Source organism: Pituophis catenifer, unplaced genomic scaffold, assembly GCF_029215685.1.
Source record: "Pituophis catenifer annectens isolate HBS135680 unplaced genomic scaffold, rPitCat1.0.hap2 SCAF_1, whole genome shotgun sequence".
NCBI lineage: Eukaryota > Metazoa > Chordata > Lepidosauria > Squamata > Colubridae > Pituophis > Pituophis catenifer.
Window position 1 is genome coordinate 246,666,503 of NW_027256881.1, and position 144,179 is coordinate 246,810,681.

General features: G+C 38.4%; 3 protein-coding genes across 3 annotated transcripts; all 3 read right to left on the bottom strand.

Moving 5' to 3' along the window:
• Window positions 1-12,188: 12,188 nt before the first annotated feature.
• Window positions 12,189-42,723, bottom strand: IFITM10 (interferon induced transmembrane protein 10). The gene is made up of 5 exons (XM_070935056.1): window positions 42,626-42,723; window positions 41,621-41,774; window positions 41,454-41,507; window positions 40,524-40,931; window positions 12,189-13,206 (listed from the first exon to the last, which is right to left on the bottom strand). Exons 1-5 carry the CDS (start codon window positions 42,721-42,723, stop codon window positions 13,057-13,059), a joined length of 864 nt encoding a protein of 287 aa, XP_070791157.1. The 3' UTR covers window positions 12,189-13,056.
• A 1,247-nt stretch (window positions 42,724-43,970) lies between these two features.
• Window positions 43,971-75,552, bottom strand: CTSD (cathepsin D). The gene is made up of 9 exons (XM_070932994.1): window positions 75,421-75,552; window positions 71,824-71,980; window positions 58,613-58,736; window positions 55,322-55,440; window positions 53,539-53,738; window positions 52,844-52,966; window positions 50,393-50,537; window positions 47,361-47,459; window positions 43,971-46,578 (listed from the first exon to the last, which is right to left on the bottom strand). The coding sequence occupies exons 1-9, from the start codon at window positions 75,483-75,485 to the stop codon at window positions 46,408-46,410; spliced, it is 1,203 nt and encodes a 400-aa protein (XP_070789095.1). The 5' UTR covers window positions 75,486-75,552; the 3' UTR covers window positions 43,971-46,407.
• Window positions 75,553-133,155: 57,603 nt separating this feature from the next.
• LOC139310833 (cytosolic 5'-nucleotidase 1A-like) lies at window positions 133,156-138,689 on the bottom strand. The gene is made up of 6 exons (XM_070935068.1): window positions 138,684-138,689; window positions 137,720-137,887; window positions 136,607-136,736; window positions 136,008-136,130; window positions 134,987-135,165; window positions 133,156-133,587 (listed from the first exon to the last, which is right to left on the bottom strand). Exons 1-6 carry the CDS (start codon window positions 138,687-138,689, stop codon window positions 133,273-133,275), a joined length of 921 nt encoding a protein of 306 aa, XP_070791169.1. The 3' UTR covers window positions 133,156-133,272.
• Window positions 138,690-144,179: the final 5,490 nt, after the last annotated feature.

Genomic DNA, 144,179 nt, shown 5'->3' on the forward strand with positions numbered 1-144,179 from the left:
ATTGATGGTATTGAAAGCCACTGAGAGATCAAGAAGGGAAAGAATGGATGCACTAACCTCCATCCTAGGCCTGCCAGAGGGCATCCACAAGCAAGATTAATGCTGTCACAGTACTGTAATTGGGCCTGAATCCTCACTAAAAAAAAGGGGGGGGGCAGAAAAATCTAGTTCTTGCAGGATCTTTTGGAGCTGTGAGCTTCACCACCTTCCCTAAAAAGCTGCATAAGCTGCACTGGCTTTCAAGAGGTTTCCAGGTACAGTTCAAAGTACAAAGTACTACAGTTCAAAGAAAGGGCCTGGTGGCTCAGCAGACTGATAGCATTGTGATTAACACCAGCTGTCTGCAATTATTGTAAGTTCGAATCTCACCAGGCTCAAGGTTGACTCAGCCTTCCATCCTTTCTAAGGTAGGTAAATTGAGGACCCAGTTTGTGGGGGCAATAAGCTGACTTTGTATAAATATACAAAAGGATGAAGGCTATTGCTTAACGCATTGTAAGCCGCCCTGAGTCTCCGGAGAAGGGCGGCATATAAATCAATTTTCTTTTTTAAAAAAAGTGTTGTATAATACCTATAAAATGCTTCATGGCACAGGACTGGTTTATTTGTAGGATGGTCTGTCTCCCATTTGAGCATGTGCATCAACCGGATATGGCCTGGGGTACCTACAGTCAAGGGTATAATTTCAGTGTTGTAAATACAAGATTTAGTGCTTTTAGCTTTTGAGAAAGTGAACTATGAGGAACTATGGGAGGAAATAAGAGACTAAGCAATGAAAAGTCCCTAAAATTTCAAAAAGAACAAGATCTAAGTGGCTTTCAGAAGAAACTATTCAGATGGCCAGATATAAACAGAGAATAGCCCCTGGGCAATAAAAATAGCATATGGCAACTGAACACAGGCTGTTAACATTAAGTAAGAGAGGACAAGAAAGGATATCTCAGATCAGAATGTCAACTAACTAAAATATAACAAGAGAAGGAAAAGATCATTCTTTTTTTTTTTTAAGAAGATCAAATAAATCACAGGATTTTTTTTCCCAACCGATCTAGAAATGCTGAAGTATAATCATGAAAGAAATATGATAAAAGCAAATGAGGTTAAAAGAAGATGGAAAAACCACACTGAAACCCTTTACAAACAGGACTCTAAATGACAGAAGCATTTGTGGAGAGAGAATATATTCAGGAACTAATTCCAGTAGAAAGTGAGGTCAATAGACCAGCTGTCAGACAGGAAAGCATCAGGTGCAGATGAAATACCCAGTGAACTATTTAAAACCTCAGGAAAAGAGACTCAGAGCTCTTTGATAATAAATAAGGAACAAGCCTGTGTGACCTAGAACAGTGATGGCTAACCTTTTTGCCATCATGTGCCAAAAGTGGGGGCAGCGGGGGGAGGGGTGTTGGGCACACACGGGCCCACACCCATAATTCTATGCGCCCCGTCCCCACATGTGTGTGCGACCACCCCCGTGCTTCCCCCGCTTTTGGCATGTGATGTCACAATGGGCCAGGTAGGCCCATTTTTCGCCCTCCCCAGGCTCCAGAGCCTTTCTAGGAGCCTGGGGAGGGCGAAAACTGCCCCCCCCCGAGGCTCTCTGGAGGCCAACTTCCAGTGGGCCCAGATGGCTCGAAAATCAGCTGACTGGTATGTGCATGTGCACCAGAGCTGAGATTGCATGCTCACCGATATGGTTCTGCATGCCACCTGTGGCACGCATGCCGTAGGTTCGCCATCACGGACCTAGAAATCGAAAAGATTGACGTATCTGCTTTTATTGAAAAATGGAGATGCAAGAGATTGCCCAAAACACTGAACAACTGCACTAATCCATCAGATCAGTAGAGTTGGATTTAAGAGTTAAAGACCTAGAAAGAAGAAGATAGCCATCGATGGAGAGAAAAATGCCAAATGAATGAGCAAGTTTTAGAAAAGGTAGAGGGGCACAAGATCCATCAGCTACTGTAAAGTGGATAAGGGAAAGAGCAAGAAAAGACATAGCTCGTGGCATTTGCAAGAAGTCAAGAGGAGGCAAATGACAAAACGACAGTCCATTCCTTTTGTACCTTCATTGTGATGTCAAACACACAAAACGGGTGGAACTTGCATGGGAAGGGTGCAATGCTACTTTCAACACTATTATGGAATCTATAGACCCTCCCCCCCCCACACACCCCTGGATTTACCTTTGCTTCATTTATTATAACATGAGTTTTGACTGCATAGGTTAGAGTATGAATGTATTAAGGCTGCTAAATGTATTTGAATAACTGGCTATAGTAGTCTTATGAGGAATCTTGACAATCAATGGGAAATTCCCATTACTATCAATGGGAATTTGGAGAAACGGAATGGTTCAAAATAGAAAAGGAGCTTAGACAAGAATGCATATAGTATTGCTCCTTTTCCTGTTTAATGCAAATTGCCAAATGTGGCCATTTTAAGATGTGTGGACTTCAACTCTTAGAATTCCCCAGCCAGCATGATGGTTGAGGAATTTTGGGAACTGAAGTCCATAAATCTTGTGTCTTTGAAAAAAATCCTGGTTTAATGTTTTCAGCACAAATATTACACGTTTGGCAAGGAGATGACACCTTTCACCTGGAGATCAAAGTACTAGCAGTTTGAGACAGGCAGAGAAAACTATTTCATTAGCTAAATGTAATGATGTGCGGTGTTTTGACTGCAACGTGAAAAAAGTTGCTGAGTCAGGCATGGGTGCTAATAATGCCTTCTGAAAGAAGCTGGGTCTTTTCCTGAACTCAGGAGACAATATCCCAGACAGTATTCACATGTCTTAAAGAGATGCCTGGCAGAATGTGACAAGGTACCTCAGAATGGAGGTGGGCACTGTTGGCACCTCCTTAAATCATACACCTATTTTCTGGGATTGCATGGTTATGGTCCACCAACGTAAAGAATGCCTGAGAAATGTGACAGAGAAAGAATACTTTACAGTAGTGGCCAAAATTGTGGAAATCTTTTGGGAAAAGTGTATTTTTGAGGTTTGATGGCTAATAACACCTCTTTTTTTTTTTTTTTTTTGAGTTTCAAGATTATATTCCACTGCTGGAATGGCCTGGGAATAGCCCAGATCTTAACCCAATTGAAAAATCTATGGAGCCGACTAAAGAAACTTGTTAGTCAGAAGCGACCCAGCAATAAAACCCAGTTAATAGAAGCAATCATTCAATCTTGGTTTCACATTATAACAGCTGCAGAACTAAAAGACTTGATTCACTCCATGGGAAGACATTGTAAGGCCAGAATTCATGCTAAAGGTTAACTAAGTATTAACTGACGTGCTAATTTTTGTATATCTCATTTTTTCTATGGTAATAATTTTTGAATATCCCATTTTTTCTACGTGTTTCACTTTTCTTCTTTATACTGTAAGTGCTATTCTAATAGCAAATCCTTCATAAAAGTTATTGCATTACATTCTTGATTAAATTATATTTCCATTGATATATAATTTTATGGTACTACTCAAAAAAAAAAAAGTGGTGTTATTAGCTAGTTTTAGAAAATACACTTTTCCCAAAAGATTTCCACAATTCTGGCCACTACTGTAATATATGTTGAAGTTGTTGTTAATTGAGGATGTCCAATAGATTGCCCACATAAAAATGTTACATAGCAGACCACTAGTTGACTAACATAAACTACTTAGATCTTCTGATTGTTAAAACCCTGTTCCATGCACAGCACAGCTTCTTGCTGAAGATCATGGGTGTCAAACTCGCGGCCCATGGGCCAGATGTATCACGCACTGGCCACGCCCACACCCAGTTTAACGAAGGGGGAAAAAGTTGCAATACATCACATGACGACAACATGACGCCACGAGTTTGACACCCCTGCTCTAGATTCTTGATTGCAGAGCAAGAAATCCTTGTTCTTGCAACATACTGTATATATTCAATGCATGTGCATAGTGCCTAGTTTATTCTTTTTCTTTTATTTATTTATTTTTTTTGTTGCTCTGCTTAATCTTAAAGAGTATAAAACAGTAAAGAATAAAGATGCAAAAGGCAAAGTGAAAAACAAAATATAAGTAAAACATTGTGAAGGAAATTTTTGGTGACACACTTTCCCCTTCACTTCTATTTTTTTTTTCTCCCACCACTAACCACTCCTTAAATATTTGTGCTATACTTTACAAAGCATTGGAGGTTTTTCCTTATATCTATTTAAGTCATTTCACCCATCTGTTGTTTTTAGTCTCTTGACTCTTTTCTTAGAAACCATATTCCAAATGCCTCAATCTGCCTTGCTGCAAGGAGCCATTGCTGCTTAAATTTGGTTAAACTTCTGTTATAACTATAGATGGTCAGTTTTGCTATTGCTTCCTATTCAGCAATTTTAATCCCCTAATCTTCTATCAACAGCAGAATTTCTTTTTCAGTATTGTGTTAGGTTTGTTCCTGCTGCTGTCAACATATATCTTCAAAAGTTTGATACTTTTCATTTGAGCTTTCTGGAATTATTCCCAAAGTATTTGTGGTTTCAATTCAAATTCAGCTTCAGTTTACAGGCTATTTTGAACACGGCTGCTAAAACTGCTTGCAGACTGTTACTGCTACCGGAGGATCTTCAGGGATGATTCTGAGACTCTCCCTAACTCAGGAAAAATAAACGAAAGGAAGCCTATTCCTTCTGTTGCTGAGTTGAAAAAACGAGAATCCAAAGAGTTCTGGCCATGCCTTCACCAGACTTATGCTGGCTTCAAGTAATCACTCTGTTCATTTCTAGGTACTCATAAATCCACTGTTTGATTATCTTTTCCAGTTTTTCCCAGGTATTGATATCAAACTGAATGGCATCAATTGTTCACTCACCTGTGTCTGCATTAGAGTGAATTCTAGTATATCATGATTGCTCTCCCACAAAGTTCCTATAACTTCCACTCCCTCTATCATTTTATCCCTATTAGTTAGAATTTAATCCAGTAGAACATAGAATAATAGAGTTGGAAGGGACCTTGGAGATCTTCTAATCCAACCCCCTGCTTGAACAGGAGACCCTATACCAGTGGTGAAATCCAAATTTTTTTTACTACCGGTTCTGTGGGCGTAGCTTGGTGGGCGTGGCTTGGTGTGGCAGTGGAAGGATACTGCAAAATCTCCATTCCCACCCCACTCCAGGGGAAGGATATTGCAAAATCTCCATTCCCACCCCACTCTGGGGTCAGCAGAGGTGGTATTTACCGGTTCTCCGAACTGCTCAAAATTTCCGCTACCGGTTCTCCAGAACTGTCAGAATCTGCTGGATTTCACCCCTGCCCTATACCATTTCAGATAAATGGTTGTCCAGTCTCTTTTTGAAAGCCTCCAGTGATGGAGCACCCACAACTTCTGAAGGCAAGCCGTATTACTGGTTAATTGTTCTCACTGTCAGGAAATTTCCTTGGTTAGTTTTCATCCATTGTTTCTCTTCTTGCCTTTTGGTGCTTTGGAAAACAGTTTGACCCTCCTCGTCTTTGTAGGAGCCCTTCAAATATTGGAACACTGTTATCATGTCACCCCTAGTCCTTCTTGTCATTAGACTAGACATACCCAGTTCCTGTAACCCTTCTTCATATGTTTTAGCCTCCAGTCCCCTAATCATCTTTGTTGCTCTTCTCTGCAGACTTTCCAGAGTCTCAACATTTTTTTAATATTGTGGTATAGCTGACCCTTTAGTTCCTGCCTCCATTTTTTGGATGATAAACTTGTCAGTTAAGCACCTCAGAAACCTGTTCAATCTCCTACTCGTTGCAGTTTGTTCATCAGTTGGTGTTAAGATAATTAAAGTCCCCCATTACTATATTATTAAGAAAACAGGCAGAGCATGGTTCCCTTGATGCCAGCACTCCAATCCTACCTGGGACATTAAAGGAGTATTTCCCTTCCTGCCTCTCTTCATTTTTGTGCTGTTGCGTGGAAGAGCCCTTAGAAAGAGCCGAAGATTGTTACACCTGTTGGAAACTGGCAACATTTCCTTCTCTTGGTGCAACACAAAAACTGCAGGATTCCAATAACTGCCTTATTATACAAGCTTTTCATCCGGCTTAACAAGTTTCCCCTGTTCATCTTTTGCTCAGCATGACAGGGAAGAAGATGAATCTTCTTTGCACAGAGAATGTTGCAGAGCAAAGGCTGCTTTCTTAAACATACTTGGGCAGTAAAAAAGTTAGGTTCTTTTTCACTTGTCCCTGAAGAAGTGGGAATTCTTAGTCAATCATTTTCCCCCACCAAATCTAGAACAGCTTCAGCTTTTTTCTATAAGATTAGATAGTCTGAGGGGGCCCTCTGTCTGCCACATCAATAATGCTGCTTAAATAACACTTTCTTCCTGTAGTGGAAGTCCCCGTATGTGCAGTTCAACTCATAAATAATCTTGGCATACTAAAGGCTAAATGTTGAGTAAATTTATAATAATTTTGCAAGCATCAGTAGGATTGAGAATTTTATAGAACAGAAATAAAATTATATTAAAATTAAATTTATCTTGGATCCCATAGGTAGACACATTAAAAATTATTTGGGAGATTATATATTAGGGAATACCAGAAAATTCTGAAAGGCCAATTAAAAATATCATCACAGTCAACGAGAGGCATGGACCCAGAAAGGAGCCTCAGGCTGTTGGTCTAATACAGGGGTGTCAAACTGGTGGCCTGTGGGCCGGATGTGTCACACACACAGGCCACGCCCACCCCAGCTCCGCGAAGGGGAAAATATGTCATGATATGTCACGTGACAGCAACGTGACGTGGCAAATTTGACCCCCGTGGTCTAATATATTCTAGGTATACTATGAAGGTTCTCCAAGTTAGGAGTCCCCAACCCTCAGGCTGCAGCCCACTACCAGGCCGCAGCCTGTTCAGAACCAGGCCACAGAAGCAGTGGATGAATGGGCATGCAGTTCCACTTGCGCTTGCATATACTTCCACTTGTGCAAGCAGAGGGCGCATGTGCCCGCTGCTTGTGGTAATGGAGCTGCGTATAGTCGCCCACCACCCACACAAAACCATCCTCTCCCTCTCCCCACCCCCTCAGTCTACAAAGCCGGAAAGTTTGGAGTCCGCTGCTGCAAAGTGATGGGTAAAGGCCTATGTTGAGCTCAGAGTTTTATGCAAAACGTGGTCCTCCCTAAATCTTTTTCTCATTATTTTACAAGGCAGGCTTCATTTCTCCCATTGCCTTTCTAGGCAGGACGAAAGCTGACTCCTCTTGAAAAAAAAAAAGAAAAAGAAAGCTACTGTTTCAAGGTGACCCTAGCAACTGAAATAGTCATTTCCTAAGGATCTTTCCTCTCACTGCTGTGTTCTTCTGGAGCTATTTTAGCCCTTATCACAACAGGGAGCCATTTTGTGTGCAGAATAAACACTGCTAGGAAATTATCTTCCTACTTGCCTCTTGCATTTGATTCAAAGCTCAGTCCCAAATCTATTTTTCCTCCCAGAGTTCAGATGAGAGACGATTTGAATAGTATTCCCCCATACCTTGCATGACAATTCTTTAAATTATTTGTTGTTGATGACAATGAAGTAGTAGTAAAAACATAATCCTTATTAATAATAAAAAAAAGGCTACCAGACCTAGCCTATAAGCATCCAGATGGCCACTAGATAGCAGCAAAGAACTATAGAAAAGACTTTGGTGTCATTCAACGGTCATCCAGATTTTGCAATCCATCTCAAGGTGATGTTTAATTAGGTGTTCAGAATTATATATTCCCTCATGCAGTGTAAATTGGCTCTTTTGATCCCAGTAGCCCTGTGAAAGTATTGATCCTCGTATAACAAAATAATTACTCAGTTATAGAGGGAAAAAAAACAAATCCAAAAGATGGCATCCTGTTAGATGCCTGCCAATCCTTCATCTTGGATTTCCTGATCCTGGCAGAGAGATCTCAAGGTGACACCAAAGCCTGAAACAAGACAGCATTCCGATAAAGCAGTGTTTCTCAACTTTAGCAACTTTAAGGTATGTGGATTCCAACTCCCAGAATTTCCCAACTAGCATCCTGGTTGGAGAATTCTGGCAGTTGATGTTTATGTATCTTAAAAGTCGCCAAAGTTGAGAAATACTGCTAGATGTCAGGATGAATGCTGCTTTGAATTTGAAGCCTGGCTGAAATAAAATAAAATTATCCCTGAAATGATTTATAATATGAAATAAGGTTAGAGTATAGGTTAGATACTCTTCCATTGTACGAGCTCTCTTCTATCTTCTAACATCCCATTCTCACAACATTGCTTGAAGAGAAAACACAAGGTTAGTCTGTTTCCATTTCTCTGAACTTCAAGCTAGCCATGATGCAGGGCATTGTAAGAGGACCATTCTTTTTAACCTTTTCTAAAGCTGCGGTTATATGAACTTGTTCTTTGGCTTTGGGGCCCACTAATACCCGTTCTGTGCAACCATTTACTCACTTCCATATTGCTAACTACTTGCTGCTTCTTTTCTCGCTTTTGTTTTCTTTTTTCACCGCAATTAGGATCTGTGCAAAATAATTGTTTTCAGATATATTTCAGAAGATGAAAGCAGTTTTCCACCCTTCTCATCATTTAAGCTATATGCGATTCTGTTTCAATAACGCTAATCTTTATTATTGACTTGAATAGCCTTATTATTGGCTAATATATTGTCTGGCTTCACAATGAACACATGAAACTTTTTTTTTTGTTGAACCATTTGTGATTAATGCAGTTCATACCAAGTCGATGTGTGATGGCATTGTAAATGATAAGCAAACAAATGTATGTAAAATTAGCCACTGGCTGCAATTTTATATAGCTACACACACACATTATTTCTTTCTCACACATACATGCACATATATTACAAAGTCAACTCTTACTAACAGCTTCAAATATGCTTATTTCTAATAGCTGTTGATATAAATAGATTGGGCTAGGTCAGGGGTGAAATGCTCTCAGATCGGACTGGATCGCCCGATCCGGGAGCGATCTTGGCCGATGGTTCGGTGATCCAGTAGCGACGGCAGAGCATAGCTCCGCCCACCCGGCTAGGTGTCATTACTTCCTGGTTGTAACCAGGAAGTAATGTGTTTTTTATCTTCTGTGCATGCACAGGTTTTGCGCATGTGCAAAAAGTTTGTGCATGCCTGTGACGCACGTGCACATGCTTCCGAACCGGTAATGAAGGTAAGTAGATTTTACCCCTGGGCTAGGTATGTGTTATTTTCAATGTTTTCATAATATATTGTTGTTTTGTAAATTAATCTTATAGATTATTTTCAAAAGTTAACCATTGAAATTTGTTATGAAGCACTTCCTGCACCTAAAATTACTTTGCTTCTTCTTTATCTCCCAAAACTGGAAACACAATCTTAACCCCCCCCCCACACACACACACTCTCTCCACTTCTAATCTAAAATGGGTAAGGCTGGATTGCAAGCATCTCTGAGAAAAATGTGTTTACTCATTCTCATCCCCTTATTTTCATGTCCAGCTTGTAAATATATGTAGATGAACCATTTCTCTCAAAAATGCTGTTATATATCTCCCAAAAAAGAGGGGGCATTTTGGATCAATACTCTGTGTGCCTCATGTTATAATGGACTTGCGTGGACCTGTGTTTATGTGTATATTATAGGTCTCTCAGCAGATGGCATAATTTGGTTGAACATGGAAGCTAAGCAAGGTTAGGCATTATTAGTATCTGGATGCAAGATCAGTAGAAAGTCCTAGAGCTATAGTTTTCAACTTTCCTAGAGTGGAAAGTTGAAAAACATCCCAAAATTTTACAGTGGCAAACTTCTTCAGTACTTTCCCAAGAAAACTGCTTGGTTATGTAGCCCGTGAAAGCCATCAAGAATTGAGCTCATCTTGAGTGCTTTTTCTGTCAAAAGACCAAAAACCAATTTATATAACATACAGTACTTCAGCCATGGCATTTCCATATCATCACCATTTCTGCCTCCCTTCCCCCTGGGCAGTCTTTGACACTAACAATCATCTTCATGGGTACCACTAACCTTGCAACGCTGACCATTGTTATTGCTCCCTCTAGTGACCATAAGAGTGAATTCAATCAAGATCTCCTTTCCTCAACCACCATTTCGGCTCATTAAGTCCCTCTTTCTTTGGCGCTATCTTTCTGCTGACATTAAAAGTCCAGTGAGACATGGCAATCAAACCTCTGCAGGGAGGAAGGAGAGGCTGGCTTGAACCCAACAGGCAACAATTTCCAGAGATGGGGAAATAGATCCCTTTAAGGCCTGCTTAGCACTTTCAATTTTGAAAAAAAGGCTTCAGCACGATTCCAGATGTGCAGTAGCCACTTTATATATATGATTAATTGTCAAACTGCTGGCAGTGGTGCCAATGCAGAACTCTCTTTGGAAAAGTGCAGTGAGAGTGAAGGTCCCTGTGTTCAGCTACTATCCTTACAGCTTTTTATTGATAGTTCTGGCAGCATCCAATCATTCACAATGGGTCAGAAGTTTCATTTGAGGGGAATGCTTATTTCTTTAGCCTATGCTTATTTTTTTTAAAAAAATAAACACTTGTCAATAAAGGAGAATATTTGTAGCTCAGGGTTGAAATGAGGGATCCTTGGTGCTCTCTGAGCTTGGTTGTTTTCTTGAAGACTAGCACTGATGATGTTACCTGGTTTGGGAGAAGTCTACAAGAAAGCAACCAAACTCAGAGAGCACCAAGAATCCCTCTATAGACACTTAATTCTGGTCCCAGGAAAACTACTGGCAGGATTTCACAGCTCTTCTTCACTGTCAGGCAGTGGGCATGACTTGGTGCTGCACCCACTCAGTGCTTTGAAGGCAGGTTCTGTGGTTCAGGGTCTTTTCAGCTGCTCTCTATGTTCTTCCTGCTCTAAACAGGGCTTTGGATCTGCCCCAGGCAGAGATAAGTCAACTCCAGATGTTGCTGAACTGCAGTTCCTCAATATTAGCCAAGCTTCCTGGGGAATTCTGGGAGTTGTAGTTCAGCAATACTTGACAGGGCATCAGTTACTTACCCCTTAACTATTAGAAATAGTTACCACCTAAAGCAAATGGAGATGCGTTTGAATGGGTAGGTACTGTAGGTGAGTTATAACAAGCCCTTTCCTGCTCAACTACTCACTGTGTTGTTTGCACGGTACTGTATGTTTATCACACTTAAGCAAACCCATTCTCCATCGGTTTCCTTCCAAACAGATGGAAACTTGGACAGATGTTGAACATTCATACCATTTAAAATGTTGTTCCTTTATGACTCCATACTACATCATTCCAGTAGAGCATAAAACAGCTATGTTACGTAAGAGAAAGGTTCCCACGAGTGTTTGGATTAATGTACGGGACTGCAATATCTAGGCTGCAGAAATCTTTAGGATCATTGGATGCAGCAATAGAACATGATGATATCTAGCAGCAATATCCAGTAGCCCTATTAAAAGGAACATCTAATCCTATCTCTACAATTACAGTTTCACAATTTTAGATGTTGCCAAAGTAATAGTGTCATGCAACCACAAAAAAAGTGGCTTCTTTGGATAAGGTATACACTCAGGGCTATTTGCAGTGGAATAAAATAAAAAAAATAAAAACTTTGGACATGTAGGAATCCCAGGTAAGTATTTAATCTATTTGATATGCCATACCATCAACCATTTAATTGATGGAACCTTTCTGAAGATAATATGCTGAATCATTTAGGTTTTTAAAGATATTTTTAATCCTACTTTTATCATTTTTATAAATAACTCAAGGTGGCAAACATGTTTCCTCACAACAATCCTGTGAGGTGGGTTGGACTGAGAAAAAGTGACTCATGCTGGCTTTGAAGCCTAAGGCAGGACTAGAACTCACTTCCAGCCGAGTGCCTTAATCACTTGACCAAATTGGCTCTTTTTTGTTATCAAACAAAGCACTACACTCATCCAATCCTGGAATGAAAAAGAATAAACAATATAGTTTTCTAAGGTGTGGAATTGCATTGCTACATTATGCAACTTTAAAGGGGGAACGGAAACCACTTCCCCTTTTAATATTAGTGTGATATTAACATAATATTCAGATAGTATAAAAGCAATGAGTGTGTGGTAAATAAAATCCAACAACTTCAAAAGGGTTTCAGACGTATACTATAGCTTTCTCCTATTAGAGAGCAAAAGATGAGGCAGAAACATGAAATTTGTAGTAATTCATTATTTGATGGTTAGAGGCTTTTTTTTTCTTTATTGAAAGTTGGCATCAATACAAGAACTATGTAAATTTTTAGGGTCTCCATGAGGTTCCAAAGAAAACTTTTTTTCCTTCTGTTATTTACTTTGGAAAACTCCAGAACTGATCAGGAGAAGTTGAGAATAAATTCTGAGGAATCCAAATTTCCTGATGGTTGTTCTTTTGCTTTTGTTCATTTGTTGGCAATCTATTTTGGGCTTCAGTCAAATGTAAAAACCAATAAAACATACATAGCAAAGGATGTGTGTTGGGGGATACAGAACAGGGAGGCAGTAGGCAAAGACAAAGCAGCAGTCTGGATGCAATGGATTAAGTTCCACAAAGTCATGCCTGTTCCTTAGCTCGTTCTGTCCTCTGCAATGGAATGGAAGTTGTATACAGACTTGGTTGTAGAGCCCAAAAATTCTTCTGGATTCCTCAACAGAATTATCCACCCCTAATTTTCAATTTCAATTTGTACTCAGCCTGGTTCTGCAACATTTACTTGAAGCTCTGATATTTTCTCCCCTTGGACCAGGAAAAAAAAAAAAAAACACCATTCCACCATCAAATCCTACTTCTTTTTCAAGAAAATAAATATTTTGTGTACAAAATGTAAAACTAAAAGTTTCTGCTAGTTAAGTTTGCATTCCAGCCAGGCTGGGTGCAGACCGGGGGGGGGGTGAGGTGGGGGGTGGAGAGGAGGCAGAGGGTGAGTATATGTTGAAGCTTGCAGCATACTTTTAGTATTGAGGAGAGGGGGCATCTGCCATTAAGAGGGGGCTATTGTTGTTTGTGTCCCTTAGGTGAGAAACTCCATGGCAGCTACTTCTGGCACGGAGGACTTTGAGCAGCAATGGCTGAGCCATGCTCTAGTAGTCAGTGAGTGGGTATCGTAGGAAGATAAAGACAAGGATGATGCAAAAGGTGGCAAGTGCCGAGCTGGTAATGTTAAAAAGGCGGGCAGTCTTGGCATCTTCCACAGCACCATTCAAATCGTTGAGGAGTTTTTTATCTCGCACCTGGAAAGAACAAGAACAAAGAAACAAATTTGGGGACACAGGTTAAAAAAAAGGAAGCTAAGAAATAAGGATGAGTTTAAAACTCCAAAACAAGGCCAGTTGTCCAGGACCATTTCTATTTTTGCAATTTTAAGCAAAGTTCTGACTTGAACCTGGCGAACCGAAAGACCTTGAAATTTGCTGTTAGCGTCTCACGTTCAGCAATAATATTTCCTCTGGCTGGAAACCCTAGCTACGTCTTTCAGTTTCAAGCAGTGAGGGCAGGATTGCTGTATTTGTTTTCTGTAAAGGAAAATGTCCCTCTCAGTGAGAAGGTGGAAGGGGATGAATTGGGAACAGTGGGAGCAACGACAGAGGTGAATGGTACTAATTAAGCTTTGCTTAGAAGAAACAAACGGTAAGGGTACTACAATTCTCAGCAATCCAGGGGTTTCAAAATCTACTGTTTCGGATGTAGATCATGGGGTGAAAATGAGATGTGTGGGTGAATGTGCCAGTAAGACCTTGACATGGACTGAGGTGTCATGTGGGAGAAGAAACCCACTGTACACAGTGAAAAGTTGTTTTATTTTCATGAGATCTGCACAGTGGTGAAATCCAATTTTTTTTACTACGGTTCTGTGGGCATGGCTTGGTGGACATGGTGTGGCATGGCTTGGTGGGCATGGTATGGCTTGATGGGTGTGGCAGGGGAATACTGCAAAATCTCCATTCCCACCCCACTCCAGGGGAAGGGTATTGCAAAATCCCCATTCCCACCCCACTCTGGGCCAGCCAGAGGTGGTATTTGCTGGTTCTCTGAACTACTCAAAATTTCCTCTACCTGTTCTCCAGAACCTGTCATAACCTGCTGGATTTCACCCCTGGATCTGCCACTTCATGGTCTTGAAATGTCTCCTCTCAAACCTGAAATCTGCATATATTTGTGTGCGTGCATATTCTGTTCCTACTAGTTAGGCAACTGCAGTCCTTTTCAAAGAGAAGGTAAAACGTGTCACAAGTTTTCCTTGCAATAAGAAGCTATTGATGGGACTAACAGGCTATTTAAGAGAATTGAGCTAACAGGATCTTCTGCGGAATATCTACAGTTTAATAGGGATAGAGAAAGTTAGAATTGTTTCTTAGGATGGATTTATATATTATCCTGCATATCACAATTATGTTAAAGCAACATATTTTGGAGTGATTCTACTGAAATCTATACATACATACATACATACATACATACATACATACATACATACATGGCTTACAATGCGTTAAGCAATAGCCTTCATACTTTTGTATATTTATACAAAGTCAGTTTATTGCCCCCATAATCTGGGTTCTCATTTTACCTACCTTAGAAAGGATGGAAGGCTGAGTCAACCTTGAGCCTGGTGAGATTTGAACTTGCAGTAATTGCAGGCAGCAGATGTAAGTGGATATTAATTAGTCTGCTGAGCCACCAGAGCTCCTTATTTTAGAATAAGAGCTTGAAAATGAATAGAGTGAGAATCCAAAGTTGCATCATTGAGAATTGTTCCAGGTGCCCATACTCTATGGGCATGTGGATTTAAATTAAGGCGGGTGTGATTTCAAGTATGCCTAAGAATTCTGTGCATTATACAATTCTGCTGTAGTGCTTGGTCGAAGTTTTCATTAGCTACAATCCACTTCATCAGCCATAAAAAGCATTTGTCATGATTGGCAGATATATATGTGTACAGGTGTAAGTAGGGAACAGTAATAAATGAGGTCAAGTGGCAATACAGTAGCAAAGGTACAGTTTGGGACAACACATTTAAATCAATGCAGAAGAAACATAGTGATCATTTATGACAGCAGGAATAAACCATTCTAGCTTTATTACATTAATCAAAATTTGTGATGGAGATTAAAGTAATTATTGTTGTACTTCATGGTCAGATTTATATAACCGGACCTTTTAAAAAAATATTTTAATTCAGTAGCGTCCTATTGGAATTTCAAGTAACTAGTGATTTGGAGACCAATTTTTGTCATAATGTCCTTGTTTATCTTGAATTCTCACAAGGTTCTATGGCTGCAACAAATTAATATGGTAATCTGATTTTTTTTAATTTATTTTTTTGCTCAATGTGAATCCAATGAAGAACTAACCTGGCTCTTAGCATGACTGGCCAGTTGCCATAAATCAATTCACAGGGTCAAGAGGGAAAGTAGTATATTCTGGAAAGGCCAGAAAGAAGCTAATTGATCCCAAGGGTTTTCTCTTACTCCAAATACCCCAATGACCCTTGCCCCACAATATAAATGACTGAGCCATTCCCTTTCCTATTCAGTGGATGCAAAAATGCCAGCAGCATATTGCTGGGAATGGCAGGGTTTGTGTTGCAACCATCATCCACGCCACACAATTTTAGACAATATAATTAGCTATCTGCTCCAGTCCATTAAAGATACAGTAATAGATTCCAGCTGCAAAAAAAAAAAAAAAAAGCAAAATGTTGCAGCAAAGTATATTACTCTATAGTGCCTGTCAGCAAATAAATAATCAATACAAAATGTGATCTGGGAAATTAGCTTCAGTGGAGAGTCAGCCTGAAGTTTGCAGCATAAAAGAATGTTTGCACCTCCCTCACTTTGCTGAGGCAAAATCTCTGAGAGATGGCAATAGTATTTTATCTATTCCCAAAGAATGCAGAATGGAGGACATTAAAGCAAGTCCTGAAGAAAGCTCATCAATATTCATGTAATTGAAAATGGATAAGTTGCAGGGAGGCTCTCTGGAACTCCCTGAGAGGGTGATACATTCCTGAAGGTTGAATTAAATCATTTTGTCACTCTGTATCTTGAATCTGCTGCTCGATTATTATTTCTTTGGCTTTATCTAACTCTAACAATAACAAATATTCTGGAGAGGGACATATGATCGCAATTGATTCATAAGACTCCTCCACCCGTGTGACCTAAGATTGTCAGATATTAGAAAGGAAAGCAGTCTGGCTGGAGCCAGATGAATCTTTAGCAATGTTAATAAAACAGCTTCCCAGATTTTAGCTCTGATTCTAAACCACTTGACCTCTAATCTCAGGCCCATATTTAGAACACATGTAGGAGTCAAAAAGCAGGGTTTCTGATACCGTAACAGGGTTTTGGATGGAGGTCCAAAATTAGAATATAAGCCCAATTGCACTCTGTATAAGAATCTGTTATAAATAATTAAACGGGGGCTGTGATGAAGTACAAGCAAGCCTCTACTTATGACCATAATGGAGCCCATAATTTATGTTGCTAAATGAGACATTGGTTGTGAATTTTGTCCCATTTTACGACTTTCTTGCCAAAGTTGTTGAGAATCACTGCAGTTGTTAAATTAGTAAATAGCAATAGCACTTAGACTTATATACTGCTTCACAGTACTTTACAGCCCTCTCTAAGCAGTTTTATAGAGTCAGCATATTGCCCTCAACAATCTGGGTCCTCAGTTTACCAACCTTGGAAGGATGGAAGGCTGAGTCAACTTGGAGCCAGTGAGAATCGAACTGCAGGCAACTGGCAGTCAGCAGAAGTAGTCATTAATACTGCATTCTAATCACTGCACCACCACGGCTCAGTTAGTAAAATGGTTGTTAAGTGAATCTGGCTTCCCCATGGACTTTGCTTGTCAGAAGGCTGCAAAAATGACCCTGAGACACTGCAACTGTCATAAATATGAACCAGTTGCCAAGCGTCTGAATTTTTGCCGTTGTAACTTTGAACAGTCACTAAATGAACTGTTGTAAGTTGAGGACTACCTGTACCTTCTCTACGTATGATGAAATTTTGAAATGGCTGAAAGGCTCTTTTGGGCCACAGAGGAGGCATGATTGGCCTGGAAGCTTGGGAAACAAGATCTAAGCATTTAACTTACTCCATAAGATGGTTATTAAAACTTTGGAGAAATCCATTTTATTTGCAATTTAGGACAAAATTGCCAACATCTGATGAAGTAAACTCTAAAATATGGGAAAATATGTCATAGTAACTTGGTTTAGTCTAGAAAATGACTTGTACTTACTTCTTCTACCTTTATGCTATGTACATATTAACCTTCTACCATCACCTATTTTTTCTAGCTAAAAGCAAATGCTTAGCACACAATGCTGAGGATGGAATTACTATTACTGCTATAGAATACTGTACTAAATAATTACTATTTCTATGATCTGCGATTACTATCAATTACTATGATCTGCACGGGCAGATCAACTTTGATGATATCTGGGTCAGTGGGCAGAGCTTCCCGCCAGTTTTACTACCGGTTCTTGCGAACTGGTCCGAACCAGGGGCAACCCACCACTGCCTTTTGTACTATGGGGAAAACCCATCCAAAATGACTTAGATCTGTAGGTTAGACTGAGATGTTGAAAAAATACCCCAGAAAGAGGTATTGACAACTTATTCATTTTTGTGCCCCTCCCTGCAGGCCAAAAATGTCCAGGAATATTTCCCTTAAGTCACCAGGAATTTAGCTCAACTTTAAGAACATTCCATGAACTTCTTTTCAACAAAAACAAGAAGGTAGTTTCCTTTACCTTAGATTAGTGTGATACAATATATAAAGCTAAGGTGACCAGACGTCCCACTTTTGGCGGGACAGTCCCGCTTTTGAGCAATTTGTCCCGCGTCCCGCGGCGTTTCAAAAAAGTCCCGATTTTTCTTGAGCCCCAGCTGATGGCTAGAAGAAAAAAAAACTGTTTAAACTCTTGCCCGGGGCTTCAAAGGGCCGCCCTACAGGCAATCAGTGTAAAGCAGTTTTTTTTCCCCCTAGCTAAGCTTCAGAAACGAAACCGAAACCAGGGTCTTTGGTGCAGCGTGACAAAATGAGGCAGAGAGAGATTTATTTTTATTTTTATTTTTCCTCCCCAAAAAAGGTAGGTGAAAAACTGCAAACAATGGGAAATTTAGGAGGAGAGTTCAAGATTTTAAAACACAAAGGAAAAAAAGCTGTATTTAACTAGGGAATTGTAATAATTGAGATACTATTAATTGTATATTGTGTTGAAAGCAGAAATGGTTAAGTTGTGGTTCGGAGGAATATATGGGAGAAATTATTTGGTTTATTATTATTGGTAAATATAATTAATTGATTTGTAAGAAATTGGATTGCATGGAAATAATTGGAATATTCATGTTCATATTGATTAATATACAAAAAAGATAGTTTTATAACTAATTGATTTATATTAAAATGTTGAATTTGTATTAAACAACTGTATTACATAATTACATAATTAAACAATGTGAGGATGGATATAAAAATAGATGACAATGGGAAGGGGTATAATATAGAATAGAAGGGAAAAATTGAATTTGATTAAGATTAGAGATGAGGATGAAGGGTAATATTGGTTTTTTTAAAAATAGATGAGGAATAAATATGGCAAAAAGGAAATATAGAAATTGTAAATTTAATTGAAATGACTAAACGCTGTTTAAATTTGTGAACCAGCCAAATATTCTGTTCAAAGAAAATACATTGTATGTTTGTATGTGTGTTTCTAATTATTGCTATTTATTCATATTTGTTCTCTTTTATTCTTTAAAGTTTAACAATTCATTCTTTATCTTAATATCTTTATATTTGCTTGGGGTTGGCTTTCTTCCCTTTCATCTTTTTTATTGTACAGCAATCTTTCTCCTCAAACCTACCACCTCTCTCTTTTCTTTCCTTCTTACTTTCTCTTCCCCCCACCCTCTTTTTCTCCTCCCTACTTCCTCTTTCTTTCTCCTTCTCCTCCTCTCTTCCTCCCTCTCTTACCCTCACTCCTACTCTAATTTCCATTCCTTCATCCCTCTCTATTGCTGTAATCCTTTAATGCATATGGACTACTCAGAGGGCTGAAAAAGTTATTTTTGACTGGTCCTCACACTTTTGACCAGTCCTCGAACTTATGACTGTCCTCACATTTTACATTTTTGCCCTATCTTGTCATCATGGTGAAGAGAAGCAGTTGTGAAATGAGTGACATGGTTGTTAAGAATGCTGCATGGGCATAAATGTGAGGATGGTCATAAGTGAGGACCAGTCAAAAGTGCGAGGACCTGTCAGAAATGACTTTTTTCAGCTCTCTGGTTAGTCCTTTTGTGCATATGGACTACTCAGAGGGCTGAAAAAGTTATTTTTGACTGGTCCTCACACTTTTGACCAGTCCTCGAACTTACGACTGTCCTCACATTTTACATTTTTGCCCTATCTTGTCACCATGTTGAAGAGAAGCAGTTGTGAAATGAGTGACATGGTTGTTAAGAATGCTGCACGGGCATAAATGTGAGGATGGTCATAAGTGTGAGGACCAGTCAAAAGTGCGAGGACTTGTCAGAAATGACTTTTTTCAGCCCTCTAGTTAGTCCTTTTGTGCATATGGACTACTCAGAGGGCTGAAAAAGTTATTTTTGACTGGTCCTCACACTTTTGACCAGTCCTCGAACTTACGACTGTCCTCACATTTTACATTTTTGCCCTATCTTGTCACCTTGTTGAAGAGAAGCAGTTGTGAAATGAGTGACATGGTTGTTAAGAATGCTGCACGGGCATAAATGTGAGGATGGTCATAAGTGTGAGGACCAGTCAAAAGTGTGAGGACCTGTCAGAAATGACTTTTCAGCCCTCTGAGTAGTCCCTATACACATAGCCATGGCCACCCGGTCACATGACCAGGTAGCCACGCCCACCCAGTCACATGGCCTCCAAGCCACGCCCACACAATAAGCCACACCCACAATGGTGTCCTTCTTACCAATGTTAAAATCTGTTCACCTTACCCTATAGACATAGCCATGGCCACCCGGTCACATGACCAGCTAGCCACGCCCACCCAGTCACATGACCAGCTAGCCACGCCCACAAAATAAGCCACGCCCACAATGTCCCTCTTTACCAATGTTAAAATCTGGTCACCTTATGTAAAGCAGGCCGTTGTGTTAGCTTAACCATTTTTTATTGTAGTTAAAATCTTGCCTTAACATTAATGTGTGAATTAAACCTGCTTATTGGCACGCTCAGCACAGCTGTAACTAAATACCAATAGAGAAGAGTATCCAATCTTTTTTGGCTAGTGGGCACATCTGGAAATTTGGGAGTACATTGTCAGTACTGTGGCTGCGGGGAGTGAGGGTGAGAGCTTGCCCATTCATGCTAGCTGGGCCATTCTCTCTCTCTCTCTCTCTCTCTCTCTCTCTCTCCCCCCCCCTCCCTCCCTCCCTCTCTCTCCCCTCTCCCTCCTTCCTTTCCTCCCTCTCTCTCTGGTCTGCAGAAACATTGGTGACCAGCAGGGCCGGATTTTCCTATAGGCTAACTAGGCTTCAGCCTAGGGCCTCAAGATCAAGAGGGGCCTACATTCAAATTGTTAGCAAAATTAAAATTACACTTTCACTATAGGTGAAAGGGCCTCATAAGTGGAATAGCCTAGGGCCTCTTTTCATCTAAATCCGGCCCTGGTGACCAGGGTCATTGTTGGGGGATCCCAGAATTAGTACTGTAAACCATTACCTTAAAACATTCTTTCAGATTGAAACATATATACTGAAAGATTATAGATAGTTGGATTTTATGGCTAGAGGCCTTTTGTTATGGACAAGGAACTGACTTTGTTATTTTGCTTAGTGTCTTCCACTGGATGAATAGCCCTTGCACTGAACAAGGCTAAACACAAGGTGTCAGTGGTGGAGCATGTATAGAAAACTCTTTGTTCTGTAATGCAGCAGAACTGCATAGATCAAATGATTATTTTTTATGAACTCCAAAAATAATTCCACAAATTCGTACACATTAGTTGTTTAACCTTATCACTGCATACACAAACATTTACCATTTAAGAACAGCCTCCAATATATTTTGTGAATTGGGAATTCTGATTCTCCTCTAAAGCTTTATTGTTATTTATCCCTGCTATCCAGGAAGGAAATTTTCCTAGAATTAAATTAGCATTTGACTTTCCCTGCTGGCAGCACCAACATTAGAGGTTCTTCTTCCCGTAAGAGTTCATGTCAGCCCTTTGAGGTAGGCCAGATCAGGAAGACTAGACTACACAGGAAGGCTAGAAACAGAATCTGGCAATGCGGGACAAGAAGTAATGGGTAAAAGATCATTAAAGAGAGATCCAGACTAGAATGAAGGAGAAATTTCCTGACAGTGAGAACAAAAAATAACCAGTGGGATGACTTGCCTCCAGAAGTTGTGGGTGCTCCATCACTGGAGGTTTTCAAGAAGACAATGGACAACCATTTGTCTGGAACGGTACAGATAGTCTTTGAGTTACGAATGTAATGGAGCCTACTGATTACATTCGTAACTTGAGGATTCGTTGAAGTGAATCATATAAAATGAATGTGAAAACTCCCTTTTTCGCTCATGCATTCACTAATTAAATATGCAGGATGTTAAGTACACATAAGGTATCTCAGGGTGGGGAAGACAATTGGGGAGGGGGCTACTGATAGAACAGGACACCTGCTTAAAACCACCCAAGGCCTTCCCCCATCCCACTGGGATACCTCATGCTCCCCACAATTGCTCCCCCCCCCCCACATCTTGTCATGCTGGGTCACTTACCTTGCAAAGATCTAGCGAGCTGTCTCCTCTCCAGCCTGTCTGCCATGCAAATTCACAGCCCCCAGAAGCTTCCAGACTCAGCGCACAAAACATTTGCACGCCAATGGGAGGCTTTGGGGCTGCCTCAAAGTGTCCTATCGGCTTGCAAACTCTTAAGCAAGCCTTTGCGAAAACGTGCTGGCCCTTCCCGAGCTCCATTCTTGCTAGCAAAGGCTTTTTGCAAAGACAACCAGAGCCTGCAGACTTCGGCAAGGAAATGAAAAATGGAGGGAAGGCCTGAAGTACTGAAGTCTTCCCTCCATTTGCAAAGCCTTTTGCCACAGATCTCATCCAGGCCTCAATTCGCCGCAAACAGACACCTAAAGTAGTGCCAGATCACGCAAGATCAGTAGCATGAGATCTCACGTTACTAATCTTGCATAATCTTGTGGTACTTTACACCCCTGTTATCTGCGAATGCACCGAAGGCCTGAAGCAACGAAGCGGGCAAAGAAACCGCAGAGAGGAGACAACTTGCTAGAGCTTCGCAAGGTAAGTGAGTCTCCACAAGCCCAGTGCCTGTGGAGACCTGGCCAGGGAGGGGGGAGTAGGCAGGGTGAATGTTGCAGTGTCTCTGCGGTTGTTCGAACCAGTGAACGACTGCCGTGATGCTGCAACATTCGTAACCTCGGGACTGTTCATAAATACTTGGGGGAGTTATGTTGCGACTTCGAATAGTTGCTAAGTGAACTTTCGTAACTGAAGGATTACCTGTATAGGCAAGGGGGTTCGACTAGAAGACCTCTAAGATCCTTTCCAACTCTGTTTTTCTGTATCTGCATCTTCTCTTATACTCCCTCTTATATCCCAGTGAGGGACCTGGATCTCTTTTTCAGACAATCTCCTTTCTGTCTCCTTTCTGAATTTTGACTATTCACTTATAAGCTATTTCCATGGCACTTTTTATTCTGATTTTTTTTTTTAAAAAAAGGTTAGTCTTATTTATTATATCCAAGCCTTCCCCTTCCCCTCCCCACAGTCAAAATCATACTATTTTAAAATTGGCTATTTTAATTTTCGGGCTGTGGATTTTATTTTCTGGACATCATTGTTTTATAAGGTTATTATATTTTAAAAGTATCTGATTTCTATTAGAAGGCATATGCATTTTTTTGTGATTATTGTTATGGATTTATATTGGGAGCTGTCATGGCTTGGCTAGTTTTAGAGAAAGCAGGCTAGAAATCTGTTAAATAAATAAGAAAATAAATCACTGGTGAATTTAGTGCTGTTTGGCAAACATTCACCTCTAACTCTTGCTGCACGTCCAAGGATGCAGTTTGTGTTTTCAGCTCACCAATTTCTAAAGCCTGAAGTTTATTTCAGGCCATAGAGCAACATCTTGTGCATCCTAAATATGTGGGAATCTTCCACTTCGTTCTTCTGTAAGGATAGTGCTTACTATGAGCAAGCAGACTATATTAAAAATATAGTCTGCTTGCTCATAGAAGAAAAAACAGCTCATGAATGTTTATACAAATGCAAACACAAAATTCTTAATAAAAAAAATTTCTTGCATGGGAAAAGCATATCTGAGGAGGGGTGATTTTTCTTGCAGAAAATAAAGCAAGTTGACTTTCGTTTTGCCTTATCCAATGTCCTTTCGCTGCATCTGGCTGCTCACAATCCAGGACTGTTACAATAAATGGGAATCAAACTATCAAGGAGCATGGAATTGGAAAATACATTGATGAAGGGGTTCAAGGCTCATTGGGGAGAGGAAGAGGGAGAGAGAGAGAGAGAGAATTAAGAGAAAAGCAGAGAAAAGGATACAAGCATCCTCGGTTTCCTTTCATAGGGAGAGCTGCTATTTTCTGATGAACTGGCTCCCTTAAAATTGGGGAAACAACAGATACGTCTAAGCCTTGGAAAACCAGCAATTCCCACTGAGCCGATTAGTTGACTTTGAAAATGTGGCTAATCTGCTTATTTCTCTTTGTAGATTAAAATATCATAACTGATGGTAAGAAAAAGCAAAACCTGAATTTGGAATACATTAATAACTAATTTGCAATGAGATTTTGAAAGAGGGATAATTAATAGGCAGTGACTCAGATTGTACAAGAAAATAATTTTAACGTGCTAGCAGACCTAATGTTAAAGCCAGAGTCACCTATGCAAAAGATTAAAAAAGTAGTTCTTCTACATAATATACCAACCAAAACAAAACAAAACAAAACAAAACAATGTATCCCACTTTTTCCATAAGAGAAAAAGACAGATCAAAGTAGGGAGAGAGAAAAAGTATAAAAAAGTGACTGGAAAGAAAGGAAAGATTTGGGATGGAATGGCTACTGGCTTCCAAATGGTGAGTGTGATTGTATGAGGAAACTCCATTCTTTTATAATGCATGCAATATACCCAATGCATCTTGATTAAGGATGGAGCTCCTGATGTCCAGTTATGAATGCCATTTTAAAACCAGTGACAGTCACTGTGGACATCCCTGATAATGACAAGAGGCACTTGACCCTTTCTCTATTAAAGTGCTGGATGCAGAATAATGTATTAATGTTATGGGAAGAGCAATTTTGCTTGAATTTTTTTTAAGCTAGAAGAGTCCTTCAACAGAGAGTACTTTTTGGCTTGCCAGGTATTAAAGATCCTAGCTTCCACAGAATAGCATGAGGCTGCTTGGGATGAAACTGGACTTTGGTTGTGCTCCTTTCATATTGTCAAAATGTGGAAAAACTAACAACGTTATCTTTAGATTTAGTGAAGAATGCTGCGGTATGCATGGGTAAGAGATAGGTTGGTAATGTAGTCTTAATTTTTCTGTACTACTAAAACTGAAAGGCTCAATTCACCAAGGGCTGTAGATGATTTTCTCATTGAGAGATAATATCAGTATCTTCCTAAGAGGCATTTCTTCTTGCTCTTGGGAGCCATTGTGTGTATTCTCCTAATGAGTTCCTGGGCAATGGAGGTTGCTTCTTTGGAACTTGCAACTTTTTTAAAAAAAAAAATTTGATTTATATGCCGCCCTTCTCCGGAGACTCAGGGCGGCTTACAATGCATTAAGCAATAGCCTTCATACTTTTGTATATTTATACAAAGTCAGCTTATTGCCCCCACAACTGGATCCTCAATTTACCTACCTTAGAAAGGATGGAAGGCTGAGTCAACCTTGAGCCTTGGCGAGATTCGAACCTGCAGTAATTGCAGGCAGCTGGTCTTAATAAGCAGCTTAATAACAGGGTGCCTTAGACCACTGTACTACCAAGGCACTTTTCAGTTGCATTCAAGTTCCCAGATTCCGTTATCAGCAATTCCAGCTAATGATAACAGATTCTGGGAATTGTAGTTCAGTATCACCAAAAGACCTTTGATTTCCTACAGCTGGTTCCTTTTCTGCTGAGATTGCAGTGAGTTCTTCTATCCATCTTTGCAAATGAGTTTGTCATTTGATTTTTCCCCTTACATCAAAGGCAAGGCAAGCTTATGAACATAATGACACATTCAACAGAAGCTGCTTTGTGGAGTTGTTTTAAGTATTCTTAGAGAAGGGTTTATTCTTCGGTCTGCCTATGTACATATGCATTGCAATCTTTACTGTCATTGCAAGAGCCTGTGTTCTGTAAATATCTGTTGGTTGGGCAATAGAAGGAGCAGAATTACAAATGTTTCCTCCAGCTTGGAATCAAGTTCTTTGAAGCTTCAGACTCAAGCTTCTGCTGTGGTTGAATCTGTATAAACGTTCAGCATGTGGATGGACACTTCCAATATAGAAAAGAACTGCATTCTTGTAATCTTTTGGTTTGTCCTTTGCACTGAGATTACAGTAAGAAAGAAAGAAACAGATAGAAGATAGTTCCTTTTTTCTTCAATACTTTCCCCCAAATGAGGAAAGACTTGAAGGCTTGCACAAATCATCTTTCAGTAAGAAATTCCAAAGTTTGCAGGCTATTTTTAACATGACTTCTATGAGAACTCACAGGTGAACATTTTAACTCAGTGGATAACTCAAGTTGCCTATAGCAGGGGTGGGCAAATATGGCCCCTTTATGACCTGTGGACTTCAACTCCCAGAATTCCTGAGCCAGCTTGTAAAACGGCCACAGGTTGTAAAAGGGCCACAGTTGCCCACCCCTGGCCTATAGGATAACCTTCCAGTTTGATGATCGTAAGTCCAAGAAGGAATAGGAGTCAATGCATCAATAACCAACGCAGCAGCATCAACGCAATACTAATAGTTGCTACTGAACCCAAGTTATATCAGATTTTTAAAAGCATGGGAGATACTTTTAGCTCTATCTATACTATCACTATGCTAGCTTTTGCTTTGATTTATTCCGATCAGATTTTTCTCACTAAATTGTTGTTTTAATTAATTCCTAACCACAACCTCATATTTTTAAAACACATAGAGATTAGAATAATACAAGTCACAAGGTTGCACAATGGAAGTTCTGAATTGTATATTATACCAACCACCAAGGCATAAAACAATGTAATTTAAAAGCAGCACTTTTATGTCCATTGCCTCTATAAATTCCATATATTACCACATTCCCAAGAAGATAGATTAGATAGTGAATGTGAACTAAAATGGTATGAATGCTCACTGATTCAGGTTAACCTTCCCCAATATAAAACTTGTAGGAATTCCCATAATTCTTAGCCAGCACATTCAGGATCCCTGAGAATATTTGGACATGTAGCCCTAAGATATTTAGTAGGCCTCATCTTGGAGCAGGCCAGTCAAGTAAAACCAATTGATAGTTATCAACATTAGGATTCTACCCTAGCCCTTTGAATTCATGCTAAACTGTTGATGGATATCAGGCACCAAGGATTAGGACCATACATTGAATTGTAGCACTGAAGATTTATTCAAGCCTATACACAAGAATCTAATCAACTAACGGTCAGCACTAAATTGGCACTAGATAAGAGTTAACGGAATTCAAGGAGGGTCTTACATCATTTGTGGTAATGTAAGGACTCCAAGCTTATGACATATTTAACTCCTCATTCAGCTCTGCCTGCTCTTATTCTACAGTGAGACTAAAAATGTCTATAGATTTTAATATAATTTTATGCTTCATAGAATTTACCTGAAGTAATTTCAAATTGTCTGATACTTACTGTATGTAGAACTACTACCAAACTTTAGAAGATCTCCACTATATTTATTCTTTTCATGGTTCAATAAGACAGATGAGATGACATGCATAGCTGAAACACAGATTCTGTAGATCAGGAGTGTCAAACTTATGTCGGCAGCATCACGTGACATATCGGGACTTTTTCCCCCTTCACTAAACCAGGTGGGAGTGGGGCAAGCAGGTGACGCATCTGGCCCATGGGCTGCAAGTTTGACACTGCTGCTGCAGACCAAAAACATGTGTATACCAAAAGCTTCTCAACAGTTTTTAGAGGGGATTGCAAAGGCCCACAACAATCACTGGAAGACTCAGATTTCATGAAAATGTGTTATATATTATATAAATTAAAGAAAAATCTCTGTGGATCTAGTTTCCCTTCTGTAGCTTTTAGTGTCATTTAAAAGAAATCTGCATGCTGTATAAAGCTTGTCTTGTGTGAATTTATTTAAAACATAAAGGTCTTGCTCACTTCCAATTCAATGCTTTGATGCCAAATCAGAAGTTCCTATCTCCTGGGGAAAAAAAGAAACCAGTGGATAACCCACTCTAGGATTTTAAACATCCAATCAATTAGCTTCTCTTTAGAAATACCTTGATTTGACTTCAATTAGGATTACCACCAGGTAAACAAGTAAGCAACAGAAGACACTAGAGGAACAATTTGGCCATGACAGTTGGAAGGGAAAGGAAAAGAAAATATTGGAATTGGGATATAGAATACTTTTTTTGTGAAAAGAGGAAAGTGAATATACGTGGACTTGTGGGGAAAAGGCATTTCTGCTCCGAAGCCATTTCAAATATGTATAAGTCTTTAGAAGAAGCAAAATCGTTTTTTGCTTTTCCTAGAGATTTAAAAATAAAAGCTACTGCAGCCATAGCAAAAAAGCATTGATTACTTAGAGCTATGAAAAAACTTAATTTTGGGATGGAAATTCAGGCAATTCTGAAAAGCTTGCAAGCCTTTCATTAGAAAAAATCAGGTGGATTAATATAAATGTGCATGAGTTTAACCATTTAAAAAAAAATTGAAGCAGCGGGGCTTATCTTACAATTATCTCTGAAATTACTATACAGCAGCATGCTAGAAAAATTACATTGTATAAAGTGATAACATTCCACTTATTTTTCCTGAAAATGTCATGATTTCTCTCACAGTTGTAGCACTGTATGTTGATGTATAACATAGAAATACATTTTCAAATCCATGGATTCACTGAAATGCACCCAGAAAAAACATTTACATCAGCATAGCAGTGTTTAATGTAGTAGGTAACTACATTAAAAATCCCTCCCTCCCATTGTCTCAATGAAGAGTCATGGGAGATTACAAGAGTCAGCAAGAAACATCTATCTGCAGACAAAAATATTTATCTATGATAAATATACAAAAATTAAAATTACTAATTAAAAATTACAAAATACAAAGGTAATAGTAATAGTAAAGTAAGTAAAAGCATAATAAAACCAAGAATCAAGATAACATAAGCAAATTAAATTAAAATAAATTCAAGATCAAGTAAAGTAATAATAAACTAGTCAACAAAATGCTCTTCCATCTTCAGAAGCTTCCAGAACATCAGAAGGCGTTGAACATGCCTGAATTCTAAGGGGATGCTAATCCATAAGACTAGAGCAGAAACAGCATTTCCTGACTTTCTTTTCTTTTCTTTGTTGAGGACATCATCTTATAGTACTAAAGAGTCCCCCACCTTGAAGGCAGCCTACTGCTATGAAGATTGAGACCACCAAGCTGTTCCAATAAGAACATAGTGTTTTCTTTGGGAAAACAGAAGAGGACCTTCCAAGAGGATCATGAATTGGCTTAAGTGATACAGTTGGGGTACTTGGTCTGCTGAACTACAACTGCCCCTTTCATTTTACCCCTGGGTTGGCACTTGCTCAGCATTACTATTTTGGCTATGAGGTAGACTGGAATCCTGCTTCTCTAGCCACTTTTTTCTTTTTTTTAAATGATCTCTGACCCGGACTGGCACCATCCGGGTAGATACCTAAAAAAGGTATCTAAGAAACCAATGCCACGTAGATCAGGATGACTTTTATTGTAGCAGCTATAGATGCATCTCTTTGGTGTCACCTGGTGGTTGATGGATTAATCATGTACCTACTATGAGCATCCTTCAAGTCCAACACTTCTTTCTCACATACTAAAGACCCTTTCTTAAATTCTGGCTCCAAGGACACTTATGCACCAGGTATATGTTGGCTGCACAAATCCAGGTTCCTGCTGCCTTTCAGTTAAGGGAGACAAGCTCTTGCCTGCTATGAAGTGGTCAATAGATTGACAGCCTTTTGATTAAAAAAATGATTATAAAAGAATAGATTGGCTTAAACCTTACAATAACCATCTGACATGCAGAAGGCATGGTAACTGATGTTTTCCATGGCTTGGAATGGTCAAGTGTTAGCCAGGGGAATATGCCAATCATTGCCCTAACAAGGTTGCATGGAAGAACTATATGGACATCAGCACAGCATGTTAAAGGTGTAAGCATGATTCATGCTAACATGACTTCTTCCCACCTCTTAGATGGGAGAAAAGCAGTCCAGAAATGAGTGTGGATGAGTCCACAGATCTGCTGTTCACAGATCTGAAGATCTCTTTCAATGCTCTCATCTCAGGATTTTGGTTAGAAGCCAGAGGCACTATGTGCTCTTTTTAATCTCTCTGATCGGTCTGACTGGTGTGAATGGTTCCTTCTCCCTGTCTCTAACGATGGCATTATTAGACAGGCTCTTTATCAGTTTCTCTTCTTAACTCCAGATCTCAGGAGCTTACTGAAATTATAGTACTTTGCAATTATGAACACTATCCCTGCCCCACCTGTCTATATTTACTTTGCTAGCTGCAGGGCAAGCTTGAAGTTTCTTAATTTCTATAAATCTTTGTTCTTCAAAGAAATATGATAAAATTATGAGAATTTGCTGACTAGGTTTCTTCATTAAGAACTTGCTGCCAGCTGGCCAACTCAAGAGCTGCAAACTCTTTTATTTCTCAGAGTGAAAACTGGAAAGTCAACATTCACTAAAACTGTAATTAAAAGTACCCACTCATTAAAGAAATAATCTCATTGGACTAAGTAAGCAGCTGGCTTGGCTTACCCTGCATGTTCCTGTTTGCACTGGGTGTCCTAAGCTATAATTCCAAGAAATCTAAAAATCTAGGTTTATATGTCTTGGTTCCTACCTGTAAAAGAATGTAATAGCTGGTTCATATATGCATATTTATTACTAAAGGACTGCATGATGAAATGACATATGACCAAAAAAAAAAAAAAAAAAAAACCCATCAAAAGAAAAAAAGAGAAAATTGTCTCTTAGACATATTCCCTTTTAATGGAGACAGTTCACACATTCAGATGTAAATAATTCATATGATGAAGCTTGAATTCATCTTTATGTTTAATACAAAACACAAACACAATTACAGGAGTCAGTAAGAATCAGCAGGGAAGATGAATTTTTAAGATATAATCCTGAAGAAAATTATTCTTTGAAGCTGCTAGCTGCCCTGAAAAGGAATCCTTCATTGGCATAATTTGGAAATGGAATGGAATGGAATTTTATATACAAACATTTCCTATGATTGTAGGAATGGGTTCTTCAATAGGGGCTGGATATCAGGAATTTGCAGCATGGAATTCTAGAAGTTGGAGTCCAGCATGTTCAAAATGTATACTGCTAAAGAGGTGGCTATATATTAGTTGGGGTGCAATTATAATAATGTCAGCTTTGGTATGGTTTTAAATTTGATAAAATGACCAAAAGGTCATTTGGCCTGACCTTTTGCTCAAAGGTAAGAACCGATTCTTTAAGTATTGAAACTATACAATCTAAACATATATACAACTGATTTCTTCCTTTTTCAGGCACTGGAAGAAAAATTATCTTTAAGGTAGCCATGAACAGATTCTAAACGCACATACTGTACATCCTTAGATTTGAAATATAGGATTAGCAGCAATCCCAGAGTGAAGAATGGTACCACTTTGAGCACAGTACAAGACCGGATCCACAGAGCATACAGAGGTTACTTATTTTTATACTAGGATTCTGTGTCAGTCTGAAAGCGGCCCCCACAACCTCAAGTTTCAGTTGACGGCAGCACTAGTGGACAATTGAGCTAATTTATCTCAGGCTCGATTGCAGCACAGCTGAAGTTGCTGACATGCTGCAATTCCTTTTCATTTTAGGAGATAAACTTTAATTTACCCTTCCTTTTGGCTACCGTGAATGACTTGGTCTCTTATTGGTTGGATTCACTCTTAATGTTTAGTGAATACAAGTAAAAATATGGCCATTGAAATGTCATGGTCCAAACTAAAATCAGCGAAATGAACAACGTATCTATAATTGTCAAACTATAACTACTTGGTTAACAAATCATTCGGTTACTACCTGACACTCTAACTAGATAACTGCTACTGATATCTAAATTAGACTTAAGATAATAATTAAAATAATATTATATTTTAAAAATTGGTTTATTTTATTTATTTATTAGATTTATTTATTACCTATCCAGCCTTGCAGAGACTGGACAGTTTACAACATTTCATTGTTGGTATTTGCTAAAAAAAAAAAGCAGCACATACTTTTAAGTCAATTTCTTACTGTCTAAATTGACATTTGCTACGTTTTGAAGGGCATGACAAAAATCAATCAAGATATCCCTGGACCCATAGTTGCATTTACAGAATGTACAAACATGCTTTAGCCATGCCAATTCCAGCTGTTGAGAAAACTGAAACTTTATTAGGTAGAAATAAATATGTTATAAACAATCTATCCTTTCTCTCTCTCAATAGGTATTATGGGCAACTTTAGTATGCTTACTGTAGAGTTGTCCTGGATGATTACCTTTGAAGCATCAACTGTCAGGGTTCCAAGTAACACCCCCAATGAAAGAAAACTCCGAGGCTTGAGTTTCCTCAAAGTTACATTTTATTAGAGATGTCATATTGGCATATCTGGGAAAACCCAAATCTGAAAGTTTCCAGGTTTTCCCCACCCAAAGGAAAGTTCAAGTCCCTGCCCCAGCACCCACATGTCCATCACATGATCCAATCAAAGCACCATCCTAACTGGAGAGGCCTCCCAGTTCCGCCTTCCAGGTGCAGGGCGAGATGGCCTTGATTCTCTGAGAAAGGAATGTTATTATGACTATATATCACCCATGCTCCAGGCCTGCCACCTTTAAGTAGTATAAATGTGGCAGGCCTGAAGGCCCAATGCAAAAGATGGCTTCCAGGTCTGACATCAACTAGAAAACAACATACAGGAGAGGATACAAAAGGAACATGTTCCATTTCTCCTTTGCTTTCTTTACTGTTTTCCTGTTGAATCTACCACACAGTTCAAAATATAGCTTTTGATTGATACAATTATTCCATATCTTCCAAGGAACTAAAATGAAAGTGCACCACCTCTGCCCTGTCATCAGGATGCACTGCCTAAATTATTTCTCTATACCGGGGTCTCCAACTTTGGCCACTTTAAGCCTGGCAGACTTCAACTCCCAGAATTCCCCAGCCAGTTTTGCTGGCTCAGGAATTCTGGGAGTTGAAGTCCGCCACGCTTAAAGTGGCCAAGGTTGGAGACACCTGCTCTATACCATTTAATCAATATATTTAAATGAAGGTGATGCTGAGACATAGCACCATTTTTTGCAATTTTGTCTCTATAACCTCAAGTATTTTGGAATAAAAAGGTTTTCCCCCCCAAAAAAACTGATACAATGCCTCCTATAGGATACTTGTCATGTCATTCTATTTCTTATGCTCCTTTCTCTATCTTGAAGATTTTTATGCCTTCAACCTTTGTCACACAGTTTCTTTCTGTATTTTTGAAGATATGTTTGCATTTTTCCCTTTCTCCCCAGTTTTTCCTCTCTTATAAAATCAGAGCCTAAAGATAGAAGAGCCCTAAAGGCTTTCTGCAGAAATTACTGATAAAAAAAATCCTCCAATTTTATGCCATGTAGAATGTCATAATAATGGATCTTAACAATCCATCACAGTGACAGCTATAAAGATGCAAAAGTTGTCTAGTCTAGCACATGTCCTTGCTAACATTTCTTATATTGTGTTTAAATGCAAATAGCTATATTTTTCTGGTTTGGTGGACCTGACTTAATGACCCATTTATCTTTGACAACTTTGAAAACTTGAAATGTTTTTCAGAGCTGTTATGATGGCAAAAGTTTTGGTCACTATTTTTCTCAGGAGGATTCCTAACATTATTTTCCCAATTGGTTTTACAACTGAATTATATTTAACTTTGGGACACAGTGGTTCAGTGGCTAAGACGCTGAGCTTGTCGATTGAAAGTTCAGCAGTTCAGTGGTTCGAATCCCTAGTGGCGCATAATGGGGTGGGCTCCTGTTACTTGTCCCAGCTTCTGCCAATCTAGCAGTTCGAAAGCACGTAAAAAATGCAAGTAGAAAAATAGGGACCACCTTTGGTGGGAAGGTAACAGCGTTCCGTGTGCCTTTGGCATTTAGTCATACTGGCCACATGATCATGGAGACGTCTTTGGACAGCACTGGCTCTTTGGCTTTGAAACAGAGATGAGCACCGCCCCCTAGAGTCGGGAATGACTAGCACTTATGTGCGAGGGGAACCTTTACCTTTACCTTTAAACCAAAATGGCAAGGTATTCAATCTTTCTAACTTTATGAAAATTGGAGTCAAAAACTACTTCATTCCTCTGCCTCGAAATGTAATGGACCTTTGATATTTTCTTAAAAATAAGTTTTTCTTCTAAATTTTCTTTATGTTCATAATGGTTTTCGTTAGGATGAAAAAAATTATCACTGCATTTTTTTTCTTTTCTTTTTCAAAGTTCCATTTGAAAGTTTGCATCCCTTCTTGAGTTTTGGATAACGTCTTTGTAAATTTGTAAAAGAAGAAGCTTTGGGGCTTCTTCTACATATATCCAAATTTGCCTTCTATAGTGACTCCATTTTCAATTCCTTTCTGATTATGCACGTGTAAAGTTTTCTTTCGGCTTCACTTTTAAATTGTTTAAGCAGTGTTAATGCCATGCTTTCATGGCATTAACTTCCCAAGTTCCCCAAGCCTCCTGCTTTCAAAAATTATTTATGTCCAAACTTGGTACTAGGATGACATTCAGGCCATCCATCAAATTTTAGGGGATGTCAAAATTGAAAAGACTTCCAAAATACACAATATGAGTATAAAATCGTATAATCTTTCCTCATTCCTTTAGGACTTTTTCTTTCTATGATTTTCAAACACGTCCACCCATTAAGTTGGATGTGACGTATGACAACATTTGGGCACTGATTTCAAACCCCTTCCCCCGTAAAGTTGGATATGACATATGACAACATTTGGGCACTGGTGTAATTAAAATTATTTACTGTGATTCATACTATAAAAGTTGAAAATTTTTGAGAAAGATAAAAATTTGTCCAGGGCTGAAAATTATAAGTATAATGCTCAAACACTCAATGAAAAAAATAGAAGATACAAGTTGGCACCTCTTTGAAATTCCTTACAAAAAAAAAGGGGGAAGATAAACCAAACCATGTGCTAAAATATGACTTTGGCTATTGTGTCAAAATGTCATGGCTGCCCCTGTTTGTGCATGTTTTGAGCACAAGAAGATGTGTCCCAAAACAGATGAGAAATGGTAGTGTTCAAACCAGGATTTAATTTGTAGCAGAATTCTTCAGCCCTAGAACTTCATTGCTATTCCTGAGGTGTTTCAGAATACCTCAGTTTCTACAAAATCCCTTTGCTCTACTATAAAAGAACTAGACTTTATTAAGAGCCATCTAGAGACTTAGGGGAAAAAAGCTTGCAGAACATATAGGATGACTATCAGATACTTCCTCCCCTCCATCATAGCACATTATCATTCAGTCTCCTCAAACATAAACATTTGTTTTTCTATTTGCTACATGTTTGGCAAACTCCTCCTCACAACGGGATTTATTTATTTAAAAAACTCTGATTTTCTATTTTACACTGTCAAATATTCCATGTCTCCCAATTGTTACATTTCTGGTAGAACACCATTCATGGCAGAATCAATTCCAGTTTGATGAGATCCTCAATTAAGGATTCTCTGATGGGTCTTGGTAGAACCTGTAATGGTAGATATGTAACTGGCAACAGCGTTCTCTGACGAACAGCACCAGTACATTCTGAATGGCGACATTAACTTCTACTTGCTTGTGCTCTACCTTGTAGGAAATCAACAGTGCCAATTCAGAGCCACACAGTATTGATCAAGATGCTGCAATTTTTTTTAAAAGCAACTGAGGGCAGGGTACAGCATCTTCTACTCTTCTTACAAAAAAAAAAAAAAAAAAAAAATCCACCTGAAATCCCATTTTTCCATCCTTTTCAATGAGGGGCAGGATTTCCTCCCTCCCCGAAATAACAACTTCTGAGTGAAAATAAATGGCAGCATTTTTATCTATAAATTGGAAAGGGATTAGGGAAACGGCAGAATTAATCTCACCTTCGCCACATCATTTCACCTTTCTTCATGCAGCAGATGCCACACTTGAGAAAACTTAACCAAATATAAAAGGGATATTGGTCCTGTTTTCAGTAGGTCATGCTGGTACTAAATTGTTAGTATTCATTTGCTTATCCATTGAAAAATAATGGAAGAATTAAAGAGATACTGTGAAGGACAGGATTATAGGACATATACTCTATGCCTTGGGAAAAAAATGACACTGAATACAAAAAAAAAAACAAAGGATCAAATTCTAGAATATTTCGATCATATTTTGAAATATGGATGAACACATTTAAGGCTTATGGAATCTATTTTGCCATTTCCCAGAAGTTTATCATTGAAAGCCTGATGTAATAGTAATATAATCAGAACTCAGGTATTCAGCATCTGCAAATTTGTTTTGATGTAATTGAATGGAACTCAAAAGCCTGCACACCAAATATATTTCTTGTTGCCCTTCTCTTTGGCTTCTTATATTCATCGTATATTTTGTCGTATATTTTGGGACAAGAGAGATTATTATCGTTGTTAAATAACAGGAAGCCAAATAGTATTGAACGACTGCAAATCCCTAGAAATCTACCAATAAGTATTAAATTATCTTCTACTGCTTAGATTGTTTTTTTTAATCTAACCTTTCTTTTGGGGTACAATTGTTCAGGTGTCTATGCTGATAAGCTTTAGATTATAGCAAAATGCTTTCCCACCATTCTACGTGATTCAAAAATTCTGTAACTAAATAACCTAGCCAACTCAACATAAAGTCAACTTTTATAAAGACACCGAACACAAATGCCATAGCTCTTCCTAGTCTCACAGTCCCTTTGCTAACAGTATTGTAATGTGAATGAAACTATTTTCACTCAATGTTTTTACAAGCCCTTTGGGCAGAGACATTTGTCAGACTTTAAATCTTCACTTTTACCAATCAGACTTCTTACCCTGGAAAAGATATTAGAAACAGCCACCAGTACAGTATGTTGCATAGCCTTAGCAAAGGTCACAAAGGCGAACTATCAATTAGCTTCCCTCCTGCCTACCGCAATGTCCTGGGGATGAGCTGTTGATCACATCAATATATCCATATTGTTTTCCTAATAACAGTATAGAAGTTGTTTAATTTCTTTTCCAACTTTCCAATCTGATCTATACTTTTCAGGGTGTTTCTAATAGTCACCCATCCATCTACAAACCAGATCCATGCCTATTTAAATTTTCAAGCTCAGTCAGGGCTACCCAGATTCTTGGTATAACTTGGGATGGTACTTGAAAAAAAGAAATAAACCTGATGTGGTTGGAGAAAGAGAAATTTATCCAATACCCTTAACACAGTTCCCTGTTGTGATGTACTCTTATATACTCAATAAAGATTCTGCTCCCAACCTTTGTTTTAAAATTTTAAGTTTTGCATAGAAAGTATTATAAATGCAGAGTATTTTACATCTGAATTTGCTTCAAAGGTTGTACAGTCCCTTATTGCCCCCATTTCTCCTTCAACCAATAAGTTGGCTTAGAACCAGGAGAATAAAAAATAATTTATGAAGAGCAAAGAAATGCCATAAGTAGAACATTTACTACCTGTCAGGCAAGAACTATAGGGCCTAAACCTCAGGTGCAAACTCTGCCTGTGTTTGGTGCCTAGGACTGTGTGTGTGTCCATGGCTTTAGAAGGAAGTAAACATGAATAATATACAGGCAGCCGTAGGTTAAGAACATTTGACTTAAGAATAACCCCTAGATATGATAGGCTGCCTATTACAAAAAATGGTGGATAGCATTCTCCTTCCTCAAACTGATGAAGCACTGAAGCCATGAAATGCTTGTAGGAACCGCTGAAAACAGGCCGTATATTAAAAACATGCAGCTTCAGCACTTTGTCAGCTCAAGGAAGGAGAATGCCATCTGCCATTTTTATTAATAGACAACCCGTTTATAAGTGAGTTCTGATTTAAATACAAATTTGAGTTTGAAGGTTAGATTTAGGGAAGAGAACTCATTCTTAACCCATGGACAGCCTGCATGAACTTGTAATTGACCCAGGATAATTATTGCATGCCCTTAGATAATACAACAGTACTTTGTTTGCTGCATTTCAGTTTCAAATGCAGCCATTATAAACTGAGATCTCTATGCTCCGAGACTGAACTTGGTTCAGTTGAGACCCTAATAAGTTCTCCAAAACATTAGAACCAAGGCATGAGCACAGGCGTAAAACTAGTGAGGACTGAAAAAATGTCCAGCATGAAACACAGGAATGTAACCTGAAATAGTTTGATAAGAAAACATGACCTGGAACCATGGTGGGTTATGAGACCAAGAGCAATAACTTAATAGCCAACACCCTGCACGGCCCAGAAGATGGATTTGCATGGAAATTCAACTCTGTCCTCAATGCTCACAGATGCAAATTCAATACAACATACTATTTGCAACTGTTCTCTATTGCATTGATCCATTGATCCACAGAGGACTGCCAGTCACACAAGGAACATGAGTTAGGGCATGTAATAATACAAAAACAGGAGCTGCAATATTACACTGGGAGCAAGGGACCTTATGATCAAAATGACTTTCCTGCATTTTTTCAAAGGCCATACAAGTCTTAAACTGAATGCAAAGCCAGTTTTCAAAGGATGCCAATTGTAATCCATGTATCTTGGGGTTACCTGCAAAAGAATGCTAAGCCTGAACACTACAGCTGTTGGTTCAGCACATTAAACACACTCAACCTCCTGAAATCTCTTTTTCAAGAGACTACAGTAAAGCAGACTAATCGTACATAATGCAACTAAGGAATGTAGGCCAATCATTGAGCTTCCCTCTCTCCACCCCACCCCACCCCACCGCAAAAAAATTGAGGAGCATAGGAACCCATTAGTCTAAGTCAAGTTTGGGGTAACTAGCTTGTACTACTAAAGAGAGAGAGTGCTAACTTGGAAATGATCCCACTGCCCTCTTGCACAATTTACAGTTGTTGGACACAGGCAATTAATTGATCTGTTTCGGGGATGAAATAAATAAATCCTGGGTTACACCAAAATAGTATACATGCGGCCTGTGAAACATATTATACATTCCTCTCTAAGGCCACTGTCAACTCATTCCAGTTTATTAAAAAGGACCAAAAAGTGGAGGGGGGAAGTATGTGGAGGGGAGAGAGCTACCATTCTGTGATCACTGACAGATGATAACAATTTGCTTTTTGGCTGCACTCAGCAGTGAAATTCCTGGAGTCCAGCTGTCTCATATTCCCCCTGCAGTTATGAGAAATAATTACAGCAGGTTTGCTGTGTTTAGAGGGTTATATTACATTAAAAAATATTATACAAGATAGAGATACTCTGTGGCCAGATCAGCCCCTCTTAATGAAACCATCTTTAATTTTGTAATGGCCAAATAAGCCAGAGTTTTCATAACTATGTAGTAGTCTGCAGGTTCTCTTTAAATGAACTCTTTAAATGAGCACATGCTGCTGATTTCCCATTTTTAAACAAAACTGTTCCAGATCTACTTTTCTGATCCGTAATACATGTCACATCCATGCCTCTTCCCTTTTCCATTATAGCTTCCATTATTCTAGGTAGGAGTTCTGCTAGAAGGTCTCTGCTTCTGACCTTGTCGTTTATGAGTCCCAGGGGAACATTACCTGCTTCTTCTTTGCCTGGGTGATATGAGTAGCAGCTGTGTCTTTTGTCCCTTCCTATTCTTATTTTCTCAGGGAAGAAGGTAGTATATGGAGGGAACAGCATGGTCTTGTAAGAGGTTTAGAGGTCCTCCAAAAGGCAGGCTTAGAAGCTGACAAATACAAATCTTTGCTCATGATTTGCAGCTGCTCGTTCTCCTCAAAGGACCCTTCCATCCGTAGCCACTCAAATTCTAGAAACAAAAAGCTTTCTTCCTAAAGATTAGGATCCAATGATTGATTCTATAGGACTATCAGATCTGTACTGCAGAACTCTGGATGACCACTAGACAATAGCAATGGGCTGGCGTTTTCTGGATTTGTCTGCTGCCATCTAATAGTCTTCCAGGTGTTTTTAAACACAAGGTGGCAACCCTAATCTTAAACTCCTTTTCCCATTAGAACATTAAATACAAACCATTTTATTAGATTACCAAAATCAATATGATAGATTTGATGACCAGCAAAAATGTATAGAACCTGCAATATTCTTGCCTTTTAAGATGAGAATTATTTTGTCTACATACGCAGTGAAAGTTTAGAAGTACTGAAGAGGAATTGTGGCAGAGCATGAAATATTTTACAAGCAGAAGATCTATGTTCGGTTCCTGAATTCTTGAGAGATGTCCCAGGCAGTTGCTACCAATTAAGATGGATCAATTGCTAGATGGGGCATTGTCTAATTATATGAAGCAACTTCTCCAATGGTTCATAAACAAGGAGAGTTAATGAGAATCCCTATCCCTAAAACAAAATCTCTCTACTAATGTGGATTCTCTTGAAAGCTATAGTTTTGTAATGAAAATATTGATCTCTCTACATGTTTAGTATAAAGATAAAGAATGCAAACTGATGAAAGGATTGCTATTAGAAAATATGCAAAGGCTTCTGATGGTGGTAGCATGATGACAATGGCACGAAGAAACTGTACTCCACTAGGTAGGAGATATATTCTTAAATCCCACCCACCGAATTTGTTCTTATCATTACAACCCACCCATTATAAAATTAATTCATCTTCCTGGTTTGTCATGAAACTGAAAGAAGTAATTAAATTGCAATGAGTGATTTAATTTCTTATTGTCGCTATCTAAATGGTATATTATTTCATTTATAAGGATGCTTCCAGGTTATCTCCTGCCCCCCTCCCCCCCCAAAAAAAATCAACAGCACTCCTTTTCATAGTATTTTTGTATCACAGACCTGAATTCACAAATAAAATTTTCCTATTAGAGAATGTCCATCTTAAGATATTATATACTTCCTCTTCCTTGGAACAAGGATCAGTTCTAATTTCCAAACTGGAGCAAATTAGCAACAATTAGTTGGGTCTTGTTAAATGAAGTAGACTTGACTCCAACTATGGGCCTGAACCCAACAAGTTTAGTCATGCAGGACTGAGATTCATACTTACTTTCAGAGAATATGCCAAGGCAATGAAGCCCAAACAGCAGAAATTGAGGTATACAAAGTTGAAGATGGACCAGAGATAATAATCATTCACTTCAGTGGTGTCTGGGTAGATTTCAATTACAGCAGTGGGATTAGTCATCGTTTTCTTCTCTACGGAGTGTTTGCATTGCACCGGTGGTCTCAGGCTGTCCCCTTTGCAGGTCTTGTTCTCCATCAGGCACACAGCAGAAGAAGGAGTCAGCACAGGGGACCCTTGCTGTATGGGGGGCGTCTTGGAGATGCAGGCGAAGCACCCCTGCTGGGGTACATGAGGGGGTCTTCGAGTCCAGAAAGCCCCATCAAGGGGACATGGAGGGCCCAAGGGGGGTTCCTGTGGCCTCTCCGTGATGGCAACCCCCAGTTTACACAACTATATCCAAGGAAAGTATGTTCCCCTGAGAAAAATAGGGATGGAGAAAGTGGGGAGGGTCAGGAAGGGAAAAGATGTGAAAAACGAAATAGCGGGATGCAGGAAATCAGAAATAGAAAAGAGGTAGTGGAAAAGGCAAGAGGAAGAAGGAAGAAAAAGAGGGATTTCCAGGCAAGGAGAAAAGAGAAAAGAGAGGAGCCTGTTTTAAACACATGTACCACAAAGGGAGTATTCTCTAGCAGACAGAGCAGTCATTAATGTATGCAGCAGTGTAACAGTTCCTGGATTCCCTGCAGCTGGGTGTCCCAGCTCCGCAGTAGGCTTGGCTTGCCCTCCCCTGCTTCCCACACAAAACAGCCTCGGAGTTCATTAATTCCCTGGGAAAGGCAAGGAGCTTGACACATCGTCACATGCCTTCTCTTTCTCTCCCCCCTCTGCTTGCTTGCTTTGGTTTCCCGTTCCAGTTCCCCCCTGCTAAAGTCCTTTGCAGTCGGATCGGACAAAAACAACAGCAATTCTCACCTCGGTCACTCGTGTAAACATAACCCGAGGGTTTTGATTCATCCTCCTCCCCATCTAGAAACCGGACAAGGGAAGACTTCCAAAGAGGAGAGAGCGAGCGAGAGAGCGATCGTGGACTCCGGGTGAAAAGGACTCTCTCCCTGCCACGAGACTCTGGTCCTCCTCACCCGCTCCCCCTCCCACGCCCCGCATCTCTCCCTCCAACCCTTCTCATTCCACTCTTTGCCCATCTCTTCCGCGGGGCTCTCCTGTCCCGCGTCGGCATCAGGATCGAAGCAGCCCCCGCGGCCGGATGGGGCGATGAAAAAACCCAGGCTGTTCCTGGAACCGACTGCACAAGCTGCGACAGAAAAGCCCGGCCTCCAAGGCTTTCCACCGCTCGGTCTCTGCCCATTTTGCTGAGCGTTTCATCTCGGGCTACATTTCTGCTTGACTTTTCCCTTCCTCCCCCTTCCTTCTTCACCTGTCAGCAGTTTTCCCTTTTGGACGGCGTCGGCGCGCGGTCGGGGGTGGCGAGGAAGAAAAGAGAGGAAGAGGAGGAGGAGGAGAGGAGAGGAGAAGAGGAAAAAAAAAATAGCCCGGGGAAAGGGGGGGGGAATGTGTGTAAGAGTGAAAGAAGCGCGCCTTCTCTCGCCGGCTCCTCTCCCCTATCCCATCGGCTTTGCAATTACGAAACGGAGCCTGCCCGTAGATCCACCGGCACCGGAGCCCGTCCCTCCGTCCTTCCGTAGAGCAGGGCGAGAGGATACTTACGGGGAGGGAGGGAGGTGGGCAGTTGTGCTGCATCTCCAGCTCAACACTGCCGCGGTCTCTTCTTTAGCAACTGGAGTTCGCGGAGGCGCTGAGGGAGGGAAAGGAGGAGCGGGCGGGGAAAGAGGTCAAACGGTCCCACTCGGCCTCCAGCCCAAGCCGGGCAAGGCGTGCGCGCACCCGTTCCCAAAGACCCCGCGGGCACTCAGTTTTGCGCCTCGCCAAGCCCGCTATTTCCACGAGTGCGCGGGGTTGTTGGTTTTTTTTCCCCCTTCCCGCTGCTCTCGGCTCCAAGCGCGCAATACGTGCGTGCTCTCTCTCACACACACAAGCTTTTTTTTTTGGGGGGGGGGGAAGAAGATTCCATAGTTGTCAAGTCCTCCCCCCCCAAACTACCAGATGGAAACGCAACCCTCCCGCACCTGCCATGTGACAGCGCAGGCTTTTTTGGCGTCGATTTTAAGAGGGCTTTGAAAAGCTGACGAAAGGCGATGGAGGTCATCCCGAGGGTTGCCCTCATCGCATACGCCACGCGTGGCTTAGTAACACTGAAAAAGGATTAGCCGCTCCAGACCGTCATTCGGGACCTCTTTAGTGAGGGGTTTGGGGAGGAGCGTGGGAAGAAGAAACTCGAAGTGAGGTCGGGAGAGAACAACAGGGCGCCGAAGGGAAAGAACTAGAAACGCTCGTCGTGCTCTGGTCAGGGGCCCCGGATAGGAATCGGATCAATATTGGCTCCAGGCTGTGTCAGCGCGCACGCATATGCAGCCATAAGCTTGACTATCGACAGCTCCCCTCCATTGTTTACATTTTTATTGTGTTGTCTTCTTTATTGCCTTGGATGAAAATAAGTTCTGAAGAACTTGAAAGTTTAGGCAAAGGTGACCTCCATGAGTTCTCTAATAAATGTTGCCAGATACATTGGATTCAACAGGCTGTCTTTGCACTCCACTCTGTTGATAAATAATGAAACACGGCAAAAAGTGCTCTGATCAGCAGGACTAGGAAAACAAGTAGTAGGTAGGCCCTGCAGATGATTTCAGCAGATGTGTATTACTATAGCAAGGGGAGTCTCTAGTTGGCATATGAAAAGGTATCTACAACAAAACCAAAGAGCTCTTCCCTCAATATTTTAAGTCTGGCTGCCCAGAGGGCATAATCTTATTTCAGTTCCTAAATTGTTAGATTGTAGCTTTTACAAAAGTTTGTAGAAAAAAAATGTTATAATAAGTAGGGAGGTAGCTACCACTATACATAAGTAGAATAATCTAGACATATTTAAATTGCATTTTATTTTCTCATCACAATACACTAATAATATATAGTTTCTTAAACAGTAAAATATATTCACCAGGTGATGAAACAAAAATGTTCTTGCTCATAAAGGTAATTTTGAATCTGTTCAATTCGCTTTTCATCTAATATTCATAAAAAAAATTATTTGACTTTTGAACAATTGGAGTTTGTCAGTTTCAAAATACTGTTATTTGTAATAGAAGTACAATATCATATTGCATTTTAATAAGCCATCAATTTGATATTTTTGTAATCTAAGTAGAAAATGAAATGGCCGAAATAGTGTTTCTGGAATGCAATAGGAGATTCATAGATGTGGATAGGAAGAAAAATCTGCAGTCAAAGCAGAATCACTTATTTTCTTAAATCCTGCTCGGTTTATATTATTTTCCTGATATGAACTGCCAGGAGTCTTGCAGATTTTGGTGACACATAAAGTGGTTGGGATCACACAAGACACTAAATCACAAAGACATTAATGAAAGTTTATTGTAATCAGACTTCCCATGTTGGGCAAATGTCTTAACTGGTTAAGAATGAATTTTGCTCCTTTCATTTCTCCACATCCAAATTACCTATTTAACCTTCCTTTTATTAGTAGGACTTTCATTTAAAAATGCTTAAGATTACGTTTATGCTTAGGACTCAGCTGCACAATCCAATCATGGTTTGAGAAAGTCAATAGTCTGTAATAAAAGTAATTGTGGCTTGTTCAGTCAATTCATCGTTTTTTTACCTTTGTTTCTCCCAGTATCCAAAAAAAAAAAAAAAAAAAAAAGGTCAAATCAGGGAAAAAAAAATTAAATCAGAATTCTGAGTTCACTGCAATAAAACGAGTTTAGCATAAACAGGTTTCATAAAACAAATCTTTGTTTCAATTTTTTTTCTGGGAAAGGGTTCATATGTCATGATAAAACAACAACAGAGTATATACAATATTACTTTGGTATGACATATAGTATCAATCAGGTCAGTGTTCCCACCAAATCATGTATTCCCTTTAAAGTTTCTTCAGACTACTTTTTAAAGAATGACATGATAGTATGTGGCAATGGAAACTTTATTTTTAATTTATTTGATTACTAGTTGAAAAGAGAACAGCTATGAAACAGATTGTATCTTTTGAACAGTCAAGAACATAATAGCATTTCACAAATTAGAGAAAACAAGCAAGAGAATGCTCCAAGCCACCAGGGGAATGACAGCGAACTACTAATTCAGCAGTGCGATCTGCATGTCAAATTTACTAAGACGATTTCCAGTAAGATGTGGTGGACTTTATTCTTCTCGAGAATGTGGGATCTGCTATACAACAGCTTTCTTCTACTTGAGATAATGGCTTAGACTTCCAATATCATAATCTGTATGGTCCAAATTTTGGTAATGGCAGTGGAGAGACTTTTACACATCCAACATTAAGATGCAATGTGTAACACTGCCAGTCTCTCAATCAGTGCTGATCAGTTTTGAGTGTCTGATATATTTTACTACGGAGGTATCACTCAATCCCATATTTGCACAAATCTTTAAGACTTTTTAAGACCCTTATACAAAATCAGGGTGCCATTGGCTTTACCTGAAACAAACCTGTTTTAATCTTAATCTCTTGTTCCATTGTCCATAGTTTCTCATAGCCTTGGGATTGGGCTCAAGTATTATGAAACATTTCAAATGAACTAGCCTAGCATTAACAACGGCCCAACTCTGTAATCTATCAAGTCTCATTCACTCTACAATAGTTGATCATATGACTTCTTAGGCTCAAAACAAAACCCAGTGGAGAAACTACTCCTTTTCTGAAACACCTGATATAGAAATCTATGCAAAAAGAATTTAGATATATAGAGGTATTCACAGAATTTCAATCCCCAGATTAAATTCATCAGAGTCAAACATATTTTTCTGAGTTGCTTACAATATTTTTCTTCACAACAGAATGCAATGGTAGAGTCAACCTCTCTAAATAAAACTTGTACTGCATACTTTAATAATAAAGATTAAAAACTTCTTCAAAACTAACGAGTCAAAATGTCTCATAAATTGAGCCAAAATGTCTCAAACTTTTATGTGAAATACTTTTTGGGAAAAGTCAGATAACTCTGTTCTCATATCTCAAAAAGAAACCAGGAATTACAAAAGGTTTGGAAAACTGAAGAGCAAAATATTCATAAACAGGTCATACTACCTGAGTTGGGGAAACTTAGGCTAAATGGCCATTTAACATTTATCTTTACTTTCACTTTACCTTTTACCTTTCCCATTACAATGGCTATTTCCAAAGTATTCATTACTAACCATAACCATGTTATATAAAATGTGTTAATTCAGAACCGCTCTGCCATATTCCACACTTCGTTGATGACAGAGATGCAACTGGTATATATATATATTTATATTCAACTGTGCAAATAGAGAATCACATGCAATTTTAGTGGTGACCTCAACTATTAAGAATTTTTCAATTTTTCAACTGCAATATACATACATATAAATTCTATATATGCATATATACATATATGAAGGGAGAGTTGCTAGGAAATTGTATCCAAAAGCATAGATAATTTGGGGGGGAGTGAGCAAAAAACAAAGTTGCTTACACAAACAACTTATGCTCAAAAACATATGAAAGGATCATGCTTCAAAGAACCAGAAATCTGAAGGGTGCATATAATATTAGGACTTCCCAAAATTGGTAATTTTATTAGAGCCTTTATATGGTATGCTATCAGAAAGATGACAAATAAATTTGGGAAGATCAGTAGTCATTTTTTTAATTTAAAAACATTTCCTCTCATTTCTACTTTCTTGATTTTGTTCTGAATGCAATCAGTCACAATATAAAAGCGAAGCATGATGTGCTTGGGAGTGCCTTTGTATTGAGACTGTGGAAGGCAATGACTAATTGCTTTTACACCTTGCCAGTACACTTTGCAAAACCAACAGAGTCATTATCTCGATCAAATACTGTGTAATAGGGTCCAATGAAAACATCACCAAGAATCCAAAGAGGCCCACCAGGTGGTGGGACATCCAAGCCTGAAAATCCACTCAAACAAAGAGTTTCTCCTTGAACAGTAACCTATAGAAGGAGAGGAAAAAGTAAAACAAGTAATAAGGTAATTTGTTTTATAACATTATTCTTTTGTATAGAATTAATTCAAATTTAAACAATTTGAATTTAAAGCTTTACAATGTCCAAATATATATATATAACAGTGATTAAATATTCTTAATGTCTATGGAGATTCTCAATCATCCAAGTCATGGTTGTTTCAAATTTGCTTTTTCCAAAAGGCAACTGGACTTTCTTGTTTTTTCCCTTTGAAAATGTTTCGCTTCTTATCCAAGAATCTTTTTCAGTTCAGAACTGAAGAAGCTTTTCAGATGAAAAGTGAAACATTCTCAAAGGAAAAAACCAAAAAGGTCCAATTGCTTTTTGTAAAAAGCAACTTTGGGACATCATTTTTTTCTCAATAACTGTGTCAAGAGTTTTTAAGGAAAAGTCGTATTTTTGTTCCTCTATTTCAAGGACTGAAAATGCTATTTTAATTTTGCAATTCATAATGTTTTCTTACTGCTTACTACAGATTCCTCAACTAACTCAAGATAACATGCAGTTAACATTCTTCTAGATTTTTCTACAAACTCACATGTAATATTTGTTCAACATTACTCCTGACTTATCTCAGTGTTGGGATTAGTCCACTGTACTTTCTAGAGCCCTACTATCTTCTTAAATATGCAGAAGCAATTCAGTACATGTCCAAAAGAACTATCAGTAGGTACATAGGGCAGAACATATGCCTAAAATAAGCTAGTAAGCATTAAGAAAAAAAAATATCAGAGTGTCATGGAACTTACTTTTAATGCATACTGATCTGGAGTAAGAGCATAAGACTGCCCTCCCAGCACTAGAGACACAGTGGGAAGTGTAGATAGCTTATCACATGGGAGCATGTACTGCAAACAAATCAACAGAGAAGAGTCAGAACCTGCTATGGACAAACACTGGGCTATTAAGAGTGGAGAAAAATCCTCTCCTTTCCTGAGAGGTGATAGAAGCCAGTAGTTAAGATGGCCTTCTCCAAAATGGTCATCCTTAGATGTACATAAAACCTACATTGTAATGCTGCTGAGAATGGTGGGAATTATAATCAAATTAATTTGGGAACCACCAGGTTGAGGAAGGCTGCCTAAGAAATAAATGACTAGAGGTTCACAAATACTTGTTTAATGTATCTTGTTTTCACTTAAGATCTAGTACACCTTAGACAGAATTAACATTAAAGAAGAAACAATTATCGAAAAACAATAAAAAAACAATCCTATGCACCTGGACAATGCATCCTCACAAACAAAAAAGCATAACCAGCAGGGCTTCCCAAACATCTTAACCCAGAATCTGGAGAAACAGCCATATTTTTAAAGACTTCTAGAACATCATCAGGGTGGCATCAGCTACATACATCTTGGGGTTGGGAGCAGCATTTTAGAGTGCAGGAGTCACAGAAGAGAAGGAACACTTCCTGGATCCTGACACTGTTTGACTGAAGGCACTCTAATTCTGCCTAGACTTATTGGTGGGCCATCATGGGAGATAGGTTTCCTCAGATAATAAGGCCCTAAGCCATGAAGGACTTTATAGTTAATAACAGCACCTTGAAGTGCATCTGGAAGCTCACTAGCAAATAGTGCAGCTTGCGGAGCAATGGGTATACTGAAACAACCTATCATTGCCAATGCCATTGCATTCTGGACTACTTGAATCCTCCAAGTCTTCTCCAAGGGCAGCCCCATGTACAGCATGAATTTCCACTTGTATTTCTTCAGTCTTCGCATATCCATTAACTCTTATCACTCATAACTGGCATTCATAAGATTAGCAGCTACTTCCCAGAGGTGGAATCAATAAATCTGTCTCAAGCAGAATTTTTCTTATTATGGCATAGAGTTTAGTATATAGCCAAAGTAGTCCCCTCTAATTCCTCCCCTTCTGAAAGAGAGATGATTTGTTTTCTAACATCCACTGAAAAACTGGATATGAACAGGAAAAGGAGCTGAAGTAATAAAGGTTCCTGAGCCTTTGATTAAAGGTTGCAACGCTTCAAGAATCTGTGAAATCTAGAGGAAGCAAAGATAAATCTTTGCTTCAGGAAATCCATTTGTTTCGAAGGAGCAAGTGAGCCAGATTAGTTAGAAATCTAAATTAAGAGTTTATGCTTTATTTTACTGCATGGTTAACTCTATTGCCTCTGACATATACTGTCCCTGATATTTATGTTCTCTGTAGTCGCTCAAGTAAATTATGTGTTTTATGCAGCTTGGCACCTCTTTACTCAATACAGAGTAACTTCTGTATTAGGAGATCTATCATCTTGTATCTGCCAAGAATCTTCTATTGTTATTTATAATTTTTCTATGGCAGGTCTTTTTCAGATGCGGTTTTTGGACAGTTCTGTATTTTCATCTTCTTTACCATTAAAGGTTTTACCTGTGAATACTTAAATGAACAAAAGGAAATTTTAATTCCTTTTTTCTTTTTTTAAATAATTTTATCTATTGCTTGTAAGATTGATCTCCAAAGAAGGAAAAACTGATTTCCCTAATCACATGAATCACACTAGAGGCTGAGAAGGCGGCATTACAGAATGTTTCTTTTTTATTATTTTTCTTCAGGGTTCTTGCATAGTCTATGGAGATCCTCCCTCCCTCATGTGCCAGAGTTGAAAGGGACATCTGTGCTCATGCAGGATCCAGGAATGCACGGAACCACGCCCACCTGGCCTGTGGAAAAACCACCCTCCATGGAATCGATCCTTGGCGCCTGAAAGGTTGGGGGTTGGGTTCTTTTTACCTTTACTACCGGTTTGCAAATGCGCAGAAGCATTTTGATGATGTCAGGATCAGTGGGCGGAGCCTCCTGCCAGTTTTACTACTGGGTTAAAGCACTCCTATACACTATTAAGATATGGGAAGATATCTTGTCTTCCCAGCTAGAAGACATCTTGAGGGATAATATATCAGACTCAGAGTAGATAACTTAGCCATTGAGGAGACCAGCTCACCCACTCAAATTAAAGAAATCCAATTCTGGTTAAAAAGAATGCGGTTCCAAAGGACATTCATTTCATTACTTCCTGTAACGTGAGTTGATTTATTCTGAATGCCTTTTTCTACATTTTTAAATCTCTGTGAACCATTTCATGGAGGGTAGATCACAAGTATTCTCAATATTCAAATGTGTCTTACAATTTGTGTGTAAGGTTATGATACTAGTAGTTTTATTTTGTTTATTTTTAATTCCTAAAATGAAATCTGGCTTTTTTGTTGTCATTATGAGGGACTGAAGGTTGATGATTTCACTACATCTAAAAATTTTTATTCAGTATTTATTATTTCTACTTGAAGGTTAATTAACATCTCAGCAAAGAAGCCTTTTGATCCAGAAAATAAGGAATTATATTTCTATGTCTTCAAATATTATGCAGAACAGAAACATTGAGCAGGATTATATTCTGACCTGAAGAATTGCACTAGTTCTAGTTTCTTTCTAAAACATTAGAAACATAGAGGAGAATTTATTATGGCTAGGACTCCATATTTTGGCATGGGAGGCAAATTACCAAACTGTCAAATAAATTATTCAAGATAACAGAATTTTGAACTAGAAAGAAAGCTATCTTTTGATGGCAAGTCAACACCAGTAGATGTATTTGAACCTGACCTAAATTTAAACCAATGTATAAATAACATTTGATTAATTGAAGATGAATGTTTAGCATCAAGTTCAGACTGAAGTGAGATTAGAGTCAAATAAATAAACAAACAAACACACAAATTAATAAATCTAACATCTGCAGTACCACAATACCCTAATTCCTGTCTGAATTTACCTGTCCTTTAATGATTGGCTTAGCTCCAATGGCTTTCTGCAACTCTTTAATTTCCTTAGTTGGTCCTGTAATAAGTGACGTTCCTGTGTCTACAATAGCTTCACAGCCACTCTGGCATACAGTTAGGCCATTGCCAACATCAACCCTGGAAGGAAAGATAGATCTCTGTTTTTTTCCCCTTAAGAGTCCAGGAACATAAAATCAAATCCTTGCACAGTTACATTGAATACAATTACTGGAAATTTACTAGTTATATGCAGGGGACAAGCTTTCACACACGTTCCAACATAATATATGTAGCTCAGGGTTAAACCATGGAGTCTTTGGTTCTCTGTGATTGTTTGCTTGCAAATGTTTCATTATCCAACTATGTGACAACATTAGTGTGAGTAGGTGTGTAATTTGCTCCCTTGTTGTTTATATACAATTTGCCACTGTTGGTGGGTGTTTTATTTTGGTAGTTTCTTTGGTAGTTTCAAAAACCAAGTTTTTGGTTTCTGCTTGATTGTCTGGTGATAATTCCTGCTTATCTAGGTGTTGGTGGCTGGAGAGGATGTGTTCTGGTATTTTCTTTTTCTTCTTAGCTTTTTTATTATCTTTTGAATGGTGTGTAAATATGGTTTAACTCTATGTATCTACTGATTTGTCTGAATGCCAGGCTTCTAGGAATTCCCTAGTATTTTTGGATTTGGCTTGGTCTAAGATGCTAAAAGTTTTCCAGTTGGAAACACTAGAAGTTTTCCAGTGTTTGAGTCTTTGATGTGAAATAAACAAGTTTTCATTGTGTTTTCTGACTGCTAGTTGGTGTTCATGAATCCATGCTGCTAATGTTCAGCTTGCCTGTCATACATAGTAGTTGTTATACCGTATTTCCCCAAAAATAAGACCCTGTCTTATATTTTTTTTGAACCCCGAAATAAGCGCTTGGCCTTATTTTTGGGGAGGTCTTATTATTTTGGGGCGCGTGGAGCACAACGGGGCTCCTCTTGCTGTCTTACCTGATTTCCAGCTCTGTCTCCCTAACCCTAACCAGAGGAAATGGCAGGGAAAGGCTGCGCATGCATTTAAATATTTTTGGGGAGGGCTTATTTTAGCGCATGCGCTCAAAAGCCCGATTGGTCTTATTATCACCGGATGTCTTATTTTCGGGAAAACACGGTAGTACTTACACTGTATGTTGTAAATGACTTTTTTTGTTGTTCTTGGGCCACTGGGTCTTTTGGCTTGCTTAAAATGTTTAGGAGGGCTTTAATTGGTTTGGGTGCTACAGATATGTAGTATGGTTGTAACAATATGTTAGTTGTTTGTGAGATGTTTTTCATGTCTGGTATTATCCTTTTCACAGTTTATCCTAGTTGTGCTATAGGAATGGTAAGGCACTTTTCGATAAAAGTTTTGTGGGTAACCATTCTGTTGGAAGGTATTATATAGGCAGTCCTTTTCCTGATGTTCCAGGTTGTTGCAGTGTGTTTGTGTCCATCTGAATAATGTTCTTACACAGCAACTCTTGTGGGAAATTGGGCTCTTAATTTTGGTAATGGAACCCTTGGTTAGTGTGGGTTGTTTTTGGATAGATTTGCATTTCTAGTTTGTTGTTGGTTATTTTCTTTTTCCCCTGTGAATTTTACTTCTTTGAAGATATTGTTGATTGTCTCATGCACCTTTTAAATTATGATCGTGTTATCTATATACCAGATTTTGGTTTCTGTGTGGGAGTGCTTCTAGACAATGCATTAAAATCTCTGCTATGAGTCTTGATCACCAGAGTTAGGTTTCATCTCAGGACTTAGTTGCGAGTCCTGAGAAATCACCGCACTCTCCCAACCAAATGCAAATTCAACTCAGTCTCTGGCCAACCAGGCTAAACTTGAACCCATTGCTTGGACTCTTCAAGCAGCGCACAGCAGATCCACTAGGGAATTCCTAGAAACTTGGCATTCAGACAAAGCAGCCATCAATCAATACACTAAGAGATCAAAATATTTATCTTCATTTCTTCTTTCTAATAGTATAGGGGTGGGGGTAGGAATAATAAACAGGATGACAGAAACAAATTTAACACAGATTCTTCCCTGTATGTAACAAGCACAATATGCAGCAATAAACTGAAGTCTGTGGTAGTTATACTATTATACCACAGTGAAGACACCTTTTAGGAGGGTGAGACATTTAAAACCATTCTTCCTCCTTTCCACCCCAATTCTCCTTCTGCAGCAAGTTAGGTCTAAAAAGGACCACACTTTTTAGACATTGTCATTTATGTTACTAAATGTTATATGCCATAAGGCAACATTCTGCTATAGATTTTGGACTTATCTAAACCTATATGCTAGTAAGCTACAGACTGACTGAGAGATGCCCAGAATTAGTTATAACATGGGTGGCTCTATCAATATTTTAAATAAATAAAAAAACTAGGTATACAGGATAACCAAAGCAAAGAGAACTTACTTATCCATATGGACTTGCCAATAAGCTTTACGAGTTACGTTCACCCAACTGAAGTCTCCAGAATAATACTGGGAATCTGTTCCTCCCAAAAGCAATTCCCCTCCAGTTTGGCCTTTTGGATCCCTTGAAGAGACAATACAGAAGTTCAGAAAGAAAGAAAAGTCAGTACAAACAAGGAGGTAGACTCCGAGCCACTATACTGAATTTACAGAAACAATGAACAATAAAGAACACAAACAGACCAAAAGGTTTGCAGATCATGTAGGATCTGACATACTTTCATAGAATCTTAGTAAAGCAACATAATATAACTTGAATGTTCCTTCAAGGATATCAACAACTTTGAAATCCTAATAACTCTCACTAGTAAATCCAACTGAATTCAGCAGAACTTGCTTCAAAGACAAGAGATATCTGTTTGGGCATTTATTATTTATATAATTGGGGGTGTGCTCTGATAGTTCAAGCAGCTTCAAAAAGTTCCAAATCTGCATCTCTGTAGAAATATCACTTTGTTTAAAACTGTACATAAAATGGGCATGGTCTCCTAAGAATATCTTGATTCATATCTATTGACAATGAGACTATTGCTTCGAAAACGGATGGGTCTCCACTATTATGCTCTAAAAACTGGATATATAGCAAGGGTGGACATAAAATTAGACAAGACTTCACTCTACCAGTCTGAGGCTCACCTGTTTAGATAAAAGGAAAATATGTTCTTTTCCAGTAATCCTTGTTCTATTACATTATCAAAGAAAGGTGCTACTTTATCGACAGAAATCTTGGGGTATCCCATGCCGAGAATGCCATCAAATTTTGCAGCAATAAAAGTGATGCCAGGCTGCTTGGTAGCTTCACCAAATAATTGGTCCTTGACACACAGGTCGCCAATCTAATAGGAAAACCAACAGGAAAGAAGTCAAAATACACGCTTAAATCACATCTGGAAATGGCAACATTCAGTTGATACACCTCAATGAACGCTGTATGATATAGAGCAATCAAGACACAAATATCTAGAAATTCCTAAATGGATTGCTTAGTGCTTTGCACTCTATGTAGGATGACAGTATCATCCTAACTTAGCCACTTCCTTTGAATGAACTGGATGGCTATGCTGCTAAATCTATTGTTGAGAATTGTAGTTCAGCCAAATCTAATAATAATAATAACTTTATTGTCATTGTACGTGTATACACAGTATACCCATACAAGGAAATTCACTTAACACCCAAAGACCAGGTCCAACACACATAACAATCCCCAAACACACTCCCACCCACCACAAATTCCCCATCCCTAAACCACCCAAACATCCACACAACAGACCAAGTAATGCTGTCCAACAGCTCACTGATGGTGGCCCTTTAGTTCATTGTTGAGTACAATTATAGCTCTGGGATAAAAACTATTCAGAAAACGTGTGGTCCGAGTTTTAATTGTTCTGTATCTTCTTCCGGAAGGCAACAGCCCAAAAAGATCTAGAAATTGCATATTCATCATCAACCGTATAAACTCATATTACGGTACTTCATTCGAGACTTAAAAAGTTTGAAATAAGCAAATTTTTTTGCCCACAAGGAATCAAACAACTAAATAACCTGCTAAAAAGGTTATTGATTATGGATGAAAAGAGAGCTTCACATTTTGACAAAACTAAAATCCAATGAAGGTAAAGAAAGATTATGCAGAAAAAAACCCCATGAAGAATATTACCTGGATTAGGAAACAGCACAAGCAAGGAAATGTACAGGACAGAAGAAGCTAATGATTTAATCCATTAAATAAATAGTAGGGGGAGGACATATCTAAAGACATATCCATTTTTTAATTCTAAGAATTGGGACTTTTAATTTTTTAAGTGAAAACTCCTGCTACCTTTTCCAAAGGAAGGTAAAACAAGATGACCCCATATTAGATTATTAAAAGTGAAGAAAAAGCAGGATGTATACATAATAAAATTATGAGTAAGGCAATAGCTTGGATTCATATTACTATGGCTGTGAGATAAATGATCCATGCTTTGCATGGGAGAGCTACACATTTATTTGAAAAGCGTTCTTTTAATCCAATGTTTCCCCATCATGAGTCTTCATCCCTTTATTTGCTTTTCTGTTATAGATGACTAAAAGTGCAGTGGCAGTATTTGGAGAAAAATAAACCAAGCTTGTAAGGAAGCTTGACCTCATTTCTTATGAAATGACAAAATGGAAAAACTTCTTTTCCAAAAGGTCTGAATAGCCTCTTATATTTGTTTGTTTGGGATGGTTTCTTTTTTCTGAATAAGTAAGATGTTCAGTAAACATTTGCCTTTTAAAATAAGAAGATAGAATCATGTGATATTTACACTCTTTCCAATATTTCTCAGAACCACAATGAAGTAAAGCTAATACAGTGGGGAGGGGGGGTAGTTTTTTGGATAAGGAATTGGAGCCTTTTATGACTTAAATAATGAAATGCTATCATTGTACTAACCGTTACAGTATCCTGGCTGAGATATCCTGAAAGGCTTCCAGTACCATAATGGATGGCAAAATCTGTACCATTTTTCACATATGTGCTAGATTTTGAAGAATCATACTTATGATGTATCACTGCAGAAAAAACATAAGGATTGTAAGATGACCACATGCATGAAACTAATGTACACAATTTAATTATGCTCTAAATAAAAATCATTGAAACTCAAATATATCTGTGGAAGGCAAGACAGTAGCTAAATTAATAGTACAGATAGTCCTCATTTAATGACCACAAGTTCAGCAACCATTCAAAGTTACAAGGGCGCTGAACGAGTGGCACTTATGGCCAGTACTTGTAGTGGCTATTGTAGTATCTGTAGTACTTTATGAATTCTATCTATAATTCTGAATTCTAATTCAATCTTAATGATGAAAAAAAGCAGACATGAATATTTTTTCCCTAACAACAACATCATCACACACACACACATACACCCAAATAGACAGACATCTCTATCACTTATTTTATTTACTTTTCAGAACTTAATCTGAAGGATTGAACTTTGGTTTAAAACACTGGAGAAAGGCATACAAAATGCTTTATTTCAGCTACATGAAACTAAGGAGCAGTTTAAATTATATAATTTTAAAATATTCCATCCCAGTTATTAATCTGCATTGTTATACCTGTTCTGCAACATCTTAAGTAGGGGAAAATAACTAGAACAAGTATTATTTGTCTTAAAAATATGGACCAAAGCCATATTCCTTTACTCAATTCATGCACTGCTTTATTCATGCCCTCATAAAGAAAATCAATTAAATAGAATTAAGAAACCAGAGGAGAAAAGTGGCTTTTAGAGTCTTTTATACTCCTTGTGAGATTCAACATTTATAACCTTAAACCTGAAGTAGCTCTGTCCTTTTCAAGTGCCATCTGCTGATAAATGTCCTCTGCTGACAAGTGTCCTCTTGAATTAAGGAGATTTTTTTTTTTTTGAATAGGGCAAATAACTACCAGAATGCAACTTTTTATTTGGAGTCATTAACAAAGGCTACTTTTTAAAAGCTTTCCTAAGAATTCAGAAATTCTGCCAGGAATGAAACCGTCTGGCCTTCAGCGGTATCAAGCTAGCAGCCTTTCTCGCTGGAAAAGCGTGAGTGGTGGCTTGCTCTGCAGAGTGGCACGCAGCGCAGTGGCTCAAACCACTTCCCAGCTGATAAGCGCCAATTAACTGTCCGGGGAGGGGGGGCGGGGCGGCAGCATTTCCAGCCGAAGTTGAACTGGCCAGCTCACAATGAGAAGCAACTAACACAGAATGAATTAATGAAAATAAAGGAAATAAATAAAACCTGAAGTCCAGAATCCAGATGGTCAGGAATGAGTTGTATGAGAGAAACTGCCAATATGTCTCATCAGATTGACTGAGTCAAATAAACTGGAGTTGATGGAGGCATATGGAGGCATGGCCATCAAAATTATGACTCAGTCTCCAGGCAGATCCACTGTATCAACCTATTCCTGACCCACTCCGCAGCCTATTGGGAGAACCACAACTGTCTTCGACCAGACTGAGTCAAAAGCTGGAGACCGTTGGCAGAGGGCATATCCTCACAGCTTTGACAGACTCAGTCTCATTGGCCAATAGACGAGACAACCCATTCCTGGATGCTGCCTCCACTATGACGGAGAATGGAGAAATCCCATTTTGGTTCTTAAATTAGGTTCTAAAAGAGTAGTGTGAGAATTGGCTAACCTGGCATATATTTTTTCAAGAATCTCCATATTTGAGAAAGTAGAATATGTATACAGCACTTGCATTATTTTAAAGAGAATCGGAAATAATTTGAAACAGTTTACCTCCCAGATTGTTCACTTTTTTCAGCCCTATTCAACTCTGACCAAAATTATTTAATTATGCTTATCACAAATTGAACCTTTTCCTTCAAACGATCGTTAGCTATCTTTAGCCCAGTACAATGGAAGTAGAGTTGTATTAGTTTCATCAAGTTGAGTAATTTCAAAAGAGAATGCTTAAGTCTGAAGCTACAAATATGAAAGATAATCTCTCTTTAGCCTACATTTTAAATCACCTAGTTAATTTGGAAGGGTGCATTGGCTTCATTTTGTGTGTTGTAACTCTCATCTTTTTAATCCAACAGGGTTGGGGGATGGGAGAAGCTGCACAGAACAGTTTGGAAGATGTGTTCATTATGATTTCTAGTGGGGTATGGATTTGCTTCAGAAGTTCATCACAAACAGAAAGTGCTCCATTTATTTCAGGAATTAGGAAACACACTTCAGTGAATTTAAGAGACATAAGATACTTATCACAACTATCAGTATTCAGAGAAAAACAAAACAGAATAATCAAATCAGGCATCACACATTGCTGAAAAGCTGTGGAAACTCTAGAAAATGAAGTAAAAATCAGTACATATACACAATGACAACAGCTAAAACATCCACAATACATTAAAATAATGACTTCATAAACCTCCAACAAAAGAGGTACAGAGTAACAAACATAAAAATACAAAAGAAACAATGATATAGTGCTTGTTAAGAGAATGTCTTCCAAAATAATTCTATCTTCAACAGCTTCCTAAAATACAGCAGAAAAATACAGGGAGGAGTTGATCTTCATAGATAATTATTCCAGAGTATTATCACTACTACAAAAAAGTAATGCCTTCTAGCCTTGGGCTCTTTTTGGAAGCTTGGGACTACAATTACTTCTCTCTCAAGGGGTGGGTTGAGTCATTTCGGGTTGGAGCATATATATGGGATTTATCTAAATGTCATTCTGCCAGAAGTTAAAATTTCTCCTCCTTATAATATCCTCCTCCAAATCTCTTCCACTGAGTTGACCAACAACCTGGAATAGAACTGGAGGACACTTAAGAGTTCAGCTGAAAGGAACGGAAGAACTTCAGATTGATATATACAAATCCACTGTATAAGTTGGATATAGCCCGAGAAAGCATTTGAGGGAGTCTACAGAAGAAATGAATTTCTTATATAGTTTCTGTATAAGAAACTCATTTCTTCTGAAGACTCCCTCAATTTTATAAACTGGATGGGCTCTTTAGGTACGTACCAGCAAAAGTTCAGTAGCTGGGCTGAGAAACAGTATATAGACAACCATGGTTTTCATATATTTTGCTGAACAATAGAGGAGTAATTTTCTTAGAATGTCATCCTATATCGATAGAACATACAGGTAAATTTATAATCATATGAGATGGTCTTGTACAAATCAGCCAACTATGAGGTTTTATGTAAGCAAGAACGGATACTTACAGCAGGCAATATCCAGCAAGCCACAGTGAATAGATGGCACCCAGAGGTTTGATGAGCCAGTATCAAAGACTACAGTAAACTTCTGTGCTGGAGTCCCAATACCTATCTCCCCATAATACTGTGCCTGAAAAAGAAAATAACATGCAAGGACAATAAATAACTAAGAATTTCTCAAGTGAGAGACAGAAAGAGAAGAGGACCATTCTAAGCTGTTATATAACTCTATATACCGTATTTTTCGGAGTATAAGACGCACCTTAGTTTTTGGGGAGGAAAATAAGAAAAAAGATGACTGGCAGGTGGATCAGTCTCCTGGAATACCTCCAATATGGTAGATCCAAAATATGCTTCATCCAGCTATACTGCTAACTACATTGTTCATTATTTTAGAGAACATATGAATGTCAGGACACTCCAACAATAATCAGTCTCGGAAATGAAGAGTAAAACAAAAAATCTTTCTCACTTCTATTATTAAGGTTTATAGGAAAAAGGGCAGCAATACGAAAGGATACCATCATTATGATGCCACAATAGGGAGGTCTTAAGACAATGTCAAACAAGAGAATTTTTGACATCCAAAGTCAAAAAACTTCACAGTTTTCTTCTAATATTTTATGAACAAAAAGCATTATGTATGCACCTTGAGTTGTATAAAATAAATATGGGATATGATAATAACAGCAGCAACAATCTATTCTCTCTAACCTGGAATGAATTGTTAACATCCATTACGTGGAAGAAAAGACAAGTAAATCTTCTGCCAAAAATTCCAGCCACTATGAAATAATCATTTATAAAAACTTCAGCTTGTTCTGCTTCTTGGTCACCAAGAGCATACAAGAGAATGTAGGAAAAGCAATATATAGAATATGATACTAACAATGTTTGTAAAAAAACAACAGACTAAAGGAAGAAGCCTTAATTCACTGCTTCAACAGGCTTCACTTCAAAACCTATTTTGCAATGGTTTTTTTCCCCCAGGAAAGAATAAGATCTTGAGCTTCTTCCTTTGTTGAATTCCCCCCCCCTTTTCTCAGCTCTCTCATTCTTCAAATTAGATACTGTTTTATAATGCATTTTTCATTCTGTTTTAAGACCTTTGCTGTTTATCCCAACATTTCTGTATTCAGAACTATCACATAATAAACTTCCATGCAAAACTGTGCTACTTTCAACAGCCTTCAACTATTACTTAGCAAACATATATTTCCTACTAACTGTCTGGAATAGAACTGGCACAGCCAAAAAGAAACCTAGTCTGTTTGGCCAACGTTCAATATGGAAAGGTCTCGTTCCCATGTGAAAATGAGTCATTACGAGCTACACCTGTCTGTATATTGTTATACAAAATAAAAGAAAGCTGTTTGCAAGGACTACTCAATAAGAGTGGCCAAGTGTTGCTAGTCACAACTGTTGAACTGTTTCTACATTCATTCATATCTACTTTTGTTTTTAGAAAGTTTGCAAAAAAGAACTACAGTATACAGATTTATGCACACTGTAAATGTTGGCCCATATGGAGCATAGGTTTCTACTAATTTAGAAATGTTTGTGCAGATTTCTCCAGCATAATTGATCAAAGAACTATAACAAAAGGACAATACGTAACCTTCAGTAGCTAATACAATGACAGTTTGGAATTGATTATACTCTAGTTAGGCAATTCCCAAACTGTCTATTTTGTAGTCACTACCATTGAAAATGAACATAGAAACATTGGACCAATTGTATAAATATAGTTCATAGCTGCTAATTTACACATGGTGTTTTATTCTCGAACTTCCCATTCTAGCAACACAGCTGGCACATCATCTGTCCTCTACAGGCAGTCCTCAAATTATGACCATTTGTTTAATGTTGGCTCAAAGTTATGATGGCACTGAAAACAGTGACATGATGGTTTTTGCAGTTATGACCATTGGAATGTCTCCACAGGCACAAAATCAAAATTTGGGCACTTGGCAATTAGCCAGTATTTATGATGGTTGCACTGTCCCAGGGTTACATAATTGCTATTTAGGACCTTCTCAGAGGACTTCCAACAAGCAAATTCAATAAGGAAAATCTGATTCACTTAAAGACTGTGGTGACTTATTTAAATGATCATAAAATCGGGCACGACTCATTTAACCATTGCGTAGCTTAACAAATGTAAGTCCCAATTCAGTCCCAATTATGGTCCATAAAATACATAAGTAAAATTAATACTAGCAATTTTAAAACTATGAATAGAAGTAAAAATATGTCTAAAAAAATACCCTAAGAAGGAACAGAAGTAAACCAAATGATAGATTTTGGATTTAGATGGCTTCCTTGAACCTCATATTTTGAGGCAAGAAATTCACTCACCTACATTCTTTCTTAATAAGATAGCTGCCTTTCTCCCCTGAACTAAAGTCTTTCAATTATGTTGGACTCCTATTTCCATAATTCCCATCCAAACAGATTAGATCCAAACAGCATTGCTGTGAATAAGACAAAGGTTTGTCATTCTCAGCTGACATAAGCCAGATAATGGAGAGAAAGACACTATAAGGAGATGGATATCATCTGACCATATGGATCATGCCAGAATACAAAAAATATTAAGGCCAATGCCTGTGCTGGATTATCTGATGATTTTCTATACAATAAAAAGATATAGTAAGAACTAGATGTGGGGAAGCAAATGATGGAGAATTCAAGAGACTGAAACAAGGAACCAAATTGTTCCTTTATCCATTTAAATCGTAATAGCAAAATCAAAAGAGATGTTAACTAGTATAGTGGCTGAAAGACTAGAAAATTTAGATATGCTTCTTTGTTAGTCAAAAGTAAGATCTAGAAGATAAAAATAAAAATGGGAAATAAAAAACCTAGTTTTTAGAACTGATATAAGAGAATAAAGATAGAATTAATCTGCATTATTTGATGAAATTACAGTTGAAACTAAAACTGAGACGTAGTTTTTGTGGTTTCTGTAAAAATGAGATTAATCCAAGGAAGGAAGGCAATTATAAATATGGAACTAAATCATGAATGGGAAGTTTATTTCAATGGCAACCATTAAAATACTTAAAAGTAATGGAATTTTCAGTGACAATAAACAGTTATGAAAACTGAACAATGATAAAGGTGAGAGGAAGGAGGTAGACTTCTTAAATTACAGTTTTTAAAAAACTTTTATTATAGTTACCACTGATTACAAGAAGAACCAATTAGTGCTGGATCAAGTAAAATTGACTATTCTCATAAAGCAGTGGTTCTCAACCTGTGGGTCGTGACCCCTTTGGGGGTCGAATGACCCTTTCACAGGGGTCGCCTAAGACCATCGGAAAACACATATTTTCAATGGTTTTAGGAATAATTTTATGTTTGGGGGTCACCACAACATGAAGAACTGTATTAAAGGGTCGCGGCATTAGGAAGGTTGAGAACCACTGTCATAAAGCAATGCTTGGCCATGTTTTGGCCATGTGAGATGAAGGGAGATGAGAGAACTAGAGAAAACTATTATGTTTGGTAAGATTGTGAGAAATAGACAGAGAGGGACGCAATGGATAAAGTGGATAGATGAGATTAAATACATTACTGGAATGTCCTTGGAAGAGCTACAAGTTATTATTAGACACAAGGCAAGATAATAAGCATTTGTACATGCAGTCACCAGATTTGATAGCCTCTAATCAACTATTATAATCTATTGCATAACCAAAAAAAGCAAAAAACAAAACAAAACCCCAACCCAGAAACAAAAACCCCAGGGCTTCACAACACTTCAAATTCAAAGGGAAAAAGGTTCTTTGGCTTATACTAGGGCACTAATGCCAGAGTTGCAGAACGATCCCAGGGAAAGATGCAAATTTGGTTTAAAGAATTATTAATTGCTATGTGTGCACCTACGTGTATCCCGAAGTGGTACTTATTTTTCTTTCGCATCTACAGCTCTGCCCATCCCTATGGTACAAAACCGTGTTATCAAGCTGTTAAATGTATGAAGAAATAAAATGAAATTGAGAGTTTTTTGTCCTTCTGTTTTGATTCAGCACTATTACTTAAGTTCCTTTGAATATGCACCATTTCAGAAAAGCACCAGATAAGAAAGCATTTCAAATACATTTGAAAACCATTTTCCCAAATATGACTATCAGCTTCATCTTTCCCAGATGACATTTCTAATATGTTCTAGCACTGCAAAGTCAAATGTTGACTAAGCATGGTTGATTGTGAAAGCCTCATTATAGTATTTTTACCCATGTGAACAACTGTGGAGGTGGGCTGGGTGTGGCTGAGATGAGACTTTCAAACAGCTTCAGCAAGATTGCTAAAGTTAGTTTATTTAGCAACTACAGTGGTTTTTCAACAGCTTCAAAGGAAAGATTTGCTAAGAAATCACCTGTAATTCCATGTTTTATACTTTTTATACTTTTGACAATTTTGTATCACAAAAATTTTAATTTAAGAGAAAGATGGGTCATGGTGGATCATTAACTGATGTTGGCACCACTAATGCTTTATAGAAGGCTGATCTCTCACTGAAAGGTTGCTGAAGCAGATGTTCTTCAAAACTTCTCTCTGAAATAGTCATTGTGGTTTAAGAAAGAATTGGATGGCATTATAGTACATCTCACCCATCCCTGGTCTGATAAAGATCTTTGGTCTCTGCTAAATGCAAATTAAATAAGTTTCTTGGGCTTCTAAACTGAGTTTTGATTACTTTGCACAAAGCAGTGAGATATGGAACATGGAGCAAGTTAGTTGGATATTAAATGAGTTAAGCAATGTAATGTTGTACCATTTATTTGGGATACAAGTGGGAGAAGAGCAGATTCCAGATTCATTATGCAACACATTTTAATGTAATTCTAAATTATATAATATTAATTCTCCATCAACCGAAGGAGCGATGGATTCTTTTTAAACAGAAGGTGGATATACCACATTTCCCACATGCTCAGAACTTGCTTCAAGGATTATCATTACAATTAAATTTATGGAAATGTAGAAGATCATTTGGTCAATGATCGGTATAAAACATATAGCAGGTTTTTGTCTCTTATTTTATTAGCAGCTTATAGCACAGCTTTCTCAAATCAATCCACTGCATTTAGTTTTAATGAAGCAATCACTGTTATTCCCAGATCAGGCAAACATTCTACTATGTATTCAAACTATAAATCTATTTCCTTGATAAATTTGGAGACTGATTTTTAACAGCTACTTTGGCATACAGTATTCTTCTAGTTATAGTGCATCCGTCTTAGTCTAGGTTTATACAGGGCACTCAAGCTTTTGAGTTACATTTTTAATAAACATCCAGGTAGATAAAGATGTCCTTATTTTAATTCAAAATCTAACATACATGTTTTTGATTATATCCCTATTATTTGGAATTTATTGAATATCAAGAAGACATGGGAGTTGGCTAAAATTATATAGCATTATTAAGGTTCTCAGCCTTCTGAAGTGGGTAAAATGAGGACCCAAATAAATGAGAGAAATATGCTGACTCTGTAAACCGCTGAGAGGGCTGTAAGCACTGTAAAGCGGTATATAAGTCTAAGTGCTATTGCTATTGGAAGGATAAATCTACACCTCAATTTGCAACAATGTGTTGCCAATCTGTGTAAAAACTGCATTCTTCTACAAGGGGACAAATACTTTGACAAATACAGTCAAAGGTTTTGAAATTGTTCATTTTACAATAATTTCCAGGACCACCATTTTAAAATCCTGTGCTTCTCAACTCAATCCAGAGTTCTGAGGAATCTTGAATGCTATTACATATATTTGTATTTTTCTTTGCTGATTAGCTTAAAATTGTGTAAATGAAAAATTAAGTATATACCCCCACCCATACAACAGAGAAGAAAAAGCAGATATAGTAAATACAAAGAAGATTGTTTCAATAGTTTACACTTTTCCATTCAATTCAAAAGTGTAGATTTTTTTAAACTAGAAAATTGAAACCACCTCAGCAAAGGAAAAGGAACTGTGCCAGTAATGTTAAAGAAAACTGATAGTACATATATCGTTTAGTTTTATTCATATTTCAAATGATAGCCTGTCAGCTAATCGGGTGTGGCAAACAGAGAAAAAAAAATGCTTTTTTGGAGAAGGGTTAGTTTGTTGTACTTGTATTTAAACTTCACGTGATTGTTTAGTGCACTTCAGATTATGTTTGCCATTCTTCTGAAAAGCAAAGGTACAGAGAGCAATTTAGCAAGCTCTCCTTGTCTTGACTTCCAAAGTTGCTTTCCTATGTGTAATAAGAATAAAGCCAGCTTGTTCTGCAATTCCCATGCTTGAACAATAGGTATTTTCAGCGGATGCTGTGTGTTCATTCACCAAAGAATTGCCATGGGGAAAGAGAAAGCTTTTACAACATGATGTCAGAATAGGTGTGGCTAATTCAGAGGTGAACTAATAATGCTTAAAAGCAACTTCTCCTGTAGCCTAGGTACAAAGCATTCTTTTTTTTTTTTTTTAACTTGATTTATATGCCGCCCTTCTCCGGAGACTCAGGGCGGCTTCCAATGCGTTAAGCAATAGCCTTCATTCTTTTGTATATTTTATACAAAGTCAGCTTATTGCCCCCACAAACTGGGTCCTCATTTCACCTACCTTAGAAAGGATGGAAGGCTGAGTCAACCTTGAGCCTTGGAGAGATTCGAACCAGCAGAAATTGCAGGCAGCTGTGTTAATAACAGGGTGCATTAAACCACTGTACTATCAAGGCTCTTTTGAACCTCAGTAGTGATCTGAAGAGACTCAAGAGGCAGATAGAGATTACAGCATGTGCATGTAGACCAAAAGACCACATCAAAGCAAAGATGAATATGGAGACTCAAACATCATGCATTTGCTTCAATGCATAAGATATTCATTATGTAAAAAGCAATGTTTGCTATGCATGGATGAAACACATGCGGACAAAAATAAAAATAAAATTAATTAAGCATGGGAGATAATTTATTTTTTAAAATTTATTATGAAATTTATTTGCCGCCCATCTCGTTTCAAAGCAATTTATAGAGATAATACTTATAGTCACCCCATAATACTCTCAAACATCATCCCCCATTACAAATATTTCACTATAGGTTTTTAAAGATACAGAACTGTAGATTACCTTTCAACCGAAATACTTCCTTGAGAAAAATGCAACACAAAGCAAAAATGTCAGCATCAAATCCACTTCTCCTAATTACCTGACAAGTTCCTGAAATACAATGGTGTCAAGATTTTCAGCATCCTTACAACAATTTTAAAACCAGGCAAGTATTGGAACAGCAATTATAAAAAAATATATAATTTTGTTCACAGCAAGTTGACTTGAACTCTTGTATTTTTAACTGCCGTTTACTGCATTATCTTTTGTTTGGTTTTTTTGTTTAAAACAAAAGTCATAAGACTTTCAAGATACTTGAAGAGCAATTTAAACTTTAAATTGCTCTTCAAGTATCTTGAAAGTCTTATGACTTGAATGGCAGATAACAAATAAAAAAAGAAAAGTAGAAAAGCAACCAGAATACTGCCTGATCAGCCCTCTATCTTATTCTCTTTAGAATCTCCACCCATTGGATGCATGAATAAGCAGAGGTTTTAGCAATGGGGCATAAAGATACCCAGAAATCTATTTGCACTATAAAGTACATGTGGATTTTGACAGCCTTCAGATCCTGTCAGTTGGGAAGACAAATTGCCTTAGATCCTATGCAGATTCAAATGTGTCTGAAGAAGAGCCAATTCCATTCTTGTAAATGAAGTATGACTACCAGTTGAAGAACAAGTTGGTACTTGTTTTATATAAACATAATTGACAGTATGAGAAAGAAAGGAGCGTGAACAGGTAATTTGTTCAGAACCGTAAGGTTAAGAGAAGTTTTAACATGACTTTGGAATACCATGACTAAGCTACCTTGTTTTATGCAAATAAGAGCAGCATGAAATAGTTAGCATTCAGCTTTGAGACACTTTTTATTTCTACCTATATGTCACAGAAAGAGTGCCAGAGTTTAGGCCGATGTTCCCTTTTTTCCCTATAATGACATTCATCCCAATTAACTTCACTGCTGTTAACTCAATTATCTCAAAGCATTATGGGTTGGCCTATAAATTTACAAAAACAGATTGTGAAGATACGCTTCAAAACACTTGATATAGGTATATTTATGTCTGAATATCATCTAAATCACTGTAGGTCTACCCTGGAAAGGTATCACCTCAACAAGAAGGTCTTCAATAAAGACTTGGACTGTATATAATTGCTAAATGTGATTTAATATGCTACCTCCTTCTCTTCATCCGAGCCAAAGAACAATTAAGTTTTTCCAAAAAAAAAAAAAATAGAGCAAGAATATATTGAGCAATTTTACTTAGTACATTTCAACATCACACGTAAAGCTTGATTAAACAATTCCATACCATTCTTGCAGAGCTCACTTGGAATTGGCAAACAAAACAACAAACCACTAGAGAAGAAATATGTCTGATAAAATACAGGCAGTCCTTGACTTCATTAACCAACTGTTGAAAGTTACAACACCGTTGAAAAAGGTGGCTTGCAACTGCTCCTTGCACTGATGACCATCGTACCATTCCCATAGTTCTGGGAGAAAAATTCATGCACTTGGCAACCAGCATGTAATTTACAGTGGTTGGAGGATCTCAGGATCATGTAATTGCCATTTGCGATCTTCCCAGCTAGATGCAACAAGCAACGTCAATGGGGGAAGCTGGATTTGCTTAACAACTACATGATTCACAACAACCATGGCAAAAAAAAGTTTTAAAATTGGGCGGGACTCACTTAACCTCTTCGTTTAGGAACAGAAATGCTGGTCCCAATTGTAGCTCTAAGTCAGGTGTCAGCAACCTGCGGCTCCAGAGCCACATGAGACTCTTTGGGCCCTCTGCTGTGGCTCCCTGTTGGGTGATCCCACCACTGGCTGGCCCTGCCCCCTGCCCTCCCAGTCACTCCTCGCCTGGCCTGAGAAGGTAAGGGTGATGGCGGGTGATGGAGAAGTGGCCGGGGCAGAGACAGAGAGATAGAGAGAGAGGTGGGGAGGGAGGGGGGAGGGAGAGAGAGATGTCAAAAGGGTTCTGTGGTTCCTGGTGTTTTTAACAACCGGTTCTCTGCCCTAATGACCGGCTGGGTAGGCGTAGCTAGGGGGGATGTCATGTGACTGGTGGAAGTGAGTGACATCGAATTGGCCACGCCCACCCAGGATTTGTGGCTCCCGGTGTTTTCTTTTCTGTGGGAAACGGGTCCAAATGGCTCTTTGAGTGTTTAAGGTTGCAGACCCCTGCTCTAAGTCAAGGATTACCTGTACTCAACTTTTCCAAATTGGAGGTACAGACCATTTAGATCCATAACAGATAATTGGGGGGGGGGGGGGGAGGAGAGACGTGCTTCATTTTTTCCCTAGGTTCCAGCTACTCATCTCTTTTCCCTCCCATATGCCTCATAGGAATATTTAATGCTTTCAAAAGGAAGAGGAACCTCATCAACTTCACTGCAGTACATATCCCTTTCCTTCCCAGATCAAATAAGTGGCTATTTCTATTTAACAGTTTATTGGAAGCCAGATAGGCATCTCAGAAGCATAAGCAAAATCACCAGGAAAATGGCAACAACTTAAAATTTAAGATATATTTACAGAAGGGCAAAGGATAAGCTGAACAAGCATAGTGGAAATGGGAACATTTTAGACTTCAAATTTTGTTTATGAAAGACGACATCAGCCAAGTTACCAGACCCTGTGACAGATATAGACAGACTTTGACAGATTCACATGAGGAAACATGCAGAATATGAGTTTAGAAATAAACTCTCTCAACACCCAACCCTGAGCTTCAGGGCATTATTAGCTCAAGAATAATAAAGAATAGTCTTCACTTGTAGCCATCAATTTTGTGCCTTAGTCTCCCAGATCAAAAATGACTGAATTTCTTTAAATGCTATGATGTTGAACCCATAACAGCACCTATCCGTACCACTAGAGTTTAATGGAAAGAATTTCCAATACAACATTTTCTCATATTAGGAGATACTAGCTTGGAACAGTATCTGATTTCAACAGACAACCTGGCTGTTCCAGCATAACTACAGTTTCTTAAGGACTCTCTCTGTAGCAGCTCCCCCTCCAGCAAAATAATATTAAGAGAGAACAATGATTTGCATTACATAGGAATTGAAAACTGGGAGAGCAGGCATGGGAACCGGATGATGGAAAACCAAGAATTACTATGTGGAAATGACAGATTGAAAGAGCCAAGTTCAATTAAACCAATCCCTAGTGAATACAGAACTTCAATGCTGAAAAGACAGACCTACCGGATATAAATCTAGACCTATTATATCCTGACTGCAAAAATCTGGATGACTACTAGATGGCAGTCAAGTGTTATCAGTTTTCTGAATTTCTATGCTGCCATCTAGATTTTTGAAGAATAGATATGACTGGCCTGGATACATCAACAATTTGACTCTAATCATGTTTCCTCCCAATAAACCCTGCTGACTTCATGGGGACTTGGTCCAAGAAGGTGCACTATTTGTAGCAATCTGGGATACCTAAAGTTGCAGACTGAGATTCACTCATTGAATCTCATTCACCCAACACATTGACCTCGTTATAATGAAACAACAGATGTGCCTGAAATTGCTACCCTTGCCAATCATATAATTATTACATGCTACAATTGGAAGTTTTTTTTAAAAAACAACTCAAAACTATAAAGATACCATTTGCTGCTTGAAGCAGTGCAGCAGTCACTTTTGTTTAAAGTTGTTTATTTCAAAGCAAAACAATGCAGCCCATCATTTATTTCAAATGATGGCCTGCATTGTTAATTGCATTTTGCAAAACATAAATGTCTATCCTGAATTATTATAAATATATATTCTGATTACTTTCTCCACTGGTTGCTATTTTTTTTTTATCAGACACAAACCTGTTTATGGTTTGATACAATGCCGCATTTATAATATACATCTGATTTTATTTATGCAGAAAAGTTAGAAACCTGCTCTTCTGAAAAAGCTTGATAGACTTGCTCCATAATGGAATTAATTGCTGAAGTTTCCTGATACTAACTAGCCAAGTTTTCAGTATATTCCAATTCTGAACTTCCTGCATGAAGCAGAGTGCTGGCCTGTATGGTATTATTCAATTTGGTAGCTTGGCTTGCAACTTCTTCTAAACCATGATTTAACTGCTTTGCTGAATAAACTACAATTGACGGGCTTCCATAGTAAGCTATAAACCATAAATGACTATTTGCATAGCACATTAAGCCAAAACCAAAGAAACCAATTAGTTTAGTGTATTCTGTAAAACAAGCCACTGATTCTACCCAACTCATAGGATGGATTCCCATAAATTGCAAGCCATAATGTGATTTCTTTGGAAGTGTCTGCAGTTTAAACCCAACCACTATGGTTTATTCTACAAATGTTAGTTTAAGTATGGCTTAATGTGATATTTAAACAGTCACACAAGAAAAATATATTTTAAAGAATATTAGTTGTCACATGTATTTATATGTCCAACAGTTCACTGTGGCTTATAGTTGCAGTCTCTAATCAAAGTGTTTATGAACAAATTCCAATTACCATAATGAATAAAAATTCACTTATGGGGTGTTGAAAATGGTTTGTAGCAAAGTTTTATACCAGGACTTAGTGCAACCAGGTTGCACAAAGAAGATTCCCTATCTTAACCTAATTTAGAAGACTGCCGGGTCTTATCCATATATCTATTTTTTTTTTCCACTGACAAGGAGTTAAAGAATCACAAGACTCAAAAGCATTCATAAAGCATCTGAGATCTAATTAGTCCTAAGAAAAAAATTCTCATTAACACAGAGCCTGAATACAGTTTTTCTTTAACTATTCTTTAACTTGCTGGTAAATTTTGAGAGTTACATCTTTTGCTCAACAGATATGAGGAAACTGTACAAATAAGCATAGAACAAAGAATACAGAAATTAAATCAATAAAATAAAAAATAAAATATGCAGTTATTTAATATTGCCTTGCAAAGAATATTTAAAAAGAAATTAAAGCAGAAACAGGGAGACACTGTTTACTGCAGCTACACTTCTTTTCATCTTGAGAAACAAGCATCATTAGTGCGACTTTTTTTGAACCTGGAAGAAATTACCAAGGAGTTATATTCCAGGTACAATATCCAAATGCCAATAATTGTCTGCCTATTTTCCATCAGGAACAAAATTAGAATTCCAGCTGTAAATCTGTATTAAGAAGAACACACATACTTTATAACCTCATGCTTTTCTAATCAAGTGGAAATCACAGCAGTGGTGCCAAAAAATGTATTTTACACAGGAAATTTGCACTAGGTGTTCTACTTCGGGCCCAGGTTTCTCTCATTCTTAACTTCAGCCATTTCATTGCATCAGTTCTCTTTTCAATTGAAGCATCTTTTGAGTGAATGGATTTTGATTCCCGAATGTCAGAAACACAAGAGTTCATATCCGTTCTGATGACTTTCACCAATTACTTCATACCTCTCCTATACACATTCTCCTTTATTTCAATAGCATCTTTGGCCCAAAGCAAATCATGAACTTGTCTCCCAAGTAGATGCGAGGTTTTTTCCCCATAAAATTAACCTGTAAAATATTCCCACAAAATCTTTCTGTGGGAATATTTTTCACAAGGAAGTGACACATTTTGGGTTTATGAGACAGTAGGGTGGATGGCCCACATTTGCCTAAAGGAATGAAGCTGAGCATGCGTAGCATGAGCTATGAAACATTAGCTGCTGGCTGCTCTCAAACTGAAGCACAGATCACCTAACCATTACAGATAGTTGGGCAATAGAAGGACATTAACTGGCCTACATAGGCATTAAGACTCATTAATTCAGCATTCTATGTCACACAGTAGTCAATCAGATGCATCCAGGAAGCTCAAGAAGTTGATAAACCTCTTCTACTGCTGCTCTTTAGCCACGGGTATTTATTAAATTTATATGCCGCCCATCTCACTATGCAAAGTATGGATAGTATTTGAAGTATGCTGTCCGTGAGGCAGGAGTCAGAGTACAGTTCTTAATACTGGCAGCTGTTGATATATTCATACAGATCATTAATTTGCCTAGCCTCATTTACTGCAATATCACATTGATTCTTCTCATAGCTAAAAGACCAAAACCAATAAAGCTGATAAAAGATGAGGAAACTACCACCCTACTTACATCCATGTAATTCTTCAGAGCCTCTGGGGTAGGTATTTGTGCACCCGGACCCCCAAATTTATACTTCAGCATTTGTCCCAACTCGATCAAGTCTTGGATATTGGTCCCATATTCATTGTAGATGCTACGCATGGAAGGGAATTTCTTCAGAGGGATTCTGTTCAGGAGAAATTATCAAACAACAAAAAGAAAACATGCATTAGCCACAGCAATTTTCCTTGATATCCTCTTTTTCCTGAAATTCTTCAGGGAGAATCAGTATAGTGTAACAATCACAGCAGAAAATATATTTTTAAGTACAAGTAGCAATTCGATTTACAATTCAACAGCAGTTACAACAGCATCAAAAAAAGTGATTAAGAACCGGTCATCACACAACGGTCACAGCATCCCCACAGTCACATGATCAAATGTGAGAGCTTGGCAACTGGCATGTATTTCCAATGGTTGCCACATCCCATTAAGCCGGAGTTGTCATTCACTTAACAACTGCAGCAATTTGCTTAACCACCGTGGCACAAAAGGACATAAAATTGGGCATGACTCACTTAATGACCTTACTTAGCAATGGAAATTCTGATCCCGATTGTGCTGGTAAGCCAAGGACTACCCACAGCCTAGAAGCAATAGTTTTCGTTTTTTATCTAAACTTACCCATCAAGCTCAGTTTGTCTAGTTGGCACATTCTCCACCAAGATTTACTGGCATGGGCCTTGTGAAGTTAATGGAGCCTTGCTAGTTTACCCTGCAGTAATTATGGGAACCTCCCTACAGATCAGGGTTTCAAAGCTTCATTACTCCCTTTTATTAACCTGTATTTGCTAAAAGACCAACCTCTGAAAGCTTATGTTAGCTCTAATTACTTTGAACTGACATCTTTAATCTGTTAAATGTCACTTTAAAGTTAATACATTACTTGGAAGGATAAAATTCCTGAAACATCAAAAATATGAATTATCTAAAGACCAAAAGGCATCCTCCTGACCTACAATCTGTTTCAAGTTATGCTTAAAACTCATATCAAAATCAGCGCTATATATGATGTTATACTACGTATACAATATCAAACCAGAAAGAATTACCAACAAGTTTAACAGGAACCAACAAGTTTAAAAGACAGAGAAATCAAGTTGTCTTTATGGTGGGAAAATAGGGGGAAGAAGGGAAGAGTTTTAGTTAATTCTAATATTATTCACATTTTAAAATGCAGGCACACTCCTCAATGAAAGAAGCCCAAACCTAACTGGAAGTAACTTTAGTCAGTCATTCTGTTCAGTTGTCAGTATATGTTCAGACATAAGTAAGTTCAATGGTGCTTAATCTCATAAATGAGAATCAGGCTGCAGCTTTAATTACATTTACTCCTACTGGGTTTTCATTAGTGTCAGCAAGTTCCAATGGCACTGCCTTCTGAAATCGGGTCCAAAAACTTTATGTGATATTGGAAGCCAGCCATAGTTGCCTTCAATTTGGGCCCTGTATCCAGACTATCCCTTCTCTAACAAGTAGCAGAAGGTTTTGAAAAGCGGATGCTATCATCATCATAATCTCACTATGCTTCTTTTTGAAAGCAGCCAATTGTCCAGGCCTATCGGAGACTTTGGAGAAAGAAGAATAGGACTTTCTTTTTCCCCAACCAGTACTAATGCTAACTATTTGACTGGTAATAATAAAAAAAACCCCTCAGTTATTTAAACTAAGAATTCTGGGTTCCTTATTAGAAGAAAGAAAACACTTGCACCAAATACTGGATGCTTGTGCTAATCACAGAATACATTAATTTTCAATTTTAGTATTTCACTCAAATTACATTATGTTTAAGCAAAATGCCAGTTGTTAAGGTTTTAAAAACAGATCTCACAAACGAGCATGGTTATCTCATTGCTGGAATGCCACATCAGCCTATGATGATGTATTAGGCTGAAAAGTAAAACTGAATTAGATATAAAAGAAATAAAACAGTATCATATCAGTGACAGTATTTTCCTAATTCCTGCAGACAGCAAGGAAGAATTATAGACTCTACTCAGGGTGACCTTTCTCGCCAAAGGAGATGCCTAAATATAACTTAACTGTGCTGTTAACTTTTCAATTCACATCTGCAGAATTAGAGCAAAACAGTGCTGTCTCCTATATTCTAAGAAATAACTCTGCACTTAAAAAAATATAAACTGAAGTAATACCTTTATGGAATATCTGAGCATAGTTGTATTATTCATCTGACCAGCATGGATCTCAACACTACCAGACACATAGGTGGTACTTTCTACCATTAAAATACATCACCACTAAAGTAATAAGATTGTGTTAATTTTTAGGGTAGTGCTATCTTTGACAGGGGGTTGTCTGATGCATATATAAAAGTGAGAAGGTATGTGACACCAAAGGGGGGGAACTATTCTGTGGCAGTTGGGGTTAGAAATGTGTTTTTAAGATGAAATTTATCTTTACAGATCCAATCAGTAGGCAGCTACAGAGAATTTGTACTATTCACTTGGACTGTTCCTCTTGCCATTTTTCAAATGAACTAAATCTTTGCTCAAAAATTAAATTCTCTTCCCCCCCCTTCCCCAAATGAAAGACAAGAGTCTTTTAACATTTATGCAATTCAAGTTTGCATCCTTTTTCATCCTTAAACTACCAACTAGAGAAACAATGTCGATCAGATTACAACAACTTGAAAATTACTGAACAAATGCACATAAAAATATACCGGGCAAATGTTTCCCTTCCCATCCACAAGTGTCTAATGGGGGGGAAAAATCAATGTATTAGATGATGGCTGACTTTTGGAAAATTTCAGAAGCATATTATCAAGAAAAGTGCATGGGTGAATGAATCAGAAGGTGAGAAACAAGTGTTCAAAGGCCACAAAGTGGAACAACACACACACACACACACACAGAGAGAAAGTAGAAAAAATATCTTGCATGCTGTGGTCATCAACAGCCTGCTTACAATATTAACATAACCAAGGGTTTTGCTTGTGATTTTTAAATTAGAGCCAACTTCTGCAACCTGGTGCCCTCTAGACAGGCTGGTCTTTAACTTACTATCACAAGACTATCGGGGAAGGTTTTAACTTATAGTTAAGAGAGGGTGATGTGTTCCTCAATATCTTTAGCTTAGATCAAGCATACTGATAGTTGATCAGAATTTTCAGAAGCAGGAGTGCAGTTTTGAAAGAAGTCGGCAGCAAGGAAGATCGGCCACCAATTCCAGAGGATATTCTTCTGCACCCCAGTTTCCTTTCAAACAAATTGTCCACATTCAAGTCCGCTCAGAAAAAAAAAAATATATATTTTGTACTTCAACAGAGCATCCAATCCAGAGGATGCGATCAGGCTCTTCCAATCAATCGATGCCTAAGGGTCGGCAAAAATTAAAACACGATGGCTGCTTTTAGGCACATCTTCCCAGAGGAATGAAAGAGAATCCAGAAGAGACTAAACGCTGCTCACAGCAACAGAGGCCACAACAATGGGATCCATGCCTTGCAAAATGCAGCCTCGGTTTCTTTAAGCTCCCAAGTCTGTTTGCAAAACCACCACCCCACACTCAGGAATCCTTTAGCGCCAAGGAAAAACCGATCCTCACCTGATCAGCGCCGAACAAGCAGCCACCAGAGAGGCGAGCAATATTAAATCGCGAAGCCCCATCATAGCAAGATCGAGCTAGATCAGGCGAACAACACCACGACCCGGGATCTGCTGAAGATGACTGAGCAGCCTAACCGCGTGACTGCTTTATCAGCTGACCGAGCCTCACTTTGCAACACAGGAGCATGTGATCGGGAAGGAGGCGGGGTTGGATTTAACCCTCTAGTTAGCCGGTCTCAGACCCGGGAAGGGATATAGAGTAATTCCACCGCCGTCGGGAAAGGTTGATGTTTCTGAATGCTGAGCGTGCCCGCATATCTCCTTTGGGCAACCGGCTGGGTGGGTGCTGAGAAGGGCATTCTGTGTGGAGCACGCCCACGCTGAAAACTAGTCCCGTATGACTCAGGGACTGGCAGCAACCCGTTTAGCGAGAAATTAATCCTTTAAAAGTGGCTTCTTCGGGGTTATCGTTTTTGCCACTCGAGTGCCCTTCATTCACACGTGCTATTACACGCTGCCCTACACGTATATTTGCCCATATTGTTGCTGGTTGACTTCTTCATCTAGCCAAGGTGTCGGGGGAAGGAAGGAATTCCGTCACCATTAGCCGTGAGATACGGACAGGAGCCCTAAAGCCTGTTCAGTGGGATTAGATCACTGGGTTCAAGCAGTAGCCAAGAAGCTAGGATGAGATACAACTAGGCATATGACGAGTTTTCCTCAAAAGACTTTGTAGGAAGTTAGCACCCACCCCTTTCCTGGAAGAGTGAAATATTTTAGGAAATATGAAAAGGCAGAATATTATATTTCCCTGGATGAGAAATATGAGAAGCATATTTTACAGACAAAGCAGCTCCCACCTTCCTGCCCCCCACCCTTTGTCAATGGGCCATTAAGGCCTGGGCCAGTCTATTCTACATAACAAAGATCTGCCTCCTTCAGGCAGAGCCATAGTAGGAATTGTCAAAGATAGGATTAGCCCTCTACACAATAGCAGCAGAAACTCACCACATGTGACCTGGGAAGCACATGTGACCATCAGCCAGCAAGGCCCCCACCCCCTGGGAGTCTGACAACCAATCAGGATACTCTTTTGGGGCCCCAAGAAATGCAGAGCCAGAGAGAGCATAAAAACCCGAGGATTTACTGTATCTGCCCTTTTTCTGTTCAGGAACTCAAGCCATGTGATCCTGTCCACCATTAAACCATCTTTCCAAGCAGTCTCCATGTTTCCAGTGTCTGTTTTCCCCACTTGGAGCAGAACCTAGAGGGATGTTTCTTCCAACAACTTCTTGAAGCTTCAGCGGTCTCCTCAGTTCTTTTGTTAACTTTGCTCACTTGTTGTTAAGCTCACTGTTTTCAAGCTTGGCAATTTTAAAGTGTGTGAACTTCAACCCCCGGAATACTCCAGCCAGCATACTAGCTGAAGAATGCTGGGGGTTGAAGTCCACACATCTTAAAAGTTGCCAAGTTTGAAAAGCATTAGTTTAGCTCACAGGATTAATTAGAAGCAAATTAACAATAATAATACTGAGTGGGGACAACTCCAGATATTAGGGGAGCCTGATAAACACGTCATCTGGCCTGGCCTAACTCTCCTCTTTTAAATTTTTTAATTGTGATTTTATAAATTGGGTGTTTTAATTTGTGTTTCGGCCAAAATATTTAATAATTTTAAGGGATTTTTAATATTTGTATTATCTGTATTTTATCTTGGCTGTTCACCGCCCTGAGTCCTTCGGGAGTAGGGCGGTATAGAAATTTAATAATAAATAAATAATAAATAAATAAATAAATAAATAAATAATAAATAATCTGTCTGGTGTCTTTCTCTTTTGGAGAACTCACTTGCTTATACTAGGTTGGGTGAAGACTACCACAAAGGGTATTTACTCTACATCTGGAATTTTACAGGCCTGGTATGAAAACCCATTAGTGATTAGCTCAATTGGAGTCGAAGGAGCTCAGCTGGAGTTTTTTTTTTTAATTTGATTTATATGCCGCCCTTCTCCGGAGACTCAGGGCGGCTTACAATGTGTTAAGCAATAACCTTCATACTTTTGTATATTTATACAAAATCAGCTTATTGCCCCCACAAACTAGGTCCTCATTTTACCTACCTTAGAAAGGATGGAAGGCTGAGTCAACCTTGAGCCTGGTGAGATTCGAACTTACAATAATTGCAGACAGTTGGTGTTAATCACAATGCTTTTAGTCTACTGAGCCACCAGGCCCTTTAAAGGAGTTAAAGGAGCTTCAATTGATTGACACACCGCTTTATAATTTTCCTTAATTATTTTCATCAATGTAGGAAAACGTAAGCAGAATCCCAAGATGAATCCAACAGCTGTAGAATCATACAGGACTCCTAAAAATGAGTTTTTCTCAAACTTGTGAATTATAATTAATAGGAAGGTCAAATTATTTTCATCTGACTTTCAGCCCTGGCTTTAGTAACATTATTTGCACTTATCATAACTTCAAGTAGAAGTATTTGACAACGATAATGCTAACATGCCACTTCCGAGTGAAATAAGTGAAATAACTACTTGTCTCAATTCAGTGACAATGCTGTCACAGCAAACTGCATTCAAGTAGTTACTATCCCATAGTCCTTTGAAACAATTTAGGGAGGGTTCGGCATTTTTCCTTTCAAAAGAGCTTTCTGCTCAATTCTATCTGCTTAGAGTTATGTTTTATTGAATACCCTAAATAATTGTGATCATTATTTGAGGCATATGATCTATTTCAGTCTCTTTTTTAAAAACTGTGTTTATCTTGTTCCCAGCCCATGACTGAGATCATGTTAAGTTGTTATGACTTGCTCAAGAATTATAGTAGTATTTTTCTTCCTATTGTGATACTGCCCAAGCTTAAGGTGAGGTGGCCAGTACTGCAAGTCCATTTTGCTGTCATTCTAAAGTTCCTCCTAATGAGAGACTGGAAAGAATTAATTGAATGTGAATGTTCAAAAAAGAATCTGAAGTAATTTGGGAAATTACAAGATGGTTAACAGTATCTGTTCTAAGTAAATTAATGAAAACACTTCATGAAGTGTTTTGGAAAATGTACAGGCATTTTGGAAAATGTACAGATATTACAGAATGTGAGGAGAAAGAGTATCTTGTAGATTCATTGTGAAATATACCATTTTCACTTAAGGTTTCCAAAAAATTTTAGTAGGACATACTCATGTCCAGAATCCATGAAAGCAGATTGGGTTGTTCTCTTTTGTTTTATGGGAAAATAATCACAAATGATTAAAAATTAGGAGACTTCCGTAAAAGTATTGCATAACATCAGGATTTCATGATCATTCCTAATAATAGTGTTCGACTGAATGTATTGTTCATCATATGATAATAGATTAAAAGTGTATTAGTCAGTCCAAGGATGAAACAGCATGGATGCCTAAGGGGCATTCTGTGAATATCAGAACTATAATTTGGATATTGTGGGTTCCAAAATAAGCAATACCATTCAAATATTGCAACAAATGTGACAAGAATTTCTGGGGAGCCAACCAGATATGTTGCATATACTCAAATTATACTCCAAGATGTTGAATTCTTGGGAAATGAGCATAGAATTATGAGAGGTTTTATATCAAAATGTATTTTATTCTTTATACTGCTTCCATCTTCCTTTAAAACATTAACAGAATCCACAATGGACTGAGACTCCGTGTTTCCATTAGATAATTGACAGTCAAGCTGAAACTCAGTTAATCAAGTAAAAATAGTAATTGGGAAAATGGTTTACTCAGACTTTCTCAAACCCCCAAATGAGTTACCCAGATCTAATCCACGTATCAAAGGATAAGGTCTATAAATACTAATAAGAGTTAATTAAATTTGGCCTCCCAGCGGAAATGTATGTTCACAAGATGACACACATACATGCCCCTCAAGTATCACCTTAGAATCAGCACATAGACACATTTCTATACCCAGGACAAACTCCCCTATAAAACTGTGTCACTGTACCCCATTTCTCAGCAGCTGCCCCAAAGGCACTCTTTGCTTTTAGGAATAAATATTATTTCCTCACAGCTGTCTGGATTTCATTTTTATTTATGCTTGGCCAACCCTGGCTCGAGTTGGAACCCCAAATTATTATTCTGACAGAATTCTGGGAAACTAGAATTTCTTACAGCCCTGAACCTAGGGTGCTACTGCTGCAATATTCTTGGGCAAAAGTGAGCCCCCAACTTTATTCTTTCTGTCAGCACTGCCAAGATAGTTGGCATGTAAAAGAGAAAAGCTAGGGTTCAAAAATGAGAAAGGCTAGTCCTAATTTATTATAAATTAAATCTAAAATTCACAAGGAGATTGCATTTAGCATTCAGTGAGTTCAAGTAGTCAACGTTTTTTGACTAGTTTTTACTAACTTCTGAGGTTCACTATTATTACAGGTTAGAATGCCTGTAAATATTTTATTTGTCATATGTCTCATAATGACTAGCATAAATATACAGATTACTTCTGAATCATATCAAGGGCCTATCTAATTAGGCATGTGCTTCCCGCAGCTGACAACCAGATGCACATGGAAAGCTGTCAAGTAGGACATGAATGCAGCAACACCCTCTCATTTATGATACCAGCAACTGCTACTGAGAAACATTCTCCTTCCCACACTGAAAGAAATCTACTCTAACCCACCCTTCTAATTTGCTGGAATAATCCCTGCTAAACTCATAGCCAGGCACGAAGCCAGACAGCCTGGAGGTGCTAAAGCACCTGTACCATAAACTGCATTTATGCCATAGCCATGCTGCTCTCAGAATTGTCCCCAGTTAAACATTTTATTCCAGACTAGCTGATAACCCGGCATTGCCCTAGTATTCATTTATCCCAATTCTGTATTTATTATTATTATTATTATTATTATTATTATTATTATTATTATTATTATTATTATTATTATTGATTTGATTTATATGCCGCCCTTCTCCGGAGACTCAGGGCGGCTTACAATGCGTTAAGCAATAGCCTTCATACTTTTGTATATTTTTTATACAAAGTCAGCTTATTGCCCCCACAATCTGGGTCCTCAATTTACCTATCTTAGAAAGGATGGAAGGCTGAGTCAACCTTGAGCCTGGTGAGATTTGAACTTGCAGTAACTGCAGGCAGCTGATGTTAATAACAGTGCTTTAGTCTGCTGTGCTACCAGGGCTCCTCTTATTAGACAGGAAGAGCAACTTCACCCTGAGCCCTGATTTCAGCGAGAATTAAATTAGTTAAAAATGTTTTCCCTGTGCCCCCAGAAGCGTCAAGTAAAATGATACCACCTTGTTGTTTTGCTAACTGATCCATGATCATTCGGTATGCTTTTTTCTGATCTTGATTTAGAAGTGGCTTCTTGTCCACGATATATGCCCTACGCTGTTTGATGTTGTAGTTCTTTTCTTGTATGTAGTCTATGTGAAGTACATCTTGTCGGTCTCGTAGTGGTGCAGGCTGGCCAAGTTGCAGTAATGTTTTATTGATCATGGCCATACATTTGTCCTCAAGAATAATCAAAGCCTTGTTGAAAATGTCCAGATCAAACATAATTTCTAATGTTGGATTTTCCCCCTTACCAGAGGGAGCCTCCTTGTGGAGTACTGTGAAACCGTTACCATGGCAAATCCACTGTGCTGTACAGTAGAAGCCATTTTAAGGCACAACAGGCTGTATCTTAACAGAACACACACCCCGAGGGGTGTTAGGGGTATCTTACCCCCACAGTATTTCTTTCCAGAGAGTAAGTCATCATCTGTGTACCAAGAAATTGCTTGAGGTGTTCCAGAGTTATGCTGGAACACACACATGCAAACATCCATTATTTATATATAGATGTAAAGATAAAGGGAAGTAAAATGAAATCAAAGTTTTATTTTTGTGGATTGTTTAACAATGAATACGTACTTGCACTTTAGAATTTGAAGACTTAGATCTGCTACAAGCACAAAAAAATCTGGATTGGTCTCAGATTTTGACATCCCCAATGTATCTGAGGAGCAGACCTTGAAATAAAGCCCATCATCCATCTTTTCTGGATCTTGAGTAGTCCAGATCTTGCTTCTACCCATGCACAAATTCTAAATTATTCATGTAATTAGTAGTCACCTGGACACAATTGGCATGTAGCAACTGAGAGTAAATAATAATGTAATCTGTAGGATTTAATTACAAGGCAGCTTTGATTCTTCCATATACAAATGTCTAAATAGTTCTCGTGGCCTAGTTCAGCAAATAATAGTGAGCCAGCTTTGTTCCAATGATACAAGAAAAGTGCTGAGGAGTTTATTGAGCTGTTTCTGGGACAGCTGGTTTAAGAGGACAGAAAGTTTCATGTGATGAAGGCAGGGGTGAAATGCTACCGGTTCGGGCAAACAGACCCTTTATCTTTGTTGCTCTTCTCTGCATTCTTTCTAAGATCTCAGCATCCTTTTTGTATTGTGTTGACCAGAACTGTACATAGCGGTGGTGAAATGTAAAATTTGTTACTACTGGTTCTGTGGGCGTGGCTTGGTGGTGGTGGGGTAATATGACTGAGTGGACGTGGCCAACTTTTTTTTTTTACTTTTAAAACCATTTTTTCTACAACCTCTTCGGCTGAAGAGGTTGTAAAAAAAATGCTTTTAAAAGCCTCTGACGATCCCAGCTGAGCCGCGCGATCATCAGAGGCTTTTTTTTTTTACTTTTAAAAGCATTTTTTCAGCCAAAGAGGTTGTAGAAAAAATGCTTTTAAAAATAAAAAAAAAATGATGATTGCGTGGTTCAGCTGGGCAATGGTGGGGGGGGGGGGGCAGGGATTTTTGCTACCGGTTCTCCAAACCACCCGCCTCCTTCGCAACTGGATCGGGTGATCCGGTCCGAACCAGGAGCATTTCACCCCTGGTACAAAGTATTCCAAGTGTAGTCTCAGTAGTGCAATACAGCACTACTATACTATACTATACTATACTATACTATACTATACTATACTATACTATACTATACTATACTATACTATACTATACTATACTATACTATACTATACTATACTATAGTACTACCACCCCAACGATGCCCTTGAAGTGATGTCCCGGTGCCTGGAGGCCGTACGAAACTGGATGGGGAGAAACAGGCTCAGGCTCAATCCATCCAAGACTGAGTGGCTGTGGTTTCCGACGTCCCGATGTAGTCAGCTGGTGCCATCGCTGACTATTGGGGGTGAATCATTGGCCCCCACGGAAAGGGCTCGCAACTTGGGTGTCCTCCTGGATTCACGGCTGTCTTTAGAAGAGCACTTGATGGCTGTGACCAGGAGGATTTTTCATCAGGTTCGCCTGATCCATCAGTTGCGTCCCTTTCTAGATCGGGACTCCCTACGCATGGTCACTCATGCCCTTGTGACCTCCCGTCTGGACTATTGTAATGCTCTCTACATGGGGCTCCCCTTGAGGAGCACTCGGAGGCTCCAACTGGCGCAGAGTGCGGCCGTGCGGGTAGTAATGGGAGCGACGTGGCGCTCCCATGTAACACCTCTCCTGCGCGAGCTGCACTGGCTCCCGGTGGTCTTCCAAGTGCGCTTCAAGGTCTTGGTTATCACTTTTAGAGCGCTCCATGGCTTAGGACCTGGTTACTTACGGGACCGCCTGCTACCACCAATAGCCTCCCACCGACCAGTACGCTCCCATAGAGAGAGGCTTCTCCGGGTGCCGTCGGCCAAACAATGTCGACTGGCGGCCCCCAGGGGGAGAGCCTTCTCTTTGGGGGCACTTACTATCTGGAACGAGCTCCCCCCAGAAATACGGAGGATTCTGGATCTGCGTACCTTCCGTCGCGCGCTCAAGACGTTCTTATTTCATCAAGCTGGCCTGACCTAAGTTTTTTCCCCTTTTTAAATGGAAATTTTAAATTTGGTTTTAAATTATTGGGGTTTTAAATTTTCAGCCAAATTATTTAATTCGTTTTACTCTATTTTAAATTTTGTATTTATATGTTTTATTCTATGGCTGTTCACCGCCCTGAGTCCTTCGGGAGTAGGGCGGTATACAAATTCAATAAATAAATAAATAATAAATAATAAATAAATAAATAATAAATAATAAATAAATAAATAAATAAATAAATAAATAAATAAATAAATAAATTGCAGCATTCCAATCCCAGGGTAGCCAATTTACATTTAAGCCAAACATCTGGTTTATTCTGTAGTTCCCCAGCCCATGAGTGAGACAGGTTTAGGCATCCTTTACTATGCCAGGGTTAAAATAGCATTTTCCCCTTTAAGGTGACAGCATCCAGAGACATTTCACTGGCCATCTGAGCAATGCTTATATGATCTCTGGTCTTGGTTAGCTTTGTTTCCCACCATTCTGCTCTTATCACTTTAAAGAGTGAGACATATGAATTGCATGGAAAGATATTTTTCTGGATTTTGAAATATTGTGACAGTAAAGTGGTGTAACAGTTAACCAAGAAAACACTTTTAAAAATGTAAGAGAGAAGTAACTCTGAAATTTTAAGAACCTGGCAGGAAAGGAAGGAAAGAGAAATCCAAAATACATTTTATAATTCAGTTCCCTATGTAATTTTATTTAGACATTCTATTCAGGCTGAGTTACAACAGAACAGGGTGTAGGAGAAAATACAGAATGGACACTAATCATGCTGGGCAGAATTCCATGGCTACACCTGCCCAGTTCCTGTGGTAGTGCTATGATTGATGGATGTTTTCCTGCCAGATGGTGTCAGGCTGAAAAGGGAGGGCAGAAAAGGCAGAGAAATCAACCAATCAATTGGCCTGCTATGAGCAGCACACACATTACACTGGATAACAAAGATTTTGCTTCAGAGATTTCTTTCTTTCTTTCTTTCTTTCTTTCTTTCTTTCTTTCTTTCTTTCTTTCTTTCTTTCTTTCTTTCTTTCTTTCTTTCTTTCTTTCTTTCTTCCTTCCTTCCTTCCTTCCTTCCTTCCTTTCTTTCTTTCTTTCTTTCTTCAAATTTCTATACCGCCCTTCCCCTTTCGGACTCAGGGTGGTGAACAGCCAGAAATAAAACATTTTATATACAAAAGTTAGAATAAATTTAAAATAATTAAATAAATTTGGCCCATTAATTTAAAACATTCCAATTAAAAGCCATATCAAAATTTATTAAAACCAATCATAAAATCAGGACAGCCCGGCTAACTGAAAAAAATAGGTTTTGAGGGCCCGACGAAAAGTCCGGAGGTCTGGGATCACTCGTATCTCTGGGGATAGAATGTTCCAGAGGGTGGGTGCTACCACAGAGAAGGCTCTCCTCCTGGGGGTCGCCAGCCGACATTGCCTGGCCGACGGCACCCTGAGGAGGCCCTCTCCGTCGCTCCCATAATTCCCCGCGCGGCCGCATTCTGCACCAGTTGGAGCCTCCGGGTGCACCCCAAGGGGAGCCCCATGTAGAGAGTGTTACAATAATCCAGATGAGAGGTGACGAGCGCTTTAGCTGTAACTTACAGATTTTTGGCTGCTAATCACAAAGATACCTTTAATTTAACTTATCACGGACAGTTTTATATAAATCTTCTATTTTTATACAATGGCAACTGTGTAGTACCTGTTGGCTATGCAATAACATACAAAAACATGGAACATACAAAGAAACATATAAAAACATGAAAATACAAAGAAACATACAAAAACATGGAACTGTTGTTGAAGCACATCCAGTACACCAAGTACAACTGGAATATCTGTGGAGATCTAAAAATAGTGTGGCTCTGCTCCTGGGAATGCAGGTATACCAAGTATTGCTTGTTACATATGTAAATGGGACAGCCATGCAAGAGAATCACATTACATTAAAAAGAAATGGCCACTCTGAACGAATTTGATTCCAGAACAGAAAAAAATGGCACATGAACCATTGTTGACTTGACAAAGATATCTTTGCCTCCGCTTCACGTAAAAACTCAGACTGATGAAATGTTTTATGAAAGCAATGAACATGGAAGGTGAACATTTTCGTTCTTTGGGACATACGTTTCCAAGAATTAAGGAAGACATTTTTGTTAGTCCACAGATCAGATACACCATCAACGATGAGCAATTCAAAGAACTGTTAGTGGGGCCATAGAAAATCACCTGGAAAACATTCAAGGATGTCAATGAGAATTTTCTTGGCAACTACAGAGCACCAAATTCAGTTAGTTAATAAACTTATAAGACCATGCAAGACCGTGAAATGCAACATGTCACTGAAGAATCAGTTTTCTGCATTCACACTTGGACTTCTTTCCCAAAAATCTAACTGCAGTAAGTAACAAACATGGTTAAAGGTTTCACTAGGACATTGCCACAATGGAAAAACAGTATCAAGGCAACTGGAATCCATCAGTGCTGGCTATTTTGGACATGGTCATAAGATGCATCAGACACTGAATACAAATGAAAATCAGTAGCAAAACTCTTTTAGCCTTGTTGAACTCATGTAGCATGTTGGAAATATGTGATTAAATATAGTTGTTAAAAGTGTCTCAAGATTTCTACATGATACAATCATTCTGAAATTATATTTGTTTTCAGTTTGAAGGGGTCTATCATAATCACTAAAGGTTTTCATGAAGCAAAACTTTTGAAAAAAATTGTTATGCAGTGTTATCAGGAAACACCATCTCGGGTGATGGGGAAATCAAATTCCACATGGTGTAGTTGTCTGCCGGCTTTCAGGTAGATGGACAGCAGAGAGGAAAATCTCTATGTTCAGATTGGGAATACATCAATGAACCTATGTGTCTTCAGCTTCTCCTATATTGCTTTCTTATTTATGATAATACAATACAGTGATCACAGAACCTTCTGTCAATCGGACACTTTGGTTTAGGGAAAGGTCATAGTTTTTAGCCTTAGATGGCTTTGGGCATTCTCAACAATAAAAAAGGTTTAAGAAAAAAGCAGATGCATCTTTTTCAGATCTGCACATAGCAAGAATGAGATCATCTCCTCTCAAATATTGCAAAGATCTGGGTGATGCTAGCTGGCAGCAAAAGGCTAAAAGTTATTATCCCTAGGCCATTATCTTGTATTATCCATATTTCTGCAACTCAAATAAGGTGGCCTTGCTCTCTTCAGTTCTTCGCTTAACTACAAGCAGGAAGATGTGGTTAGTAACATAATTTCCTCTGTCTTGAGACCACAGAGCACAACCCAATTTTGAAAGAGTCTCACAGAATCAACAAATGACTTTAAAATTTATTTAAAATTTAGCCAATACAGTCCTAGTCTGCACCAACAGTTATTCTGAACAGTGTTAAGATCATATGCAGTGTTAATACCGCTTTATACCGCTTTGGTAAGGCCGCCCTTGGAATACTGCATCCTGTTTTGTTCACCACGATACGAAAACCGTTGAGACTCTGGTAAGAGTGCAGAGGAGAACAACAAAGATGATTAAGGGACTGGAGGCTAAACCTTAACGATGAATTGTCTAGTCTAATGAAGAGAAGGATTAGGGTGACATGATAGCAATCTTCCAATACTTGAGGGGTTGCCACACAGAAGAGAGGGTCAACCTATTCTCCAAAGCACCTGAGGGCAGGACAAGAAGTAACGGTTGGAGATTTACCATGAAGAGATTTACCCTAGAACTAAGGAGAAATTTCTTGACAGTGAAAACAATCAGCAACTTGCCTCCAGAAATTGTGGGTGGTTCAGAAGTTGTGAGTGCCCCAGAGGTTATGGGTACTCCATCACTGGATGCTACCGTCTCCTGCTTGAGCAGGGGTTGGACTAGAAGACCTCCAAGGTCTCTTCCAACTTTGTTATATTCTGTTAAATTCAGGGCTTGTTTAGTGGTGTCTTACAGTTCCCCTGGAGGCCACAGTGGGTCATGTGGTAAGACGCTGGGCCTGCACACCACTGAGGTCAGTGGCTCGATTCCTGTACGCAAATAAACTGTGTAGGGACAAGAAAGGAGCCTCCCCCGATTGCCTACTGGCATTCAGGGCATCCCGCTGGTAAAAGATAACACCACCCGAAGAAATTCTTTTCACAGAGGTAGCCAGCCATCTCGGTCAGTGGTGAAATGTAAAATTTGTTACTACCGGTTCTGTGGGCGTGGCTTGGTGGAGAGGGTAATATGACTGAGTGGGCGTGGCCAACTTTTTTTTTTTAACTTTTAAAATCATTTTTTCTACAACCTCTTTCTTTTTTTTTTAAGCCTCTGACGATCCCAGCTGACTTGCCTGATCGGCAGAAGCTTTTTTTTTTTTAAAGCCTCGGACGATCCAGCTGACTTGCCTGATCGGCAGAAGCTTTTTTTTTTAAAGCCTCGGATGATCCAGCTGACTTGCCTGATCGGCAGAAGCTTTTTTTTTTTAAAGCCTCGGACGATCCCAGCTGACTTGCCTGATCGGCAGAGGCTTTTTTTCTTTTTAAAAACATTTTTTTTCTATAACCTCTTCGGCTGAAGAGGTTGTAGAAAAATGCTTTTAAAAGCTTCTGATGATCCCATGCTTTTTACTTTTAAAAGCATTTTTTCGACCAAAGAGCTTGTAGAAAAAATGCTTTTAAAAATAAAAAAAAAAGCCTCTGATGATTGCACGGCTCAGCTGGGCATGGGGGAGGGGTAGGGATTTTTGCTACCGGTTCTCCGAACAACCTGCCTCCATTGCTACCGGATCAGGCGATCCGGTCCAAACCGGGAGCATTTCACCCCTGACCTCGGTGATCCCTGGCTAACACGTGCCATACGCTTAAAACAAAACAAAACCAAACCATCAGTTCTCCTACTCCATTCCATGTAAAAGTTGCACTCTAGCATTCAGCGATTTCTGGAGACATAAAGGTTACCAATCTCTTTGCTAGCAGCATGGTATAATAATCAAGCTGTTTTTCTCTTTAAAAGCTTATATTTTTACATAATCATTGTTTTCACCCATTTAAGAGGAGGAAAAAAATATATCATCCAATGCATATCATCCCTATCGAAAAGCCCCTTTCCTCTGATTTCAGTTATAATAGAATTAACATAGTTTCCATTCTTTTCTTAGATAAATGGTAAGCATTCATCCATGTGCACTGCTTCATCATAATCTTACATGCTACTAATATAATCTTTCATGTGTTCCTTCTTAGAGGCGTCTTAACAGATTTCAGGGTATAATGGGGCATTCTTCTGCACTCTGCATTCTAATTAATAGATGAGGAAGCTTTCCTATAGCACTGTGAACAATGTACTATGACCTAAGAATAATTATGATAGGAAACTGAAACTGAAATTAAGCGTCAAAAATCTTCTTTGCTCCTTGGTTGGAAAATGTTATGTACCAAATAAGGAGTGAGCTATAGGCTTCACTCAGGTCCTCCAAAACGGCGGGAAAATACTTAAAACTCATTGGTTAAGCTATGTGGCAGCCCTCTATAAAAGGGGACACTGCCAGACAAGCGGGTTGTTGGGTTGTACTAGTCTACTAATAAAGAGCTGTTGTTACTGAAAGAGCTGTGTCCGTCTCTTCCATCATCCGATCTAACAGAAAAAATACATTTTTGACCAAAAAGAGATACCAAACATCCACTGTTACAATTATTTTAGCCAGATCAATGCCTGAAAAATTGACAGTTTTTAATATCCATTTATTCAGCTTGTCCTCCCACCCATCTTGCCTGGAAGTGACTCTAGGCTGCTTACAATGATTAAAAACCAACATAAGAAGAACATATGTTTCTTTGATGCATAGTGATTGATATAGAATTGAGCCAGTGGTCTAGTGATTAAGGCTAGAAATTGTGAGTTTAATCCTGCCTGAGGCATGAAAGCTGACTGCATGATTTTGAGCCTGTCACTCTCTCGCAGCCCAACCCACCTCACAAGATGTTGTTGTGGGGAAAATAGGAGGGAGAAGAAGTATGTTTGTTGTCTTATTATAAAAATAATAAAGGCAGGATAAAAATCTAATAAATAAACAATATTCTTGATTTCCGTCCAAAATGTAGCAATAACAGGATCAAGCCATATGATTTAATGTTCCAAATCCTAAACTGTGTCTCCAGCAGCATGAATTTTGAAACGTTAACTCATATAATTCGAGTTAATTTTCCCTGAGATGTTGAATGTTTACTGCACTAACCTCATTTTAAAATTTCAGGAAACTAATTTCAAGTTATCTAAATCAACCTTGCATTTGTTTACCAGATCAAGATATTCCAGCTTCTTATTTTGGGTGTGTGTGTGTGTGTGTGTGTGTGTGTGTGTGTCACATAAATAACTAGTATCAATTGCGTTTACAGGTAGTCCTCTTACAACCCCATTTGGGACTGGAATTTTGGTCATAAGTCTTGATGGATGTAAGGCTACCACATGGTCACACCTGATTTTACGAACAGTTTTATGGTGGCTGTTAAGCAAATCACCGTGATCCTAAGTCTGAATCCATTCTTACAAATTAGCGTTTTTTGCAGGAAACTGGCAAAAAATCATTGCAAATATTGGTCACACGCAGACTAGTGCAACCAGTCATAAATGTGAACTAGTTGCCAAATACCCAAAATTCAGTCATGTGATTGCAAGGTGGGGCGTAGTGCAATATTTTACAATTGACCGTAAAGCACACTTTACCAGGCCATCGTAACTCTAAATAGTCATTAAATAACCAGTTGTATGTCAAGGACTACATGTAATATTTTTCAACTGCCTATAGAAAAAACTTACTGTGACACAATTCATTCCTCCATAATTCCTGATCTCTGCAGTTATTGTCAATTGTCCACAATTAGGGCTTTGGTAAATCATTGTAACTCAAAATATAAACTTTATGAAATTAGATTGTTCTTAAAGATTGTCAGATCGACTATATTGTTGTCAAAAGTGTACTTTGTTAAATAAAAAGCATCTATATTTGTCTTGCCATACATCTTTTTCCTTTAATAAAAATACATTTGTAATTTTAAAACCAAAGCAATAGCTATAATAATATCACCTTGACCTTTATACCGCCCCATAGTACTTTACAGCACTCTCTGGGAAGTTTATAAAGCCAGCATATTACCCTCAACAATCTGGGTCCTCAGTTTACCAACCTTGGAAGAATGGAAGGCTGAGTCAACCTTGAGCCGGTGAGGATCGAACCTCTGGCAATGAGCAGAGTTAGCCTGCAATACTGCCTTGTAATAATAGCCTGTGGTTATTCTTTTTTTTTTGAAAAAGTTTTTTATTTTTAAACAAAACTTAAAACATAAAACAATTATCATCCATTACAATTACAGAAAGTGTATTGATCGGTTACAAATCTTTTGTGCTTAATCCTCTATCCAACATTTTCTTATTTAACAGTTTATTACATTATTATTCTCATTTACCAATTATTTGACAGTAGCTTATCCTCCATAAGGGAAATAAACCCCTCTTTATATGTTTTATTATTTTATCCATTTCATGATTCATATTTCATTTCCATGCTTTCTTGTCTAACCATTGATAAAATAAATCCCATATCAAATAATAACATCTTCTTGTTCCCTAATTTCAAATGTCAATTTACTCATTTCAGCACACTCCAAAATTTTCTTAATAACATCACCATCCGTAGGTATCTTCTTTCCTTTCCAGTTTTTAGCAAATACAGTTCTAGCTGCTGTTAAAACATTCATCATTAAATATCTCAATTCTCTATTGTATGTTTCTGGTAAGATCCCTAATAAAAATATCTCTGATTTAAAGTCAATGTGTTTCTTCATCATTTTTTTCAGCCATGTGTGGATTTTAGTCCAATATCTTTTGGCATCTGCACATGTCCACTACATATGGTAATATGAACCCCGAGTCTGATGACACTTCCAACATTTCTCCAATTTATTCTTGTACATTCTGGCTATTCTCGCCGGGGGTAAATGCCACCTGTAAAACATCTTATACAAGTTCTCCTTATATGCTGTTGACATTGTCATTTTATAATTCTGCAACCACAGTTTTTCCCATTTCTCTAAACCAAACCCATGACCAACATTTTTCCCCCATGCAATCATTGTTTCCTTAACTTGTTGTTCTGCCAATTTTACTTCTAATAAGTAACCGTACAGTTTTTTAATTACATAGTCATCAGAACCTGTTAAAATTTTATCTAAATTCATCAAATTACTATAAAAACCCTCCATTTTGGAATCTTTATCATATCTAGACTCTATTTGCAATGCTGCCTTGTAATAATTGCCTGTGGTTATTCTTTCTGTTTAGGTAAGGACATATCCCTGAAAAGATGATTCAATGATTCCTGGGTTGTCTAATAACTAAGAAAAATAGATTCAGAGGGCATGGAGCATGAGGGGCAATTTGTCTGAACATATGAATGCAATAGGTACCATATTGCTCACCTATGGCATACCGTAGATGTTGTTTTTAAAAACTCTAGGTTAGAGTGACCCAGTGGTGAAATGTAAAATTTGTTACTACCAGTTCTGTGGGCGTGACTTGGTGGGAGGTAATGTGACCGGGTGGGCATGGCCAATTTCTTTTTTTTTTTTACTTTTAAAAGCATTTTTTCTACAACCTCTTTGGCTGAAGAGGTTGTTAAAAAATGCTTTTAAAAGCCTCTGATGATCAGGCAACTCAGCTGGGATCGTCAGAGCCTTTTAAAAGCATTTTTTTTACAACCTCTTCGGCCGAAGAGGTTGTAAAAAAAATGCTTTTAAAAGTAAAAAAAAAAAGCCTCTGATGATTGCGCAGCTCAGCTGGGTAAGGGGGGTGGGCAGGGATTTTTGCTACCAGTTCTCCAAACCATGCGCCACCATCTTATCGGATCGGGTGATCCTGTCCGAACTGGAAGCATTTCACCCCGGGAGTGACCCAGATATTTTTAATTCTGAGGAACTAGGTTCCAAGCATAAATACATTGGAAGCTGATTCAAATGTTTATCTGATAACCTGACTAATTCCCAATTCAAAGATTACCTGGAAGTTAGAAGACTAACAATGGTAACTAGTATTGCAAAAAAAGAAGAAGCTGAGAATAGTGTTATTATTTGATTCATATTAGATTATGGAAGATGTTGTAATTTCTAGGCTTTTCTCTATAACAAGAAAAGGCTAGAAACATTACTATCAAGGAAAAATGAGATTATTATGTGTTTACTTAGGGTTGCGGCTATATAAATTGTTTGAATACTTAACATCTAATAATATATAATGAACGGTTTAGTCATTTCCAATGATTCAGGCTTCCTAGAATCATCTCCTTTGTGTGGCTTATCGGTCAGTTGAAATATATTTACTGTGAACTTAATACTTTTAGATTAATATTCTAATACTAAAAGAGGCTAAATAATATTGCTATACCTTATTTCCAGAATCTAAGGCTGTGGTTGGATTGGATACTAACATTCTCTGTACTTCCTACAATATTCTGATAACATTTCGTATCAACTTTATTACTTTAGAACCCAGAAATGCTTTGTGTTTTATTTAATCAGAGAGTACCTATTTAGCATTGGTTGAGAACGTGCTCAGGAAAGGTTCTTTTTCCAATAAGATTAACCTTTGGCAGTACTTGGGAAAGTACTGAGAACAAACTGCCTCATAACAGTAACAAACAAACAAACAAACAAACAAGGGGCTGAGAACAAACTGCCTCATAACAGTAACAGAGTTGGAATCTAGTCCAACCCCCTGCTCACGCAGGAGACCTATACTAGGGATTCAAACTGCCGAACTGCCGACCTTTCTGATCGACAAGCTCAGTGTCTTAGCCACTGAGCCACCTAGCCAGGCTGGTTTGGAAGATTGTAGGAAATCAGTGGATGTAACAGTATGTAAGAAAGACCTTGAGAGACAGGCAAAGAAATGCTGCCTTGGGAATGGTCAGATAAGAGAGGACATAGACTGGTAGAGAAAGAGTCTCAGAAAGGACCCTCCTTAACTTCTCAGACTATAAAGGAGACAGTGAGAGGTTTGTATTTTCAGACTTGATTCTGTTAAGGTAGCCTTACAATAAAATAAAATCAGCTCTTCTGGTCGTGTATCCTGTCTGGTCTACTTGGGAAGACCAACAATGGAATTATCTGTAGTAGATCAACTAAAGCTATTAAGTTTATTCAGAACAAAATAATATCTCTAAGATTCTCATTATGACTGAGCCAATTTAATACGGTAATAATTGTATTGCTTTGTTATAATTGTATATGTATTGTAATTGTATATGCATGCATGCATGCATGCATGTGTGTGAAATGTTTTATGCATCCCATTAATCTTCTTACCGGTACAGATTGTTATCTGTTAAATATGAATTTAACGAGATCTGCGCTTCCATATGTTTTTTCTCAAATGGTAAAACATATCAATATTGAGAAACAGAAAAAAAGTCTCATAATTTATTGGCTTTCAAAATAAGCACATTACACAACTTACCATTGTACCAGCTATCCAAAATATAAATGGGAAAGTATATACAGATTTTTGGGTAGCTTCTTTAATAGATTGTGGGTATGCTGAAGCCATATTGTATCTTGATTATAATAAAATATTCTGTTTTATTTTGCATTGGTCATATCCCACCTCAATCATATCCAGTTCTGGGCAACAGCCTTCAGGGAAAATGTAACAGGTTCACAGAGGAATATTGAGGAGGAATAGGTGACTGAAAACTAAGTTGCGTTAAAAAAGATTGAAGGGCATGTTGAGAAGAAAAGATTGAGAGGGAGTTTCAACTCACTGATAACACTCTTCAAATATCTGAAAAGTTGTCACATTAAGAAGGTCAAGATCCATTCTCTGTCCTTTGTTCCAGGGCACTGGACACAGAATGAGTTTAAATTGTGGGAAAGCAAATCCAATTCAATGTTAGAAGAAACTTGATTTAAGTATGGGCAATTCAACAGTGAAACCGAATATCAAGAGAAGTAATATCTAGCTACCTTTATGTGAGAGCCAGATCATCATTTATCAGGGATGCTTTAATTTAGATTTTGGACTGAGTTAGGACTTTGTGGTCTAAATTGTGCTCCAACTCTAAGTGATACAATGAACAATAAGTTCATCTGAAAGTTCTTTGAAAATATACCTAAGTAAATGCTTCAAGAATAAGAAATAAAGGAAAAACTCAATGAGGGATTCTGATTGTGAAAAAATAGCAATCGAAGTGTCTCTTTATTTGTATCTGAAAGGCTGAAGGCTGTAAGAACATTTATTTTATTTATTTATTTTATTATTCATATTTCTATGCTGCCCACTCTCCAAGGACTCTGGGCGGCTTACACCAAAGACAGTATACTAAATAGCATATTGCCCCCAACAGTCTGGGTCCTCATTTTACCCACCTCGGAAGGATGGAAGGCTGAGTCAACCTTGAGCCGGTGAGATTTGATCCGCTGATCTGCTGAACTAGCAGTCAGCTGAAGTAGCTGCAGTACTGCACCCTAACCACTGTGCCACCTCGGCTCATTGGTTCTGGGTTATAGAAACTTTCAATGAAAAAGATTTTTTTGGAAAAAAGTGCAATAAATGTGAAAGAACTAGTTTTAGAAGCTATCTGAATAGAATACAGTTTAATGTCAGCAGTGGTAGTTTCAAATTTTTTTACTACCGGTTCTGTGGGTGTGGATTGGTGGGTTTGGCAGGGGAAGGATACTGTAAAATCTCCATTCCCTCCCCACTCCAGGGGAAGGTTATGCAAAATCCCCATTTCCTCCCAATCAGTTGGGACTTGGGAGGCAGAAAATAGATGGGGGCGGGGCCAGTCAGAATTTTTACTACCGGTTCTCCGAACTACTCAAAATTTCCACTACCGGTTCTCCAGAACTGGTCAGAACCTGCTGAAACCCACCTCTGAATGTCAGGCTTTAGAAAGTTAGGCTAGAGCAAGAAAGCAAGACTGCATGGATTTCAGTACGGTATTTTTGATACCAGTCTTAAGTAAATACAGACTCTTGGAAGCTGTAATCGGAAAACCCCAGCTCATTTATAATGAATTAATTGTATTTATTTACACAATTTAAAACCATTTTACTGCAAAGGGACTCTGGATTGCTTATATTAAAAATAAACAGAATACAGAATAACAGAGTTGAAAGAGATCTTGGAGGTCTTCTAGTCTTCTAGTCCAACCCCCTGATCAAGCAGGAGACATTATGCCATTCTGAACACTTGGGTGTCCAATCTCTTCTTCCAATTAAATAAACTAATAAGAAAAATCCCATGCATCTGAACAAACCCATTCCCTCAAAAGGGACGTACAAGTAATTCTCAATTTGCGATTACAATTAGGATCGAAATTTTGGTTGCTAAGCAATGTCATTAAGTGAGTCATCACATGCCTGGACCCAATTTTGCAACCAATTTATCATGACTGAAAGTGAATATTGCAATATTTTCAGGATCAGACTCAATAAAGATGATAGAAGTTAGAGATTTAAATATATTTCTCTTTAATCATAATAGGCATTCTATATTCGCTGAATATTCAAGATAGAAGCAAGGAAAATGGGGAGGATGGCTCCTTATATATACAAGGGGTGGAGCCAGGAATGGGAGTGGTAAATCATGAATACATCAAAGTCCAAAGAACAAGTTAACCCCTGATGTTCCATATATACATTATTTACACATTAGAGAATAAGGCATTTACATCTGACAAATCCCCCTCTAAATGCCGGTTCGTTATACAACACCAGTTACATTCAGATTCAGGACAATATAATACATATAATTTAGAAGTTAAATATTTGTGTTGTTTAGAAGGTAAGGGTTTTGTTAATATATCAGCTAATTGTTCAGAAGTATCACAATGTATTGCTTTGATGAATCCGTCTTGAGATAGTTGTCTCACGTGCTTAAATTTTATATCAATATGCCTGGACCTTTGTCCAATTGCATCGGATCTAGATATTTCAATGGCCGCTTTATTGTCTTCATGCATAATAAATGGTAAAGTAGGTTTCTTCCAAACATCTGTGATCAAATCATTGAACCATACAAGGTTATTTGCAGCTTTAGACAAGCAAACATATTCCGCTTCTGTGGTAGAAGTGGCTACCAGTTCTTGTTTACCAGTATACCAGTAAACTGGACAATCGTTCAATAGAAAAACATAACCAGAGGTACTCTTTCTGCATGATGTATCACCAGCCCAATCTGCATCAGCATAACAAGTAATTTTTGGTTCTTTGTCATTATTTGGTTCCAATATTAAACAAAAATCTAATGTACTTTTCAGATATCTTAAAATTCTTTTGACAGCTTCCCAATGATACAAGGTTGGTTTGCTAACATATCTTGACAATAAATTGAGAGGTAATGCAATATCTGGCCTAGTCCAATTAGATATATAAAGGAGTGAACCTATAACTGATCTGTAAAATGTGTTGTCTTTAAACTCAGGGGAAGATTCATCAGTGTTTCTAAGAAAATCAGTTTGCATAGGTGTGTCACATGTTTTGGCATTATTTAAGTTACATTTGTTTAGGAGTTCAATAATTTTATCTTTCTGAGTAAGTTTGAATCCCCTTTTAGTTTTGTTAATTTGTACACCAAGGTATTTATTCACTCTACCTAGTGATTTCAATGAGAAATGTTCGTTTAACTTATTTACAAAGATTTCCCTGCTCTCTTTATGCTTTCCAATATATAAAATATCATCCACATAAATTAATACAAATTCAATATGATCATTACTCTTTTTTACAAAGAAACAGTTATCAGCAGTGGTGGCGTTGAAATCCATGGTCTTAAGTACTTTTACCAAGCAATCGTACCATCTTTTGCCAGATTGCTTCAATCCGTACAGACTCTTATTTAATAACCAAATTTCGTTCTTATTAGTGTATTGACTGTGTGGTGCTCTTACATATATTTCCTTATCTAATTTTGCGTGTAAGTATGCAGTCTGTATGTCATATTGAAACACGTCCAGATTGAGTGCAGATGCTACTACAAGAGCTGTTTTGACACTCTCTGTTCTCACTGTTGGTGAATAAGTGTCAGTATAGTCTTCTGGATATTTTTGTGCATAACCTTGTGCAACTAGTCTGGCCTTGTATAAGGTATTACCTCCTTCCAAATTCTTAATTTTATAAATCCACCTGGTACCTATAATTGTTTTATCCTTAGGTGCGATCGCAGGTGTGAATACATTTAATTCTTGTAAACTTTCCATCTCTTTTTCCATAGCTAGTTCCCATTTTTCTCTTTCTTCACGGGGAAGTTTCAATACTTCCTCATATGTATTAGGTGTTATTTGTTCTCCATCCATATGCATTATGTAATCTTTGTATTTATTTGGTATTTGGTTTCTATTGTTTCTAATATTTCTTTCAGGTTTGCTATGGTTGTCATGCAAATATCTGGCTTCCTTTTTTGTTAATGTGTCTGTCTTTATTTTATGCTGACTATTTGTCCAAGTTTTGGTTTTGTTCTTACTTTTGTTAATATTTTGATTTTCTGTTGTTCCTTCCTCGCAAGATATATTATCTTTGCTTTTATTAGGAAATATTTCATTAAGGTGCAATTTAGACCAATTGGCCTGCTCATGGAACACAGCTGTTCTGGATACTATAAATTTGTTATTATTATCAATGAATCTGTACCCTTTGGTTCCAGTTTCGTATCCCATGAATCTTAATCTCCTGGATACGTTTTCTCCCTTTCTTCTCAATTGTTTAGGTATGTGTACGTCTGCAGTAACTCCAAATATGTGCATGTGTGCTAATTTGGGTTTTCTATTGTACATCACCTCATATGGTGTCTTATTCACAATACTGGACCATGTTCTATTTTGAGTGTAATTTGAATAATGTAAGGCTTCTGACCAAAATTGTTTGCCTAAACCAGCATCCTCTAATGTGCATCTAATCATGGTTTGTAGTGTGGAATTCTTTCTCTCTGCAATCCCATTTTGAAATGCAGAAAATGGATTGGACGTGAAATGTAGCATCCCTCTATCCTTTAACCATTGGGAGAATTCTTTAGACATGAATTCACATCCCCTATCTGTCATAATTTGTTTTATTCTGATATTATGCTGTGTTTCTATGCGTTTGTAGAATTCCTTAAATTTCTGAAAGGTTTCATCCTTGTGCTTTAATGTGTAAACAAAACCATAGCGACTGTAATCATCCACTATTGTTAGGAAGTAACGTTTTCTATAGGTAATTGATGGAGTTAATGGACCAACTAAGTCCATATGTACCAAATCAAAAATATTGTTAGTTGATCTGTTAGATTTTTTTGGTCTGGGACTGGTTTTTAGTTTGGTGGATTTACATACTGAGCATTCCAAATAATTTTCACAATTTTTTATTTTGACACCTTCTGCGTGTTCAGTCATTTTTTGTACTACGGGAAAGCTTGCATGTCCTAACTTCCTATGTAAGATGTGAGCACACTCATCATGAATTGGTTTACCTATTTTTGGTTTCTTCTCATTGTGTGTATTTTTGTTATCATGAGTTGTTTTACATTCATCATTGTCACTGTTACTGACATTTTCATCATCTGCTTCAATACAATCTTCCATATTTGAATCAATGTTATGTAACCATCTTTCTTTGGTTATCAGATAGGGTAGACCCCCTTTTATCATCACAGTACCTACATTTGTTTTGTTCTTTTCTATAGTTGCTTTCCCCTTTGAGAAAACTATATTGATGTCAGATTCTCTGCTTAGTTTTATAGCACTCAGTATGTTGTGAGGTATTTCTGGGATTAATAATACCCCCTCTATTTTCCCTAAACCAGGCAAGGTCACATTTCCTCTGCCTAATACTTGAACCTTTTCTTGATTAGCTACCTTTATCACAAACTTATCTTCTGTAAATGAAGTTAATATACTTTTGTTGTTAGTGGTGTGATTTGTTGCACCAGAATCAATAAGCCAATTATTGTTCTCATCTTGTTGTGTTCTGGTGCTGTCTTGTTTATTTAGCCCATTTAGTGACCCAGGTTTTCTCTCTTTTGAATTTTCTCTACCCCCTCTACTTTCTCTGTAATTTGGTGGACTTCTATATTTGTGTCTATCTGTGGAAGATTGTCTGTAATTGTATTTGCTCCTATATTCTGGCCTATGTCTCTCCCTTGGGACTTTGGGACAGTCTCTTCTACTGTGTTCCCTGGATCCACAATTGTGGCATCTAAAGGCCTCATTATATTTATCTTGAAAGACTACTTTCCTAAAAGATTTGTGTTCTGTTTGGTTACTGGAACGATTTTTTCTTGAATTGTCTTCTGCTATCAATTTGTTAGATAGACTTTCTATTGATAAATATCCCAAATTAATGGTATCTAAGTGTGACATAAAGCTATCCCATGATGGATCAAGTGAATTGATAATAACACTTTTCATTGTTTGATCTGAAATCACTTCCCCCCTCAATTGCAGCTCAGCTCTTATTTTGTTTAGATTTATCAAATGCTCACTTATAGAAACCCCTGGTTTCACTCTAGAAGAAAAGAAATCCTTAGACATTCTTGTGGTTGTGGCTACGCTATCGCTGTGAAATAGATTAAACATGCATTGAATTATTTCTGATACAGTTAGGTTTGGTTTGATGCTATGATACATTGCAGGAGACACGCTAGAAATTATTATGAAAAATGCTCTATGATGTAAACAATCTATTTTTAAAGTCCAAGGTCTTCTTGGAGGACTAGTTATAAAGAATAGTAAATTTTCTTTCATGAAAATAACCTGAAGCTGTTGGTACCACTCTTGTAAATTAATGCCATCAACTCTAAGTTTTGGGAAGTCACTGGGTAAGTTCCCCACATTATTTTGTCCATTACTTACAACCTGAGGCAGTCCGTGGTCTCTCAAGTGCAGGAAATTACAGAACGGCATTGGGATGCTTGTAACGAGTCTGCGCGGTTCTCTGGCCAGTTCAAGTCTTTCGGGGCCGTCTACGTAGTTTTGCACATGCGCGTTGCTCATTTCTTCTTTGGCGCCGTTGTGGAAGGTTCTCTCCATTTCAGCTCTCTCGATCCGCTCCTCTTCAGATGAGTCGGTCTCTGGCTCGGTTTTTGGGGCTTTGGTGATGGCGACGGTTCTTCTCTTTCTCTTGTGTGCGCTGGCACTCGATTCTGTCTGCGGTGTAGGACGGAATCGGCATGGCTCTCTGGGCTCGGGTGTCGTCGTTTTCGAAGTCAGGATGGGAGCGTGCAGGTCTTGAGTTGTCGGTTTGATTTCTTGCTTCTTCGTTGATGTCTTGGAGATTTTCAATCTTGGCCCAAAAGCAGCAAAAAGCGTTTTCATTGCTGACTTTACTTGAGACTTTGTTAAATCGTCTTCACTTTCTGATTTTGGTTCATCTGAAGAGTTTGAGACTTCTTCTTCACTTTCTTCGTCTGATAGCGTTTTTCGCGCCAGAAATTTTGAACTGAGCGTTTTGATTGGCTCTGCTTCACTCTCTTTTGAAGTTCGTTGAAACCAAGATGGCTGCCATTCAAAATTTCGCGCGAGGTCACATCTTTTCTTTTTTACAACTATTTTCTCAGTAGTCATTTCACTCACAGTTTTTTGATCTTTGGGTTTTTCTTTAATGACGTTTTTCTCTCTCGCTGCTCCGCTGTTCCTCAGCATCTCCTGGAGGTCCGCGATGAGGCTTTCATCATTCTTTTGGCTTTTTAGTATCTTTAATATCTCTGACCTGAGTTCGTTATTTTCTATCTCAATTTCTTCCTGGTCGTTGTTTTCACTCATCAGTTCTTCTTCTTCAGTGGTGTATTCTTCGGATTCTCTCGAAATCGCATTAGTGGATTCGTTGATCATCTCTTGATCAGTTTCTATTTCTTTGCTGTAGGCCCTGGTGTTGGGCCTATCTTTCTTGGACATTTTTAATTACTTATTGAGTCAATTAACCATCCTCTGCTACCAGCTTATTGCAATATTTTCAGGATCAGACTCAATAAAGATGATAGAAGTTAGAGATTTAAATATATTTCTCTTTAATCATAATAGGCATTCTATATTCGCTGAATATTCAAGATAGAAGCAAGGAAAATGGGGAGGATGGCTCCTTATATATACAAGGGGTGGAGCCAGGAATGGGAGTGGTAAATCATGAATACATCAAAGTCCAAAGAACAAGTTAACCCCTGATGTTCCATATATACATTATTTACACATTAGAGAATAAGGCATTTACATCTGACAGTGAATTACTGCAATTGTTAAGCGAATCTGTGAGAAGAAAATCCTCTCAGCATATTGCTGCAGTCATTGATTGGTTTCCGGTCTGAACATTTGAATAAACCAATCAGAGCGCAGCCTCAGGCTCTGAGCTTTCCCAGGCTTTTCAACGGACAATGAGTCAGCATATAAGCAGCTGCCGAGACAGGCACACACAGACGATGAGAAGCTGAAGCTGAACAGAGAGGGAGAAGAAAAAAGCTGAGTCACTGCCTTGCTTCTGAGGAAGCAGACAAAGGACTGAGAACTTCCCATGCTGTGGGATGACTCCAGGAAGAGCTGATGGACTTTGCTGAGAGGAGAGCTTTTTCTTGCAGGCTTTGTTTTTATGTGTTCTTTTATTAAACCAAATAGTTTCTTAAGACTCCTCTCTCAACTTGCATGCTTTGGTGCGTTTGTGTGTGTAATCGGATCACGGTCCATTGAGTACAGAACCTCCCTTCACAGAATCACATGGTCATTCAGCAAATCCAGCTTCCCCAATTGACTTTGCTTGTCAGAAGCCACCTGGGAAGATCACAAATCATGATCACATGGCCACAAAACACAATCATAAATATCAGCCAGTTGCCCAGTATCTGAATTGTGATCATGTGTCCACAGAAGCAGTGAGACAATTGGAATTTGGAGGATGTCATAAGTCATTTTTTACCAAGGTCATCATAACTTCGAACCAATATTAAATGAATGGTTATAAGTTGTAACCTGTATAACCAATCGGGCTCCACAAATACTTGCTCAAATTCTGGGAGAACAGTTAAATTTTTAAAGACTTCTGGAATGTTATCTGGTTGGGATTAACGTTGAGTTTCTTTGAGTACTTTCCAAAGCCTCTTTCCAGATTTCTTTCCATATGGGCTATGTTGCTATTTATGAGAAAAATTGTAAATTAACATGCTTGGTATCTCTTCAATTTCCTTCTCAACCTTGATGTTAAAAGTACTACAGTATCTTCTTTGAACATTCAGTGCATCTTGACATTTAATGTACTGAATTAAAAAAGATGAACTCTGTGTTGGGTTTATTATAATGAGCATAAGGCACACCTCTTGTACCTGTAGGCAAATTAGAATGTACTAAAAAGTGCATTCTAGTGATTGAAGGCAAATTAAAATGTATTAGATTTGTATAGATTTGAACATACTAGAATAAAGAACTTGTTTTTAGCAACAAAGTACTAAGTGTACTTAGTTTATAAATTACTGTGAATCTGAAATAATTTAAAGAAAAAAAATGACATGAAAAAATAAAAAGGTCACCAAGTCCAAATTTCTGGTTTTGAACAGTGATACCTGAGGATGATATCTGATTATGCTAACCTTATTAACCTTATCCTATTATGTTAATTGCATTGGTTATTTTAAAAAAAACCCTCTATGATTCAACATTATATGTCATCATTAGAGATCAGATGCAGACAAAGCACCATTTGTAAAATTTTTGGTAAACAGTAATTGTTGGATGTTGCAAGCAACTAAGCCAAGCTCCACTTTACAGAATGAATCTTATATATTATTTAGAGCAAAACATGTAGCATATTTTGGAGTAGAACTATATGCAATAAATTCTAGTAACGATCAATATTAATGTACATTGCAATAGATGTCACTGAAAGGTCTGAGATGCGATGTAAATAAAAATTCATACACATGCTTCCATTGATTTCAATGGGATTTACTCTCAGATAAGTACATGTAAGCTTCCAACCACAATGTCTCAGATCGATTATGTGGTAGCCTAGACATCAGTGTGGCTGTGTCACAAATTATACAGGATAAACTAATAATTGGAATAGTAGCAGTATCAGTAATACATTAATAGAAATTAAAAAGATATGAATCAGTGCTTTGTCAAAGCTTGCAGACTCAGAAATTATAAGTGATTATGTTTGCATTTATCTATCAAAGGGATATTTAACTCAGCCTGAACCTGAAGTGCAGTAAGGAAAAAAAAATTAGTAAGAATCAATTTTATGAATATATTGTTTAGTCTTCATGAAGTTTTCCATGAACTTGAAAATGGTGGCTGACATACATTACAAACTGAAAAAGTTACAATTATTCTAATGTTCTTTGAAATCATTGCATTTTCCTCAAATTTGGTTAGAAGAATACTGATGGACGAGTAGCTCTGGTTTAACAACTGCAATTAGGACTAGTGACTCAGTTGATAAGTGGTTGCTAGGTGGAAAAATCACATGACTTTGCTTACAATTTTACTTCAGCTTTTCCTTGCTTTACAGGTCACTTTAAGACTTGTGGACTTCAATTCCTAGAAATCCCCAGCTAGCCATGAATCGAACTCCACAACTCTTAAGGTGGCTGTAAACCTCTGCTTTACAGCCTCAGAAGGATATGACTCCAAAGCCAGGTGAGCTCAAACAGCAGGGAAGATTTCTGGAACTCAACTCGGGAAGCTGGGTAAAAAAAGAGAGCAAATCTTACTGCCTTTTTTCTCCACTCCCCTGTCCTTTGGAATGCTCGTCCCAGCGCTAGGATAATGATCAAGAAGAGAATTTATATTTATATTTACATTCACTGGAGAGGAAGGGAATACAAGAGAATAAGCAGGCACACAATGGGAAATACACATCAAAAGGAATATGTTAGCACCAGCTGTTTGCCTACTGTACTTGTGAGCCACAGTGAACAAAAAGGCAACAAAAAGGCAAACAAAAGCCTCTACTAGGAAACTGATTAAGGTCTTATCAATTTCAGGCAGTAGTGCCAACTGGAAAGAGGTATCTGATCAGCTAATTAAGGTCACAGAACTGAGTTTAGCACTTTTTGAGACGCCCCGACTGGTACAGAAAAGCAGCTCAGGAAAAAAGATTTTTGTTTATCTGAGGAAGAGAAAGGGGGGGGGGGAAATGGATCAGGCACAAGACAAGGCTGCACACATGACAGAGAGAGTTGAATATCATAAATTCAGGCACTGGTTGCAAAGTTACTTTTTCATCTCCATGGTAACTGCAAACAAATGGTTTTCAAGGCGGTTGGTAAATGAGACTGCCAGTAAATAATCCAGACTGTCATGAAAGGCAATGCCATAAGGCTATATAAGAGGACTAAGATATATGAAAACTTTTTTGGAGTCTTCCAGAGGCTCTATCCTTCCTGTCTAGATTTGGCTATGAAAGATAAATGTTAAAAAAAAACACTCTATGATAATCATGGTATTCTGAGTAATGGGATTGAGTGAAAAAACAATTTGGTAACTGAGGTTATGTTTTCAAGCCCTGCTTTTTTACATGTGTGAGAGAATAGGACAATAATTGTACAATGCATGCATATAAGCATACATTTGCACATGTCATCAGAAGTCAAGAATGATTTAAGACTTATTTAATATCCTGTCTGTACATGCACACAAGCAAACATTTGTACATTGTAGACACCAGAAGTCAATAATGATTCAAAGACTATTACTTTAACATTCTGCCTGTATTTTGTACAACTCCAGGCAACATACCTAAAGTGTATTTTCCTCACAACAATTATATGAGGTGGGTTGAACTGAGGGAGTAACTGCTCCAAACTCACCCCACCATCTTATGTGCCAAACATGATTAAAGCTCATATTCAATGGTTTCTAGTCCAGCCCCTTGACCACAATTACAAGTTGGCTCCAATATTATTGTGTGTATGATTCAAGTTCTCTAAACACAGAAACTGGGTGGAATTTGACTAGTGGAATTTGAAAAATATGTATCAACCAACCCATGCTATAACCAACCCATGTGGTAAGCCATAACTTCATGAAAGTGTGTGTGTGTGTATGTGTATTCTGTCTCCATATCTGTTGATTGATTGGTGCCATCAAATTGTTGTTGAGTCTTAGCAACCATATAACAGATTTTCCTTGATGATGATTTGTCCTTAACCATGTCTTTTAGGTCTTTCAATGGTGTATCCATCACTGTGAGTATCTGCTGTGCAGCTGGTTGTCATCTCTTTCTCAAACATTAGAAAAGGTAGGTCAGAACGTGTCTGAAGTAGTTCTTATTTCTTTATATTTTTTTCTGAGTTATTTTATATTGCTTAAGAGATGAAAGGGAGAGGAGAGCTGGCTGAGGAATAAATTGAATTGTTTGTTTTTCTGTCTTCTTAGGTCACAACTTGAAAAAAGTAAGAGGATATTATGTCTCTGGAATTCCACTGTAGAATATTTGTTAGATAATCTCTCTAGATGTTGAAACATGTCTTATTACATTACTGTTAAAAGAAGTGGTTTGTATAATCCTAATAACCTTGGATGAAAAGATAATAATTTGTTTTAGTGAGTAATCTTTTCTTATAGTCTCAGGTATTCCTAAGACTTCTGATGTTACAGTTCAAAGACAGCAATTCGATAAATAATTTTCTTTGTTCACTCTTTCTGATGATCCTGCATGCAGTCATGTACTGTATTACAAATTATAGCCTTGACAATTCATCACCATCAGCATTAATTTTGATATCCTTTTGTTAATAATAATGGCTACTGAATTTCTCAATGTTTTTCTTTTTTGCATTAGAAGATCTGATGCTCTTCTGATGTGAATTGACCCAGTCCAGTCCAATTGACTGATTCCTTGAATAACAATATTCACTTTTGACATTTCTTTTCTGACAACATCAAATTTGCCTTGGTTTATGGTTCTAGAATTCAATGTATCAATAGTATTAATATCTTTCTAAGACTGAACTTTCCTATGGCCAGCAGGTGGACATCCTTTTAATTTTAATTCAGCCATTTCATAATTGTTATTGTTGTTCATATTTACTCTCTGACATTTCCCAGTAGCGCTCTGGATATCTTCTGATCTAGGAATGAGGGATGGGGCTGATGGGATCATCATTGGGATGCACGTGTACTTTTACCACTACAAGAGAACAATCCATGTAGAGGATTGTTATATGTCTTATGCTGTAAAAAAAATCTTCAATTTTAATATTGTAAACCACCTACAGTAGCCCTATGGCAAGTTAGGTGAAAAATAAATTTAACAAACGATATCTTTCAATGAGTAAATAACACCAATGAGAAGAAACATTACAATAAAACAGTGGTTTTACTATTGTTATTGTATTGGTATTATATCCAAGCACCATGAACTGAACAAGTTATAAATTTGGACACTGTAATTCTTTTCCATTTTGAAGTTGTTCTGGATTGGAGAATAGTCTTTGAGTTTGGAAGGAGACCAACTTCTTCACAGACTCAAGTCTGACTTTGAAAAGTTTTATTTATTAAAATCTCTCCTTGATCTTCAATTGATGAAAAACATCATAATGTACAGTAGATCATATGAAATAGAAGGAATAGAAGCAAAAAATTAAGAAAACACAGGTTTGGCATGATCTCCCTTTTTCCTGTAGGTTGCAAGGAAATTGACATTATGTATTTGCTGCTACTCCCAAAATTATTTAAATTTGGTTGAAAGGATTCAATTGGAACAGTTGAAGTGACTTTAACTCAGAACACTATAGTCCTGTTCAAAGATCAGCATCATTTGAGAAGAGAGACTGATACAGTGCTCTGGTCAAGGGTAAGATACATATACTCATTCTTGTTAAATCGTAGGTGCAAGAATGGACAGGACACGCAGTAGAATCAACACTTTTATTAGCTCCGTAAATCGCAATGGGGAATCCTAGCCGCGACAGCTCCTTTTATAGCTAGGAGCTGTCCGCGGCTTCAGCCACTGACGTTACTCTGAATTTCCCGCTCTCGTCCCTGATTGGTCCGTTCAAATCTGCCATTCAATACTCAACAATTCTCATATGTCTTTATGGCTCCATTTATAGTCTTATTTAGAACAGATGCAGAACCATTTCCTAACAGCCCAAATTAAGGCTATTATTTGCAGAATTGTGATGTGTTTTTTTTTCTTCAGAGCACTGAGGTCTGAAAGATCTATTATGTAGAGGGAAATGGGAAGGCTATGTTGATAAGAAACTAATGGTATATTAGACAGAATGATGAAGGGCTGGGAAAAGTTGAATTGTTGACCAGAGTAGCTTTCAAACAAGAGGATTAGGGTACTTGCAGCTGATGTTAAGACTTTCTGTTGCATATTGGTGCATATGTCACAGGATAAGCCATAACCATTATGAAAAGAGAAACTCATTCTATAATCAGGATTTAGCAATACCATAAGGATGGATAATATATGGTTTTCCAGATCTCAGAGAATTCCAACTTGCCTGAATCAGACAGAATAGTTAGGAGTCAGAAATATGGGAGTTGTTATCCTACACCTGGAGGATCATTAACTGGAGGGTGTAGGAAATTACCATCAACAGTTTCCTTTACAGTTTGTGAATTTGGAATCTCAGAATAAATGCTTTATTTTCTTCAGGAACAGAAGGCAGGTTTGAAAACAGGCGTACTTACTTTGCCTAGCTGAAATGCAATTAAACTACTGTCATCTAAGTACAAGATGCAATCAAACTACTGTCATCTAACAAATTTACGTGCTTTTCTTTTTATTGACCATGACCTGACAATCTCTTTTTTTCTTGTATGTCCCCATGACATTGCCTTCATTTGCTATCCAGTCTGAATCTGTGACAGCTTTCAATGGATCTTAGCTATATCAGTATTAAAGTAGTGTTTCTCTCTTATTCCTGTGCATATGTTATCATGGATGTAATCTGACAAATTCAATGATCATTCTTTCGGCAGTTTGCTCAGCTGATCCCCAAAGATGGGCTTAACCCATGTCCTATTTTAGGACCCCTTAAGTCTGGTATGGTCAAACCTCCTCCACTCTGGTCAGGGGTGAAATCTACTTACCATCCCAACCGGTTTGGAAGTGCATGTGTGCGTCACATGTGCTCACGGACCCTCTGCACATGTGCAAACCCTTCTGCGCGTGCTCAGAGCATAAAAAAAAGGTTACTTCCTGGTTAAAACCAGGAAGTAATGACTACCGGGTAGGTGGGTGGAGCCTCGTGCCACCATCGCTACCAGTTCTCCAAACCACCAGCCGCCACTGCTACCGGTTCAGCTGAACCAGTCCAAACCGGGAGCATTTCACCCCTGATTCTGATCCCTGGCATGGTTCTCCAAGACATTTTAATTTGGACAGTAGAGAGTTTGTTTCCTTCAGACTTCTATTTCTGCCAGGCTTCTGAGCTGATGTAGCTTTGGCAACCTGGTTTTGAAAGAAAGATGAGAACAACAGCTGAAGACAGAAGGGTGGAGGAGCTGCAAAATATAGGAGAAGGGACACTCACATCTACAGTCCCATCACCCTGTCAGCAATTTGGCAGCTATTCTAGAGTTTTTGAACTCTTCTGTGCTATAGGTGGGAGGCTCCCTTCTGTTGCAATATGCAACACTTCCATTGCTCCCTCCTCCACTCCACAGCATACACTGGTAAGGTATTAAGAGACAGTGTTGAGAGAGGTTTTATGGTGCAGTGGGAGGGGGCTCTCACTGCATCATGCAACCAGATTGTTCAGTGTTGCACTTGGAGTCTTTCTCCAATTACACAATTTAGTCCAGGGGTGCTATTCAGTAGGTTCTGACAGGTTCTGGAGAACTGGTAGCGGAAATTTTGAGTAGTTCGGAGAATGAGCAAATGCAGTTGTGCTCATAAGTTTACATACCCTGGCAGAATTTATGATTTCTTGGTCATTTTTCAAAGAATACGAATGATAACATGAAAACTTTTCTTTCACTCATTGTTAGTGTTTGTCTGAAGCCATTTATTATCAATCAACTGTGTTTACTCTTTTTCAATCATAATGACAACAGAAACTACCCAAATGACCCTGATCACAAGTTTACATACCCCAGTTCTTAATACGGTGTATTGCCCCCTTTAACATCAATAACAGCTTGAAGTTTTTGTGGTATGTGCTCTTTATCTTCTCAGATGGTAAAGCTGCCCATTCTTCCTGGCAAAAAACCTCCAGGTCCTGTAAATTCTTGGGCTGTCTTGCCCAAGAATTGCACGTTTGAGATCTCCCCAGAGTGGCTCAATGATATTGAGGTCAGGAGACTGAGATGGCCACTGCAGAACCTTCACCTTATTCTGATGTAGCCAATGACAGGTTGACTTGGCCTTGTGTTTAGGATTATTGCCATGTTGGAATATCCAAGTACGTCCCATGTGCAGCTTCCGGGCTGATGAATGCAAATTATCCTCCAATATCTTTTGATAACATACTGCATTCATCGTGCCATCAATTCTGACCAAATTTCCTGTGCCTTGGTAGCTCACACATCCCCAAAACATCAGCAATCCACCTCCGTGTTTCACAGTAGGAATGGTGTACTTTTCATCATAGGCCTTGTTGACTCCTCTCCAAATGTAGCGTTTATGGTTGTGGCCAAAAAGCTCAATTTTGGTCTCATCACTCCAAATGACTTTGTGCCAGAAGGTTTGAGGCTTGTCTCTGCGCTGTTTGGCGTATTGCAAGCGGGATACTTTGTGGCATTTGCATAGTCATGGCTTTCTTCTGGCGACTCGACCATGCAGCCCAACTTTCTTCCAGTACCTCCTTATTGTGCATCTTGCAACAGCCACATCACATGTTTTCAGAGAGTCCTGTATTTCACCTGAAGTTATTTGTGGGATTTTCTTTGCATCCTGAACAATTTTCCTGGCAGTTGTGGCTGAAAGTTTAGTTGGTCTACCTGACCGTGGTTTGGTTTCAACAGAACCCCTCATTTTCCACTTCTTGATTAGTGTTTGAACACTGCTGATTGGCATTCTCAATTCCTTGGATATCTTTTTATATCACTTTCCTGTTTTATACAGTTCAACTACCTTTTCCCGCAGATCCTTTGACAATTCTTTTGCTTTCCCCATGACTCAGAATCCAGAAACGTCAGTGCAGCACTGGATGAAGGATGCAAGGGTCTGTCAGGAGGCCAGAAACTCATTGACCTTTTATACACACACATTAATTACATGCAAACAGATCACAGGTGAGGATGGTTACCTTTAATAGCCATTCATACCTCTTTGTGTCAACCTGTGAGCATGTTATCAGGCCACAATCACCAGGGTATATAAACCTTTGATCAGGGTCATTTGGGTAGTTTCCATTGTCATTATGATTAAAAAAGAGTAAACACAGTTGATTGATAATAAATGGCTTCAAGCAAACACTAACCATGAGTGAAAGAAAGGTTTCCGTGTTATCATTCATATTCTCTGAAAAATGGCCAGGAAATCATAAATTCTGGGTTTGTAAACTTATGAGCACAACTGTACCACCTCTGGCTGGCCCCAGAATGGGGTGGGAATGGAGATTTTACAATATCCTTCCCCTAGGAGTGGGGAGGGAATGGAGATTTTGCAGTATCCTTCCCCTGCCACGCCCATCAAGCCACGCTCACAGAACTGGTAGTAAGAAAATTTGAATTCCACCACTGATTTAGTCCCTTTCACTTTATCCTGGCTGACATAGTGAATTCGGTGATGCCATAAAAGTCTCCCTTCATCTGTATTGTAGAGCTCTCTCCTCTCCACATGCCCCCATCAGCCAAGATATAGACCAGGTTTTAACATTTTGAATTTCTGCTTCAGACTTGAGAAGTGGAACTGTAGTTAAAGATCAAGAGACCGCAAATGTGGCTTTCTTTTTATCAAAACCTGAGTTGATCTAGCAAAGTATTATGCAAATTAGCAACTTTGAAGCAAGAACATGTCTCAGAGTCTGTTCTAGTTCAGTTTTTCCAAACTGAGAAGTCTTTTTATGAAAAAAAAATCCATGCCTAACAACCTAATATCAAATATTAGCAATAGATTTTGCTATGTTTTAGCTTATAGAGTATCAGAAAGTCTTGCTGATTTCCTAGTTACAGGTTAATCCACCTATTTTTTAATAGGTCAGGTAGTGGGAAGTAGACAGTAGACTACAAATTCAGAACTCTTCCATCAAGTGTATCGAATAGGATTTACTGAACTGATATTTCCCCTCCCCCTCCTTAAGACCGTTATATATTGCAGATGAGTTCTGCCATGTTGGAAAATGGAACTTTCTCATTTCAAGTAAAACAAAACCTGAGTACATTATACATGTTTAAGTCAGATGGCTGTGTCATTTATAAATATCACATAATGCATAGCAAAGTAGAGAGAGCATCCAAGGACTGGATGAAGATCAGAGCACACAAGATTTGGGGTCAGTGAGGCCCTAGTAGTAACCAGGCTTGAGCAGTGGTGGGATTCATTTTTTTTTACTACCGGTTCTCTGGGCGTGGCATGGTGGGTGTGGCATGACTTGGTGGGCATTGCTTGGTGGGCATGGGGAAGGATACTGTAAAATCTCCATTCCCTCCCCACTCCAGGGGAAGGTTACTGCAAAATCCCCATTTCCTCCTTATCAGCTGGGACTTGGGAGGCAGAGAATAGATGGGGGCTGGGCCAGTCAAAGTTGGCATTTACCAGTTCTCCGAACTACTCAAAATTTCCACTACCGGTTCTCCAGAACTGATCAGAACCTGCTGAATACTACCTCTGGGCTTGAGTAATGTCTTTGGATCTCACAACACTTACCTATCAGGATCAAAGTGATCTGAATCAATGACCTCGGTCAGGATCCCATTGTTGTACCACAAATAACTGAATTAAGCAGACATTAAATAGGTAAATAAGACATTATTATCTGCTAATGCAGATAATGCAGAGCATTATTAACTGCTAATGCAGTTATATTTTGAGGTTAGGGAGAGAGATGGACAATAATTTCTCATATCTGCCTCATAATAATCAAGAGGAATGAAAAAATAAACGTAATCCGATATTAGCCCATAGTTAAAGAGCAAGCAAACAAGCTGTACAGGTTTTTATTCCTGTTAGCAAAGATCCGGTACTTAAATTTTGTCCTCTGTTCATAGATTTATGTAAGAAAGCTGTCATTAATCAGGGCAAAGTGTCAACAGTGCATTAAGAGTTTAAAGAATAAACTGTAGCATATGCGGGAATTATGATAGGACTCTGTACAGTATAACTGTAAGCATGAAGTTGTAAGTATGACATATTTTCATGGTAAATTTAAGAAAGAATTAAATCTGAACTGTATTCAGATGATGCTCAATGATTTAACCTCCCCTGGAAAAAAATGGCAACATATAAAACTCATGCTGTATATAGCTAACATGATTTGGAGTCTACATGATTAACATCAACCTTGCTTTAATGTATTAGTATAAGCTGTTTTTCCCCCCCACTGATTTGGCAAATAGAAATCTATAAAGAAAGAGAGACTGCAGGATTTGAATAGCCAACTGCTGATGAGTGAAGGTTAACATAACAACCAGTAGAGATTGGAAAGGTTATGAAAAAGTTACACTATTTTCACTAGAAGTTTCACTAAGGAACAGCACATTGAAAACCAAATAACTTACACAATTTCATAAGTTCTTGACTTAAAATTGTAATCCAGCCCAAGGGATAAAGCTTTGGGATTGACTGTGGAAAGTCAGAGTTCACAGTATAGACTGAATAGCTTTGAGTAGATTGATATGTTTTGAGTACCTTCTCTTTCTCACAGTGAATGAATGACTTAGGCATTTGCAGCAGAAATGCATACATTCCAAGGAATGCTTTATGCTACCTGGCTGATAAGAAAATCTGGGATTTGGGATAGTTTAATTTCCCATAAGGAAATGTTTCCTTAGAAGGAAAGATTATTGGGTTGGCACCGATGGAGGAATCATATAACACAAGAGAGAGATAAGAAAGAAGCAAAAAATTGGAATAAAAGTATGTATAAAGCTAGCAAATAAACTGGTTTTTCGCAAAGCTTTAAAAAACTTGACTATGTACCCAGGCCAGGGACTCAGAATATGTGAAGGGCTCTATTACTTGGCTTTACTATCACTTAATTAATCCTCACTGCTGCTATTTTGTGGATGTTTTTATTGTTCTGATGTCTTTTACATAGTTTTAGAATTGTAAGCCATCCAGAGTCATTTGATTGAGTTTGGGGGAGAGGGGGCTATAGAAACTGAGTAAATAAATAAAATAAGTACATAAATACAATATATTTAGAGAGCTCTAGCTTTGAAGATTTATGGTTTAATCAAGAAAAATATGGACTGGTAAACTCAATTTGGGTTGGACCAGGTTTACATTGCTGAAGACTTGTTAGTTTCAGGGCAAATCCAGATAAGAGTCCTGAAGACCCCACAACAGAAGATGCATTAAGGGACAAAGTCTCTGTTGCATAAATAATCTCCAGGGATTAAAGAGAATTGAAGAGCAAAGGTTTACCAATCAAAGAAAAGCCAGTTGACAGTCTGAGTCACAGAGGAAAAATTGCCATCAGCATCTCTAAACTCTTCCTAAACTCTGAATTAGGAAGTAGGTAGAATATACTATAGAAAACAGAAAAAGTCATCCTCACAGTGCATATTTATTTATTTATTTATTTATTTTATTTATTAAATTTATATACCGCCCTACTCCCAAAGGATTCAGGGCGGTGAACAGCCAAAAGATAAAATACACATAGTACAAACATTAAAAACCATTTAAAATACATTAAATACTTTGGCCCAAAACAAATTTAAAACACCCCAATTTATAAGACAAACTTAAAAAGCAATTTAAAAGGGAAGTTAGGCCAGGCCAGCCTGCTGGAATAAGAATGTTTTGAGGGTACGGCGGAAAGTGCGCAGATCCAGGATCCTCCGTATCTCCGGGGGGAGCTCGTTCCAAATGGCAGGTGCCCCCACAGAAAAGGCTCTCCCCCTGGGGGCCGCCAGTTGACACTGTTTGACCGACGGCACCCTGAGAAGCCCCTCTCTATGGGAGCGTACTGGTCGGTGAGAGACTACTGGTGGCAGAAGGCGGTCTCGTAGATACCCCGGTCCTAAGCCATGGAGCGCTCTAAAGGTGGTAACCAAAACCTTGAAGCACACCCGGAAGACCACCGGGAGCCAGTGCAGCTCGCGCAGGAGGGGAGTCACATGGGAGCACCACATCGCTCCCATAACCACCCGCGCGGCCGCATTCTGGACCAGCTGGAGCCTCCGGGTGCTCCTCGAGGGGAGTCCCATGTAGAGAGCATTGCAATATTCAAGTAGAAAGTACTTATGTGAAATTAGGTAGAGGGAAAATTTCACTTACTCTGCAATTTGGAAATTCAAGTGGTTATGCTCATCTAAAAATGAGAAGAGGAAGATGGGTTGTCATTCCAGCTATAAATAACTTGCTAACTCTGCTACGGAAAGTAACTTGGGAAACAAATTAAGTGTGGAACTAAAACTGTTTGCTTGCTTGCTTGCTTGCTTGTGTATCTGACCCTGAATAAAAAAAAAAGGGGGGGGGGAATCCTGAAATATTATTTTGTTCTGACTTACTATCAAATTCTATGACCCTACTGAAAGCTTCAATTAGAGTAAACATTTACTATTTTCGTAAAAGAGGATGAATGAGCCTAAGAAATTAAAAACCCACATGAAGTCAACATTAGATAATAAATGTTTAGATTTAGCCAGAAGGTGTGTTATAAAGCCTGCTTTTGATACTTGAATTTATTTATTTAACAATACTTATAGAAGAGAATAGTTGTAACTCAGGATTAACCTCTGAGATTCTTGGTGCTCTTTGAGCTGGGTTGATTTCTCGCAAACATTTCATTACCAAACTATTAATATTGTCAGTGAACTTTTGGTAATTGAGTCTCTGAAGCTGTTTGTTTTTGGAGACTGCTTGTGTTTCTTTTTCTTATTGCTCTGCAGGTGCAAAACAATGGCCTTATTTAATGTGACTCCCTCTTTGCTGGGGAGGAAGAAGACACAGGTATGTATACTAAGTTTTTGTGGGGAATGTTCTAATCACCCAAAGTTGCTTAGATCTGCTGAGAGTTAGAATCCTACTGGATTAGTCCATGTGAGTTAACCGAGGCATTGTCATGTCCTGTTATTTGGAAGCCTGTAGCTCCTGAAAGAATGGATTTCAGATTGCTAACCTGGCCATTTGTCCTATAGATTGGTGTCTCACCAGGTCAATTAAGGTTGCCCAGAAGATGATATATGGTGAATGCATCCTTGAGTAAAGGAAGGATTGCATCTTCCCTGAAGGAGACATTGGTGTGGCCCCTCTTTTTGAAATCATTGCTGGACCCAACAGTTTTATCTAATCTCCAACTTTCCTGGCTGCTGACTTATTTTCAGTGAATCCAAGATCTATTTGTTACCAACAGAAAAGAAATTAGAAACACATTTTTCTCTTATCAGATGCATTGCCATTTATTTGAAGAATATACATATTCATTTTTTTCCTGATGGAATTGGTACAATAATAATCTGCAGTGCAAAACTTTAGAAACAAATTAATTGCGACAACTGAGTCAGAAGTCCGCAAGTCAATTCATACAAGATTGCTAGGCAAAAGAATAATTAGATTCAATCCATTACATATCAAAAGTAATAACAGTTGCAAATGGAATAGGCAAAGGCTGTGAAGTCCAGATTTTTAAGTACAAGGCACAAAGCTGTGAAACTAAGGATTATAAAGAGGGGTTTTTTTTACACCACTGGTACTTTTTATTGTCCTTTTTCTATCCAAGGGCTTAGGACACACAGAATCAAATAAAGATTCACAACCTTCACTTTCTGACCTAAAATCTCTACTCACATATACACATACCCATTCATATAGCCCAAGGCTTAGTGTCTTGACAAGATTTGAGTTCTACAAGAATCAGAGCAGGACATCTACTAAGCGGCGTATCTAATCCCCTGTGATAACAAAAGATTACAGTTCCCATTTACTTTTATAAATTTATAGTTTTGTTTACTTGAACACATGACACAAGGGGCATATATATATATATATAGAAACCACCCAATCAATACTTATGATGGTTACATAGTCACATTGATTGTGGAGATTGTCAAAGTTATTTTCTAACAACTGGACTAACCAGCCATGTAAGCTCTTAAATTGTTCCAGGCAAAGGAGCCTATCTAAGACTTATGGCTGGTACTCATTAGCGCTTTCCCATTAGCAACTCTCAGAGTATTACTCCCACAGAGCCCGCCTTATAATCTCATCTGCCAGTGTACTTCATCTTACTGCTTCTCCACAAGACGGCCATTATCCCTTGGAGGATTCAGAGATTGAGATGTTGGGGCACATGACGTAAAGATGAAAGGGGTAAACTTTACTTCAATCCTTTGCCTGGATCCATGAGTAAGGGAGCTCCTTTTTTCTTTGTAAAAGTTTTTTATTTTTATTTCTCATAAACATATTTAAATGTACAATCTCTTATTGATTATTAATCATACATATTATCTTTTGACTTTCATATTAGTTCATTCTTCATCCTATAAAATTAGGATATATTAGGGTATGTTCCAGGGGTGGGTTCTACTTACCTTTACTACCAGTTCGCAGTGGGACCGCACAAGCGCGCTCGCTTTGTTCGCTAGCGCGCTCTTCTGCATATGTGCAGAAGTGTTTTTATGATGTCGGGGTGGGTGGGCAGAGCCTCCCGCCAATTTTACTACTGGTTCTATAGAACCGGTGCGAACCGGGGGCAACCCACCACTGGTATGTTTGGAGTTGCTCTTCTACCATTCCCTCTCCCTTATTTTACAACAACCTTTCATCTCCTTCTTCCCTTCCCTTTCTTCTTCTATCCCTTTTACTTTCTTCTTTCCTCCTCTCCTTCCCCTTCCCTTCCCCCACTCCTCTCCTCCTCCTCCCTTTCTAACCCTCTCTCCTACTCTTATTTCCCATCCTAGTAAGGGAGCTCCTAAAGGCCATCTTCTTGTTCTCCATCATGCACCTGTCTCAGGCCTGAGATGGTCACAACAAATGAGAACAATACTGGATTAAAATGGAAAGAGTTCTAATTCTATTTCAATTGTATATGGTCATTTATTTCTTTTTTTTTTTAAATTAAAACCCATAAGCTCTATAATGATGGAAAAGTAAATTAAATATTATTCTAAAATAATAAAACTATGTTCTAATTTTTTATTTTTATTTATTTGTATCCCATTGTTTTGGGTTTTTTTTACAAATAACTCAAGGCAGTGAACATATCCAGTATAGCTTTTTCCTCCTATTTTTCCCACAACAAGCCTGTGAGGTGGGCTGACCTGAGACAGAGTCATCCAAGGTCATCCAGCTGGCTTTCATGGTTAAGGCAGGTTTAGAACTCACAATCTCCCATTTTCTAGCCTGGTGCCTTAACCACTAGACCAAACTGGCTCTCCTAATATTTTTAATTATATTTAATTAATACTTCATACAATTAATATTGTAATATTAATTACAATATCCATATTAAAAGAATTCCTAATTTATATACAGTATTGACCCATCAAATATGCTCAGCTGTTAACAAAACTTTACCGGGTTGACTTGGAACTAGCACAAAACAGAAAAATCTTATCGTAGGCACTGCCATTTCCAAAAGATGATACAGAACAGAAGGGTGGGGGTGGGTGGGAATCAAAATGCATGTCTGGAAATAAGATCCTCCATCTGTCTTGTTTTAAAAGCATCAGCAAACAAGTGTCATGAGGGTGTTAGTCAGGTTTGACCTAATTATAAGTGGTAAGTCATTCAATTACTTTAACACCTGCAGATTCATCTGGTAACAAAGACATTCCCTACCCTGAAGAGCTGGTTGCCTTAATTGAAGACTGAAATGAAATAAACAGGAGTGGAAAAGTAGAAGGCATTGTGCCTAGTTCATATTCTAAATGGCGTAGGTCGGTATGCAGCTTTGCAAATGAGGATTAAGAGCTTTCATAAGCACACGAAAATCTATTTCAGTTGCACTGATCAGGTGAGAAGACCCACGAGGTAATTCATAACAGACTGTTGCAAAGTACTATGAAAGAATAAGAAAATGGATTGATGTTTGTTTTCCTTTGCTGAATAGAGGTACTAGTTCTCGACTTACAACCATTTGTTCCATGACCGTTCGTAACTTTTCCAGCTGGCTCTGACAAGCAAAGTCAATGGGGGAACCCAGCTTCACTTAATGTCTTAACAACTGCAGTGATTCACTTAATAACTGTGGCAAAGAAGGTTGTAAAATGAGGCACAACTCACTTAAGAACTGCCTTGCATAGCAGCATAATTTTGGGCCTCAATTGTAGTTGTAAGTTGAGGACTAGCTGTAATTAAAACTACAGGAGAAATTGTAGTGATTGTTTTAATAACCCTTCTGCTTCCTTCAGCATTTGGCTAGTAGCAGCTTTTGATGGAAAATTTCCCACTGCTTTTTAAGACGCTATAAACACTTGTCATCTTGAATGATTAGAAGCAGAATATGGTGATGAGCATCAACATACAACATCAAGAAATGTGAGGGTTATTCTGAAAATGTACATGTTGTTGCAGATTCTATTGACTTTTGTCTTTGAGTGACCCTGCCTCTTGCAGTCCCCCTGAATAATTTTTTCCCAGGTCAGGGATAAGCAACCCACAGTCTCTGGGTTAGATCTGATCCCCAACAGCTCCACGGTTTGGATTTCCCAAATCATGAGATTGTATTGTTAAAATTCAGCAACAAAACAGTAGCTGTGTGATTTCAGGTCAACATGAGGTACCAATACTACTCTATAAAGCCTTAGTAAGATCACACCTAGAATACTGCATCCAGTTTTGGTCACCACACTATTAAAAAGATGTTGAGATTCTGGAAAGAGCGCAGAGAAGAGCAACAAAGATGATTAGGGGACTGGAGGCTAAAACATATGACATAAAACATAGTTACAGAAACGGGTGATGGCTGGTCTAATGAAGAGAAGGTCCAGAGAGAGTAATGCTCCAATATTTGATGGGCTGTCACAGGGAGGAGGCGGTCAATCTATTTTTCCAAAGCACCTGAAAGACCAGACATGGAGTAATGGATGGAAACTGATCAAGGAGGGATTCAACCTAGAAATAAGGAGAAATTTTCTGACAGTGAGAACAATCAACCAATGGAACAGCTTGCCTTCAGAAGTTGTGGGAGCTTCATCATTGGAAGCTTTCAAGACGAGACTGGACTGCCATCTATCAGAAATGGTATAGCATCTCCTGATTGAGCAGCAGGTTGGACTAGGTGACCTACAAGGTCCCATCCAACTCTGTTATTCTATTCTAAATTTGGGAAGGCTAAAGACTTCCTGTTTTCACATACTCTTAAATTACTAAAGTGCTAAAAGTAAAGTAAAACCCAGATAATTCCCCCCCCTCAGGATTTGGGATTGTTTAAAAATGGGAATGATAGCAATTTCCATCCTAGAGACAACTTTCTGTATGTCTCAGTCAAAGTAGAGCAAAGGTGTGAGATGATTTAGAGTGGGAGCCTCTTAATAGGGCAGATGTTCATATGTCCATATCACTACCAACACTGGTGAGGGGGTCTTACATCAGATTTTGGCTAAGATTAAATGTAATACTGCCTCTAGAGAAAATACTTATGCTACTATTCTTTTTGTTTTCCTTTCTGAAGAAAGCAGCAGAAAGCATCTTCTGGTGGACCAGTTGCTCCATTCAGTTTCCCAAACAACCGCTTGGCAGTGGATCGAGTACCCTGTTAAAGTGGGAGTTTTGGCTTGAGCAAGCTCTCCCACTTCCCTGGGCCTTTTACCCACCCCACCAAGCAATTGTTTTGTTGACCTGATTTGAATGTGATTTGGTTGAATGCTCTTTGAAATTTCTAGGCTTGCTGGACCCTGTATATCAAAACACCTGCTGAACAATTGATTGGTGGGATGGCTGAGCTACCCATTAAAATAGAGGAAGTAATTATGTGCCCATCTGTTAAAACATTGGCAGAATTTTCCATCAATTGGCAATTTTCAGAAATGGGGGAGTCAGCAAAAGCTACACTTTTGCTTTCATGCAAGTCACACACCAGAAATTAGAACACCTCTATCTAGCAGCAAGCCAGGAACTGAGGCTATAGGGAAAGAGTAGAGAAGGGCTGTGAGCATATCAAATTTTATGGAATAAAATTTTCTGCCAGTAACAGATGGATATCATTTCATGGGAGTCTTCAACGCCACCCAAATGTGTGTTGAAAAATGGCCGTATTTCTTCTGTGTTATTCCTGGATAGAACCTACAACCTGCCAGAAGCTCAGGAGCTCAGCTGCAGCTGCTAACTATTGAAAAGTTGCCTATGATTGTTGCAGATCCGTAGCCCATCAAAGTCTTTTCTAGGTCAAGACTTCCCTGACCTACTGGCTTGTCTGTAAGTTCCATGACACCTTCCATAATTTTTCACTTGTAGGACATCAATTTGGAGAAGCTGGTTAATATATGAAAAGGTTACAGTAGTAAATTTATCTGCTCAAAGGATCTGATACATATGCTATAAATTCAGTCACAGCACCAGCTGGTTAAAAGCCTATCTTCCTCAAAACTAAGGAAGAAAAGCTTACAAATTAAATACAATGATATTATAATTCTATTTCTAGATTAGGTGACCAGAAGCTATTGTATTTGAGCTTTGTAAAAGGAGAGCTGTATTGGTCTCTGAGGTTGTTGGGGTCTGTGATGACGCTGTTGGTATAAATGTGAGGGCAGAGTAAATAATAGCACCATTTCAGGCCTCAACAATTTAATACATAATATTAGAAATGCCTTTACACGCTTTTCTTCTAGTTTGATATGTGAACTTCTGCCAAGAATCCTTGTTTGAATTCTATGTAGGACAAAAAAAATCGATGGACACAAGTTTGAAATCAGGACTCAAAACAAGGACAAAATAATCTCAAACTTGTAGGACTGAACCTGATATGATTAGACAAGATATTTTATTCCAGATACAATCATAGTAAGGGGGGGGGGGGACTCAGCTTCTACAAAAACTAAAAATCATTTTCTTTGTATAGGCATGGCCCAGGTTTAAATTTTAAGGTTCCTTCACTCATTTTTTTTTTGGCTTGTTTTCTTTTCCGAGCTGCACCTGGAAAATGTCTGTAAACATGATTAACCCCAAGAGGCTTATTTTATTTATTATTCAAATGTATACTCCCTTGTTTCTTCTAGATCACAGATGGTAGCAAAAAGAAATCAATCAATCCATCAATCAATTCTGCAATGTAATGGTCATTCAGAGTTTTGCACCCATGGATTTGGTACTCCTTATTCAGTACGTTCTGCCAGATAAGCAAATGAGAAAGGTTGCCTACCACAAATTACCATATTTAAGGCTACCATATTTGGGCTGCAAATCTGGGCCACCTCTCTCTCTCTTGCTAATGTATGTATGTATGTATGTATGTATGTATGTATGTATGTATGTATGTATGTATTTCTCTTTAGCCAGGTTCTTCCTACGTAAACCAAGATTTTTATGCAGCCCTAGTTCAGTGAAATCCCAATCCACTAGTTTCTAGGCTTTTTTTTTTTCCCCAGCAGCCAGCAAGCACCCTGCTGCCCATTGGGAGACTAAGGAGACTAAGATAGATCTATTTCGGATTTATAAGCCCTCATCAGTTAGCCACACTTTCATCCCATGTATCCTCCCTGTAAAGGTACAGTATTTCTTTTCTTTTCGTGTATGTATATATGTATATGTATATGTATATGTATATGTATATGTATATGTATATGTATATGTATATGTATATGTATATGTATATACACACACACACACACACACACACACGTACACACACACACACACACACAGAATTCCTTTTGCTGCTATCTGATGTATATTCAGTGTGTTACAACTCTTACATAGTAGTCCTAGCTGCACAGAAAATAAATCAGCAGTGACAGCATAGAATTAGGGGTGAACAATCAGGATTAATAAAAAGATTAAAATGCTACATTGTAGAATATGATGTTCTTGTGTCATCTGATTTCCTTTGTGGTTATCTTGTACTTCCATATCTAACTTATTATTTGAAACAGTCACTGTGATGCAAGAGAGCTTCCTTTATCAACACATTATTGGTAAGCCCCTTCTGACTGAGAGCTTCTGACACTCAATCTAATTAATTTTTACACCAATCCTAATTATTGTTAGTCATCTTTATTGTAGTATTAAAATTTTCAGGGACTTCTTTTAGCTCCTTGAAATCTGGCCAATGTAATTTTTTTTTCCCCACTCCTCCAGTTTGCTAAGTGATACCAGAACTACAGAAACTGCCTACAGCACATATTGTAACTTCCATTTTCTGGTCTCCACCCAAAATACAACCAATGTAGATACTTTAAAGATTCCTCAGGAGGAATTTATTTGGGAATTATAAAATTGTATACAGAAGAATGTAAGACCTTAGAAACATTTTGCTTGAACATAGATTTGCACATATGTGACTCTATGTATTTCCCTGTGATCCCAAATGTTCTATAAATTCAGATTTGATGGTGGTTGTTAAACAAATAAACCTACACCCTATATACCAAAAAGAATAGTTAACTCTCATTTAGGCTAAAGCTGATGTTTGAGGACATTGTATCACTTTGCCCATGACAGAGCTGGGGGCTCAACTTGTTGGATTGGACATTACTGAAAAATAGACTTCAAAATGCTGAATTGTAAAAGAGCTTTTGTAGCTATTTGTGGTTACTCTTTATTTTTGTTCTTTGTTTTTGCACAGTCATACATCTTACAGCACGGATACCACTTTAGACTGCAAACATTTACTGTAAATGATGTAGTCTTCTGGATTTTGGTCTCCCAAATTTGGCCCTATTTAAAGTTGTCATGCACATTTCTTTCTCATTCTTTTTTTTCTGATAAAATGGACAAAAGATACTTTCTGTTGCTAATGGAGAAGATAAAATGTTACTACAGTATATGTCTCCAACCCACATTTTCTCAGTTTTGGCTTGCTTTGCCATTTTACAATACTCTCCCAGCCACCACCCAGCTTTCAAAATAGCCTTAAGTTTCAGCCAAAAGTTAATAAAGCAAAATCTTTGGGCAGCATCAGTGCAGAGATCAGTGAACATAAAAAAATATCTGGTGGATTACTAAGATCTGTTTTTTAATGTGTTTTTTTGTCTGGAAGGACAACATTTCCTATTTATCATTGAACTGTGCAGTCATTTGCGTAGGTTTCGTATTCTTCTCATTAACTTTATCACAAATCTGCAAAATACATAGACTACATAAAGATACAGACATACATGCAATATTTTTATACCGTCATATTCCATAAGGACTTGTGGCAGTGTGGAGTTAAAAAAAACAACATTAAATGGCCAATAACATCATAACTTCAACAGTATAATTAAAACTATTACACGTAAGTGTTCAATGAGTAGGCATCAACCTCTAAATACCTGTATGAATAACTCAAATTCAGGAATGAAGATGATATTTGGAACATTGAAGGCGGTTCCTTGTTTTACCCTAAATGTCCAATATAGGTGGAACTCATAGCATCTTCATTCAAATGCAGCAGATGGAGAAGATCTACTTGAAGCAAGTAACCCTACAAGTACCCAGGGTACTTTATAGATTAAAACCCAATTGTACTCAGAAGCCTACTGGCCACCAACAGAACATCAGATGTTATATCTGACATAAGATGTTAGATCTGGATAGTAACTCTCAGTCACTAACATGTTGCATTTCGGACCAATTGCAGCTTTTAAGTATTTTTCCAAGGCGCCTCCATATAAAGTTTCTTCAAGTAATCTAACTGGGAGATGGCAAAGGTGTGAGTTACTGTCACCAGGGCTTCCTTCTCAGGAGGAGCATCATGTGGTACAGCATATAGTGACCAATACAGTAGCTCTTCTAAGCTATATACCCCCAACTGTTTACTCAGCAGTAATTGTGAGTTTAGGGGAATCCCCCCCATTGCTGCCCACTTAAAGTGATTACTGGGCAATTAAAGTGCTAGATAGTTTGTAAACAAATAACTTGAAATGGTCTAAAATGTATTCAATAAACAACTAATTCAGTAATTTAATTTCAATCTTTACACTATATACAGTCATGAAAGTGTGCTTTTTCATGCACATTTGCCCAATGACAGCGAGAGTACAGCATTTGGAGATCTCCATAGCAGGGGCGGGTTTCAAAACCCATTGCTACCAGTTCGCTTGTGGGTGCTCGCTGCTTCTGCACATGCGCAGAAGCATCTGGGTGGGTGGGCGGAGCCTCCCGCCGCTGCCACTGGTTTGCCCGATCCGGGGTGAACCGGTTGCAACCCACCACTGCTCCATAGGCTTTTTAACTTTACCTTTAAAATTTATGAAAAGAGGAGGGGAAAGAGATTTGGAAAATTCTCACGTTTATCAAAAGGGTCTAATAAGCTTATTGTTATTCATTGCTCCGGATGCTGCCTTAGTTTTTGCTGATATGGCAGAAGCTTTTGATAGGGGGGAGGAAGCTGCTGACCAAATTGGTTCTAGGAACCTGCCAACTTTACTATCTTATAACATTATGAGCAGCCTGTATAATAAGGCTGATTATTTCACATTTGCTGAAGTTCCAGTCCAAAGAGCAAATTTGTTGTCAAGGGAATTAAATAAAGAGCTTAAGAATTGCTGCAAACATGCACTGAATATTTTACCTTTACCAAATCATTTCTCCCTCCCATATATTTTTTTAAGAGTTTCCCCATTCTGAAAATGTTTGAAAACACCTGCCTTGGTTTATATCTAAGGCATACCATCTACTCTATGATGGCAGTAGTGACAATAAAAATTGTAGGATTACTATATGTCAACACAAGAAAAGTGTAATTCCTGGCATAGAAATAGTCCTACTGGATCAGGCCAAGGTCCACCTCAGTCCCGCAGTTTGCCTCTCATCAGAGGCCATTCAAATGCCAGATGGCTGGTCAGAAGCTGAAGCTAGAGAGATAACCCCCTCTCACTGTTGTTCCTATGCTTTCTATTCCACAGATGGCAGATATGACGTATCTCCTGATGTGTTAATCCAACAAAGGTTGGGGGGGTTTGGGGGGCTGTGGTTTGGGGGGCTGGGGGGAGATATTCTGGAAGAGCACAGGACCCGCACTCAAAAGATTCTTAGAAGAAATATGAAAAGAAATTTGGCAACTTCATTGGGAAAAAGCTTGGAAGATTAAAGGATTTGAAAAAGACAAGCAACATTTCAATGCTCATTAACAGGCTAAGTGAATTGAGGGATTAAAAAGCATCCCAATTTGCCAGTTAGAAAAGGATTGCAAATAATTGGTTCCCTTTCATTAATCATTTTCTTTAGGCTGCTTTCACATAGCCTTTAGGACAACTGTGGCACAAGTATTAATGAACCGATTTGTGAAAAGAATCTAGTTCATAGTTGCCATTGGTTTAAATGAAGAAAAATCCTGTCTCATTTGATCAGGCTTTTTACTAGAACATGGCCATTATTGAGTTGGAAGAGTTCCAGGCAGGGGTGAAATCCAGCAGGTTCTGACAGGTTCTGGAGAACCGGTAGCAGAAATTTTGAGTAGTTCAGAGAACTGGTAAATACCACCTCTGGCTGCCCAGAGTGAGTGGGGTGGGAATGGAGATTTTGCAATATCTTTCCCCCAGGAGAGGGGAGAGAATGGGGATTTTATCCTTCCCCTGCCACGCCCACCAAGCCACACCCACCAAGCCACACCACAGAACCGGTAGTAACAAAATTTGGATTTCACCACTGGTTCCAGGTTCTAGGTTCACCTAATTCTTCTAGAATACAATTTTAAATAACCATGAATGGCCCCTCCCCATTGCATGCTGGCTGTACTTCCTTCAATATTTTTGTGCAGTTAACATTTAAGAGTGGCTTTTAGAGTGAGGCTGTGGTGCAGGCAGTGGTGAAATTTATTTTTTTTAAATTAAAAAATTTAAATTTTTTAATTAAAAAATTATTTTTTTTAAATTTAATTAAATTAATTGTGGATGTGGCTTGATGGGCATGGTGTGGCTTGGTGGGTGTAGCTTGGTGGGCGTGGCAGAGGAAGGATATTGCAAAATCTCCATTCCCACTCCACTCCAGGGGAAGGATACTGCAAAATCTCCATTTCCACCCCATTCCAGGGGAAAGATACTGCAAAATCTCCATTCCCTCCCCACTCCTGGAGGAAGGATATTGCAAAATCTCCATTCCCACCCCACTCGGGCCACCCAGAAGTGGTATTTGCTGGTTCTCCGAACTACTCAAAATTTCTGCTACCAGTTCTCCAGAACCTGTCAGAACCTGCTGGATTTCACCCCTGGGTGCAGGGCTGTCAAACTCCCAGCCCACGGGAGTCACATGCTGGCCACACCCACATCCAGTTTAGTGAAGGCGACAAAAAGTCCCGATATGTCACATGATGCCTTTGGGATGACATGAGTTTGACACCCCTGCTGTGGTGAAATGGAAGGAAGTGCAGAATAACTTCCTGATTGAAAAATCAGGAAGCGTAAAATAACTCTAACCAGTTAAACAAAGCAAAAAGTTCTGCTTGATATGGAATAGCTCCATTATATCCCATGAAGTAACCCTGAGTTAGTGTATTATCTTCAGGTCAAGCTGCTTAGATGATCATGTGCCTCAAAACAAGGCCAGTCAGGTGTCAACCCTTCAGAGTTGTCCAGACCAGAAAACAAACTCCATAAGAAATCTAAAACAAAGCTTTATTGAAGTAGGCTATAGTAATACTTTTTCATAGTTTGTGTTTTTATCTGGTCCCTCTTATAGTCTCTTCCTAATATAAGCTCCTTTTCAAGAGCTAAGGAATGCTGCTGTTCTTGTTGTTGTAATGGCTTCTAAATATTTCACTCAAGTCTATCTCCATGGTTCTCTTCATTAGATCAAGCAAACTGAACTGAGAACATCTGCTATGGATTTCTATTTGGGCTTGGGAACTGTTAGCTGCTGCTTATGTTTGGTTAATTTCCTGGCCTGGTTAGGCAGCTGACTTAAAATGAAATTTAGCCAAAAACTAGGATTTCTTCATAAACCAAATTATACTCTGTTCCCTGACCAGTTGTCAAGAGATTTTTTGGGGTCAGCTCTAGCTGCCATGAAACTGCTTGTTTTTGAACAGGAATAATTGTGGAAAAATAAAGATTTTAATATGATTAAAATATAAAGATTTTAATAAAGATTTAATATGGTGTTGAACAAGCTACAATTGACTAGTTTCACTGAACACACAAAGCCATAAACCATGTTTTAGAATTCTCAGTTCATGAGGAGAACATCTTAGTAAATAATACTGTGATGTGAATCTGGGATATCATTTTGCAAAACATTTTGAAGATCTACCAAGGAAGCCAGCATTACAAATGCAACACGGCGCCTTTGAGATGTGTTGGATTATTACTCCCATAACACCCATCTAGCAAAATCAATCATCTCTTGCCCATAAAGCTCTTTGCAGACAAAGCATATTCTGTACCATGGAACGACGCTTCATCAAATATGATATTTGTAGTACAATAATCCTTACTAACTTGATTTGTGTCAATGGACTAATATGTATGTAAAGCACAGCCAATAGCCATTCTGGCTGGCAATTAAGAAGTGTATATCTGGAGGGCATTCAGTTGGGGAAGGCAAGTGTAAGGTATACTGCAGCAAGTTTTGGGAGATCTAGATTTAAGTCTTCATGAAGTCATAATCTCCGCAGGGTAGCTTTAAACTGAGCAATATTTTCTGCTCACTCTATTCCACAGAGTGTTTTGAGGGTAAAAAAAATAGAAATTCATATGATGCCCTATGTTTTTGGAAAAAAATATGATTGATTATGCACATTTGAAATTAGCTTTCATTGTCTGGAATCACTGGACTAGGTGAAAATGAGGTTTGATTGCATTGTTCAATATCATCATGATATTGAAGGCCCGCCATTGACTTAGCATGTGGTATGAACTAGCTCTTGGTTGTTGTTTTGGTGCTTTTGAGTCATTCTTGTCACCTGGCAACTACATGGAGAAGTCCATGCAGTTTTCTGGAAATATTTTTTGGAAGTAATTTGCCACTATCTTCTTCCTTGGACTTAAAGATGGCAACTGGCCCACAGTCATGCGGCTGGCTTTGTGCCTAAGCCATTGTTTTAGCATTTTGTATGAACCACCTCTTTATATCGTGCCATAAAACAGCTTTTGAATAGAATGTATTACGCAACTCAGCAAAGTGTTCCATTAATCTTTGTTTTACCATGTCGCATGAACAGAAAAGGTTGCAGGTGTAAGGAACCTAATATTGTCACTGGCTGGTTTTTAGGCAGATGGGATTAAGAATGTTCCTTACCATCAAGTTATCTCCTTCCATGATAAAATTAAGCAAGCTCAAAATTTCTGCTGAACCAATAGAAAAAGAAAAAAGAAAACCCAAACTTTTCCCTTTCCCCTGATATGTTCCACCACTTTTTGCTTGGTCATTCATCAGCCTACGTGCTGATCAATCTTTGTTTGATGCACATGACTGTTTATTCCTTCTGCCTTTGCACTTAAGCAATCTTGCTTGCTCAGGGTGACAGGTCACCTGAGTTCTGTGAGTGAGTGCTTCCCTTTACCCATCATGCTGCTGAAGAACTTCAGTACTGAGTCCTTTTGCCTGCAAGATCTTAACTTCTGCCCAGCATTTCTACCTTGTTTAATTTCCATTTGCATAGACGTTTGAGCCCGCCATTAGCACTGTCAGGAAATCCTAGGGAGTACAATTTCCTTAATTAAAAAGTTAATTTCATGCTGCTATGGAGTGCACCTAACTTCTGCAATAGAGTTTTTCAAGATCCAGACTAAGGCTGCTGAACATTGATGGGAGAAAAAATGAAATCGTTTCATGAGTACAATCCATGTGCATATGTTACATCTATAATAAAGAAGAAGTGTTCATTGTAAATTAAGAAAGTGATGATTCTAAATTATATTTTAAGATATAGTCAAGGTTATGCTGATTTCTGTGACACATAAGCTCTACCTGAAATGATAATTGTGGAATGGGTATATAGTATACCGCAAAGACTTTTTGAGCAAATTACTGTTCCACTATTTGATTACTTCTTAGTTTTTAATTGCTAACATGAGTTAAAACACTCTTCTCTGTATATATGAGACTCACTGATGTGAAGAAAGATTTTTTAGCTGACATTCTTATCTAGCAATTTTCACTTAAGGGAGTTGATCGCTGCGGGCTGCCAGTTTGACACCCCTGGAAAGATGTTATGATTCTTAACTAACATACATTTTTCCCCTAATATGCTACGCAATCCAGGAAGAGTTGTACTTTTACTCCAAATTTGAGTTCTGTGTCCAATTGCTGGCTATGTCTAATGTCACATAGGCACTTATTTTGGCACACATGTGCCAAACATATTTTATAGGTTGCAGCCTGCAGATTAAATAGGAGATAATTTTTGCATCATAGTTATTACAACTTCCAAGCGACTGGAACATACATCTCACTAAATTGTACAATGGTAGCAGTGGCAGGAGCGTTACATACCGTAGTTGCTTTGAATGGTGAATCATAAAATTGCAGGTGGCAGCTTTTAAATACGGCATTTCCAGTTTCTAAAGCCGTGATGGCAAACCTATGGCACGCGTGCCATAGGTGGTATGCATAACCATATCAGTGGGCACGCGAGCTCAGCTTCGGTGGGACTGGAAGTTGTCAAACGGACCATTTTCATCCTCCAGAGGACCTCCGGGGGGGGGAGGCTGTTTTCACCCTTCCCAGACTCCTAGAGAGGCCCTGGAGCCAGGTGAGAAAGAAAAATGGGCCTACCGGGCCATCGCGTGCCAGGAGCGATGGGGGGCGGTCATGTGCACATGTGTAGGGGCAGGGCACATAGAATTATGGGTGTGGGCACGTGTGTGTATGACTCCCCTTTCCTGGCACGTGATGGCAAAAAGGTTAGTTCTAGAATATATTTGTTAATCCAGACTATTCACAGGATTTTCCTGGCAGAATGGATTCCTACTAGTTAAGGCTGTGTCCTTCAGCGGTGGCATATTATTGTACCACTGATTTTCCTGGATCTCATTTTGGCTTTCTTCTTAATCCTGACTCTTGGGTTGTCCTTTCAGCTAGTTAAATGCTAATTCCAGAAGAAGCCCGTGATTACAGCATTTAAAATGGACATATAATCCTTTTGAAAACAGTGCCCCTTATCTCACCCCCACAGATGAGCAAACTAACAATTGGAATGTTATTTAATTATATTTCAAATAATCATTGTGCTAAAGAGCTGTATGATGTCTTCTGATGGACAATTTTGGATAGCAAATTGATCGGTCTATCAATTATCTAGTTCAGTGGTTGTCCATAAATGGACTAGTACATTTGTTTGTTTATTGTGAAACAACTGAAACCTCATTCTTGAAATAGCAATATATGATAAATATAATTGCAGATTTCCTGTCAATACATTAATAACTTTTTCACAAAATAAAAAATTAAATTCCTGGGCTCCTATCATGGTAGGGCTTAGTTTTTTGAGAAACTAAGTGGACCTTAAGTTTCTAAAGTCTGAAAATCTCTACACTAGAAACTATTTCTAATTTCTGTAAAAATGATTTTTTTAATAGAATAAAATACGCCATTATTGTATATCTTATAAAGAATATACCTAAACAGAATATACCTAGCTACTTTTCAGCAAATGCAATGAATGTCCTCATTCTTATAGCTTCTGATGTTTCGGCTTGTAGTAATTATTTTGCTTGTAATAAGCATCGTTCCAACACATATTTTTTGGCAAGCGCTAGTTTTAGTAGATTAAAGATATACTAAAGTATTCTCTTATAAAGAGTTCATAACAATATCAGTGTATATATATATCGATAAAAAAATGTTCCACGTTGTCAATGAAATAATTTTAGTGTAGAAGTGTTGATTCACTGATAGCTATTTTAAACTAGATATATGTACATTGCAATTGCACAACCATCGCATGTTAAAACCTAAGCAAGTTCTTGCAAAGCAAGTGGCAGAAAATACATTTTTCACATCAGATATTTAGCATGAACTATTTAATAAAGAAATTTGGCAGCATTTACTCAAATTCACAATATTTAACCCTTCGAATTAAGCAGCTTGCCTACATACAGCAGATGTATAGGATTATTATGAGAGAGAGCGCTAGAGAAGAGCTTTTTACATTTGACTCCAAGGTCCACTGGAGGCCAATACAGCATTTAGAAAATCAGAATTCCATGGTTGGAATGGCTATCAGGAAGTAGGCTGCTGCACTTTTCACGAATGCTTGTTTCTGAGTAATAGCAATAGCATTGGCATTTTGACTTATATACTGCCTCATAATGCTTTACAGCACTCTCTGGACAGTTTACAATGGCAGCATATTGCTCCAACAATCTGGTATCTCATTTTACCGACCTCAGAAGGATGGAAGGTTGAGTCAACCTTGAGCCGCACTGGGATCAAAACTCCTGGCTGTGGGCAGAGTTAGTCTGCAATACTGCATTCTAACCACTGTGCCACCAGGATTCTTCAAAGGTCTTGAAAGGCAGTCCCATGTGCAGTCCATTGCAGTATCTATTCAAGAGATGGCATTACTCTTGCCAGGGTCTCCTGTTACGGGAATGGTCACAGATGTTGTATCATGGACACAGTCAGAGTTTGCTTTTTAATTACAGAAGAGCAGAAGAGTTACCATCCCATTCATTTACTGACTGTTTCGGTAGTGATTTTATTCACTTTAGTAGGCTTGACAATAAAAATAAATGTAAAAATGTAGGAGAAACTACAAAGATGAAATGGAACCAGGAAAAAGCTGCAGTCATTATCAAATCATGCCAAGTGATTTATGTATAAGCCTCATCCTGCTTAGTTTTCTTCAAGATTAGGCAAGATGTTGACACTTAGGACTATTTAAATTATTTATGCTCCGTGTTCTAATATCTTTAAAGGAGTAATTACCTAAAGAAAGTAATCATTTTAAAATAAGTTCAAATTTGTCTTTAAGTTTGAGGTTTTTAAAAAATGCACTTCAGAATTTCACTCTCAACTTTTTAAAATTCTTCCCTGCATGTGAATAGCAGGTAATTTTCAAAGGCATCATGTGAAATTATTTCCAAGGTGTTGCTAAAAGGCTGAAGTGGCTGTTACTTTGGGTTATGGAAAACGGTGGCCAAGGATCACAGAATAAAATTATGTCACTAACGTGATGGACATGGATCTCTAGGGGTTGGGGAGGGTTCTTTAGGGAGTTGCAGATGGGTGTTGGTGTTGGTTTCTGATAAACTAACCCCAAGCCAAGATTTAAATAGTCCAGTTTTTCTGCCAAACCAGTAGTTTGCTGCCATAATCAAAGTAGCTCAGCCTGGAAACTGATAGAAAGAAGGGAGCTGGAAGACTACAGAATCCAGAAAAAGGGGCAGATAATCCAATTAAAACAGTGTAAGTTGGATGAGAAAAGACGATTCTTTATAAGACCTGTAGCAAATTGGTGTCACCAGGAGCAACCACATGAGAATTTAAGCTGTTAGCAAGAATAGTTAATTTTTCACGGAGATGCTTGAATGGAATTCTTATGGTTATAGTAATTCCACTTGGAAAGCAAAGTCTGTCCCATGCAAATAGCTTTTCGCTATGTTCCCAAACAATAGAGAAGTCCAGAATGTTTTGTTTGGAATGACCTTTTGTTGTAATAACACAGAATCTCCAAATGTCATCAATGGAAAAAAAGATTGTACAGGCAAAGAAAGGAACCAATTCGCTACATGTTAAGCATTGATTTCCCCCTGAGAAAGAATACCCTGATCAGGTAAAGTCACTTCTCCTATTTTCTATAAATGTAATTTATTCTAAACATTGCTCTCGCTGTACATTTAAAAGTTTGTTTGCATCCCTTTCCTTCGAAATATTGGTATTGTTAACTGACAGAACACTGTGATCCTATGATCCCTTCTGGCAACCATAAGGAACCAATGCAGAAGGAATGCCAACATCTTGAGCGCCTTGGATATTGTGAAAATTATCATCAAAAAAGATGTGGGGTTGGATCTTGGAGAGAATAGGACCTTTTGGAGCTCCAGCCATGAAGAAGGCTTCATCAGTCGGCAGTCCCCATTCCCGAAGGGTTTTGATCGCCCGGGTGCCCATATCACGGCCACTCCGGGCAGTCACCAAATAGATGCGGATGGGAGAGTCCACTTGACCAAACTTTTTACGCATCTTCCCAAGATGCAAAGCAAAGGCTTTCAGGGGGCCCTGGAAAAGATGGCAGGAAGCAGAAAGAATGGTACTGTATTATTTTACAGACAGATGCCAAGCAGAAATAAAAACCCACTTATTATACTCAGAGAAGGACAATTAAGCTCTATTAAAATTTTAATTTATAATGAATAATATGATCAACATGGGGATCTTACTTTAGTCTATTAACAATAAGGGTTGGCCATGAAGGCAATTCAGTAAAGTAGTGAATCTAAATCCATCCATTAGGCCACATGGAAGAACTTTATATTGTATTTTCATATCTCAATTCAGTAATATTTTCATAATCATTAATGCATTTTGTAACAAACATATAAAGGGGCTGCTTTGTCGACATAAATCAATGCACTAAAGCAAATCTCATCAGTTAGCCTTTGAACTGAATATGAAGGTAAAGCAGAGGTATTATGCAGACAGCTCACTTTGGATTAACCAGCTGTGAATTCTTTTTTAACTTTATAAGATAAGATAAGATAAGATAATTTTATTTCTATAAAATTATCAAGGGATTATAGCTCATCCTTCGTCATTCTTTGCTAAATTGAATGAAAAATACCAGTTCTACAATTGTTGTAGAACATACAGTTGAAGATGGAAGGAATGAATTGACTTGAAGATTAGTAGCAGAGGCAGGAAGACACTGGAAAGACCAGGGGGTGGGCAAGCTGATGGGAAGACAAGGGAAAACTGGAGTGAGCTAGCCATTAAGGAGATCAGTAACAACAGTGGGAAAATGCTTGGGTTCAGGCTCAGTGACAGAACACATTTTTTACACCTAGAAGATGCTAAGGTCAAATCCTCATAGTGAACCTTGAAAACATTGTCTATCTCTGTGATGGCAAACCTATGGCACGTGTGCCCGAAGTGGCACGCAGACCATGTCGCCTGGCACGCCAGCCATCGCCCCAGCCCAGCTCCACCGCATGTGCCTCCCGCCGCCCAGCTGGTCTTCGTGTCTCTTCTGCACATGCGCGAGGGCAGGGTGCATGAGGGGATGTGCATGCATGTGCGGGGGCGGGGCAAATGCGCAGGGCACTCACATTACATTTTGGTGGTTTATGCATGCACGTCCCCCCATGCCCCATTTTGGGCCTGGAAAGCCTCCTGCACCAACCTGGAAGCCAAAACACAGCACGGGGGGCCCCGGGATATATGTGCGGGAGTGGGGGGAGCAGGGACACGCACAGGGGACATGCATGCATGCACAGTGGCAGGATGCATGCGTGGGGGCGCTCACCTTGTATTTTGGGGGTTGGGCACGCGCACATGCATGCATTCGTGCGTACATGCGCTTTCGGCACTCAGCACCAAAAAGATTAACCATCACTGGTCTATCTCAAAAAGAAATAAAGAGAGAAGATATGGGTATCTATTAGAAATGTAGCAATCTTACCTCTCCCATGGGTACAGTTTCCATAATTTTCTCATATTCTACTGCTTCCTCAAGACCTTTCTCATGAAAGACACGATCAGTCTCATCCGAAAAGAGTACAGCATCACCATCAAAGACAACTCGTAATTGGGTTCTAGGAGCCTGTATCTCCTGCTGAAAGATGAGGGCTGCTGAGACTCCTGTATGACAAATAGACTTGTTATGTTGCTTGTTCAGAAGAGACATCTTGGCTCTGGTCCCAATTTAACAAGGCATTCCTTGTCATTCCTGATTTCCTAAAGATGATGTGGATTATGCATTTGCATGAAACAGAAATGGTTAAAAATGCTTTATGGCTGCATAGACCCGTCAGGAGAAGCCATCAAATCATCATATGTTTCTGAGGTTAGAACTGACAACTTTTCTTGTCATCAAAGTTCTTTTTAACGGGCACCATGGAGTAGGTGAAGAGAGACAGGAAAGCCTTCCTTGGCAGCAAAATCTATCTCCTCCCCTTCTACAAGGCGTCCATTTTTCAGAATTCTCAACTGGTTGGAAATTCTGGGGGGTTGCAGGTCAAATAGGACACCAAGTTAGAGAAGAATGCACTAGATCATTGTTCCTCAATGTGCTTCTAACAGTTCTACTGAAATACCTGAAGAGCATGACAGAAAATACCTATTCCTTTTTAATGAAAAGTAGACTTACTTCCCTGATAGGGAACCAACTTCAGAAAAACCTGCACTGCTAAACAGTGACACCAACTGGGACTTAATGCATCTAACACTACTTTCTGTTTATGCTACAAATAACCTGATATAAGTAATTGACAGAATGTCAAAGTTGAAAAGCCAACACAGAAGAGATATTGTTCCTTGTTGGTTTGATCTTGGAAGAGCGTGAAGAATTCTTGCAGAATTTGTGATAGGCTATAATGGAGGAGGCATATTCATCTCAGGACATAACCAGGGAGATGGCAACAAAATATAAGAAAAGTAAATATTTCAGATAAAAAGGGAAGGAACAGAAAAGAAGGACAAACCTCTCTGAAGCGCATTGCACACATCTTTTGGGTCAGCTGAGAGAAAAAGTTTCACATTGTGGGTTTTCAAATATTGAGTAGAATCTTCATCACTGACAAAGCAAAACTTGGAGATTTCCAAACCTTAAAATCCAGGAACAAATAAGGAGGGATACAAATAGAGGTTGAAGCAGCAAGAAGATGTATCATGAAATTTCATTCTTGCAATCCAACTATTAAAACTATGAAGTGGTTAGTTGGCTCCTCCACAGCCAATCTCTTAATGGAGATTGAAATGGAGCAAGATCACATTTGAAACTTTATGAGGAAAGAAGAGAAGGGCTGTTTGGCTGTGGATAACCGATAAAAAAATGGAGTTGGCAGAAGAATATTTCTCAAGCTCAGTGTTTTCCCACATATGATGATATTAAAGTTATAAAATTATGTTTATTAGATCTATATTTAGATCTACATTAGATTTATATACCATAGCAGCTCAAGACACATACATAGCACCCCTCCTCCTATTTTTCTCAACAACAGTCCTGTGACACTAAAAGAAAATAACTGATTCAACTGACTTATCCATCTTTGGGAGACCAACTCAAAAAGCAACCTACCATATTGTTTCACGCTGTTGATTATTCGCACACCACTCTCTGGGCTGTTATTGGATAGAACAATGACATCAAAGAGGCCCTTTTCTTCTGGGTTTCTTTCAAGAAGTTTCTTGTTCACAAACTGCACTGCCTGAAAGGAGCAGGCAGAGATGCATTACTATAGGTCTATGGAGATTCTCAGTCATACAGGTCATGGTTGTCCCAAAGGTGCTTTTTCAAAAGGCAACTGGACTTTCTTTGTTTTTCCTTGAAGACGTTTCGCTTCTCATCCAAGAAGCTTCTTCATGAATTGAAGAAGCTTCTTGGATGAGAAGCAAAACGTCTTCAAGGACAAAAACAAAAGAAAGCTCAGTTGCCTTTTGAAAAAGCACCTTTGGCACATGCATTACTACAAATTTCTCTGAAAGCCAGCCTTTAGTGGCCATATTTGAATACACTTTGCAAAAATGATATTTTAAATGTAGTTGCAATTGTTTGAAAGTTCAAGCATTCAATGCAGTATGTCCACATTAATGATCTGGAGTGAATTCTGAAGATGGGAAAAACCTTGAACAGAAATAGATGATGGATATATGCAGGAGTGTTTGCAGAACGTGGTCAAAAATGTCACGACTGCAGCCACAATTGTGAGATCGAAGCTCCCCATCTATTGTTATGTGCTACATGTCAACCCACATAAAAAAATGAGCAAGTTACCATTTTGACGGTTTTTTAAAATCATACTTTGTGGACACCCTTTTTGTTTATAAATAATACACAATTATTACAAAATGCCCATAAGCCTTCTGTAACTTCTTCATAAAAAGAACACCCGGGTAATTAACAATTGAAATTCTTATTTCTTAGAAAAAATGGAGATACAATTATTGGGCAAAAGAGGGAAAAACTGAACACTGGTCAAAGACTTGATTATCTTTATATATATGGATATAAAAGTTCCAGTCAAGCCAGAATCTTTGCCGATGAAAAACTCCCTGTGATTGCTATTATAAATGTCCCATCTGCATTTACTCTTTGATTTAATTTAGTACATGAGCACTCTGTAAAACTTAAAATGTGCGCACAATACAAATAACTTGCTAAAGGAAATCCATCCCCCTAAATTTTTTTTACCTGAATGAAAGGGAAAGCTGTTCCCTGCTCCAAAGGACTGTTCTCATTTGCTTGCTGATGTTTCACATATTCCTCTTTGCCCTTTGTCAAGAAGATTTCATGCTCTTTCTCCAAATTGAAAATGGTCCTTGTTGTCACAGCAATAACCAATGCTTCCTTTGGATCTTTCTGGAGATGTTCAAGAACATTGACTTAACTAACATTAAAGGGATGGAAAGGAAGAGAAAGCAGCTTGTACATTCTCCTCTTCCATGCCTTTCTCATCATTACACTACATCATTTCCCCTTGTGACCTAGCATTGTGCTCAGAAAGCTAGTTATTATAAAAAACTCTGCAAAACCTGTATTTACAGCATAATTATTACATGAATTACTATGAAGAAGTGATTCTAGCCTAGCAGCCTGGCCTGACCTTCCACAATGCCAAGGAAAGGAATGGCTAGGAAATCACTCATCAAGGAAGGAACTGTAATCAACCAGTGATCATCATCTCATTCATGATTCCTATAATAATGTTCAAGGCAGTCTTGCATGAATGTAATGAGAGTCCACAATCTCTGTCAGCGACCATTAATCTTCCTTTTCGTTTTAAGACTTGGCCCATACACGCTTTTTTTAAATTGGCTGCCAACTCATCATGTGAAGTGTCTTAAGGATATGCTTAATTGGCCAGAGGAAAGAAACAAAAGAAAAAAATGCATAAAGAAAAAATTGGAAGGAGCTGGAGCGCCACTCTCTAATTAAATGCATGAATAAATGACCAGCAGTGGTCAACTTGATGCTTCCAAGAGATCCAGAAGAGAGACATAAAAGCTTTAGAATAGACCTGGGCATTTTACAGCTTCCAGGCCACATCCGGCCCTTTGACTGTCCCTGTCTAGCCTGCGGGGATTGCTTTTGTTTTGAAAGTGACTTTTTTTTTTAAAAAAAAAATATGTATTTGTGTGTATGCAAGCCTATGTACCTTCATAGCCTTATTGCTTTGGCCATCCACACAGTCTCAATTTCTCATGTGGCCCCTTGGGAAAATTAATTATCCATCTGTGCTTTAGAGGGTAGCTGGTTCACACTAGGGGTGAAATGCTCCCGGTTTAGACTGGATTGCCTGATCCAGTAGCGATGGCGGCGGGTGGTTTGGAGAACTGGTAGCAAAAATCCCTGCCGCTGCCCCCCCACAATGCCCAGCTGAGCCGCGCAATCACCAGAGGCTTTTTTAAAAAAAAATTAAAGGCATTTTTTCTACAACCTCTTCGGCCGAAAAAATGCTTTCAAAAGTTAAAAAAAAAAAGCCTCTGATGATTGCGCAGCTCAGCTGGGATTGTCAGAGGCTTTTAAAAGCTTTTTTTTTACAACCTCTTTGGCCGAAGAGGTTGTAGAAAAAATGGTTTTAAAAGTGAAAAAAAAAAGTTGGCCACACCCATTCAGTCACACTACCCCCCCTCCCCCAAGCCATGCCCACAGAACCATAAAATGTAACAAATTTTACATTTCACCACTGGTTCACACGTATAATTTGGCCCATGTTACTGAACATTTCCCCTTTTAATTCAAAGGCATATTGTTCAAAACTAGTTAATGTAACTATTTTTAAAGTATATAGACCCATTCTAAAATATTTCTGAATTTAAGCTTTACATTTTATATAAAATCAATATATCGACATGCCCAGAACACAAAAACTACCAAGGAATACATCATCCAGCTCACAATCAATTTGTAACACTTGGCAAATTTATGATAACAATGAACAACTCCCAGGGAGAAATTATAAAATAATTTAAAAATGAGATTAAATTGGCAACTTTAAAAATGACATCATTAAAAGCTGAACAGAGAACATGTTACAACATATATGTAACCCACCTGGAGCCTTACTTGGAGTTATATAATGGTGACTGAATGACAAGGCAAAACTTCTCTACAAAGGGATACATCAATTATATTCATTCCAGTAAGACTGAAAGTAGAGCATTAACAAGAGCTAAGGTCTCTTATGATGTTTTGCAATATCAGGGTTATATATACTTACTCAGGTGAAAGCTTTTCATAGATTTCCCTTCTCAAAGCAAAAACAGCCCTTAGCATTCTCTCTCTGTAAATCAATATCCATTAGCAATTCTCTTTTAAAACCCAAAGGTTACAAAGCTAAAATAGATAGATCCACGGTTGTGTAGTTTGCCTCTAAGGTCTCCTTCCAAATTGAGTATATTATCTAGAAGAATCGGGGAGATTAGCCTTCATAACAGAATGTCAGTTTAAGCCAATAAGTGCTCTTTCTTAACCAGACTTGCATTTCTTCTGAAATAGATTCTATTTCCAAGCAAAGGGCAGCACTAGGAACTTTCTGAGAGACATCAAAAATAGCCTTCAAAAACCTGAATTGCCTCCAATAAGGAGAAACATTTCCCATTTGAAATTAGTGAGGGGGATGACCATGGACTCTCAGATTTGTCTAGTGCACCAGCTGGGCCTGTTCTTGGATCAAGGAGACCTTCGGATGGACACCTGAGCCCTAAGTCACCTCATGAATGAACTATTGTTATGTGTTCTACATGGGGCTGCTGCTGAAGACTATTCAAAAACTATCCAGAATACTGATCCAGAGTTCAGTGGTGCAGGCAATTATGGATATGCTAATTGTTGGTTAAAATTCAAGGTGCTGGTTATTATTAATAAAGCCCTTAATGGCATAAGATCTGGTTGTTTGACATATTTGTTGTTGTTGTTAGTCGCGAAGTTGTGTCCGACCCAACTCTACTCCATGGACAACGGTCCTCCAGGTCTTCTTGTTCTCTACCATCCCCCGGAGTCCATTTAAGCTTATGCCAACTGCTTCAGTGACTCCATCCAGCCACTCATTCTCTGTCATCCCCTTCTTCTTTTGCCCTCAATCGTTCCCAGCATTAGGCTCTTCTCCAGTGAGTCCTTCCTTCACATTAGGTGGCCAAAGTATTTGAGTTTCATCTTCAGGATCTGGCCTTCTAAAGAGCAGTCAGGGTTGATCTCCTCTAGGACTGACCAGTTTGATCGCCTTGCAATCCAAGGGACTCACAGGAGTCTTCTCCAGCACCATAATTCAAAGGCCTCAATTCTTGGCACTTAGCCTTCCTTATGATGTTTGATATATTACCTATCTCCAATAGTTTTTGCTCATCTGGTAAGTTTTGGCAGTGTGCTGTGCTCCAAGTCCCTTTGATTATATAATGCCATCTCTAAGGATTTACAAACTTAACCTGAATGTGCTTGTAATTCTTGTGAATCTAGTAGCCTATGCAAAATTTCCAAAAGGGTGTTTCATTTTGCTGAAAGTTTGTGCAAAGCATCTCTTAGAAGGTGCTTCCTATAACCATGCAGGCTTCTTGCTTCTAAAGTGGGTATATCGGCCCTGCTTTGCACTTTCTTCCAGTATCCAAAGTGCCAATCCTGGTCGCAAAGTTGCACAAAGTACACTGACAAGTCATGTTACTTCAGTGAGTTGAATTGTGATTGTCCAACCCTAAAATAATAAGTCTACAAACCACATTTTAATATAACATAGATTAGCATCTTATGTGACCACTCTCAAGCAAACCCCCCTATTTTTAAAGGGTGGTGATATCAAGGAAAGGAACAAGGAGCTCAGGACCATATAACATTGTTTTGGAGACCTAGGCTTGTTGCTGGCCCAATATTAGGCAAAATGAAAAAGCTTCCTTCATGATTTGCAGAAGCTGAGCAGCAAAACCTACCCCATGCAAAAAGCAGACAGCCGCAGAAGCCTTTCAAACAGTGCATGTAAAGGATTGTTTTATTTAATACTTCACCTGGTTAATGCTGGTATTTATGATGGTGCTGTCAGGGTCTGCCATCTTCTGTTCTCACCTTGAAAGGGAAAAAGAAAATAGCTGATCCATCAACTTCATTTAATGGCAAGAGAGCAGATATCAGACTTATGACATTCTTTACTCTATATCCCAAAGAGGAAAAAAACACTTTCACATGTCTGTGCCGTGATATGCTGTAAGACAGAGTGAAGCAATGACGTTTCTGAGGTAAAAAACAAAACAAAAATCAAGATGGTGTTCCTTCCATGAACAGAAGCCTTCTGTTAATACTGACTATGGAGACATCTTCCATTGTTCTTGAAGGCAACAGACTAGCATAGCAGATAGAATTAAGAAAGCCCACTTCTACTTGGGGGATTGCTATATGCAAGCATTGGCTGTCTGAAGCTCGTTTTACCTTACAGCCGGGCCTGCTTTCACTCAGCATAAACTTCTCATATAATTGGACAAAATGTTGTTCTATGGAGCCAGTATCAAACTGCAAATGATGAAATCTAATTCAAATTGAGTTGAGAAATAACAGCTTAGTCATGCAATTTGCTAAAAAAAGAAAACAGAGAACCCAAAATGAGTGAATATGCATTCAGTTAACATTCTGTTATGACATGTAATTCAGTCCAAAGTATAAATATGGCACTTTTGTATTGATTTACTGATTTTTTTGCTGCTGCTCAGAATGGAAATACATATTTTACATAAAAATAGATGGATCTTTCATAATCAGATCCTGAAAAAAGGCTTTAAGATTTGGGGACTTAAAAAAAAGTGTTGTTTCTTAAAAATAATAACCAAGCCTAAAGCCAATTCATTTTTTACTGGGATGTATCACATTGATAGAATTTTTCACCCAGTAAAGCTTGTCACTGTTATGTTCTTTCAGTAAAATAACTTTTGTTCATTGGAAGCTATCTAGTGACCAGACTGGATCCAAGCAGACACAGATTTGCACTTAATTAAAGATCTCGCCAAATTATTTTGAACCAGTAATTCCTTCTGCTAACCTTTGCTATAGGATGAAATGAGGAGAGTCCCCTTGTATGCCTGCTGTGCTTGCATAAGATAAGGCGGGATATAAACACAAGACATACTTTTTAAAATAATGAAAAGTACAGATACCTGTTGATTTTTCTTCTTAATGTTAATTTTTAGGAAGACGGAGTAAAAATAGATTCTTGAGCATTCTTTGTATCAGTCTGAAGTCTATTGTATATGTGCCATTCCAGCTGGCATCCCCATGGCTTAGGGCCAGGATATTTGCGAGACCGCCTGCTGCTACCGATAACCTCCCACCGGCCAATACGCTCTCACAGAGAGGGCCTCCTCAGGGTGCCATCGGTCAGGCAATGTCGGCTGGCGGCCCCCACGGGGAGAGCCTTCTCTGTGGGGGCACCCACCCTGTGGAACGAGCTGCCTCCTGGAATACGACTGATCCCGGACCTCCGTACCTTCCGTAAGGCCCTGAAGACTTATTTATTCCACCAAGCCGGCCTAGCCTAAATGGTTCTTAATTGGGATTTTAAATTTTATAGACTTGGGGGTTTTAAATTGGGGAGCCAATGATTTAATTCTTTTAATTATCTTAACTTTTGTATTGTATGTATTTTTAATTTTGGCTGTTCACCGCCCTGAGTCCCTTCTGGGAGAAGGGCGGTATACAAATTAAATTAATAAATTAATAAATAAATATAGCTCCAACACTGCAGCAAATGTAGGTGTGCTTGTCTTGAAAGATTGCATAAGTATATAAAAGAACTGTGTCTGAATTAGGCCATCAGTCCAGTCCAGTCCAGCATCTTCCCAATTCCCTTCCAGCATTAGCCAATTAGATAGTTTCAGGAGTGTGACTTGTTTTAATAATTGTTTTTATATTACCAGGAATCAGTACCTACCTTAGCCCTGGCTCTCCTCTATATTGCCCTTTCCTTGCTGTGCAAAATTTCATGGTCAACCTTGTCTTCCTGACTGCCCCTTGCCCTGCTGTGCCAATCATAGCAATTCAAAGCCCTTGGCTTGTGAATGGGGGATGATTATTGAGCTTTCTTGACTCCTGTGCTGGATAAAATATACCTTCTTTGGGTAGATAAAGTGGATTAGAATTAACACCACAGAATTTAAAGTGGTAGATGAAGAGGCCTATTTAAAAACTTAACGAAGGGTTTAGAAAAGAGTCATTTGTCTATAGAAATCTTCCAGGGATACCATCCTAAGTACTTACACACTGTAAGTGCCACATATAAAAATTCCTATAAGAGCAATGAGTTAACTTGTCATTTTTATCATTGACATTGCTGAAATCAGTCTGGAATCAGGTTTATAGCAAACTGCTATTTCAGTTCTGCAATTTGTTGCATTTAAAGATGGTTCGAAAACCCCCAGGAAGTGTTATTTCACAACACTCTTGAAGGTTTAATAGTGAGGGAGTTTGACTGGATTCAAGCGAGATGCTTATTTTAATTTCTAGCTAGTAAATAATTTGGGTCAGTTCAGCTTCATCTATAAAAGTTGGAATACCTGTTTGCAATTAAGAAGTGATAATAAATAGGTAGGGAAAAGGGGTAAATTATAGGAGCAACTCAGAGAATTACAAAAGTTGCCTGTGGATGCAATTCAACCTCACCTTGTTTATAGCTAGTCAT

Bases quoted from the DNA above. Each gene is read 5' to 3' on its own strand.
- IFITM10 (XM_070935056.1), bottom strand. From the start codon at position 42,723: ATGAGGGCAACCCTCGGGATGACCTCCATCGCCTTTCGTCAGCTTTTC. The intron at 41,508-41,620 runs GTGAGGAGGACC...TCCGGTTTCTAG, and splicing joins GGGCGTGGGAGGGGGAGCGG to ATGGGGAGGAGGATGAATCA. The intron at 13,207-40,523 runs GTAAGTATGAAT...TGTTCTTTCCAG, and splicing joins CCTTGGCATATTCTCTGAAA to GTGCGAGATAAAAAACTCCT.
- CTSD (XM_070932994.1), bottom strand. From the start codon at position 75,485: ATGATGGGGCTTCGCGATTTAATATTGCTCGCCTCTCTGGTGGCTGCT. The intron at 55,441-58,612 runs GTAAGTATCCGT...TTTTTTCTGCAG, and splicing joins CTTGCTGGATATTGCCTGCT to TGATACATCATAAGTATGAT. The intron at 53,739-55,321 runs GTTAGTACAATG...TTTTCCTATTAG, and splicing joins TCAGCCAGGATACTGTAACG to ATTGGCGACCTGTGTGTCAA.
- LOC139310833 (XM_070935068.1), bottom strand. The intron at 136,131-136,606 runs GTAGGTTGCTTT...CTGGATTTTAAG, and splicing joins CAACAGCGTGAAACAATATG to GTTTGGAAATCTCCAAGTTT. The intron at 133,588-134,986 runs GTAAGATTGCTA...CATCTTTTCCAG, and splicing joins AAACTGTACCCATGGGAGAG to GGCCCCCTGAAAGCCTTTGC.